Source organism: Trichomonas vaginalis, chromosome II, assembly GCF_026262505.1.
Source record: "Trichomonas vaginalis G3 chromosome II, whole genome shotgun sequence".
NCBI classification, from domain to species: Eukaryota; Parabasalia; order Trichomonadida; family Trichomonadidae; genus Trichomonas; species Trichomonas vaginalis.
The window spans coordinates 24,400,274-24,540,699 of NC_067204.1; the positions used below are offsets into that span (position 1 = coordinate 24,400,274).

At 31.5% G+C, this 140,426-nt stretch overlaps 48 protein-coding genes and 4 pseudogenes across 52 annotated transcripts in view, besides 18 other annotated features; 29 read left to right on the forward strand and 23 right to left on the reverse strand.

Moving 5' to 3' along the window:
- Positions 1–4,922: part of a mobile genetic element that runs on past the window's edge.
- Positions 4,923–5,441: 519 nt separating this feature from the next.
- TVAGG3_0602210 lies at positions 5,442–7,916 on the forward strand (annotated as a pseudogene). The gene has a single exon. A coding segment is annotated over exon 1 (2,475 nt).
- A 1,422-nt stretch (positions 7,917–9,338) lies between these two features.
- TVAGG3_0602220 (cysteine S-palmitoyltransferase protein) lies at positions 9,339–10,524 on the reverse strand (the record flags this gene model as incomplete). The annotated part of the gene is made up of 1 exon (XM_001580720.1): positions 9,628–10,524. One exon carries the CDS (start codon positions 10,522–10,524, stop codon positions 9,628–9,630), a length of 897 nt encoding a protein of 298 aa, XP_001580770.1.
- A 1,651-nt stretch (positions 10,525–12,175) lies between these two features.
- Positions 12,176–13,210, reverse strand: TVAGG3_0602230 (UDP-xylose synthase; the record flags this gene model as incomplete). The annotated part of the gene is made up of 1 exon (XM_001580721.2): positions 12,233–13,174. The coding sequence occupies one exon, from the start codon at positions 13,172–13,174 to the stop codon at positions 12,233–12,235; it is 942 nt and encodes a 313-aa protein (XP_001580771.1).
- A 408-nt stretch (positions 13,211–13,618) lies between these two features.
- Positions 13,619–14,205: a mobile genetic element.
- Positions 14,206–14,668: 463 nt separating this feature from the next.
- TVAGG3_0602250 (protein of unknown function (DUF3447)) lies at positions 14,669–14,896 on the forward strand (the record flags this gene model as incomplete). The annotated part of the gene is made up of 1 exon (XM_001580722.1): positions 14,669–14,896. The coding sequence occupies one exon, from the start codon at positions 14,669–14,671 to the stop codon at positions 14,894–14,896; it is 228 nt and encodes a 75-aa protein (XP_001580772.1).
- A 178-nt stretch (positions 14,897–15,074) lies between these two features.
- TVAGG3_0602260 (protein ubiquitination) lies at positions 15,075–15,404 on the forward strand (the record flags this gene model as incomplete). Its single annotated transcript, XM_001580723.1, has 1 exon — positions 15,075–15,404. One exon carries the CDS (start codon positions 15,075–15,077, stop codon positions 15,402–15,404), a length of 330 nt encoding a protein of 109 aa, XP_001580773.1.
- Positions 15,405–16,422: 1,018 nt separating this feature from the next.
- Positions 16,423–17,724: a mobile genetic element.
- Positions 16,518–17,644, forward strand: TVAGG3_0602280 (annotated as a pseudogene). The gene has a single exon. A coding segment is annotated over exon 1 (1,127 nt).
- A 475-nt stretch (positions 17,725–18,199) lies between the features above and the next one.
- Positions 18,200–19,367, forward strand: TVAGG3_0602290 (uncharacterized protein; the record flags this gene model as incomplete). The annotated part of the gene is made up of 1 exon (XM_001580724.1): positions 18,204–19,187. The coding sequence occupies one exon, from the start codon at positions 18,204–18,206 to the stop codon at positions 19,185–19,187; it is 984 nt and encodes a 327-aa protein (XP_001580774.1).
- A 2,498-nt stretch (positions 19,368–21,865) lies between these two features.
- Positions 21,866–24,628, reverse strand: TVAGG3_0602300 (armadillo (ARM) repeat-containing protein family; the record flags this gene model as incomplete). The annotated part of the gene is made up of 1 exon (XM_001580725.1): positions 21,866–24,628. One exon carries the CDS (start codon positions 24,626–24,628, stop codon positions 21,866–21,868), a length of 2,763 nt encoding a protein of 920 aa, XP_001580775.1.
- Positions 24,629–24,738: 110 nt separating this feature from the next.
- Positions 24,739–25,545, forward strand: TVAGG3_0602310 (ribonuclease inhibitor domain-containing protein; the record flags this gene model as incomplete). Its single annotated transcript, XM_001580726.1, has 1 exon — positions 24,766–25,482. One exon carries the CDS (start codon positions 24,766–24,768, stop codon positions 25,480–25,482), a length of 717 nt encoding a protein of 238 aa, XP_001580776.1.
- A 63-nt stretch (positions 25,546–25,608) lies between these two features.
- On the reverse strand, positions 25,609–26,657 carry TVAGG3_0602320 (NUBPL iron-transfer P-loop NTPase (ParA) family; the record flags this gene model as incomplete). Its single annotated transcript, XM_001580727.1, has 1 exon — positions 25,654–26,523. One exon carries the CDS (start codon positions 26,521–26,523, stop codon positions 25,654–25,656), a length of 870 nt encoding a protein of 289 aa, XP_001580777.1.
- Positions 26,658–26,719: 62 nt separating this feature from the next.
- On the forward strand, positions 26,720–33,510 carry TVAGG3_0602330 (ataxia telangiectasia mutated (ATM) -related family; the record flags this gene model as incomplete). Its single annotated transcript, XM_001580728.1, has 1 exon — positions 26,813–33,397. One exon carries the CDS (start codon positions 26,813–26,815, stop codon positions 33,395–33,397), a length of 6,585 nt encoding a protein of 2,194 aa, XP_001580778.1.
- Positions 33,511–34,961: 1,451 nt separating this feature from the next.
- On the forward strand, positions 34,962–35,577 carry TVAGG3_0602340 (uncharacterized protein; the record flags this gene model as incomplete). The annotated part of the gene is made up of 1 exon (XM_001580729.2): positions 34,970–35,326. The coding sequence occupies one exon, from the start codon at positions 34,970–34,972 to the stop codon at positions 35,324–35,326; it is 357 nt and encodes a 118-aa protein (XP_001580779.1).
- A 1,104-nt stretch (positions 35,578–36,681) lies between these two features.
- Positions 36,682–37,049: a mobile genetic element.
- Positions 37,050–37,224: 175 nt separating this feature from the next.
- On the forward strand, positions 37,225–38,160 carry TVAGG3_0602360 (post-chaperonin tubulin folding pathway; the record flags this gene model as incomplete). The annotated part of the gene is made up of 1 exon (XM_001580730.1): positions 37,225–38,160. The coding sequence occupies one exon, from the start codon at positions 37,225–37,227 to the stop codon at positions 38,158–38,160; it is 936 nt and encodes a 311-aa protein (XP_001580780.1).
- Positions 38,161–38,322: 162 nt separating this feature from the next.
- TVAGG3_0602370 (bromodomain family) lies at positions 38,323–39,131 on the reverse strand (the record flags this gene model as incomplete). Its single annotated transcript, XM_001580731.1, has 1 exon — positions 38,399–39,127. The coding sequence occupies one exon, from the start codon at positions 39,125–39,127 to the stop codon at positions 38,399–38,401; it is 729 nt and encodes a 242-aa protein (XP_001580781.1).
- A 28-nt stretch (positions 39,132–39,159) lies between these two features.
- On the forward strand, positions 39,160–39,717 carry TVAGG3_0602380 (uncharacterized protein; the record flags this gene model as incomplete). The annotated part of the gene is made up of 1 exon (XM_001580732.1): positions 39,249–39,683. The coding sequence occupies one exon, from the start codon at positions 39,249–39,251 to the stop codon at positions 39,681–39,683; it is 435 nt and encodes a 144-aa protein (XP_001580782.1).
- A 252-nt stretch (positions 39,718–39,969) lies between these two features.
- Positions 39,970–40,868, forward strand: TVAGG3_0602390 (immunoglobulins domain-containing protein; the record flags this gene model as incomplete). Its single annotated transcript, XM_001580733.1, has 1 exon — positions 39,970–40,764. The coding sequence occupies one exon, from the start codon at positions 39,970–39,972 to the stop codon at positions 40,762–40,764; it is 795 nt and encodes a 264-aa protein (XP_001580783.1).
- A 348-nt stretch (positions 40,869–41,216) lies between these two features.
- TVAGG3_0602400 (cyclin-dependent kinase inhibitor 2C-related family) lies at positions 41,217–42,557 on the reverse strand (the record flags this gene model as incomplete). The annotated part of the gene is made up of 1 exon (XM_001580734.1): positions 41,217–42,557. The coding sequence occupies one exon, from the start codon at positions 42,555–42,557 to the stop codon at positions 41,217–41,219; it is 1,341 nt and encodes a 446-aa protein (XP_001580784.1).
- A 37-nt stretch (positions 42,558–42,594) lies between these two features.
- Positions 42,595–43,269, reverse strand: TVAGG3_0602410 (protein kinase protein; the record flags this gene model as incomplete). Its single annotated transcript, XM_001580735.1, has 1 exon — positions 42,595–43,269. The coding sequence occupies one exon, from the start codon at positions 43,267–43,269 to the stop codon at positions 42,595–42,597; it is 675 nt and encodes a 224-aa protein (XP_001580785.1).
- Positions 43,270–44,964: 1,695 nt separating this feature from the next.
- Positions 44,965–45,091: a mobile genetic element.
- Positions 45,092–45,180: 89 nt separating this feature from the next.
- Positions 45,181–46,835, reverse strand: TVAGG3_0602430 (uncharacterized protein; the record flags this gene model as incomplete). Its single annotated transcript, XM_001580736.1, has 1 exon — positions 45,181–45,609. One exon carries the CDS (start codon positions 45,607–45,609, stop codon positions 45,181–45,183), a length of 429 nt encoding a protein of 142 aa, XP_001580786.1.
- Positions 46,836–46,878: 43 nt separating this feature from the next.
- Positions 46,879–49,722, reverse strand: TVAGG3_0602440 (uncharacterized protein; the record flags this gene model as incomplete). The annotated part of the gene is made up of 1 exon (XM_001580737.1): positions 46,879–49,722. One exon carries the CDS (start codon positions 49,720–49,722, stop codon positions 46,879–46,881), a length of 2,844 nt encoding a protein of 947 aa, XP_001580787.1.
- Positions 49,723–67,425: 17,703 nt separating this feature from the next.
- Positions 67,426–70,504, forward strand: TVAGG3_0602450 (CNH domain containing family; the record flags this gene model as incomplete). The annotated part of the gene is made up of 1 exon (XM_001580738.1): positions 67,520–70,315. The coding sequence occupies one exon, from the start codon at positions 67,520–67,522 to the stop codon at positions 70,313–70,315; it is 2,796 nt and encodes a 931-aa protein (XP_001580788.1).
- Positions 70,505–73,202: 2,698 nt separating this feature from the next.
- Positions 73,203–73,232: a mobile genetic element.
- A 207-nt stretch (positions 73,233–73,439) lies between these two features.
- Positions 73,440–73,862, reverse strand: TVAGG3_0602470 (cyclin-dependent kinase inhibitor 2C-related family; the record flags this gene model as incomplete). Its single annotated transcript, XM_001580739.1, has 1 exon — positions 73,440–73,862. The coding sequence occupies one exon, from the start codon at positions 73,860–73,862 to the stop codon at positions 73,440–73,442; it is 423 nt and encodes a 140-aa protein (XP_001580789.1).
- Positions 73,863–74,298: 436 nt separating this feature from the next.
- TVAGG3_0602480 lies at positions 74,299–76,932 on the reverse strand (annotated as a pseudogene). Its single transcript has one exon. A coding segment is annotated over exon 1 (2,634 nt).
- Positions 76,933–77,547: 615 nt separating this feature from the next.
- Positions 77,548–77,970, reverse strand: TVAGG3_0602490 (protein of unknown function (DUF3447); the record flags this gene model as incomplete). The annotated part of the gene is made up of 1 exon (XM_001580741.1): positions 77,548–77,970. One exon carries the CDS (start codon positions 77,968–77,970, stop codon positions 77,548–77,550), a length of 423 nt encoding a protein of 140 aa, XP_001580791.1.
- Positions 77,971–78,567: 597 nt separating this feature from the next.
- Positions 78,568–79,764: a mobile genetic element.
- A 163-nt stretch (positions 79,765–79,927) lies between these two features.
- Positions 79,928–79,965: a mobile genetic element.
- Positions 79,966–81,143: 1,178 nt separating this feature from the next.
- Positions 81,144–81,180: a mobile genetic element.
- A 1,018-nt stretch (positions 81,181–82,198) lies between these two features.
- Positions 82,199–83,185, forward strand: TVAGG3_0602530 (uncharacterized protein; the record flags this gene model as incomplete). The annotated part of the gene is made up of 1 exon (XM_001580742.1): positions 82,199–83,185. One exon carries the CDS (start codon positions 82,199–82,201, stop codon positions 83,183–83,185), a length of 987 nt encoding a protein of 328 aa, XP_001580792.1.
- Positions 83,186–83,214: 29 nt separating this feature from the next.
- TVAGG3_0602540 (uncharacterized protein) lies at positions 83,215–83,874 on the forward strand (the record flags this gene model as incomplete). The annotated part of the gene is made up of 1 exon (XM_001580743.1): positions 83,215–83,874. The coding sequence occupies one exon, from the start codon at positions 83,215–83,217 to the stop codon at positions 83,872–83,874; it is 660 nt and encodes a 219-aa protein (XP_001580793.1).
- Positions 83,874–84,926, forward strand: TVAGG3_0602550 (uncharacterized protein; the record flags this gene model as incomplete). Its single annotated transcript, XM_001580744.1, has 1 exon — positions 83,874–84,926. The coding sequence occupies one exon, from the start codon at positions 83,874–83,876 to the stop codon at positions 84,924–84,926; it is 1,053 nt and encodes a 350-aa protein (XP_001580794.1).
- Positions 84,927–85,228: 302 nt separating this feature from the next.
- On the reverse strand, positions 85,229–86,143 carry TVAGG3_0602560 (ankyrin repeat and SOCS box-containing protein 4 family; the record flags this gene model as incomplete). The annotated part of the gene is made up of 1 exon (XM_001580745.1): positions 85,229–86,143. One exon carries the CDS (start codon positions 86,141–86,143, stop codon positions 85,229–85,231), a length of 915 nt encoding a protein of 304 aa, XP_001580795.1.
- A 105-nt stretch (positions 86,144–86,248) lies between these two features.
- On the reverse strand, positions 86,249–86,635 carry TVAGG3_0602570 (protein of unknown function (DUF3447); the record flags this gene model as incomplete). The annotated part of the gene is made up of 1 exon (XM_001580746.1): positions 86,249–86,635. The coding sequence occupies one exon, from the start codon at positions 86,633–86,635 to the stop codon at positions 86,249–86,251; it is 387 nt and encodes a 128-aa protein (XP_001580796.1).
- A 996-nt stretch (positions 86,636–87,631) lies between these two features.
- On the forward strand, positions 87,632–87,871 carry TVAGG3_0602580 (uncharacterized protein; the record flags this gene model as incomplete). The annotated part of the gene is made up of 1 exon (XM_001580747.1): positions 87,632–87,871. One exon carries the CDS (start codon positions 87,632–87,634, stop codon positions 87,869–87,871), a length of 240 nt encoding a protein of 79 aa, XP_001580797.1.
- Positions 87,872–88,022: 151 nt separating this feature from the next.
- Positions 88,023–88,242: a mobile genetic element.
- Positions 88,243–88,688: 446 nt separating this feature from the next.
- On the forward strand, positions 88,689–90,224 carry TVAGG3_0602600 (protein ubiquitination; the record flags this gene model as incomplete). The annotated part of the gene is made up of 1 exon (XM_001580748.1): positions 88,689–90,224. The coding sequence occupies one exon, from the start codon at positions 88,689–88,691 to the stop codon at positions 90,222–90,224; it is 1,536 nt and encodes a 511-aa protein (XP_001580798.1).
- A 393-nt stretch (positions 90,225–90,617) lies between these two features.
- Positions 90,618–92,198, forward strand: TVAGG3_0602610 (uncharacterized protein; the record flags this gene model as incomplete). The annotated part of the gene is made up of 1 exon (XM_001580749.1): positions 90,618–92,183. One exon carries the CDS (start codon positions 90,618–90,620, stop codon positions 92,181–92,183), a length of 1,566 nt encoding a protein of 521 aa, XP_001580799.1.
- A 210-nt stretch (positions 92,199–92,408) lies between these two features.
- TVAGG3_0602620 (alpha-1,4-glucan:maltose-1-phosphate maltosyltransferase family) lies at positions 92,409–94,136 on the reverse strand (the record flags this gene model as incomplete). Its single annotated transcript, XM_001580750.2, has 1 exon — positions 92,639–94,123. One exon carries the CDS (start codon positions 94,121–94,123, stop codon positions 92,639–92,641), a length of 1,485 nt encoding a protein of 494 aa, XP_001580800.1.
- Positions 94,137–95,197: 1,061 nt separating this feature from the next.
- On the reverse strand, positions 95,198–96,519 carry TVAGG3_0602630 (cytochrome B561, N terminal-containing protein; the record flags this gene model as incomplete). The annotated part of the gene is made up of 1 exon (XM_001580751.1): positions 95,209–96,519. The coding sequence occupies one exon, from the start codon at positions 96,517–96,519 to the stop codon at positions 95,209–95,211; it is 1,311 nt and encodes a 436-aa protein (XP_001580801.1).
- Positions 96,520–97,131: 612 nt separating this feature from the next.
- Positions 97,132–97,637, reverse strand: TVAGG3_0602640 (Chain U Ribosomal Protein S10p/S20e; the record flags this gene model as incomplete). Its single annotated transcript, XM_001580752.2, has 1 exon — positions 97,237–97,605. One exon carries the CDS (start codon positions 97,603–97,605, stop codon positions 97,237–97,239), a length of 369 nt encoding a protein of 122 aa, XP_001580802.1.
- Positions 97,638–104,735: 7,098 nt separating this feature from the next.
- Positions 104,736–108,658, reverse strand: TVAGG3_0602650 (sperm-tail PG-rich repeat-containing protein; the record flags this gene model as incomplete). Its single annotated transcript, XM_001580753.2, has 1 exon — positions 105,043–108,645. The coding sequence occupies one exon, from the start codon at positions 108,643–108,645 to the stop codon at positions 105,043–105,045; it is 3,603 nt and encodes a 1,200-aa protein (XP_001580803.1).
- Positions 108,659–110,715: 2,057 nt separating this feature from the next.
- Positions 110,716–111,755: a mobile genetic element.
- Positions 111,756–112,170: 415 nt separating this feature from the next.
- Positions 112,171–113,475: a mobile genetic element.
- Positions 112,251–113,379, reverse strand: TVAGG3_0602680 (annotated as a pseudogene). The gene has a single exon. A coding segment is annotated over exon 1 (1,129 nt).
- Positions 113,476–115,116: 1,641 nt separating the features above from the next.
- On the forward strand, positions 115,117–116,049 carry TVAGG3_0602690 (uncharacterized protein; the record flags this gene model as incomplete). The annotated part of the gene is made up of 1 exon (XM_001580754.1): positions 115,124–116,011. The coding sequence occupies one exon, from the start codon at positions 115,124–115,126 to the stop codon at positions 116,009–116,011; it is 888 nt and encodes a 295-aa protein (XP_001580804.1).
- A 507-nt stretch (positions 116,050–116,556) lies between these two features.
- Positions 116,557–116,887, forward strand: TVAGG3_0602700 (uncharacterized protein; the record flags this gene model as incomplete). The annotated part of the gene is made up of 1 exon (XM_001580755.2): positions 116,562–116,843. One exon carries the CDS (start codon positions 116,562–116,564, stop codon positions 116,841–116,843), a length of 282 nt encoding a protein of 93 aa, XP_001580805.1.
- A 74-nt stretch (positions 116,888–116,961) lies between these two features.
- On the forward strand, positions 116,962–117,393 carry TVAGG3_0602710 (pre-mRNA cleavage required for polyadenylation; the record flags this gene model as incomplete). The annotated part of the gene is made up of 1 exon (XM_001580756.1): positions 116,962–117,393. One exon carries the CDS (start codon positions 116,962–116,964, stop codon positions 117,391–117,393), a length of 432 nt encoding a protein of 143 aa, XP_001580806.1.
- Positions 117,394–117,826: 433 nt separating this feature from the next.
- On the reverse strand, positions 117,827–119,064 carry TVAGG3_0602720 (translocon-associated protein TRAP, gamma subunit family; the record flags this gene model as incomplete). The annotated part of the gene is made up of 1 exon (XM_001580757.2): positions 117,842–118,285. One exon carries the CDS (start codon positions 118,283–118,285, stop codon positions 117,842–117,844), a length of 444 nt encoding a protein of 147 aa, XP_001580807.1.
- Positions 118,495–119,313, forward strand: TVAGG3_0602730 (FI07626P-related family; the record flags this gene model as incomplete). The annotated part of the gene is made up of 1 exon (XM_001580758.1): positions 118,495–119,313. The coding sequence occupies one exon, from the start codon at positions 118,495–118,497 to the stop codon at positions 119,311–119,313; it is 819 nt and encodes a 272-aa protein (XP_001580808.1).
- Positions 119,314–119,905: 592 nt separating this feature from the next.
- On the reverse strand, positions 119,906–120,211 carry TVAGG3_0602740 (uncharacterized protein; the record flags this gene model as incomplete). The annotated part of the gene is made up of 1 exon (XM_001580759.1): positions 119,906–120,211. One exon carries the CDS (start codon positions 120,209–120,211, stop codon positions 119,906–119,908), a length of 306 nt encoding a protein of 101 aa, XP_001580809.1.
- Positions 120,212–121,361: 1,150 nt separating this feature from the next.
- Positions 121,362–123,578, forward strand: TVAGG3_0602750 (tubulin--tyrosine ligase-like protein 12 family; the record flags this gene model as incomplete). The annotated part of the gene is made up of 1 exon (XM_001580760.1): positions 121,362–123,578. The coding sequence occupies one exon, from the start codon at positions 121,362–121,364 to the stop codon at positions 123,576–123,578; it is 2,217 nt and encodes a 738-aa protein (XP_001580810.1).
- A 109-nt stretch (positions 123,579–123,687) lies between these two features.
- Positions 123,688–123,720: a mobile genetic element.
- A 28-nt stretch (positions 123,721–123,748) lies between these two features.
- Positions 123,749–123,781: a mobile genetic element.
- Positions 123,782–124,165: 384 nt separating this feature from the next.
- Positions 124,166–124,960, forward strand: TVAGG3_0602780 (uncharacterized protein; the record flags this gene model as incomplete). The annotated part of the gene is made up of 1 exon (XM_001580761.1): positions 124,166–124,960. One exon carries the CDS (start codon positions 124,166–124,168, stop codon positions 124,958–124,960), a length of 795 nt encoding a protein of 264 aa, XP_001580811.1.
- A 645-nt stretch (positions 124,961–125,605) lies between these two features.
- On the reverse strand, positions 125,606–126,535 carry TVAGG3_0602790 (uncharacterized protein; the record flags this gene model as incomplete). The annotated part of the gene is made up of 1 exon (XM_001580762.1): positions 125,633–126,523. One exon carries the CDS (start codon positions 126,521–126,523, stop codon positions 125,633–125,635), a length of 891 nt encoding a protein of 296 aa, XP_001580812.1.
- A 521-nt stretch (positions 126,536–127,056) lies between these two features.
- TVAGG3_0602800 (Chain D Ribosomal Protein S3) lies at positions 127,057–127,861 on the reverse strand (the record flags this gene model as incomplete). Its single annotated transcript, XM_001580763.2, has 1 exon — positions 127,126–127,776. One exon carries the CDS (start codon positions 127,774–127,776, stop codon positions 127,126–127,128), a length of 651 nt encoding a protein of 216 aa, XP_001580813.1.
- Positions 127,862–128,273: 412 nt separating this feature from the next.
- TVAGG3_0602810 (nuclear protein, SKIP-related family) lies at positions 128,274–129,067 on the forward strand (the record flags this gene model as incomplete). Its single annotated transcript, XM_001580764.2, has 1 exon — positions 128,397–128,960. One exon carries the CDS (start codon positions 128,397–128,399, stop codon positions 128,958–128,960), a length of 564 nt encoding a protein of 187 aa, XP_001580814.1.
- A 506-nt stretch (positions 129,068–129,573) lies between these two features.
- TVAGG3_0602820 (armadillo repeat domain binding) lies at positions 129,574–131,431 on the forward strand (the record flags this gene model as incomplete). Its single annotated transcript, XM_001580765.1, has 1 exon — positions 129,587–131,032. The coding sequence occupies one exon, from the start codon at positions 129,587–129,589 to the stop codon at positions 131,030–131,032; it is 1,446 nt and encodes a 481-aa protein (XP_001580815.1).
- A 651-nt stretch (positions 131,432–132,082) lies between these two features.
- Positions 132,083–132,293: a mobile genetic element.
- Positions 132,294–132,296: 3 nt separating this feature from the next.
- Positions 132,297–133,196: a mobile genetic element.
- A 130-nt stretch (positions 133,197–133,326) lies between these two features.
- Positions 133,327–133,986: a mobile genetic element.
- Positions 133,987–134,291: 305 nt separating this feature from the next.
- Positions 134,292–134,476: a mobile genetic element.
- A 235-nt stretch (positions 134,477–134,711) lies between these two features.
- TVAGG3_0602870 (secreted protein-related family) lies at positions 134,712–136,727 on the forward strand (the record flags this gene model as incomplete). Its single annotated transcript, XM_001580766.1, has 1 exon — positions 134,712–136,727. The coding sequence occupies one exon, from the start codon at positions 134,712–134,714 to the stop codon at positions 136,725–136,727; it is 2,016 nt and encodes a 671-aa protein (XP_001580816.1).
- Positions 136,728–137,320: 593 nt separating this feature from the next.
- Positions 137,321–138,643, forward strand: TVAGG3_0602880 (guanyl-nucleotide exchange factor protein; the record flags this gene model as incomplete). Its single annotated transcript, XM_001580767.1, has 1 exon — positions 137,321–138,643. The coding sequence occupies one exon, from the start codon at positions 137,321–137,323 to the stop codon at positions 138,641–138,643; it is 1,323 nt and encodes a 440-aa protein (XP_001580817.1).
- A 455-nt stretch (positions 138,644–139,098) lies between these two features.
- Positions 139,099–140,426, forward strand: part of TVAGG3_0602890 (histone deacetylase class I, eukaryotic type family) — a gene marked incomplete at both ends in the record, with an annotated part of 1,337 nt that continues 9 nt past the window's right edge. The window contains one exon of the mRNA XM_001580768.2: positions 139,099–140,376. Within this exon, the coding sequence (XP_001580818.1) occupies positions 139,099–140,376 (1,278 nt within the window).

Consider the following 140,426-nt stretch of genomic DNA (forward strand, 5'->3'; position numbering starts at 1 on the left):
AAACATTAACGTAAACATTAACGATAAAATTTATTCCGACACTGTTGTCAAAATGTCATGTTGTCTCATTTTCAGAGAAGTTAATTACCTGGTGACCTGGTGACCGGTGACCTCATCAGTTATTTCAAAAATAATATTATTGAATTAACCTAAAACATTAACGTAAACATTAACGATAAAAATTTATTTCCGACACTGTTGTCAAAATGTCATGTTGTCTCATTTTTTCAGAGAAGTTAAATTACCTGGTGACCTGGTGACCCGGTGACCTCATCAGTTATTCAAAATAAATAATTATTGAATAACTAAAAACATTAACGTAAACATTAACGATAAAAATTTATTTTCCGACACTGTTGTCAAAATGTCATGTTGTCTCATTTTTTCAGAGAAGTTAAATTACCTGGTGACCTGGTGACCCGTGACCTCATCAGTTATTCAAAAATAAATAATTATTGAATAACCTAAAAACATTAACGTAAACATTAACGATAAAAATTATTTCCGACCTGTTGTCAAAATGTCATGTTGTCTCATTTTTTCAGAGAAAGTTAAATTACCTGGTGACCTGGTGACCCGGTGACCTCATCAGTTATTCAAAAATAAATAATTATTGAATAACCTAAAAACATTAACGTAAACATTAACGATAAAATTTATTTCGACACTGTTGTCAAAATGTCATGTTGTCTCATTTTTTTCAGAGAAGTTAAATTACCTGGTGACCTGGTGACCTGGTGACCTCATCAGTTATTTAAAAATAAATAATTATTGAATAACCTAAAAACATTAACGTAAACATTAACGATAAAAATTTATTTCCGACACTGTTGTCAAAATGTCATGTTGTCTCATTTTTTCAGAGAAGTTAAATTACCTGGTGACCTGGTGACCCGGTGACCTCATCATTTATTCAAAAATAAATAATTATTGAATAACCTAAAAACATTAACGTAAAACATTAACGATAAAAATTTATTCCGACACTGTTGTTCAAAATGTCATGTTGTCTCATTTTTCAGAGAAGTTAAATTACCTGGTGAACCTGGTGACCTCATCAGTTATTCAAAAATAAATAATTATTGAATAACCTAAAAACATTAACGTAAACATTAACGATAAAAATTATTTCCGACACTGTTGTCAAAATGTCATGTTGTCTCATTTTTTCAGAGAAGTTAAATTACCTGGTGACCTGGTGACCCGGTGACCTCATCAGTTATTCAAAAATAAATAATTATTGAATAACCTAAAAACATTAACGTAAACATTAACGATAAAAATTTATTTCCGACACTGTTGTCAAAATGTCATGTTGTCTCATTTTTTCAGAGAAGTTAAATTACCTGGTGACCTGGTGACCCGGTGACCTCATCAGTTATTCAAAAATAAATAATTATTGAATAACCTAAAAACATTAACGTAAACATTAACGATAAAAATTTATTTCCGACACTGTTGTCAAAATGTCATGTTGTCTCATTTTTCAGAGAAGTTAAATTACCTGGTGACCCGGTGACCTCATCAGTTTATTCAAAAAATAAATAATTATTGAATAACCTAAAAACATTAACGTAAACATTAACGATAAAAATTTATTTCCGACACTGTTGTCAAAAATGTCATGTTGTCTCATTTTTCAGAGAAGTTAAATTACCTGGTGACCTGGTGACCCGTGACCTCATCAGTTATTCAAAAATAAATAATTATTGAATAACCTAAAAAACATTAACGTAAACATTACGATAAAAATTTATTTCCGACACTGTTGTCAAAATGTCATGTTGTCTCATTTTTCAGAGAAGTTAAATTACCTGGTGACCTGCGTGACCGGTGACCTCATCAGTTATTCAAAAATAAATAAATATTGAATAACCTAAAAACATTAACGTAAACATTAACGATAAAAATTTATTTCCGACACTGTTGTCAAAATGTCATGTTGTCTCATTTTTTCAGAGAAGTTAAATTACCTGGTGACCTGGTGACCGGTGACCTCATCAGTTATTCAAAAATAAATAATTATTGAATAACCTAAAAACATTAACGTAAACATTAACGATAAAAATTTATTTCCGACACTGTTGTCAAAATGTCATGTTGTCTCATTTTTTCAGAAAGAATTAAATTACCTGGTGACCTGGTGACCCGGTGACCTCATCAGTTATTCAAAAATAAATAATTATTGAATAACCTAAAAACATTAACGTAAACATTAACGATAAAAATTTATTTCCGACACTGTTGTCAAAATGTCATGTTGTCTCATTTTTCAGAGAAGGTAAATTACCTGGTGACCTTGGTGACCTCATCAGTTATTCAAAAATAAATAATTATTGAATAACCTAAAAACATTAACGTAAACATTAACGATAAAAATTTATTTCCGACACTGTTGTCAAAATGTCATGTTGTCTCATTTTTTCAGAGAAGTTAAATACCTGGTGACCTGGTGACCCGGTGACCTCATCAGTTATTCAAAAATAAATAATTATTGAATAACCTAAAAAAACATTAACGTAAACATTAAACGATAAAAATTTATTTCCGACACTGTTGTCAAAATGTCATGTTGTCTCATTTTTTCAGAGAAGTTAAATTACCTGGTGACCTGGTGACCGGTGACCTCATCAGTTATTCAAAAATAAATAATTATTGAATAACCTAAAAACATTAACGTAAACATTAACGATAAAATTTATTTCCGACACTGTTGTCAAAATGTCATGTTGTCTCATTTTTTCAGAGAAGTTAAATTACCTGGTGACCTGGTGACCCTCATCAGTTATTCAAAAATAAATAATTATTGAATAACCTAAAAACATTAACGTAAACATTAACGATAAAAATTTATTTCCGACACTGTTGTCAAAATGTCATGTTGTCTTCATTTTTTCAGAGAAGTTAAATTACCTGGTGACCTGGTGACCCGGTGACCTCATCAGTTATTCAAAAATAAATAATTATTGAATAACCTAAAAACATTAACGTAAACATTAACGATAAAAATTTATTTCCGACACTGTTGTCAAAATGTCATGTTGTCTCATTTTTCAGAGAAGTTAAATTACCTGGTGACCTGGTGACCGGTGACCTCATCAGTTATTCAAAAATAAATAATTATTGAATAACCTAAAAACATTAACGTAAACATTAACGATAAAAATTTATTTCGACACTGTTGTCAAAATGTCATGTTGTCTCATTTTTTCAGAGAAGTTAAATTACCTGGTGACCTGGTGACCCGGTGACCTCATCAGTTATTCAAAAATAAATAATATATTGAATAACCTAAAAACATTAACGTAAACATTAACGATTAAAAATTTATTTCCGACACTGTGCAAAATGTCATGTTGTCTCATTTTTCAGAAGAGTTAAATTACCTGTGACTGGTACCGGTGACCTCATCAGTTATTCAAAATAAAATAATTATTGAATAACCTAAAAACATTACGTAAACATTAACGATAAAAATTTATTTCCGACACTGTTGTCAAAAATGTCATGTTGTCTCATTTTTTCAGAGAAGTTAAAATTACCTGGTGACCTGGTGACCGGTGACCTCATCAGTTATTCAAAAATAAATAATTATTGAATAACCTAAAAAACATTAACGTAAACATTAACGATAAAAATTTATTTCCGACACTGTTGTCAAAATGTCATGTTGTTCTCATTTTTTTCAGAGAAGTTAAATTACCTGGTGACCCGGTGACCTCATCATTATTCAAAAATAAAATAATTATTGAATAACCTAAAAACATTAACGTAAACATTAACGATAAAAAAATTATTTCCGACACTGTTGTCAAAATGTCATTTGTCTCATTTTTCAGAGAAGTTAAATTACCTGGTGACCTGGTGACCCGGTGACCTCATCAGTTATTCAAAAATAAATAATTATTGAATAACCTAAAAACATTAACGTAAACATTAACGATAAAAATTTATTTCCGACACTGTTGTCAAAATGTCATGTTGTCTCATTTTTTCAGAGAAGTTAAATACCTGGTGAACCTGGTGACCCGGTGACCTCATCAGTTATTCAAAAATAATAATTATTGAATAACCTAAAAACATTAACGTAAACATTAACGATAAAAATTTATTTCCGACACTGTTGTCAAAAGTTAGTATCCCTAAGTCGTGTACAGCGGCACTGCGCGCCTCCGTACACCACTTAGCGGTTTTGACACTTACGAAACCGTAACGTATATTACAACACAACCATAACACCCAACTAACCTTAAATATTTACAAAAACTATCTACACATAAACGACTTCACTAATTGATTTTCACTAACACTTCACTAACGACTCACTACCGTCCTCACTAAATAAAAAATAACCTTATTTTTATTTTTTTTAAATTTTTTTTATTCATACAAAGACATGTCCGACTACATTACTATGACTCTTCCCCAGAACGTTTCCGTGAACTATTCAAAACTCAAGTAAAACTGAGGAAAACATGCATTTTACAAACAACGACCCATTTGACGATGAAGAAACCCTGAAATTATTACAATCCCTTATTGACGCAAAGTCATTCATACATTCCTTTAGTCGCCAGAGGAACGAAAACTATTTCAACAAAGAATAAATATTTCTGAGCGATGAAGAATAATTGCCTTATCTACATAAATGCATACTTAAATAAAGCTACATATTGTACAAAGAAGCGGACTGGATTTGATCTACATATACGACGACGATGAAACAACGCTGTGTATACCCATACGATAATATGTACCATTGTTTTCATCAAGCATTAAACGATAACATAGTCAAGTAAGCGTCTCTATTCCTGTGAGTAGATATGTTATATATTTGTTTTGTCATTTATATAAAAATAACTTAAAAATTAATATATCACCACCCCACACGTATGAAAAACATAGCGCAAAAAATAATTTAGTGAATGGTGGAGATTTCACCTCTTTTTTCACCTGTTTTTTCACCCTAGCCGCCAAAGCGGCTCTGACCCTTTGGGTCTCTGTTGAACTTCATTGTTTATAACTCTCTTCCTTTCTCCAACTTTCTAACTTACTTCCTAAGTTCAGCAATGTTGTCCTCATGAAGAGTTTAATTCTTCTCAAAAATTCCTTCTTTAATCTAATGTTCTGCTTTATCATTACTAAACTGACTCACCATCCCTTCATAGTATGAATGGTAAAAACCTTCTGGATAATAGTTCCTGAATTTAATGTATTCTACCAAAACTTTTTGTTTCATCCTCAGTGCTTTTATTTGTTTCATATTCAATCGAAAATAAAAATGTTTCAATATTTAAATAAAATAACGTTATTTTTTTCGTTAAGGAAACGCAGGAGTTTTACGCATTTATTAGGAAGGGAGTATAGTTCTGTGTGTAAATTTTGGAGGCGGTTTTGTGAGTTGACTTTGAAACAGGAGTTTGTAGATTCCATAGATCTCTAATTAGTTGTGGCAGAAACTAAAACCCTCAACGAAAGAATTGGTGAAAACATGATTGATTTACATAACTACCTCAAACACGATGGAGGAAGAGGAAGGAAAACTGGTATGGCTTTATTAGTAAATAAAATATCAAATTTAACGATTATAGATGTTGATATCAATAAATCATACAATGATGAACTTAAAGAAACAGTTAGAAAAGACATTCTATCAAAACTTTCGGATAAAGATGTTATCGTTAAAACCGCTTCAGGAGGTCTTCACATTTATTGTAACACTAATTTCTTCTATGCAGTTTCGAACAGAATGATTAAATGTTATTCCTGCAATGATTACGATATTGACATAATGACTTCTATGGATGATTCAAAGCGTTCTTTAGTAGTTATGGCTGATTCAAGAGTTCGCAAGAATGCAACAGAATCAATCAATACATACTCATTCATTCGTGGAAGTTATGATTCAACATTAACCAGAACAGTGAATGATATATTAAATGATTTGAATATTAAGGTAAGAGTTGAACAGAAGAATGAAGAAATAAAGAGTATCATGAATGAAAACAAAGATGTAAACATTGACGATAAACTTGCCCAGAGCATAGTTGATGGTATCTGTGATTTTGAAGTACATAATGACGGTGGAAACATGAATTTAGAAAAAGAAGTTACATTATTTACACTGTTTCAAGCAATTAATTCGTTACCTAATCATTTGATTAATGAAGCATACGATAACGTTTATAACTTCTGCAGTTTAACAGAAAATGCAAAAAGTAATTTTGAAAAAGCACGTAGTAGATATGCACATTTAATGACTTCTCCATTTGTTTTGGTGAAGATTCTAAAACTATATCAAAAGGAATATTATGATGAATATGTTTTGCCTTTATGACGTAAGCCAAAAATAACATTTGATATCAAACTTGATGACTCGTTTTTGATAACAGATATTAGACGCAAGGCTGAAAATCATCAGTATAAAAACAGTTCTGAAGTAATTGAGGATTTATCACGTGTAATCCGTTTTGTAGATTGTGGAAACAAATACTTCATTCAAAAAGATTACAACATACACGACAAAATGAATCAAATATCATTCGTTCTTCAATCAAACATGAAAGAGTCACTCAAAATGATTAAATTATTTAATGAAGAAGGTAAAACCATAACAGCATGGGATGTACTACTAAATCAATTGTCTTCATTAACCGTTAAGGGTGTTTGCTTTAAATCTAATTCTCCAGATGTTTTCTCAACGTTTCAAGGTTATAAATACAACATTCTCGAAAAACCAGATTACTCAAAAATTGAGATGTTTATGAATTTCATTAAAGAAGCCATTTGTGATAATAACGATGAAGTGTATAAATACCTTCTCGGGTGGATTGCATCAATGATTCAACATCCTGGAATCAAGAATGAAACAGCAATTATTTTGAAAGGACTTCAGGGAACAGGTAAAAACAGATTCACAGACATTATTTCTGAACTTCTCGCTGGTTATTCATGCAAAAACATTACCGAAATAGGTGAGCTAACGGGTAATTTCAACTCAGTAGTTGAGAATAAAATGTTTCTTGTACTTAATGAACTCAAGAATGTAGGCGAAGATAGACTCGCAAACTTCAACGCTTTGAAATCAATTATAACGGATAATGAGATTAGAATTAATGAAAAGAATCAACCCAGAAGAACAGCACAGAATGTTGCAAACTTCATTTTCGTAACTAACAACGTTTACCCTGTCAAAATTGAAGTTGGAGACAGAAGATATGTGGTTTTAAGGGTCAATGGTAAATTTAAGGGTCAATTTGATTACTTCAAGAATTTAATGAATTCATGCACAAAGGAATTTTATGATAATTTGCTGACGTATTTTATCAATTACGACCTTTCATCATTTAATGTACGAATCATTCCGATGACTGAAGCCAAACAAGATTTAATTGAATTATCAACAAATCCTTTAGATGTATGGATAAATACACATTATGATGAATTGTGTGTAGGTATGACATGTAAAAATGCTCTATTCTGCAAACCATCAGACATGAAAGACAAGAATTTCCAAATGAGTATTAAGGATAAATGTGATAGGAAACAAAGAAAAATAGATGGTAAACAGACATGGTATTATGTTTTGAAAGAAGAAATGAAAGGATTATATAAACATGTTGAACCAAACGATAATGAGGATTCATTTACTGACGATGAAATACCTGTAAATGAAGCTTTATAAAGTATGATTTGAATTTATTTTTGCATTAATCCCACTATGTTGTCAAAATGTCATGTTGTCTCATTTTTTCAGAGAAGTTAAATTACCTGGTGACCTGGTGACCCGGTGACCTCATCAGTTATTCAAAAATAAATAATAAGTGCCTTCCTCCTTTCATACCTGTTGTCAAAATGTCATGTTGTCTCATTTTTTCAGAGAAGTTAAATTACCTGGTGACCTGGTGACCCGGTGACCTCATCAGTTATTCAAAAATAAATAATAAGTGCCTTCCTCCTTTCATACCTGTTGTCAAAATGTCATGTTGTCTCATTTTTTCAGAGAAGTTAAATTACCTGGTGACCTGGTGACCCGGTGACCTCATCAGTTATTCAAAAATAAATAATAAGTGCCTTCCTCCTTTCATACCTGTTGTCAAAATGTCATGTTGTCTCATTTTTTCAGAGAAGTTAAATTACCTGGTGACCTGGTGACCCGGTGACCTCATCAGTTATTCAAAAATAAATAATAAGTGCCTTCCTCCTTTCATACCTGTTGTCAAAATGTCATGTTGTCTCATTTTTTCAGAGAAGTTAAATTACCTGGTGACCTGGTGACCCGGTGACCTCATCAGTTATTCAAAAATAAATAATTATTGAATAACCTAAAAACATTAACGATAAAATTTTATTTTTATATAAATGAATACCCCACAAGCTCAAAATTTACCACGAATCATAACAAGGGAGGAAATGATAAAAATGATGCAAGAACTAATTAAAAAACAACAAACCACGAAAACCGAGAAGATGAGGAATAAAAATTAAATTTGGATTGAGTTTAAAAATTCATCTTTATTAAATTCATCTCTTCCAATCAATTTATTTATTCTATTAAATTCTTTTATTTTTGCTTCACTCAGTTGAAGGATTGAACGGTAAGTTTTTAATTTTTATTTAATGTTAAATGAAACCGATTTTAAAAATAAATGAAACAGAGGAGGAAGAAATAAATGAAAGTGAAAATGTTCAACAAAAAATAAACGTTGTTAAACCAATTACTGAAATAAAAATTTTTTCATCTGTTGAAGAATTTAATGACTATTATGCTAATAATAAAAAATTATTTGAAGAATTGACAACGTGTAAATTGAATAAAATGTTTAAAGTTGATGGATTCAAAATTTCAAAAATAAAAGGAGTGGTTAGTTTGAAATCTATTCCTCAATCAAGAATCACCTCATTAATGAAAATTGATGATTTAACAAAAAGAATAGAAGAGATTGAAGAAAGAATGAATCAAATAATTGATTTCATAAATTCAAATAATCATTAGTTTCTAATTTCTTTTACTCGTTTATGAGGTCTTTGATTATGACTTCATTGATTCCATTCAGGATTTAAACAATGTTTAATTAATCGCGGAATATCTGACATCATCTATATATAGCTTCTTTTATAAATGATGAAATAAATTATTTTAAAATTAATGTTAATTTTTTAATGGTTTATTTTTTAAAAAAAAATATTTTTTATTTCATTATGTATGGGCTGAGTGTAAATGTCTTACAATTTTGAAAATTTTTTAAATCTTGATTTATTCAAAAACGTAAGAATAAAAACCGTAAGAATCATACATTTTTTACTTCATATGTTAAAAAAAATGATACAAAATCGCTCGATATTGTATGAATTCTTACGTTTACAAAAAAAGTCACAAAACCCATCCTATACTACTACTTATATATTGAAAAATTTTCCGATATGTTTAAGTGATAAATAAACAGTTTTTAATGCTCCAAGCATATTGTGTAACTCTAATTTTGATTTTTTTACAATAAACATTTGAGAAAACTGATTAAATCAAAATTTTTGATGACAGAATAATTCATCATTCCATAGTATCAAATACATATCAAAGATTTTTGTGTATTTTTAGGTGATATCTATAAAATTCTTATATTTTATCTATTTTTCGTCATTATCTTGCTTAATTGATCTAATATATGCGCTCAGTCTATCATGAGGACTAGAATTGATATCATTAGCATCATCTTGCATATCCAATTCCACACTTGAAATATAATTTGGATTTTGTTCAAAAATTCCTGTTATTTTTGTGTTCGGAACTGGAATTAACCAAAGCCATGGATTTTCACCTAGTCTACATTGTAGATTTTTATAAAATGAGCCTAAATCAAATCTATGCTGATAATTTTGATGTTTTCTTTTTACCTTTTCAAATATAAGCTTTTCTATTGACGTCATATTTTTCATTGCAAGTGTTATTTGCTCATAAAACATTGGAATGGCGAAATATCCAAAACTTATTATTATAATTAAACTAAATATCAATGAAAATATAAAAGTTTCATTAATTCCGATAATATTAAAAGCTTGTACATATATTGGTATAACAGATAATGACCAAAGAATTATGACTAACATAAATAAAATAAAGATCTTGAAATTTCTAGAGCCAACTTGATTCTGAATGAATGGGCAATAATGTTCATATACTAGAATGCATTTATCACAACCTGTATTGTGATGGCATCTTAATGGTCTTTCTTTTTTGCATTTATAGCAAAAACATAATTCACCAAATTCATCGAGTTCTTGTTTGTAACCTTTTTTATTTTTAATTTCAGCCAATCTTTCGTCTGTAAGGATACCTGGATCAGTTAATGCAGCTGCCAAATAAGAAATACAAGTATATATGAACAGGAAAAATTGAATTCCAAAGAATGTAATATTGCACCCTAATGGGCGAAGAGGAGCATATATCCAATGCCATAATACGAATTCATGAAAAATATATGAAGCATCAATTAGTCCATAAACAATTAGCACAACTATTTGCATTTTGAAATAAAAAGTGACGATATAAATCTGATCGTAGATATAATTTTAACTGATTGTGAAGACTATATCCTACTTGGCTAAAAAGGGGAAACTCATTTTTTAGACAAAAAAAGTGGCACCTGAGTATATATTGTTTCTGCTTTATCTGATCTTCGAAATGGAATTGATCCACGTTATTAGTATGAAACAATGATATACTAGGGGCTAAAGAATGTTAATATTGCAAAGATTCAATTATTCGATATTCAACTCATCATATCTTGCATTAAAGTTGATACATTCATTTTTCCGAAATATTACAACAGTAGCAACCTTACGTATTACCAATGATAGTTAAAGTACTATTTTGGCATAAGAAATTTAAAAAGATATTGAAACGACAGATTGACTAATCATTCTGATATAATATTATGCATACTATCAGGTGATAAAATTTGAAACATCTTAGCTTAACTTCGGTTTGATTATGAGATACAGATCTAATGTTGCTTGTTCTGTAGCAATAGTCACTAACTGATAAAATTATTATGATAAGAAGTCGAAATGTGCGAGTTTAATACACATTTGATTCAGATTTATTATCGAAATGAAAATCACAATATATCTTGAACTCATCAGTGAATAAAATCATGATTTTATTGATTTTTTCTAGATATTTACAATAGTTTCTAAACATGTGAAATAGTCCTTAATTTGAACCAGAAATAATTATAAATTACTTACAATGGCTGATTATCTATAAAGAATTATATATTATTTTGATAGAAAACTATGACTGATATATGATTTTGAAATAAATGCTTCTTTTCTATATCTTTGTAAAATAGTTATTTGATTCTGTTGTATAATTCACATATTTTAGTATAAAATTATATAATAACAAAAATAAAAACGTTTTCTCGATTTAGAATACAATGGAAATGTTTTGTTTCTCTCTCAATTTTAAATCTTCAAAATTTTTAACCTCATTTTTCCAAAAAAAATCGATAATTGAAAAAAACGTTATCATTTTCGAAAAAATTGCTTAGACATTTTCTAAATTGGAAAAAATTTGGAGAAATTCACCAAGGAGAACTTCATTCTAGGTATCAGAAACAATTGCTTTCAGTCAAAAAAGTCTCGAAATTTTTAAATATTGATATTGCTTTTCATCAATCACTTAATGTCGATTGTTTGTAGTCGATGTTATCACACGCCATTAAATTCTAATATATTTGAACACACTATAAATCTTTTTCGAAACTTATCAAAATTTCGCGCAATTTAGCAATACTTCAACTATCATGCCCAGTTACTATTACCGCATTCTCATTTTAAGAAGAACGGATTAATAAAATCTAAGATCTGGCGATTTATTTACCTAATTCAAACAATATTTTTAATTATAAATCCTTATTTGTGCATATTTTATATGTAGATGTATAAAGAAAAACGAGTAAAGTGTTACTACAAAAGAATACCTGAAAGCAGCCTAATAAATAAACAATTTACTTTTTAAACATCGAATTTTGCTCGTCTTGAGTGATCTTTTTCGTTTAATTTTCATAATACGATAAAATATATGCGTTATCAAGTAAAATATATGAATTATAGTTATAGTGTGTATGAACTCATAAACATATTCAGCAATAATCTGAAGCAGAAAAATTACTTTTGGATGCTTTGAATACTAGTAACATTTAGAAAATGTTTTAATTAAATTTTTTATTTATTTCTTATCTACATAGGTTCTGAAATATGCAATTGTTGGATCAAGGCCTTGTTCAAGCATAACCTTTGGTTCCCAACCAAGCTTACGCATGGCCTTAGTAATATCTGGTTTTCTCTGTCTTGGATCATCTGCTGCCTTTTCCATGTAGATAATCTTAACATTCTGGTTAACACGTTGTTGGACGAGTTCAGCAAATTGTTTGATTGTAAATTCGTGTGGATTTCCGATGTTGCAGGCTCCTTTGATGTTTGAATCAATTAAAGCGAGGAGTCCAGCAACTGTATCGGATACGTATGTGAAACTACGTGTTTGATCGCCAGTTCCGTAGATTGTCAAATCTTGGCCTTGGAGAGCTTGCATTATGAAGTTAGAAACGACACGGCCATCCTTAGGATCCATATTTGGACCGTAAGTATTGAAAAGTCTTGCTGTGCGAATCCAAACACCTTTGCGTCCGTATTCGAAGCAAAGTGTTTCAGCTGCACGCTTTCCTTCATCGTAGCATGAGCGGATGCCACGGCAATTAACGTGGCCCCAATACTTTTCACTCTGAGGGTGCTCAAGCGGATCTCCATAAACTTCAGAAGTTGAAGTGTATAACATACGAGCATTGTACTTCTGTGCAAGCTTAAGCATGTTATGTGTTCCTGTGACGCAGGTTTCTAACGTGTGAACTGGATCTTTCATGTAAGCTGGTGGAGAAGCTGGGCAAGCAAGATGGAAGATTTTATCAACTGGAATGTCGATTGGATCAATAACATCTGCTTGGATAAATTTGAATCTTGGGTTATCCAAGAATTGCTTGATATTTTCAAGTCTTCCTGTGAAGAGATTATCAAGAACAGTAACTTGGCAGCCTTGTTCCATAAGTCTAGCAACGAGATGACTTCCAACAAAGCCAGCGCCGCCAGTAACAAGTACTCTTGTAGGTGTACTCATTTATGAACGATGAATTTTTTTCGAAATTTATTCAAATTATCTTTATTTCATTTCGTGTAATAAAAATGTTATTTTCAATGAATATTCGTCTTCCAAATTCAATTAAAGTGGATATGTCACTTTTCAAGTCAAAAAGTTAATCTTTAAAGCAAAAATTGGGACCACATTGATGTGCTCTATAATAATGAAGTCGACTCTTTAAAAAACCGTTCTGAACCGATATGTTTGGAGTACAGTGCATCTCACAAAAATTGACATTGTAAAGTTATACAGTTTACAATTGGAAAATGACAAATTTACCACTAAAAAAAATTTAGTGCCAAACAGCAAAAGTATCGGTTGGAGTCGCCGCCGACAATCTACTTGCTCGGATGCTACGCAGATTTTGATTTTGCTCCATCCACATCAGCAAGTGATTTCGGCAGGAGATCCTCAAACGGTCTTCCAGAAACGCAATACCTGTGCAGTATAACTGCTAGGATATAGTAGCCAGGCTGTGTAGGCATTGCGCTTCTAAGGATATTACTTATCCGTTATTTCCATAATGCATTTACACTACGGTCCTCTGGTCCCCAAAGGGCCAAAGATTCTGTAATTACTCGATCAGGGCAATGTTCTTCCGAGATCTCTCATTCCATCGGAAGATCTCGGAAGAACTTTGCCCTAAACTACTCATTTACTGTTCTCTGGTTTTTAAAGAGCCAGGGAATCTGTAGTTGATCTAATATACAGAGTTTTCCCGAAATCTCAAATGATGAGAGACCTCGCAAAAACTCTGCCTTAAGATAATGTTCTTGTGATATCTAACAATTTGTATGTCTCAGAATGTAAATTTATTCGGCTAGGATAGAGTTTATCCGAAGTCTCTCATTTGATGTAAGGCCTCTGAAGAATTCTGCCTTAGTGTAATGTTGTTGTGGTACTTGGCCAATAAAGAACGAGAGAGCATGTCTGAAATTCGTTTATGCTGAAGTTATCTGGATGTCTCTCAAATGAGAGAGGAAATCCAGATAACTTCAGCATAAGTTAATGCAGATAATACACGTTATTATGGGAAATTAGTTTTCCAGTTTTATAATACTATATGATTTTGTTTATGGGAAATTAAACTGCGAGACAAAAGGCGTAAGTTCACTTCTAAATTGAGAGAAAGTATTCAAAATATTCTATGAGATTCTCACAATTTCATATCACATGGTACTTACGCCTTTTGTCCCAGGTATAAAAAATCAATTTTATTTAATATATAACATAAGATTAGTACATAGATAGATATTATCAGAAAATTTAAATCCTATGATCAGGATATGATTATCTGATAATATGAAAATCTCGATATTCATTCAGTTTTTTTTTTAATTTTTCTGGAAAAAATTTTGGGCAAATGTATATCGATATGGAATTACCTCAAAACATGTCGGCACCTCTAAATGGTATCAATTGTTTTTAATGGAAAAATCCAAATTAATGGAATTTTTTATTTTAAAATTTCTAATGTCTGAACAAGACTTTCATCCACATAAATTCAGCGAAATGCGAGATATTTGTAAATCCAACATCGATTCATATAATGCGTTGTATCAGCTCAAAACGGAAAAAGAAGAAGAATTAAAAACGATTTACAAAATGATCAAAACAGAATTGATTGATTCAAAGATAATCAATCTTCAAAATATTATTATAAGAAAGATTCATCTCATTCACAGGTACAGATGGATTTGATAAAGATCAAAAACTTAAAAGCAGCTTATATCCATATCATTACGAAGGATATACATTGCTTGAATTATGTTGTTACCATGGGGCTGTTGATTGTTTTAAGTTTTTAAGAACGAAATTTAACTCAGAAATAACTCAAGAATGTCTAGCATTATCATTTTTAGGAGGAAATCAAGAGATCATGAGTGAATGTTTGAAATGTCAAGAACCATATTATAAATGCATGAAATATGCAATTATTTCACACAACATTGATTTTGTTACATTCTTGATGAATGAATACAATTTAGAGATCAATTTAGATTATTGCATAGATTATAATAATCTCGAATTAATTTTGGTTTGCTTCGATCAAACAAATGATATTAATAAATGTTTAGTTAATTCAATTATGCTTGGTATTCCATCCCTTTGTGATTATTTCTTATCACATGGTGCAAATATTAATGAAAAAAATAAAGATGGACAAACAGTTCTTCATATTGCAGCAGAAAAAATTATTCAAAAATAGTCGAAATTCTTATTTCACATGGTGCAAATATCAATGAAAAAGATAATAATGGAAAAACAGCACTTCGTATAGCAACAGAAAAATATTATTCAAAATTAGCCGAAATTCTTATTTCACATGATGCAAATATCAATGAAAAAGATGAATATGGAGAAACCATTCTTCATTATGCACTACGTAATAATTGCCCTGAAATAGCCGAAATTCTTATTTCATATGGTGCAAATATCAATGAAAAGGATAATTATGGGCAAACAGCACTTCATATTGCAGCAGAAAAAATTATTCAAAAATAGTTGAACTTCTTTTTTCACGCTCTAGAAAGATTAATGAAAAAGATAATAATGGAAAAACGGCACTTCATTTTGCAGCAGAAAATATCAGCAAAGAAACAGCTGAAATTCTTATTTCACATGGTGCAAATATTAATGCAAAAGATAAAAATGGAAGAACCGTTCTTCATATTGCAGCATTTTATAGTGGCAAAGAAACAGCCGAACTTCTTATTTCACATGGTGCAAATATTAATGAAAAAGATAATAATGGAAGAACTGCTCTTCATAAAGCAGCAGAAAATAATCGTGAGGAAACAGCCGAAATTCTTATTTTACATCATGCAAATATTAATGAAAAAAATAAAGATGGACAAACAGCTCTTCATATTGCGGCAGAAAAAAATTATTCAAAAATAGCCGAACTTCTTATTTCACATGATGCAAATATCAATGAAAAAGATAATAATGGAAGAACCGCTCTTCATAAAGCAGCAGAAAATAATCGTAAAGAAACAGCCGAACTTCTTATTTCACATCATGCAAATATTAATGAAAAAAATAAAGATGGACAAACAGCTCTTCATATTGCAGCAGAAAAAATTATTCAAAAATAGTCGAACTCCTTCTTTCACATGATGCAAATATTAATGAAAAAGATAAATATGGAAGAACCGCTCTTCATATGACAGCATATTATAATCGTAAAGAAACAGCCGAACTTCTTATTTCACATCATGCAAATATAGGGTGTCCAAAGGTGCGTTTAGCACAGCGCTCTATATGAGACTATTAAAGGAGATATATGCTGATTATAAATATAATAAAAAAATATGAATATATGTATATGATGAGTAAGTTGTATTTTGGCGCCATGCCGGGATATAAAATGAATTTTGAGACAAGAGGCGGTTTCGCAGGAAATTTTGGCGGGATTTTTTTCATTTTTTTAATGAATCATAAAGAAAACATCCTCGCTCTTGCAAAAAAATGCAAAGACTGTAAAAAATCTACGAGACATTGGTAAAATGCTTCGGTATGGATGCTCCTAGCTATTCCACTGTAACGTATCATGTTAGGATGTATCACTTCATGAACAAAAAGGCGCCCATCATAAAAATTGACAAAAAATCGCCGGATCAAAGAAAAATCAAAGCAATTCTTCAAGCGCTAGATGAAGACCCAAGAGCATCACTCAGAAGGATAGAGGAGATGACAAAGATACCACGTACAACAGTCAGTTATTATCTGCACAATTATTTGAACTACAAACTAGCGTATACACGTTGGGTTCCGCACAACCTTAATTCAGTTCAAAAAAAATCTAGAGTCCAATCTTCGAAAGAGCTCCTCTCTATATTGGGTGCGTATCAATCCAAGAAGTTTCGCTTTTTAGTAACAGGGGACGAGTCTTGGTTTCAATATGCAACAGAAGCCAAAATCATGTGGATCCCGAAGGATGAAAATCCGCAAACATTCCCGAAGAAAAAAATTGACACACCAATGATGATGTTGTCGGTTTTTTGGGGCGTGAATGACATCATCGCAATTGATATTCTTCAAAAACCTAATACGATGAATGCTCAGTATCTAATTGACAATGTTCTTACTCAAATTATCAATTCTGATGAGTTTGAGAAATCCAAACAACAAAAACAAAAGTTTGCAATTCATTTTGATAATTCAAGAGTTCACAAAAGTCATAAGGTAATGAATTACTTGGTGGAAAACAATGTCAAAGTTGTTCCAAACCCAATTTATTCACCTGATATTGCACCCTCTGACTTTTATTTATTCGGCACGCTAAAAAAGAGAGCTGAAGGACGCGAATTCGCGAGTCCAGATGATCTTGAAAATTTTGTAAGAGAGCAATTTGAGCAATTTTCTCATGATGATTTAAAGCGTGTCTTTCAAGCCTGGATCGATCGCTGCGAACGCGTGATTGAATCCAATGGTGATTATATTTAAATAAACTTTATATATATGTAACTTGTTTATTTCTATTCGCAGTATTCAGGTTTGTGCTAAACACACCTTTGGACACCCTATATTAATGAAAAAGATAAATATGGAAGAACCGCTCTTCATATTGCAGTTGAAAATAATCGTAAAGAAAAAGCCGAACTTCTTATTTCACATGGTGCAAATAAATAATATCCTTATATAAGAAGCTTATCCTCATATTCCGGTATTTTTGAAGATGAATTTCATAAAAAATAAAAAATTTTTATCATTTTCCGCACTATTTTATGTGATTAAAATAAGTAAATATTCTTCCGATATATGAAGGACGTGAGCATGTGAAATGTGCGCATTTTTAAAGTTGTCACTGCATTAGGAGAAATCGCAGCTAACTCATGTCTTTCGTTGACAATTTTTGATTTAAATTTTTCCTTGTCTAAGATCAAAAGTTAATAGTGTTGGTGGGGAATAGTTATTATAAATCCCTATATAGTACCTGATATGGCTGTTGAACTTTTTACTATCGGACTAAAACTTATATTGATATTATGAGAGTATAAAAAAAATGACTGAGCAAGCCGATGATAAAGGAAACTATCTTCAAAAGATAACAGAATGTTTAACAACTCAAGAAATGGTCAACATGTACCTTGGATTTTCAGAACCAAAGAATCCACATCTCAGCGTTTTTTGCTGGTTAGTATCTTATGGAATTCTTCCATTAAATTCAGCAGCGGCTGTGATGGTTAAGGTGACTAGTGTTAATGAAAAGTATACTAAGGAATTAGCCCAATTGTCAAACTTTAATTTTTCAAATACTTTCGATCGAACGCAAGAAGAGAATTTTCAAAACTTTTTAAGTTCCATTAAAAGTAATTGGCATACTATACTAAATTCAGATGGTCTTAATGTCGAAAGTCTCGTTAAATCAGCACAAACAGTAATTCCTTTCATTTGCAAATGTCGCGGTGTTGAATATAGCGATGGATTAGTATCAACATACGTCAGAATATATGAAGTTTTATTCCAAGTTTTCAAAATTTCAGAGTTTACAGTTCATGTTGAAGCTCTTTCGTATTTTTTAATTTTGGAGATGTACAAAACAATTCACAACCTATTCAACTCATCAGATGACAACTCATACGTTTCAAAAATTACAAAACTCGGTCAAGAACTAGAAATTTCTACATTTGATTCTCCAGAAAAAATATCTAAATTTACTCATTCATTGGTATTTGACTCGATCTCGAAGCTTAACCTTCAAGAATTCTTTGAATTCTGGGATAGATTCGTATTCAGAAAAGGAATTATCGAAATTTACTTGTACGAGCTTATCAAGACATTTGTTTCTGATAACAAAAACGGAAATTACCTTCAAGACTTTGTTTCTCAAAATGTAGGTTTAAATGCACGTCAATTTAATGAGAGAATTGAAGCATCATTATATATTCAACTACGGAAAGATTCTCGTTCTAGTCAGAACTTAGTATTTGCTTCTATGGCCATAGCCGGCCTTTTTATTTTATATCGAAAATTTATGTCGAATTAAAATAAACTATCTGTTTAAATGTTAACTTTAAATGTCATATTACATTCGCTTATTATTTAATATTATCGAATTTTTGATATTTCAATGTATCCATTCAATATCTTTATTAAAAATTATGATTTAATATGTTTCAAATAATGAAAATAGTTTACAACTATATTAAAAGGATAAGTCTAATAAATCTTCAGGGAAAAGATTAAAAAGACAATCGTTTTTGGAATTTAGATTCATTTCTCGAAAATCAGCAATAGATGCATCAATCAATTCTTCAAATGATATGTGTGGTTCGTTTTTTGGTGTATTTGTTTCTATTTTCTTGCATTTTGTTTTACACCGATCAGACATTAATACAGGTGCTCGTCCTTTGGATGCAAGTAGTGAATATCTATTTTTAATATTAACATCAGATCTTGTTGGAAAGTGTTTAACTATTTTTGCCCAGCTAGATCCATGTCGTTTAACTAAACTGATTAAAAATCGATCTTCTTGTGATGTCTAAGGTCCATTAACTAAGTTCGGTGATAAGTAATTAATATATCTTTCTCTGCATTGGCGCGTATTGCGTCCTTCCATTAGAGATGCAATTTTTTTCCACGAATGAATGCCATAAATTCCAACAAGTTCTTTAAGACGCTCATCTTCATCAGCACTAAACTTGTGTCTCATTGAATCAACTCGTTTCAGAGGTTCTTTTGCTATTTTCTTCATTAAAAAATTTGAATATAATACTTTTCAATTAAATCACAATTCAATGAAATGATTTGAATGATGATATTAAAGAAATTCATAAGATATTGTACTTCCAATTAATTTAGAATACTTTTTAAAAAATATTCGAATATAGGTTATTTGAAAATAACTTTCAATTAACGAATAAAATTTTAAATTCAGCTATCAAATAGAAATGGACTATTATCACAAATTTTTGATTTTTATTAATTCTTCCGTTTCAATTTGCAATCTTTATCAATAATTGAATACACACGTCTATAATTTTAAATATTTTGACCCATTAAAATTATATACAATGAAATTATTCTCGATAAAAATCATCAGTACAAAAGATTGTTTAGAAAATTTATCAATGAAGAACCAAAAATATTCAACATTCGATTATCATCGGCGTGGTATTCTCTATAATAGCACAATAAAAGCAACAATAAAAATCACACTTTCAAATTGTCTGATTTAAGGTTTTCAATTCAAGAAAATCATGTAAAATATTTGTAAATAATTGATTTTCGGCAAAAATAATAAAATATATTATTATGATAGTGTATGCTATGTAAGAACCATGAGAAATTGTGATGGAAATTTTGCAATTCTAATAGATTTTATTGTAATTATCATTAATTATGAAGAAAAGCGATTTAGAACTCATCATATCTGTCAGTAAGATCGAATGTTTATCGCTGATTTAAAATTTTTGCAGAATTTGATAAAAATTGTTGAAAAATATTGTGAAACCTATAAATCACTACATGATCATGGTCATTATGAGGTAATTCAATATTGTTCGACCTTTTTAATAATTCATGTATTAGGATTCGCTATAATTTTTTCGTGATTTTCAAGAAATTGAAAACACTTACAGATTTATACAAAAATTCAATAGACCTTTATATTTGAAAGGACATATAGAATAATCCACAAAAAATGATTATCGGAATTTACAAGCGAACTCTATTCATTCATTTTGTTCTCAAGGTTATTATCGGAAATAATATTTCCCAAAAAATTGAGAGAAAAATCTTGTAATTTATCGTAATATAATAATCGCGTATCTAAAACATCTATAAATCTTCACTTGAGCAACCCTCTATATTGAAATAATTTGATGTTCTCAGAAAATGTCAAATTTTTTCACAGTATCGGAAAAAGTTATCACACATCGAATTTTCATACTGGCAGAATAGTTAAAATTTTGATAACATGTTTACTTAAGTGATAACATAGTATTGCTTATATTGCTTTCAAGAAATTGAATGATTCGTTGGTTAATTAAGATTTTTTTTCTTCCTAATAATTAATATCATGTATTACAAATGCATATATTGACAATGTCACACTATTAGTTTGCATAAAATATATGATAAGGACTGAAAACATAATCATAAAGTTTAATAGATAAAAAAAGAACATAGAACTTTAAAAATCAAAATACCTCTCATTATGCATTATTTTTTTGGATGTTTTGAAAATTCTATTACAAATTTATGTGCTCTTGTTTCTTGAACAAAAAGAGTTTCTAATGGAAAGCTGTATGTCCATCATTTTCTTTTGATTTTTTATCAGCACCATTTGTTATAAGATCATAGAGTGCTTTGCGATTATTATCTTTTGCATTTTTGTCAGCACCATAGTTGATTAATACTAGGTCTGTGTTTTCATTTATATTGACTTCATAATGAAGTGCAGTTTTGCGCTATTAAATTATTAAAGTTCTGGCAAATAGTCATTTAATGATTTTGATGAATAATGAAATTGTGTATCTTCATCCTCCAAATTAATGAATAAAAGGATGAAATTTTGTTGGGATGTTAAAAATTACGGTCGTTGACATAATACACTCTATAATATACTATATTTACCTAAACAAATCTATATAAAAAATTAAATATAATAGATATATTGAATTTTGTTATCAAATCAAGGATAGTAATCATCCACAAACTCATTTAACTGCTCTTCAGTGATTGACAAAACTGAATAAATTGAGTAAAGAGTTCTTCATCAATATTTTCACCAATTTCTTCTTTCTTTTCAATTAATAAGTTACAATCTTGCAAAAGAATATTGATAAGCTCGTTGTCGTACCTAAATTTCATGAAATTTTGCATCATTCTATTAATTTCAGATAAATCATGGGGAGGAAAATTCTGTAGAGCTAATTTTTCGAATTCCAAATTTTCTGATAATGCACAATATGTAGAAATTAAACTATAGATGTTAGAATCTGCATCATCAGTCGAATTTCCTATCCAGTTAGCAGCCAACAATACATATCCTTCAAATATACTTAATGTATCTGGAAAATTTGACAAAAACAAATTTGTCAAATAACAGAAATTTTGATAGCAATCAATCGGTATTTTTTCATGAATAAATGCATAAACATTAGTAATGAATTCGAAGAAATTCTCTGGTAAATTTCCAGATTCGACGAAATCTATAAGCAATCCTAAATATGAATCATAGCAAGCAGATGGAGCTTGGTTTAAAACATTTGCAGTTAAACATTGCAAAAGAAGATAACTTTCTTCTCTTCCTCTAACTAATCCTAACTTTAACAAATCTAATACATGTATAAAGATATTAAACGATGGATTATTAATAAATGATCCAATATATGAATCAATTATTTGATCGAAATCACCAAAATCTTCATTGTTTTGCAGTGAATTTAATATTCTTACTACACTACTCAACAAATAAAAACCATTTTTATCTTCATTATTAACTTCAAATGAAAGTAATTCTTGGACTAATCTAAGGATATCTTCATGATGCAAATAAATAGACATTTCAGGCAAAACAGGAACAACAGCAATAACTAAATCTTCGTTTTTGACAGAAATTGCATGGAAAATATCATTCATTAAATCTCCAAGAAAATCAAAAGATTTTGTTTTCGAAACATAAAAGAACTTAATAGGAATAAAGAACACTTCTAATGAAGGAGTAGTGAAATGCATCTGACAAAACTCTCTCAAGTAATTTGAGATGTCAGTATTTAACAGAAAATTATCTTCATCATTTGGATATTTTTCAAGAAATCTTGACATGAATTGGAATAAAGTTGTAAACAAAGAAATATCACTTTTCTCGTCTTGTTTGATTTGTTCCAATATCATTATAATAGGATTATATATCAAAGGAACAATTCTTTCATTCAAATCAGGGAATTTGCAAAGAATAGCACCAGATATTAACAAAATAGATTCAAATGAATTTTCTTGACTGATAACAAATTCAATTATTTCTAAAATGGCTGCTGCTGTTTCTTCTTTTATAACTTCACATCTATAAACTAAATTAGTGATATCATTAATTAAATAAACATCTAAACTATCAACGGAAACTCTCGATAACATTATTTCAAGTAAATTACTTACATCAAATTCAGTTTGACATATTTCTGTAATCGATTCTGAAAATTTTACTTCGAGTTCTTCATCACCAGAAAAAGCCATCCAAAGGACACTTTCCAAAGAGTCAATATCTCCTGTTTGCTCAAAAAGCAATTCAATAAACGAAAGACTCGTTACTTGCAAATTAAAATCATATTCTTCAGGGGAATTAATATGATTTAAAACCTTTTCTCTAAACAAATTAACAAAAATAGTTTCGAGTTCATTGTCTAATTTCGAAAAATTCGAATAACATTCTATCATAAATCTCAATCCTGTTAAATAATATGATAATTCATCAACTTCGAAACATTGAACAATGTTTTCAATGAAAAATCCATATAAACTTGGAAAATACGATGCAGTTTTGACGCATTCGGATATATATGACTTGACATTGTCACTGTCAGCCATTTCAAGACTTAAACTGAAAATATCTGAAATAATTGATTGCGTATTTGATGAATCTTGGTAAGGAATACAATGTAACAAATATTGGTATATTGTAAATTTAATTTGAGGAGGTACATCTTCATTAGATAGTATAGATTCAACGATTGAAGAATAATTTGGATTATTAATTAACTGATTATGGAAAGAAATCAAACTTCCGATGGTTCCTGCTAGTACAAGCTGAGAATCAAACTGTAGTGAATTGAATTCTTGTAAAAATGGTAAAATATTATTAAAAATATTTGAAATATGATTTTCTAGATCTGATTCTTCAATTCTATTGCAGCTTGTTAATGTATTGATAATATGTGCATATAAGTGATTAATTTTAATGCGTTCATCAATGACAATTTTGCTTTGGTTGAGAAAATATGAAATTTGTTGAATTATGTTTTCTGCGGAGTTGATAATAAAATCATCTGGTAGCTTGTAGAATATGAAATCCATAATAAGGAGTTTGTAGTGAATTGATTCAGCATTTTGATCAAATTTTTCTAACCATTTGAGAAATTCTGTGAAAGTAATTTGTTGTGGATATATTATATCTAAAAATATGTTTAATATATGTCGAAATGAATATGATGGCATAGATTGTAAGATTTCTAACAAATTATATTGAATTAAAGTGCGGTTACCTATATCTAAAGTACTCCATTGGATTTTTATACACTTGTATAAGTATAAATATGCTAGGTTAACTGATCTTCCATCTTGATGAGTTGATAATATATTGAATAACAAGTGAATTGTAGAAGTTTCTTCGATAATTTTAAGTATTTCTAGCCCGGCTTCTTGTATTACTTGATTATCATTCACTAATGTTTTCTCTAATAGCTGAAGAAGTTGTTCTGAATCCATTTATCAAAAAAAGGTCAAAATTTTGATAAAATTAATGAAAGGGAATGATTTATTTTATTGTAAGTTGTACCAATTGTATGAAAGATTATTTGAATGATGGAGCTAACGTACGTATTTATAAGATTTTTAAAAAAATTATGAGAAAACTTTCTTTTATAGCTGACACTACATCCACCACTATAAAATGGAGCAATAAGAACTTAAAAGCAATCCCAGTCGAAAAACTTCCGAATGCACTCGAAAATCTTAGTATTTCCAACAATCCAATTTCAGATCTAAGTATCCTTCCTAGATTTCATACATTACTTCGACTCAGCTGTGATGGAACACTCATATTTACGTTTGAAGGTGTTGTTGATCAGCCTAGACTTAATTCTGTGAGTTTAATAAATACACCAATTTCTACTCTTCCATGCTTTCGTTTAATGGCATCAATTGCATTTGGTAGATCAGTGGTAATGATAAATGGTGAACCGCTCTCAATCAGCGATGGTATCTTAAGGGCTACATACGGACCTGTTATTAAATCTTGGCTTTTCAAGGGATACGTGGTAATATCACTAGATCCGTTGATAATTTACAATCCAAAGACAAAAGAAAGGAAAAAACTTAATATTGGCCCAATTGGAGAAGAAATCGTTGAACCAGCTGGAAAACAAGGTCCTATCGATAATATTGTTGATGATGTTATTGATGATATATCAAGTCATGGAAAACCTAATAAGAAACGAAGTGCATTAAAATTATCACGACAACAAGCAGAAAAACTTAACTACTATAAAGATAAGAAAGCTATCATGGGCTCGTATGATATTCAAACCAATATTGAGCTTCCATTTCCAAGTTATCATTAATTATTCTTTAATAAAATGTTTGTATAATTGTTTGTATTAAAAAATCGTGTTTTCTGATACCAACTGTAAGGAAATTTACTTTTACGAAGAAATAATTTGATAAAAAAGAAAAATTTTGAAATAATGTTTATTTAAAGTAATATAAAGTTACTATTTATTCTCTATTTCAGTCTATTTTGATACAGCATCCATGATTTTTCCAACAATTGAATCAATTGATTCTTTGACGGTTGGTGCGATTTGATGACTCTTTCCTACAAGTCCAGCGACTAATGTTGGATCAATTGGTACACTACCAAGGTATTCAACACCTTCTTCTTGGCACATTTTCTCAGCGCCGCCATTTGTCCTTGGATAGATACTACTATCCTTACCACAGTGTGGGCAATGGTATGACGCCATATTTTCGATGATACCAAGAACGCGGATGTTAGATTTCTTGCAAAATCTGATTTCTCTTCTGACATCTGAAATTGCGACTTCTTCTGGTGTAGTAACAATGACAGCACCTGTGACACCAGCATCTTTCATAAAACTGACAATTGAAAGGTGTTCATCAGAAGTGCCTGGAGGAGTATCAATAAGCATTATTTCGGCTTCACTCCAATCAACATCTGATAAGAGCTGTAAAACCATCTGATTTTTAACACCACCACGTGCAATAATTGGATCATCTTTGTTTTCGAGGAAAAATTGTGTGCTGACAAGGTTAATATTTTCATCAACGTTTAATGGTGAAATACCTAATGATGTTTGACGTAATTTTTCGTTTTCTGCTTCGAAAAGAAGAGGCATTGATGGACCGCAAAGATCTAAATCAAGAACACCGACAGACATATCGGCAGCAAGTCTTCTTGTAAGTAGGTATGTTGTTGTTGACTTTCCAACTCCGCCTTTGCCACTCAAAACGAGGATTTTATATTGGACAGGCTCCATTGCTTCGCCTACTTTCCTGATGCTATCCTTCAAAGCTTCAGGAACTATGCCGGAACTGCATGAACCTTTCATTGGGCAATTAGCGCAATCTCCGTTACAAGACATTATGATTTTTAAGTTGTTCAGTCAAATAGAAGACGAAATCGCTCTATTTGTATTGTTTTAACACCCATTAGACAGAACATTATCATAATTAAGCTGATAAAAATTTTTTGTGAGTAAAATTTCGAGGGGTGTAAATTTTTAGTCAGGTTACTTCTGTAAAGCAAATCATCTCAAGAATTTGGGAAAGTTAACTTAAAATTTCAAATTTATGATCAAATGATGCTTTAGATTCTAGTGGAAAGAGGAAACAATTATTATCTTTCTTTGACTTTTTTTTTAGAATGTTTTGATGCAAAATAATGATATTTTAACGAAATTCAGTACTATTTTCAATCAATTGGTATACGAACCTATTGATGGAAATCATATGCTATATGCTCTTCAAGGAATGCATGACTTTTTCAATGATTCTAAGTTTCAAATAGCAAAAGAAGATGTTGATAGATGGTTATGCCAGCTCATTCAAGCTGGAGTACAGAATAATGTCAATAAAAACTCAGATGAAAGTCTATACAACGAATACATGGAGATCATCAGATTATTAATATCAAAATTTAAAGCTTTAGACAGAAAAACATTCGGAAAAACGCTTTGTGCTTCACTCCAAGATGGTATTTATACACAAAGTTCGATAAAGCTTCCATTTATTTACCATCCCAAAGAACAGTTACAGATAGCGAACAAAAACCAGTCACATATACATCTTTACTTCGATATATTACAATCTTTCCTTAATATTTCATTTTCTATACCAGAAAATTTTTTTGAAATTATTCTCAATATTTTGTGCCATACAAAAGATTTTTCATCCGAGATTTTACACACATTAAGTTGTGCTATACCATGTGATCATTGCACATCATTAAAACTCATCAGAGTCCTTTTTTGTTTCATGAATAATTTTGCAATCAAAAATACCGAAATTGATACAGAAATTGATTTATTTGCCGCTAAAACATTACAACATTCATGTTCTAGATTACCATCCTACATGAGAAAGCTTTTAAGTCGAGATTTAATTTCATATATCAAATTTTATCAAAATATCAAGCTTCCGATGTTTCTTAATGAGTTCTTTTTGCTTATTAAGGAGTTTGTTGAAAGTGACCATGCAAATCACAAACTTGTTTCAGATTTAATTTTCAATAATTTTAAAAATTTTTATTACGTCACAAATTACATAGAACTATGTAAAACATTGATAAAGAACAACAACAAATACCTTGAATATTTCACCAAGGTCAATTTCGACTCCAATCCCGAGATAATTCCGAATTTAATGGAAATTTTTCCGAAATTTTCTCCAAATTTTTCGGAATTATCGAAATTTCCTCAAATTTTCTACAAAACAATTGTTAAGATAGAAAAACCAAGTCTTATACATGGCAGCTACTTATCCAGATGTCTTGATACCGCTTCACCTCCTTTAGAATTGATAAATGATCTCTACAAATTGTTTCCAAACATAATTTTAGAAAAACTTGACAAATTATCAGTTGATTTTGCGATCAAAATCTTTGAAGAGAACAATGATTTGTTTAAGAGATACATGAGCAATGCTATTGACATTGCCAGTAAGAGTTTGTCGAGAACATTGATGTCGATGATAATAATTTATCAAAAACAAAATGAAATCCAATTAACAGATGATTTTTTAATTGAATTAAAAAGCAATGTTAAAAATGTAGAAGCATATAAAGACAAGCATTATGTAAATGCTGTTTCTATGATACTCAAAGATGAAGAACTTTTGGAATTGTACACTTATGATTTCATCAAAAAACTTTTGTCAATTTGCAAAGAAAGTTGTCAAATTTTATTAGACAACAAATATTTGTCTTTCCACATTTTGAAGTTGTTAATGCAAATTTTATGGACTGAAGATGAAATACTACAAGGAATAAGTCTAATATTGATTTCAAGAATGAAAGATTTGTCATCAATTAAGACTTTGTACAAATACGAATTTGGTTCATTACTTGGAAATTTGTTTGTTCAGAAAGAAACGGTTTTTAATGAATTATGTACGATTATTTTCCATAGAAAAATACAAAACCACAAAAACATCATCAGTGCATTCCAGAAAATCATTTTCCCATTTATTATTTGTACAAGTGAACAAAATCTTCAAAAATTTTTGGAGAAAAGCAAATTGAAACTGAAAGATTTTCTTTCAAAAAACATTCCAAGCATTCTTGAATTCATTTTCACTTCGAATGACGAACAGATGAGTAAAAGAGCATTCGAATTCTTCAGAAAGCAGAAAATGACAAGTTTGCAGAAGGTTGTTTATGATAATTCCATTCGTTTCTTCCCTGTTTTGTTCATTGATTGTGTTTCTCCAAATGAAATCACAAGACAAAAAGCAATTCAAAGTGTCAAATCGATATTTGAGTCGAAATACATCGAGAAAAGTGTTTTGATATCAAAAGAAGAATATTTTAACCAACAGATCGTCAACTATTTCTATTTCACATTAGTGAGATTGACGAAAATCATTACAAGTCCAAATCCTTGTGATGAAAAACTCAAAATGGTCATTCCAACAATCAAATATTTGTTACCTTTCATTGAATCGGAATTACCGAAATTTATTACACAGATTTACACGGTTTTAATGAGAGTTTGCAGTATAGATATCTTGAAATTGAGTTGGATACAGTTTTGGTACGATTTCTGCAAAACTTTTTCTTCAAAAATGGAAAATGTTTGTTTACAAAGAATTTTTGTTCCTTTGACACAAAATTTATGTATTTTACACAAAGAATTTCCAGTTGAAATCTCCGCTTTCTTCAGGTATTTGATCATTGATTTGAAAGAAATAACAGAAGATTGGTTTAAATACATTTATTATTATCCTGTTTTGGATGAAATAATTGATGTAAAACATCAACTCCAAAAGGATATTAAACTTGAATGGTCCGACCAAATAATTTTGTTATCGCATAATTTGGATGATTTCTCTAATTTGTCGTTTAGAAATTTGTGTTTAGAGACTATTCGAAAACTCCTTAAAGATCATGAAGAAGAACTATACACAAACAAACTTGATATCAAATATTTAACAACAAAATTATGGAGTGTTGCTTCCCACGAAACAGATAAAGATAATGCAATGCTATTTGGTAGAATTTTGTCACTTTTACCGTTTACTAATGATATTTCTGAACCTCATTTTGATGTGATTAACAAAGATGACATTGACAAGATTATTATTAAAATCATTACTGATTATCTTGTTAAAATTCTTGTTAATTCGCAAATAACTTTATACGCGATCCAACAAATGTTGGCTTATTTAGGATGTAGAGATGTAACTAATGATACTCAAGCACAGTTTTCTGATGAAAGAGGATTGTTGAATTGGTCGAAATTCCCTGATGAAATCAAAACAGCTATCAATAATTGCAGATCAACATCTTTTAAGCAAACACTGCCAAAAGAAACTGAAACAGCTCTTAAGCCATTAATTGACTCTGCACATAGATTTTCTCTTTCAAGATGGATGAGAAATCTTTTTGTAAATCTCATAACAAAAGTGGACTCAATAAAAAGCAGTCCATCGAATTTTGATTACAGGAAAACTGATGGTGGTTATTTGGAACCATTAGCTCATCCAATAGGAGTAAGCAGTGCATTGGGTTATTTTGTTATTCCTTATTTGATTTCTTATAATTCGAGTAACGAAGTTTTTATAAATTGTTTGAGAAAAGAATGGGAATATTGCTACGAAAAACTTCGTGGAAATAACAAGAAACAAAAGACAATTGCAAGAACAGTTATTCAAGCTTTCTTTTCTTTGTTCGACAGCTTGGAAAGAATGAAAATTTCTGCTTCAAAAGACAAAATTTTGAAAGGTTGGACTTATCTCGAAATTGCTGACGAAAAGAAATTGGCAAAGAGTGCTTATAGTTGTCAATTATGGCAACGCGCTTTGATGCATTTTGATAATCTATGCCAGCTTTCAAAAGAAAACATGACAACGAAAAATCTCCAGTTAATGAAAGAATGTTTTACTAACAGTGGAGATTTAGAAAATGCAAACTTTTTGAAAAAGAAATTGTCAGAAATTTCTGACACAAAAAGTGACACCGCTTTGTCAGAAATGAATTTGCTTGATGAGGAAGAGCAGAGATCGCAAAAGATACTACTTATTAAAGAAATGGTTGAGAATGGAAGGTTCGAAAGAGCTTTGTCAGATGCGAAAACGATAAGATCGACGGTTATTCCTGATTTAAGGTTAGATTCAAGTATTTGTAGAAGTGCGATGAGTTTAGGAAAATGGGATGAGATCGAGAACATTATACATGAAAATTGCAGTGTTTTGACAAGAGATTTTGATGAATCGAGATTGATAAATGATGCAAATAATTTGAGATTTGATATTTCAGTCGCAAAATCATTTTATGATTTGAAATTCACGACATCACAGAATTTCAAGGATGATATTGATATCCAAAAGAAGAGAATGACCCAGGAATTGTCTGAATCATTTTTGGGAAGCTACATCAAGCTGAGACAGAGTTTGGTTAAAGTTAGAATTTTGGATGAAATGTCACTTTTTGCTGATAATCGAGAAGATTATAATTTAAGTCTTTTCAAGAAATGGATTGATAAAGAGCCACTCAGCTTAGATATTCTCTCTAGAGTTACATCAATTAACTGTGCAATGATTGATTTGATGGAGAAAAACGATAAATTAAATAATCTTACTTTAGAATGGATTGATTTAAGTGTTAAAAGTCGTCGTAATGATAATATAATAGCAAGTGAAATGCATGCAAATAGAGCTCATAAAATGATGCCGAACAATGATTTGGTTTTAATCGAATTAGCTAAAGTTTCTTGGTGTAAAAAGCCATCAGATACTTCGATTAATATTTTGAATACAATTAAACCAGAATCTGATAAACAAGGAAAGATTTCATTCATGAAAGCGCAATATCTCGATAAATTGAACTCTTTAGATGCTGATGGTTTAACAGAACTTTACAAGACAATCACTCAACGACCTGATTGCGAAGGTAAAGTTCATTATCAGTTTGCTACTTTGATTGATCAAAGAATTGAGAAATACATAAATTATGTCGAAATTGATGGCCAAGAAATTGGAGTTTCAACGAAATTAAGGAAAATGGAAAGCGTCAAGTTCTGGGGAAACACAAGTTCTTCAATGAACATTGCTTCATTCTTGAAGACTCAAGTTCCTTTGTGTTTGAAAAACTACTTCTTGACAATCATCAAAACTCCTCAATTGTCAAACGAAGTTTTACCAAGAATCATGGATTTGTTTTTCGAAACAATCAGAAATCTTCTTTCTGAACAAAACAAGAAACCATATTCTTTGATTTCGCAAAATCAGAAACCAACAATCATCCAACAAATCAAAGATGTTTTCAAAGAATATGTCAACAAAGTTTATCCTTATGTTTGGTTTAATTCCATAACACAATTGATTTCATGGATCGAACAACCATCTGAACTTTCGGAATTCATTCTTCAAATCATTTGTGAAGCCACGAAATGTCATCCTTCTTCTGCTTTATGGCATTTGATGTATGTTAATCATTCTTCATCCCCTTTGAGAAAAGAAAAATACGAAAATGTCATTGAAATGATATTAAAATCTTTCAAAAATGATGAAGAAAAGAATGATTTCCAAGTTTTAATACAAAAGTTTGTTAATATAACAAGTGGCTTAATTCAATTAACTGAATTACCATATCAAAGCAGAGAGACTATCAAAGTCAACGCCAGCGAGTTATGTCCTGAATTAGTTAAGAATTTCGACAATTGCCAGATTTCTATGCCGATAACATCAGCATTTCGTGATGACAGATTCAGTCGAACTCCAAAGATCTGTCAAATGGAAGAGCCAACATTAATTTTCATGTCACAGCAGCGTCCGAAACGAATTTCCTTGAGAGATGAAACTGGAAATTCCCATAGATTTCTCTGTAAAAGAGATGATGATTTACGAAAAGATATGAGAATGATGGAATTCGCGAGTTTCGTGAATAATGTTCTGGAAAGCGACAAAAAATGTCGACATAGACTTATTTCGATGAATGTATTTTCTATTGTTTGTTTGAATGAGAAAAATGGTTTAATTGAATGGGTGAATCATACTATTTGTTTCCGGAAGATTTTAAACGAATTGTATGAGAGTCGAAACTTGGGAATGCCTTTGAACGACATTTTAGACATTTTAGGACAAGATTCTCGCTACAATCCACAGAAGAAATGCCAATTGTTTTGTGAAAAGATTATTCCAAAATTCCCTCCTTTATCACATCTTTGGTTTTTAGACAATTTCAAAGATGCAAGTCAATGGTTTGTTGCCAGACAAAACTACACTCGATCAACAGCTGTTTGGTCAATGGTTGGCTACATTGTTGGTTTAGGAGATCGACATCTCGAGAACATTTTGTTCAATAAAACAAATGGCTCAGTTGTTCATGTCGATTTCTGCTACATGTTCGATAAAGCAAAGACACTTCCAACTCCAGAATGTGTTCCATTCAGACTCACACAGAATGTTGTCGATGCAATGGGGGCTTTAGGAGTTGAAGGAAGCTTCACGTCCAGCTGTATTTTAATGATGGATTCCCTTAAAGCCAAAGCGAATAAAATCGTCACAACACTTCAGACATTTGTTCAAGATCCTCTTCTCGAATGGAAGAAAGTTTCAAAAGATTTTGAAGAAATGGCTGCTCAAAGAACAATCAAAGAAGTTGAAAGAAGAGTAATGGGTTTCTCAGAAGATAGAGCAAGGAAATTTTCAACGGAATTCTTTGTTAGGGACTTGATTCAGAAAGCTCAGGACCCTAATAACTTATCAAGAATGTGGGAAGGCTGGCAAGCTTATCTATAAATAATTTGTTATTAATCTATATTAGTAAAATTATATTATTTCATGGTAATATTTTTTTTGATACTGCATTAAATAAATTTAATTAAGGATGTCGGAATTGTTAAAAACGCAAATTCTATCAAGATTTAATTCTCAATTTTCCCCATTCTTGATTATATTTAAATTAAAATTTAGTTTTCTTTTTACTTCTTTGTGACTAAAATAATGTAAAAAATTACTATATTTTTCCTTAGATTTGAATGATAGAATTTCCGAGAATTTTAGCGGTTTTAACCATAACAGACTTTTAAAATTAAATAAACAATTTATGTAAATTAGACTTGATTTTTATCACATGAAACCGTTTTTTCCTAACGGTAACATATAGTCATCTCAAAATCGCAGTTGAATAGCAATTCAATTTTTTGAGAGAAAAAACGTGCATGAAATGCAATATGATTTAATTATATTGATAATTCAAAATAAACATTTTGAATATTGAATAAATGTAAACATCTAATTTTGTTAGTCCTGTCTTTCTCATAAATTAATAACAGTATGCATCATGGATTGCTTGGTTTTATTAAAAAATTGCAATTTAGGTCACATTTTTAATCATTAATATTTTGAAACTCAAAATCAAGACATTTTAATGAATTTTGATATATTACAGTTAGTTTCTGCATCAATTCTGATGAAACAATGCAATTTCAATTTTCTGAACAAAAAATGCTCGTTTATTATTTTCGTTGTATGATGGATAAATGAATTAACAAGCCGAAAAGCAATCCCAAACTAACAGAAAATGGATACTTTTCCATTTGCGTTAAAAGGTCAAGTAGAATTTCTTAATTTGCCATCAAATTCAAATCATTTCCTGTTGGATGTTTCCATTATTTGTATGGTCACATTGTTTTTTGACTACAAATCTGAATCTCTAGTAACAAAGTTCAAAATTCTTCCAAATCAAAATTTTATTTTGGATTTTTTTCCGAATTACAAAATTTCATTTCGAAAAGAGGATACTACATGGAAGCTAGTATGTATTCCTTAATTTTGACCCAAAATCAATTGGATTTAATTGATAATTCCTATCGTCTTTTTTTCCAAAAAAACTATTTATTATTATTCTTTGTCTTGTATATAGATAGTAAAAATCTTCGTCTTAAAACTTTTCTTAATCTCATAGAAAAAAAAGCCCTCAAATTAAGCGTCCAGAGCCTTACCCTCTCAATCAAAATTAGAGTAGTGAGGTTTACAAATCCCAATTCAATACACAGAGGTTTACATTTTATATTGAGGGGCCCTCACTACTGAGATTTTGGGAGCACTATAAAATATTTGATCTCAGTTTTTGTGTTAATACACTATTTAATCAATATTGAGTTAATTTTAATCCAAGTAAACTAAATAGAATTTAGTAATTTCAAATAAATTCAATCTTCAGAAAAGAACATAAATGGAATTTCTTACTTTCATAACAGTCTAACCTAAACACCATTTATAAATAAGTTTTGAAAATCAATATTTTTAAAAACCATTGAATTTTAAAATCTGACAAAATTTTGTCAGATTTTTACTTCATATTTGCTTATGTCTGGCCAGCAAAAGAACCATGTATACTCACATAAGAGATTCGCCCAAAACTCCACAAAAATCAACACCAATAATCTATCTAAAGACCAGCAGTATCATTTAAGATTCCTTGATGGTTTTGATCCCGACAAAAGCCATTCCTATCCAATGATCAAAGGCTTCCCACTGGATAGAATTAAATTCATGATATCACAATTTGAATATCTTAATAATATCCATAAACTCCAAACCTTGCCTTCAACACGTGAACCAAGAAAGAGTAAGATGGCCGCTGCTTACTACTTTGACAAAAATCAAGATCTTTTTGACCAAATTTTTAGCGATCCATCTCTTGAGATTCATGATTACCCTTAAAAATTAAAATACCCAGATTTTCCTTACTTTTACCACCTCTCTAAAGCTTGGGACACCGCCTATCGTTGGGAGTAGCTATTAAATAGAACCACCAAGGGTATTTTTCGAACTGCCGGTGTAGTGTAGTGGAAGCATCCGACATAATGATTCATTATGCCAAGGTTTGATTCCCATTTAGCCAAATTTTTTCTTTTTTGGATCATGAATTTTTTTTGGGTCACTATAAGATTTGTTTCATGTTCTAAATCTGCTGCATATGTAATCTATTTTTATTTACCTATTTTTTAAAAATCTATTGGATTGCCAAATTTGAATATATTTAAAATCATAAAACTCCAAAAAAACTATAAATATATGTTTTATGCATAGTGCCGATACTCAAATATCAGATTACTTAGATCCATGAATAATATCCGAATTTTTTTTCTTAAAATTAAACTTCAAAACTTCTTCCAATCTTATTCTTAATCAATTGTAAATTTTTAAAACCATTTTTTAAAATAATTTTGCGTAAATTTTATTCTCATGTTGTTTTAATCGAAAATTGATACATTTTCAAAAAAATAATATTGACTTATGAAATTCATTTTTAAGGTGAAATAGTATTGTTTTTATTAAAGTATATGAATAATATATAAAAAATTAATGAATAATATAAGCAGATTTTTAGTTTACAAAACAAATATGAGCAATGCAATTTCAAACTTTTGCTGGCAATTTCGATATTGCTCAAGTTTGTAGTATTTGTGATACCTATAACATCGGCTTAATCAAAATTCGATTTTTCTTATGAGTTATTGAGAAAATTTGATTGCAATGAGAAGGATTTCGACGTTTTTGATAAACTAAGAGCTGAGCTTTAGGGGTTCAGTTCATTTATGGCTGTAGTTTGATGCGTAGATCTCTTTTTTATTGTAAATTCTTTCAGCATGGAGATCTAGAATGAATCTTTTGAGAACTTTATGAGTTTTTACACCCGTAAAGAGGTCCTTCGAGGAAAGATAGTCCAGACTACATGAAGATGTGGGTTAACCAAAAAAATCCGATGGTTTCCCCATATTCATGTAGATCTTCGAAAAAATGAGCACTAAAAAAGCCAAAAAAATAGGCTTTTTATTGGATTTGTACACTAGATCAATAATCTATTTAGGATCTGACACTCTTTTTAGCCAGAGATATGAGGTCCTTTCTAGGAAAACGATCTATTCATCCATAAAAAAAATGAATTATCTTTTTCCCCAGAAATTACATGGGGAGTGGTAAAAGTAAGGAAAATCTGGGTATTTTTTTAGATAACTTTTTTTATAATTATATTGTATATGACAACATTAATGTATTAAAACTTCGGATTTGAGGCCATTCACAAAGTAGTTCTTTCAAGATCTTGAAAAATTTAGAAGATCTTGAAAGAACTGCTCTCTAAATGACTGTAGCTTCAGTATTGTTACTATCGAGTAGAAAGTTATGGTAATTACTGTCATTTTAAGAGTAGTTCTATCAAGATCTTCCAAATCTTCGAAGATCTTAAAAGAACTGCTCTCTAAATGGCAGTAGTTTCGATGTTAACATGATAATGTGCGTGAAAGTTTCGTATTTGAAGTTGCTTTCTAGTCCCTCCAAATCAGGAAGATTCAAGACAGAGCTGTTCTCTTATTGGTTGTAATTCTGAAACCTACGTTGGTAAATGCTTGATTTGAATTAGAGGCCGAGGATTGGGGGAAAATTATAAAAAAGAATTTCATGATAAAAACTAAGATTAATCTTGGTTTTGGCGGTTTCTCCCAAAAACAGAAAGGAAGCGGTCAGAAGCCCTAGGATTTTTATGGTATCATCCAAGGCATAAGGATTGTTTGACGTCACTTTTTGTTTGTTTTTATGATGCACGTTTAATAAAAAAAATGTTTTCATGGATAAAAGGAACAGTATCAAGATTAATCTGGGGTACTCCAAAAACTGAGGATATCAAGCAGCCTACCAACCAAGAAGAACAACCTGAAGTTGCTAAGTCAGAAGAACCCAAAAAGATCGACAATGATAAGAAAGAAGAATCAAAGCCAATTGCTACACCACAACAACCAAAACAGGCATCAAAGCCTGCTTTTGATCGTTCAATTTTTGTTCAAAGAAATAAAACTGATGAGGTCATTAAGAGAGTTCCTGGTCAAATCAACGGAAATCAATTTGTTGCCTCAGACTTGGTTAGATGCAAAGTTATCGTACAAGATTTTGTTGATTCAATGATCTTCGATAGATGTACAGATTGCGAGTTTATTTTATCTGCTGTGAGAGGATCTATTTTCGCTCGCACATGTACTAATTGCAAATTTGTCATGATTACTGGTCAATTCAGATGCCGTGATTGCAATAACTGCGATTTCTTCATGCATGTAAAGACAGGCCCAGTTGTTGAATCTTCACACTCAATAAGAATCGGTTGTGCCGAAATGAACTATCCAGAAATGTACGAACATATGAAGAAAGCCCAAATTCCAATATTAAATAACCTTTGGATTGATGTTTACAACTTCACACCACAAGATGGAGATTTCTCATACAACAGTGGTGCTAAATTACATCTTGAATTACAAGGAAATGAAGAATCTCTTGTTCCATTTACATATCAGAAGGATTCATCAAAGACATATTTCTCCTTCCAGTGCGCTCAAGATAAACAAGATGAATTGATCAAACTTTCTCATCAAGATGCAATTCATATCCATAAGATCACTGAAGAATCAGATTCTTTCACAGTTGTTGTTGAAGGAAAGGATGAAAATGAAGTTCAAACAGCCTTCTCAGCAGCTTCTATTTCTAACATCAAGAAGTTAGAATAAAACTATTTGTTTTTGGAAATTTTAATTTTTTTTTTATTTATATTGACGGAAATGATGATAAACTATTCAGTATTTACAATAACAAAGATCTAATAATCAGTGTCAATTTAGAACTCTGAATTTCTGATTTATTTATTTTATAAAAAATTGTATCAAATATACATAAAATTCAAACATTTATACGTGCCAATAATATAATGATTAATTTGAAATTGGGAGAAAAAAAAACAAATAAAAATTAATCATGAATTTTGACATCAACTGGGGATATTTTCTGACCAAAAGGACGATTGTAAGGATCTATCCTACCAGCTGCAACTTCTTGAAGTAATTTCGTAATGTATTCTTGTAATTTTTGAACATCTTCGTTAGAAAGGTTTTTCGTCATTAAATATATGCTTTGACCGACAACAACTTTATCGGGTTGTAATCTTTTAATAAATGCAGCCACTCTTGTTGCTAAGCCTGAAGTATAGCAAATTTTAATATCCTTTAAGAGCTTATTATAGTCTGTTTCTTGATGGGAACTAGCTAAGAAATATCGGGTTCCTAATTTTTTGCCTGCAATTTCTGTTTCGATTGTTTTTCGTTCCGGAATTGTTCCACTTTCTTCATATTCCTCACATGATGATAAAAGAGCCAAAGTAGTATTATAAAGAGGTGAATCTAAGCTTGCTAATATCTTTTCAAAATCGATTTTAATCTGAAGAGCTGCCGCATAACGAAGTGTTCCGGGTTGAGAAACATCAATGGAGTTATCTATAAACATTCTAATGTTTTTTAAGAAAAGTACCGAACTTTTGTATAGTTTATGTTCGAGTTTGTAGTGAATTTGGCTAAGTAAAATCGGATGAGTATTCCCTGGAGAAGAAACATCAACAGGCGTCTCCCAAAATATTTGTACAAGGCTAGACTGCATCAATTTCGAAAAAATAAACTTGCAAATGGCTTCATCTTGTTCATTCATTTTTAGAAAAGTGACAAAATAAAGAAATATCTCACAAACATTGTAAAATATGCATAATACATCAAGTGATTCAGCTTCAAAGTTCGAACTAAACCTTAGTGCGACTTCTCAACCTAGTATTATGGAAGAAGAATTCAATTTAACATATAAATCCTATGATGCAAAGAAAAATTTACTTGAACATCGAGCAGAAGAGCAAAAACGTCTTTTTTCAGAGAGATGTTATGCAGAAGGCACGTCAATGTTTATTTTAAACGAAAAATTAAAACGAATTAAAGTCATTCAAGAGAGATTACAAGAATTAAAAGGCAATAAGAATTTAATGCCTACAGAACAAGAAGTTCGTGATGCTTTATATAGAAATAAACTCGAAGCAGAAATGATTAGTCCAGACCCTGAATTAGGAGTCAATCAACTTATTGAAGATGATTTAACTACGAAAATAGCAGATGAAATTCGAATACCTCAACTCAAAAACAAAATTTTTGAATTAGAATTGAAGAAGAAAGCTCTAATGCTATTGGTTGATAAAATCCTTCAACAAGATCAAGCGTAGACCTTTTCTAAGTATATGTAGCCCTGTTTTTCACGTATTATTGTAATAAAATATTATATTTTCTACTTTAGACTCTTTAAGTCAAGATATTGCAAATAAGCAACTAATATTGAAATAATAGAAATGGATCATGTTCACCTTTTATCATAGAATAATCCAAAAAAAATTAAAATTTTGAGAAATGTTACTTAGATTTGCCGATTATGTTCAAAAGAAAAACATAAAGCCGAAGAAACCATAGTATCAAAGATAAACAGAAGGAAAGAAATAAAAAAATGTGACAAAAATGTTATTTTTCTTTCTTTTTTCGGACTCTTTAGAGAAAAGACGTCGAAGAGACAGACATCAGCATCGCGATTATCAATATTTTAGACCTGAGCAAGAAATATTCCCACCAGATCAAATTCAAGGATCTTGTGACGGTGCGAATACAATTAGAATTTTATCAGGTGAATGCAAATGTGCACAAGGATTTCCGTTTGGAGATCCATCAGGCATTCAAGGATGCTGGAATTGTGAAGATGATTGCAATGATGACGCTAAATGCATTTATCCTGGAATTTGTCAATGCATTCCGGGATTTAAAGGCGATGGTGTCAGAGAATGCGAGCCAATAACTCCTAAATTACTTTCTTTTTATCCAAAATCAGGAAAGGCAGGAACAAATATCAACATTTCGTATTCCATGCTCAATAACTCTAATCCGTTAAATGCTTACTGCAAATTTGGATCAATACCTATCGATGCTAAATTTGTAACATCAAATTACATCATTTGCGAAGTTCCAAAAATGAAATCCGAAGATGCTTTACTTACCATCTCACTAGATGCAATGGCATGGAGTACTGAAGAATTCTATTTCAAAGTTAAAGGTGAATCTGATCCTATAAGACTTTTCCCCTTCATTTTAGGTTCAATCGTAATTGTCGGTACTATTTTATACGCATTAAACAAGGTAGCAGGAGATACTCGTAAAAAGAAGTATGATGATCATGTTCCTTTCCTTAAACTAGGCTCAAAGAAAAATGATGGAATATCTCCATTTGAATTATTCAAGAAGAAAGGAAAATTGCTTATTTAATCGTTGTGTGTTTTAGATGAGTTACTATTTGGGTAACATAGGAATTAAATGTGTTTATATAAAAAAATATTTCAATACGATTTCATTTTGAATCATATATAAAGCGTGCATACTCTCATTTTTGTTTTGACTATACAAATTGTTGAAAATGTATCATTAAGTTTAATTGAAATTTTCAAATTTGTGACTGCCCAGCTCATAAGGTATTTGATTTCTAGGAGAAATATGGCTGCTTTTTATAATAATGAATTCAGTATGCATTGGGAAATTATAACTCAAATTTGATATGTACAAATTTGGAGTTTTTGTAAAAATAAAAAAATAGAATTTGAATTGAAAATAGAAATTTTAAATCGTTTGCAAGTATTCGAAATGCGAGCAATTTTTAAAATTAAAATCACGAAATAAGCTGCTTTTCCAAAGATATATATAGTCAAAAATCAAAATCTTCACTATTGTAATCTGCTTCCATCATTATCTTTTTCGTTGATAGCTATCTCTTTTCTATTATTCTTTGCTGCATTATGAAGAACTGTTTGTCCATTTTCATCCTTTTCGTTAATATTGGCACCATGTGAAATAAGAAGTTCGCAGATTTCTTTATGATTCTCTATTGTTGCATAATGAAGAGCAGTTTTTTCATTTTCATCCTTTTCATTGATATTGGCACCATGTGAAATAAGAAGTTCGGACAGTTCTTTTCCAAAAGAACGTGTTGCTGAATAATGAAGAGTGGTTTTTCCATAATTATCTTTTTCATTGATATTTATACCATGTGAAATAAGAAATTTGGCGGTTTCTGTGTCTTGAAAAAATGGTACATAATGAAGAGCAGTTTTTCCATAATTATCTTTTTCATTAATATTTGCACCATGTAAAATAAGAAATTCGGCTATTTCTTTGTTGTTGCTTTTACTAACTGTATAATGAAGAGCTGTTTGTCCGTTGTTATCTTTTTCATTGATATTTGCACCATGTGAAATAAGAAGTTCGGCTACTTCTTTATGATTCATAGATGCTGCTTGATAAAGGGCAGTTTTCCCATCAGCATCTTTTTCATTGATATTTGCACCATGTGAAATAAGAAGTTCTGCTATTTCTATACAATTATTCTCTGCTGCATTATGAAGAGCGGTTTGCCTGAAATCATCTTTTTCATTGATATTTGCACCATGTGAAATAAGAAGTTCGCAGACATCTTTATTAACATTCGCTGCTGCAAAATGAAGAGCGGTTTTTCCATTATTATCTTTTTCGTTGATATTTATCCCATGTGAAATAAGAAGTTCGCAGATACCTTTATTTTCCCATGATGCTGCATTATGAAGAGCAGTTATCCCAAAAACATCCTTTTCATTGACATTTGCACCATGTGAAATAAGAAGTTTGATTACTTCTATATCGTTGATAAATGTTGAAATATGAAGGGCGGTTTGCTTATGAACATTCTTTTCATTGATATTTATACCACGCGAAATAAGAAATTTCGCTGCTTCTTTACAATTATTCCATGATGCTTTATGAAGAGCGCTTTCTCCATTGTGATATATTGCATTGTGATTTTTTGCATTGATATCAGCACCAAGCGAAAGGAAATATTCGCAAAGGGATGGAATATCAAACACTGATGAATAAACAAAACATTCGTTAATATCATTAGTTCGATCGAAATAAACTAAAAATGATTCAAGATTTTTATATTCTCCGCAATATTCTAATTCGATCTTTATATTGTATTCATTCATCAAGAATGTAACAAAATCAATGTTGTGCGAAATAATTGCATATTCCATCCAAAAATTATTTGTTTTTTTATATTTCAAACATTCACTAATGATCTCTTGATTTCCTCCTAAAAATGAAAGCGGAAGACATCCTTGAGTCATTTCTGAGTAAAATGTTGCATCTGAGGAAAAATTTCGTTCTTAAGTATTTGAAACAGTCAACAGCTCCATAGTAACAGCATAATTCAAGTAATGAATATCCACTGTTATTATTTATATATAAATCGCTTTTAAGATTTTTACTTAGATGAAAACCTTCTCTTTCGGTGAATGCAATGAATCTTTCTATGTCATTATACATAATTGCTCTGTAAATTGTATCTTCTGTAAGAACATCCAGATTTTCTGAGTTAATTGCTTTAAAATTGGCAGATTTGTCTAATTTAATTCCATATTCTTTATAAAACAAGAAGTTTGAAACACGATTAACATTTTTGACCTCTTGGATATGATAATCATCACATATGAATTTCGCAAGAGATAAATATGACTTTGTATAGCGATTATTATACGGAATGATATTCAAAATATCGCTGATAATATTTTCTGCTGGGAGTTGATTTGAATCGATCAATTCTGTTTGGATCTTTTTGTAAATATTGTTGAGTTCTTCTTCTTTTTCAGTTTTAAGCTGATACAATGCATTATATAAATCAATGTAGTATTTGAACTTACTTCGCATTTCCCCATATTTGCTTGGATGAACGTCTTGATCAGACATTAATCGTTTTTATAAATAACGCGTTTGTATTTTACTTTATAAAATATCTTTAATATTCATTAAGAGAAAAAGATTCTATGTCATACTTAGGAAAAACAATGATATCACAGATTTCGGAAATTAAAAATATACTCTGAACTTTTTCAGAGCTGTGCTCAGAGTATATTGGAATGCCAATCACTTCAAATTGTTTTGGGCATTACAAATTCATGAAAAAATGGGACCCAAAAAAATTTGAATTGATGGGTATTAAATTATGTATTTTTATTAAGTTTATAGATATAAAATGACATAATGCCAATGTTAAAGTAAAAGACATAAGATAGATCCATTAATCAACATGGAATATCAATATACAGTCAGAATTTAATTGAGAATTTTTAATTTGAGAGGGCCGTCTTATCAAAAAGTGGTATAAACTTCTCAATTTGGCGGCTTTTTCGATGACGAAATTATTAACTTTTTTAACTCTATAAATTTTAAATATTTATTCGAATAAACAAGATAAGCATGATTTACATTCAGTACAAGCTCTAACTTTCAAGTTTGAAATGCTGTGCAAGAGAAGAATTACTTGACTTCAAAATAAATTTGAAGTTAAAATCAAAATGAACGGATACTGACATTTACAATGGCGTAGATATTAAGTTTGCATGAACATTTTCTAGACTAAGCGATTGCTTTTTTTTAATTTTCAATTTTTTTTAAAATGTAATAAGCTACAGGTACGGAAACTTTATTTTAATTGCGCTAACTTGTTTGAAAAAATAAACGATATGTGTGAATTAAAGATATAAGATGAAATCGAATGAAATCTTTTCGGGTTTTCGTCATTTCGATTTGGAAATTGTTTTGACTACAGCTGCCATAGAGTTATATCTGGAAGAAATTGAAGGAAGGTTTTTGGTTTTGGGGAATTTGGGAATAAGTCAAGATTCCAAGTTACTTAAGAGAGCTTGGTTTATTAAAAGCATTAGCAGCGAAATGAGTATTGTCCAAATTGAATGCAAGAAAGGAGAGATGATAAAATTGAAAAGATAGATGTGTGAATAATAATTATAAAATTAAACGTGCATAAAAAATAATAAAAGAAGTAAAAAAAAGAAAATTGAAAGTTTTATGATATTATCGATATAAAAGAGAAATTAAATGATAAATTGGGAAATTGTAACAAATTAAAAATTCGATTTGTTCAATATTGACAGACATGAATGCATATTGCACTCATATGAGGCATATGTTGACATAATCAGTATCTTTTAATCCATTGCACTTATCATTGCCAATTATTGACGAAATATGAATTTGATTTCGTCAATGTTGACAGACATGAGTGTATATTGCGCTCATGTGAGTAACATGTTGACTTTGTGGTACACACAAGATGTATGTATCATAGAATGTCAAATATTGTCGAAATGTGAATTTGATTTCGTTAATCTTGAAATATCACTCATTTTTTTAAACAATATAAATTTATTCAAACAATTTACATGGTATTTCATATAAAAAAAAATAAAAAAAATCGAATCCAAAAGAATCACATGCATGATCATGCACGAAAATAATCAAATTACAATTCCCGTATTCATGGACTGATAATAATCTACTCGGCAAGGAATCAAAACTTTATTATATATACTAATTAGGGCTGCTATCAATTTTTGCCAATCAGTTTTAAATAGATGAATCTGTTAAGGGTGCACTTACGCCCCTATGGCATGGCCTTCAATTCATATGTTTAAGGTTAATTTTCAATGGCGCTTCACGCCAGTTGTCAAAAATTTGAATTAAAGTCAGATGGGCGTAAGTGCAGCCTTAAAAGAATCTTGAAAACTCCTGAATAATTGTTTTATTGCTAGCTAGAATGTCGAAATGTTGTACATTTAAAAATGCTGATAATATTAATTGTTAATGATATGTATCGGGTCTTTTTAAATAAGTTATTAACTTGTCTTCGGAAGCGTCGAATATAATATGAACACGATGCCAATGTGGCAGATCGTAACTATCTGGATTTTTTAAAATATGATCTCCTAATTCCGAATCAGCTTCTAAATTATCAGGAAATCGTTCTTCGACATAGTGATTTAATTCGGTAAATTGAAATCCATCTATAAGCTGAATTTTCCTAATATACCAACGCTGTTTGATATTTTTAATTAGTTGGTCTTTCACATTATTGTTTGGAATGCATTTTAAGCTCTTAATCATTGCTTCAAATTTTGATGCAATTGAATCAATCTGGTTTTTAATGTTTTCAATGATTAAACCAGATTCCATCGGTTTGTTGCAAAAGGCGCATTGAACTGAATCCTTTCTAAGATCAACATAAAGCATTGATTGAGATTTGTTACAATTTTCGCATGAATATGATATTTTTATCATCGGGATAATTATAATCCTCTCTTTTGTATAAATTATAAAATTATCCGTCGATCTTTGAATTTCATATGGCATCAATATATCTATTTGGATATTAGTTTTATTTCGAATTGATTCATTAATTAGTTTGCATTTTTCAACAAAATCTTTGTGCTTAAAGGTTGTTGGATTATCAATAAACAAGTCTTGATGAGTCTTAAAGAAAAGACAATGTTCATGTTCGAGTAACGATCTTTGAATGATAAAATCAATTCTCCCAAATTCATCTTGCATTAATTGAGATATAGAATGAATATAGTTATCTGAACAATTATTGAGTAAATGCATGCAGATTATTCCAGCAATTGTATTATATGCTTTTAATTGAACTTTTTTTGATTTGATCAACCTCAAAATCTCCTTTTTGTCAACTATGTTTTGATCCTTTTCTTTTTGGTCATTTTCAGACCCTATTAGAGAGATATTTTTTGCCAAAGCTGGTGATATTGCGAACTTATTTCTTGATGAATCTCAATTAATTTATTGAGACACTCAGGAACCAAAGATACATTGTTGTTCAGGCAACGACATAAAATCTCGAGATAGGGTAAGGAGTATGGAACTTTAATAAAAGATCTGTTATGATTCCAGCTTATAAACTCATTTCTTTCAATGAATATATTATATTCAAGAATATTTTTTGATTTTGAGTTTATATCAGGAATAATCGAATCCTCTTCATACATATTATTTGCAACAAATGAGTTCCCGAGATTAAAAATATTGGCAGATAGAATATCACACCATGTTAAACCTGTAATTTTTGAAATTTCGTTGGTAAAATGAAGAATTCTATATTTTTTTATAATTAAGTTTTGACTGGTTGCTAAGAATTGGCTGCTTTGATATAAAAGGGTAATATCATGCTTAATTTCATTAATATATTCAAAATATGAATTCAAAGAAGGAATTTGATCATTACTTAATTCAGTAAGTATTTCAGTTAAAGTACATGTGTGCATATAAAAATAGTTGTCAAGAATGTCGATTAAATACACTGGAATTATACATCCAAATACATCCTTCACTTCTGCTCGATTTATTGGAGAATGAATTTCGCCCCAACTTCTTTGAATGAAACCAATATGATCAAGTAAATTAATTTCATGAAAGGCAATTCTATTGATTAATCCTACAAAATCACTAATAATGCAATTATATCCGAATATAAAATCAGGTCTGTGCTTAATGAAATCTTCTAAAAATCGACTGAGCATTTTTTTTCTCGGAATTATCTATATATAAATTAGGCATTTGAATATTTTTACTGGAAACTGCATATGTTATAGTTTCGCATGTATCGTAAATATTACTTATAATATTGTATCCTTTTTGTACCGAGAGGGTAATCATTAAAGCTTCTCCTTCATTGGTAAAAGAAACAACAAAAGTTGCAATAGTAAATGTTGGAGTTTCATCTATATCTAGAGGCTCAAAAATATCCTGAGAACTCATATTATGTAAGTCGACTTCAAGCTGCCCATTCGCTTTGATTTTTACCCATTTTGCTGTTGACAAATGATGCTGCTTATAAAAATTGTCATATAATGTTTGACTTCTTCCAATAACTGCGGAATAATGGTTTCCAGAAGCAAGAAAATTTTGATTTGTATTATTTGTTAATTCAACTGATATAACTTCTAACATATCATTCTGCGAGAATAATTTAAAAGGGTTCTTTTTGGATTTTAGTTCCAAATTTGATAGATTTTGCCCTGCTAAATCTCTAATTTCTTGAGCACATTCATCAAATTTAGACTTTGGAATAAAATCCAGTTTATAAACTTGATTTTTCACTGATATAACAATTGTAGAATATTGATTGTTAGCACTTGATTTGATCTTTCCTATTAAATATATTATATCATCTTGTTCGAGGATGTGCATTAAATAGAGGCAGATTTCTGAAGGATTTGGATGATAAGCATTAATGATACTTGTCAGCTTTGGCAAAAATCTATTAAGGTATACACATGATTTCAATCCATTAAATTGAAGAAATTCAGTATTTAAAATTCTTTTATAAAACAGCATTCCAACTTGACCATGCATTGCTTGATCATGACCTGATAAAGGACATTTACGATTATTTATAATAATTGCTATTTCATCAAATGTTAGTGTATAATATTTATCAGCATCAATTAATATCCATTTGCATGTGAAAGGATGATAATGATCTGTGCAAATGTAAATATAAAAATGATTTGTCGAATGAGCAACAATCGCGCTAATTCTATATTCATATGGTGAGCCTTCAATTCTCCAAAATCTATACAAATCTATCCTTAAACAATCAACATCAATAACTAAGTAAGGAGGAGTTTTCTTGCAGGCGATATTTTTGCAGGAAGAATTAATTGCGATAAAATACGAATAATCTAATGCTTTGAAAAGAGGATCAAAGAATTGCATGTGTAAATCTTCATTGAACAGTTTATCGCTTCTTTGCATAAATTCTTCTGGATTACTCATGCGAGTTATTGCAGAATGACTTTTAGTGTTATAATATGTTATCAAGAGATTTTTAATATCATATACATCTTTGAAATCTCGATTAATAACTGCTTCAATTTCTGAAATAAGCTTGTATGCACGCGTATTATGCTTATCCTCAGGTATACTTGCTTTGAATGCTGCAATATACTTGTGGATTTCTGTTGAAAATGTTACTAAAAGCATTTCATTGTCAGAATCATGCTGTTTTTTCTCAGTAGGATCCATGTATACAAACAATTGAGGTAAGAATGATTGTGTTTTCAGCTCAATTTCTTGTTTCAAAATATCAGTTTCATTAGTATCCGGTTGAACAATTAACGAAGCAAGTTGTGTTTCATTTAATCGTAAATTCAAATTAATGAATTTTCTACCTTTATTGTCTTTAAGGCATTGGGTGTTTCCAAATAAAATTGGGTTATCCATTATTGATGATTGAACATCAGCTTTCAAAAGAATTTGATCTTTAACATGTGATTCAATGATCTTATTATCATTTTCGTTAATGCCACATGGTACAGGACCTTCATCAACTTCGCCAAATATCATGCCTAAAGAATCTGACTGATTTCTGTATGATTCATTATCATTTGGCAAAATTTTTTCAAGCAAAGAATCATCATTTTCGTTAATGCCACATGGTACTGGGCCTTCGTCAACTTCGCCAAAAATCGTTCCTATAGAATTTGTCTGAATACTGTTTTCTTGAGATAACGTTGCAGGAGCAGGAAGAGTAATAGCTGAAACGTCAGAAGCGATCTGCTTATCATGTGTACTTTGTTTGTGATTTGAAGATTTCTTATTTGATGAACTCATTAAATTTGCATATGCATCATATTTACTAAAATTCTCCAAAAATTGTTTTTGTAATCCAATAAGATTCTTCGATTCTTGATTTAAAAGATTCAGTACATTTCTAATGACAAATACAGAATCGTAATTAATTGACTTTTTATCATATAGTATAAAATTACTGAAATTTAAAAGGTTCTGAATATGAAATTGTTGAATTAAAGCAGAATTAAATACTTGTTGAGAATTTCTAGTCAAAGCAAAATGATCCTGCCGTGTTTGATATTTGATGACAGCTGCAGTGGTTTTTGGTTTTTTTACTTGATTCGTTTTAGTATAATCACAAACAATTGGAAAATCTGACATTCCTATTTTATCTTCGTGAATTGGAAATTCTTGTTTTGCAGCAGCACTGTGATAGCAAGTTTTGACATCCGGCTTATATGTGCTGTCTTTAATTTTCCTTTTGCGTTTTGAAGGTTTTTTTTGGTTTTGAGAATTCACAAATTTGAGCCATTCTTCATTTTTTTGAAGTTTTGATAAAAGATCATCATATTCTTCTTGGGATAGAGCAGATCCTTTTATATCATTATCTTCTAATCCACTTTCACTTGACTCATCATTTTCATATCGTATTTTCATTTTCTCGATCTTTTTATTACCATTGTATTTCAGTAATAACTTTTGAAATTCTTTTTTTCCGATTGAATTTTTTACTCTCTTTAATTCTTCAATGTGCATGGTATCAAAATCTTTAGCAATTTCGGTCCAATTTCCGTTATTCAGAGCATAACTATGAATTAACTTTACACGGGTATTGGCATCCCAAATAATTCTTCTCTCTAATTCTCTTATTCGATTGTCAAAGTTTGCAAACTCAAATTCGGATAAAGTGGTTGCAAATACTTGAGATTCAAAAGGGTCTGGACAATCTGGGATTCTGGCAATAATTTTGTTAATATCATCTTCTGTATATTTCTTTTCTTGCTTGATTTTTGTATAACATTCACCGTCATTTGCCCATACAACCGCCAGGCGTTTTTTAAATGATTTGTAAATGCTATTAATAAAATCGAGTGTAATATGCTGATTCCAAATTGTTACGATCCTTTTTTGGAGATCTGATAAATCTTTAATTTCTCGTTCAAGAATTGAATCAAATAAAATTTTTTAATAACGTTCAGATCAGGTGAATTGCTTGGCCATTTCAAAATAACACCAATATGCTTTCTTATAAAGTTATATGCATATTCAGTAACGTGAATGGTTGCTGAATCTTGAATCAAAATTGGAATTTCTCCTTCTTTTGTTCTGTTTTCAATTTCTTCCAACACACCATTATCTTCTAATATTTTGATATATTCATATTGATTCATTGCATTAGAACAAAAAAACAATTTGGATTTATAATCCTTGGAAATACAGGCCCATATCATAGCTGATAGATTATATTTTTTTGTCTCTAAATATTCGGGGTCATCTTGATCAAACCATTGTTTCATGTGATTTGGTAATTCTTGACAACGAAATTCATCACTTGGATAAAAAACCCAGTTATCATCCCAATTTTTCAACAAGCATGCACAAAAATCTACTCTACGCGCTTTTTGTTGTTTGGATAATTTAGGTAGCTTTGGGAGGAGTCCATAATCATATCTTAATAAATGTAATGCTTCTCCAATTTTTGTTAATGATATAGCCAATCTAAATTCCTTAATTAAGTTGATTTGTATTGCCTGTCGTGTGACTTTTTTAATTTTCGTTGTGACTTTTAAAATATTTGTCAAACTTTCAGCATTTAGAACTGGTTTGGGACCCCTCTTTTTTCAGGAGGATATGTATTATTTTCATTCCAATATTGAATTGTTTCGTTTACATGTTTAGTACCTGTGTTAGTTAATTTTGCTATAGTCGTAACAGGTAATCCACAATTATTAAGAAAAACAATTTGTCTATCAGCAGTTTTTAAGCTTTGAACCAAAGAAATTAGTTCAGTACAGCTTGCTAAGTTAGACAAAGTTGGATAAAATGTCAGATTTAACGATGGAAATGACTTAACATTTAGGTATGGAAAATGTTATATTAAAGAGTGGTTAAAGAAAATGAAGCTGAATTAATTAAAAATGAGAACAAATTAATTTTAAATAAAAAGATGATGGCTGAAAGTATGAAGAATACAATGTAGAAATCGAATGTTAGATGTACTTAATAAAATAAAGAAAAGTTTGTAGAATGACAGATATTGAATAAAAAAAAATAGAGTCAAATAATAGATATCAATACGGTAGTATAAGAGAATTGAGGTTAAAATGAAATATTGATGGATGTCGGTCAAGATTAAAGAAATCAAATTAATGTTTCGTCAACATTTAAGATTTTATTAGACAAACATATTAGACGTATCATATGATCAGCATTTGACTCACATGGGCACAATTAACACTGATTTTTGAAAAGATTAACAAAATGAAATTGATATATCGTCAATATTTGAAAATGAGAAGTGAGAGGGATTGTGATAGTCATTATTTGTCGAGATCTTCGTCATATTATAACAATTTGAGTGATACTTCATAAAGTTGAATCAAAGACAGTCATTATTATAGAATGATTGTCTTTGTTCGCAATAATCACGTGTTATTCATGTATATACACGTGATTGTTGCAGATAATTCAACTTTTTTAGAATCATTTCTGATTCTTCATAAAGTTGGATCAAAGACAGTCATTATTATAGAATGATTGTCTTTGTGTGCAACATTCACTTGTGTTGACAACAATAACATGTGATTGTTGTTCATAATGCAACTTTTTTTAGAATCATTTCTGATTCTTCATAAAGTTGAATCAAAGACAGTCATTATTATAGAATGGTTGTCTTTGTTCGCAATAATCACGTGTTATTCATGTATATACACGTGATTGTTGCAGATAATGCAACTTTTTTTAGAATCATTTCTGATTCTTCATAAAGTTGAATCAAAGACAGTCATTATTATAGAATGATTGTCTTTGTTCGCAATAATCACGTGTTATTCATGTATATACACGTGATTGTTGCAGATAATGCAACTTTTTTAGAATCATTTCTGATTCTTCATAAAGTTGAATCAAAGACAGTCATTATTATAGAATGATTGTCTTTGTTCGCAATAATCACGTGTTATTCATGTATATACACGTGATTGTTGCAGATAATGCAACTTTTTTTAGAATCATTTCTGATTCTTCATAAAGTTGAATCAAAGACAGTCATTATTATAGAATGATTGTCTTTGTTCGCAATAATCACGTGTTATTCATGTATATACACGTGATTGTTGCAGATAATGCAACTTTTTTTAGAATCATTTCTGATTCTTCATAAAGTTGAATCAAAGACAGTCATTATTATAGAATGGTTGTCTTTGTTCGCAATAATCACGTGTTATTCATGTATATACACGTGATTGTTGCAGATAATGCAACTTTTTTTAGAATCATTTCTGATTCTTCATAAAGTTGAATCAAAGACAGTCATTATTATAGAATGGTTGTCTTTGTGTGCAATAATCACGTGTTATTCATGTATATACACGTGATTGTTGCAGATAATGCAACTTTTTTTAGAATCATTTCTGATTCTTCATAAAGTTGAATCAAAGACAGTCATTATTATAGAATGATTGTCTTTGTGTGCAACATTCACTTGTGTTGACAACAATAACATGTGATTGTTGTTCATAATGCAACTTTTTTTAGAATCATTTCTGATTCTTCATAAAGTTGGATCAAAGACAGTCATTATTATAGAATGATTGTGTTTGTGTGCAACATTCACTTGTATTGACAACAATAACATGTGATTGTTGTTCATAATGCAACTTTTTTTAGAATCATTTCTGATTCTTCATAAAGTTGGAATCAAAGACAGTCATTATTATAGAATGGTTGTGTTTGTGTGCAACATTCACTTGTGTTGACAACAATAACATGTGATTGTTGTTCATAATGCAACTTTTTTTAGAATCATTTCTGATTCTTCATAAAGTTGAATCAAAGACAGTCATTATTATAGAATGGTTGTCTTTGTGTGCAACATTCACTTGTGTTGACAACAATAACATGTGATTGTTGTTCATAATGCAACTTTTTTTAGAATCATTTCTGATTCTTCATAAAGTTGGATCAAAGACAGTCATTATTATAGAATGGTTGTCTTTGTGTGCAACATTCACTTGTGTTGACAACAATAACATGTGATTGTTGTTCATAATGCAACTTTTTTTAGAATCATTTCTGATTCTTCATAAAGTTGATCAAAGACAGTCATTATTATAGAATGATTGTCTTTGTTCGCAATAATCACGTGTTATTCATGTATATACACGTGATTGTTGCAGATAATGCAACTTTTTTAGAATCATTTCTGATTCTTCATAAAGTTGAATCAAAGACAGTCATTATTATAGAATGATTGTCTTTGTTCGCAATAATCACGTGTTATTCATGTATATACACGTGATTGTTGCAGATAATGCAACTTTTTTTAGAATCATTTCTGATTCTTCATAAAGTTGAATCAAAGACAGTCATTATTATAGAATGGTTGTCTTTGTTCGCAATAATCACGTGTTATTCATGTATATACACGTGATTGTTGCAGATAATGCAACTTTTTTTAGAATCATTTCTGATTCTTCATAAAGTTGAATCAAAGACAGTCATTATTATAGAATGGTTGTCTTTGTGTGCAATAATCACGTGTTATTCATGTATATACACGTGATTGTTGCAGATAATGCAACTTTTTTTAGAATCATTTCTGATTCTTCATAAAGTTGAATCAAAGACAGTCATTATTATAGAATGATTGTCTTTGTGTGCAACATTCACTTGTGTTGACAACAATAACATGTGATTGTTGTTCATAATGCAACTTTTTTTAGAATCATTTCTGATTCTTCATAAAGTTGGATCAAAGACAGTCATTATTATAGAATGATTGTGTTTGTGTGCAACATTCACTTGTATTGACAACAATAACATGTGATTGTTGTTCATAATGCAACTTTTTTTAGAATCATTTCTGATTCTTCATAAAGTGGAATCAAAGACAGTCATTATTATAGAATGGTTGTGTTTGTGTGCAACATTCACTTGTGTTGACAACAATAACATGTGATTGTTGTTCATAATGCAACTTTTTTTAGAATCATTTCTGATTCTTCATAAAGTTGAATCAAAGACAGTCATTATTATAGAATGGTTGTCTTTGTGTGCAACATTCACTTGTGTTGACAACAATAACATGTGATTGTTGTTCATAATGCAACTTTTTTTAGAATCATTTCTGATTCTTCATAAAGTTGGATCAAAGACAGTCATTATTATAGAATGATTGTCTTTGTTCGCAATAATCACGTGTTATTCATGTATATACACGTGATTGTTGCAGATAATGCAACTTTTTTAGAATCATTTCTGATTCTTCATAAAGTTGAATCAAAGACAGTCATTATTATAGAATGATTGTCTTTGTGTGCAATAATCACGTGTTATTCATGTATATACACGTGATTGTTGCAGATAATGCAACTTTTTTTAGAATCATTTCTGATTCTTCATAAAGTTGAATCAAAGACAGTCATTATTATAGAATGGTTGTCTTTGTGTGCAACATTCACTTGTATCGACAACAATAACATGTGATTGTTGTTCATAATGCAACTTTTTTTAGAATCATTTCTGATTCTTCATAAAGTTGGATCAAAGACAGTCATTATTATAGAATGATTGTCTTTGTTCGCAATAATCACGTGTTATTCATGTATATACACGTGATTATTGCAGATAATGCAACTTTTTTTAGAATCATTTCTGATTCTTCATAAAGTTGAATCAAAGACAGTCATTATTATAGAATGGTTGTCTTTGTGTGCAATAATCACGTGTTATTCATGTATATACACGTGATTATTGCAGATAATGCAACTTTTTTAGAATCATTTCTGATTCTTCATAAAGTTGAATCAAAGACAGTCATTATTATAGAATGATTGTCTTTGTGTTCGCAATAATCACGTGTTATTCATGTATATACACGTGATTGTTGCAGATAATTCAACTTTTTTAGAATCATTTCTGATTCTTCATAAAGTTGAATCAAAGACAGTCATTATTATAGAATGGTTGTCTTTGTGTGCAATAATCACGTGTTATTCATGTATATACACGTGATTGTTGCAGATAATGCAACTTTTTTTAGAATCATTTCTGATTCTTCATAAAGTTGAATCAAAGACAGTCATTATTATAGAATGGTTGTCTTGTGTGCAACATTCACTTGTGTTGACAACAATAACATGTGATTGTTGTTCATAATGCAACTTTTTTTAGAATCATTTCTGATTCTTCATAAAGTTGGATCAAAGACAGTCATTATTATAGAATGATTGTCTTTGTTCGCAATAATCACGTGTTATTCATGTATATACACGTGATTGTTGCAGATAATGCAACTTTTTTTAGAATCATTTCTGATTCTTCATAAAGTTGAATCAAAGACAGTCATTATTATAGAATGATTGTCTTTGTGTGCAATAATCACGTGTTATTCATGTATATACACGTGATTGTTGCAGATAATGCAACTTTTTTTAGAATCATTTCTGATTCTTCATAAAGTTGAATCAAAGACAGTCATTATTATAGAATGATTGTCTTTGTGTGCAACATTCACTTGTGTTGACAACAATAACATGTGATTGTTGTTCATAATGCAACTTTTTTTAGAATCATTTCTGATTCTTCATAAAGTTGAATCAAAGACAGTCATTATTATAGAATGATTGTGTTTTGTGCAACATTCACTTGTATTGACAACAATAACATGTGATTGTTGTTCATAATGCAACTTTTTTTAGAATCATTTCTGATTCTTCATAAAGTTGAATCAAAGACAGTCATTATTATAGAATGGTTGTCTTTGTGTGCAACATTCACTTGTATCGACAACAATAACATGTGATTGTTGTTCATAATGCAACTTTTTTTAGAATCATTTCTGATTCTTCATAAAGTTGGATCAAAGACAGTCATTATTATAGAATGATTGTCTTTGTTCGCAATAATCACGTGTTATTCATGTATATACACGTGATTGTTGCAGATAATGCAACTTTTTTAGAATCATTTCTGATTCTTCATAAAGTTGAATCAAAGACAGTCATTATTATAGAATGATTGTCTTTGTGTGCAATAATCACGTGTTATTCATGTATATACACGTGATTGTTGCAGATAATGCAACTTTTTTTAGAATCATTTCTGATTCTTCATAAAGTTGAATCAAAGACAGTCATTATTATAGAATGATTGTCTTTGTGTGCAATTCACTTGTGTTGACAACAATAACATGTGATTGTTGTTCATAATGCAACTTTTTTTAGAATCATTTCTGATTCTTCATAAAGTTGAATCAAAGACAGTCATTATTATAGAATGATTGTGTTTGTGTGCAACAATCACTTGTATTGACAACAATAACATGTGATTGTTGTTCATAATGCAACTTTTTTTAGAATCATTTCTGATTCTTCATAAAGTGAATCAAAGACAGTCATTATTATAGAATGGTTGTGTTTGTGTGCAACATTCACTGTGTTGACAACAATAACATGTGATTGTTGTTCATAATGCAACTTTTTTTAGAATCATTTCTGATTCTTCATAAAGTTGAATCAAAGACAGTCATTATTATAGAATGGTTGTCTTTGTGTGCAACATTCACTTGTATCGACAACAATAACATGTGATTGTTGTTCATAATGCAACTTTTTTTAGAATCATTTCTGATTCTTCATAAAGTTGGATCAAAGACAGTCATTATTATAGAATGATTGTCTTTGTTCGCAATAATCACGTGTTATTCATGTATATACACGTGATTGTTGCAGATAATGCAACTTTTTTAGAATCATTTCTGATTCTTCATAAAGTTGAATCAAAGACAGTCATTATTATAGAATGATTGTCTTTGTTCGCAATAATCACTGTTATTCATGTATATACACGTGATTATTGCAGATAATGCAACTTTTTTTAGAATCATTTCTGATTCTTCATAAAGTTGAATCAAAGACAGTCATTATTATAGAATGGTTGTCTTTGTGTGCAACATTCACTTGTGTTGACAACAATAACATGTGATTGTTGCAGATAATGCAACTTTTTTTAGAATCATTTCTGATTCTTCATAAAGTGGAATCAAAGACAGTCATTATTATAGAATGGTTGTCTTTGTGTGCAACATTCACTTGTATCGACAACAATAACATGTGATTGTTGTTCATAATGCAACTTTTTTTAGAATCATTTCTGATTCTTCATAAAGTTGGATCAAAGACAGTCATTATTATAGAATGATTGTCTTTGTTCGCAATAATCACGTGTTATTCATGTATATACACGTGATTGTTGCAGATAATGCAACTTTTTTTAGAATCATTTCTGATTCTTCATAAAGTTGAATCAAAGACAGTCATTATTATAGAATGATTGTCTTTGTTCGCAATAATCACGTGTTATTCATGTATATACACGTGATTATTGCAGATAATGCAACTTTTTTTAGAATCATTTCTGATTCTTCATAAAGTTGAATCAAAGACAGTCATTATTATAGAATGGTTGTCTTTGTGTGCAATAATCACGTGTTATTCATGTATATACACGTGATTGTTGCAGATAATGCAACTTTTTTTAGAATCATTTCTGATTCTTCATAAAGTTGAATCAAAGACAGTCATTATTATAGAATGGTTGTCTTTGTGTGCAACATTCACTTGTATCGACAACAATAACATGTGATTGTTGTTCATAATGCAACTTTTTTAGAATCATTTCTGATTCTTCATAAAGTTGAATCAAAGACAGTCATTATTATAGAATGATTGTCTTTGTTCGCAATAATCACGTGTTATTCATGTATATACACGTGATTGTTGCAGATAATGCAACTTTTTTTAGAATCATTTCTGATTCTTCATAAAGTTGAATCAAAGACAGTCATTATTATAGAATGGTTGTCTTTGTGTGCAATAATCACGTGTTATTCATGTATATACACGTGATTGTTGCAGATAATGCAACTTTTTTTAGAATCATTTCTGATTCTTCATAAAGTTGAATCAAAGACAGTCATTATTATAGAATGATTGTCTTTGTGTGCAATAATCACGTGTTATTCATGTATATACACGTGATTGTTGCAGATAATGCAACTTTTTTTAGAATCATTTCTGATTCTTCATAAAGTTGAATCAAAGACAGTCATTATTATAGAATGGTTGTCTTTGTGTGCAACATTCACTTGTGTTGACAACAATAACATGTGATTGTTGTTCATAATGCAACTTTTTTTAGAATCATTTCTGATTCTTCATAAAGTTGGATCAAAGACAGTCATTATTATAGAATGATTGTCTTTGTTCGCAATAATCACGTGTTATTCATGTATATACACGTGATTGTTGCAGATAATTCAACTTTTTTAGAATCATTTCTGATTCTTCATAAAGTTGAATCAAAGACAGTCATTATTATAGAATGATTGTCTTTGTGTGCAATAATCACGTGTTATTCATGTATATACACGTGATTGTTGCAGATAATGCAACTTTTTTTAGAATCATTTCTGATTCTTCATAAAGTTGAATCAAAGACAGTCATTATTATAGAATGATTGTCTTTGTGTGCAACATTCACTTGTGTTGACAACAATAACATGTGATTGTTGTTCATAATGCAACTTTTTTTAGAATCATTTCTGATTCTTCATAAAGTTGGATCAAAGACAGTCATTATTATAGAATGATTGTGTTTGTGTGCAACATTCACTTGTATCGACAACAATAACATGTGATTGTTGTTCATAATGCAACTTTTTTAGAATCATTTCTGATTCTTCATAAAGTTGAATCAAAGACAGTCATTATTATAGAATGATTGTCTTTGTTCGCAATAATCACGTGTTATTCATGTATATACACGTGATTGTTGCAGATAATGCAACTTTTTTTAGAATCATTTCTGATTCTTCATAAAGTTGAATCAAAGACAGTCATTATTATAGAATGGTTGTCTTTGTGTGCAATAATCACGTGTTATTCATGTATATACACGTGATTGTTGCAGATAATGCAACTTTTTTTAGAATCATTTCTGATTCTTCATAAAGTTGAATCAAAGACAGTCATTATTATAGAATGATTGTCTTTGTGTGCAATAATCACGTGTTATTCATGTATATACACGTGATTGTTGCAGATAATGCAACTTTTTTTAGAATCATTTCTGATTCTTCATAAAGTTGAATCAAAGACAGTCATTATTATAGAATGGTTGTCTTTGTGTGCAACATTCACTTTGTTGACAACAATAACATGTGATTGTTGTTCATAATGCAACTTTTTTTAGAATCATTTCTGATTCTTCATAAAGTTGGATCAAAGACAGTCATTATTATAGAATGATTGTCTTTGTGTGCAACATTCACTTGTGTTGACAACAATAACATGTGATTGTTGTTCATAATGCAACTTTTTTAGAATCATTTCTGATTCTTCATAAAGTTGAATCAAAGACAGTCATTATTATAGAATGGTTGTCTTTGTGTGCAACATTCACTTGTGTTGACAACAATAACATGTGATTGTTGTTCATAATGCAACTTTTTTTAGAATCATTTCTGATTCTTCATAAAGTTGAATCAAAGACAGTCATTATTATAGAATGGTTGTCTTTGTGTGCAACATTCACTTGTATCGACAACAATAACATGTGATTGTTGTTCATAATGCAACTTTTTTTAGAATCATTTCTGATTCTTCATAAAGTTGGATCAAAGACAGTCATTATTATAGAATGGTTGTGTTTGTGTGCAACATTCACTTGTATTGACAACAATAACATGTGATTGTTGTTCATAATGCAACTTTTTTTAGAATCATTTCTGATTCTTCATAAAGTGGAATCAAAGACAGTCATTATTATAGAATGGTTGTGTTTGTGTGCAACATTCACTTGTGTTGACAACAATAACATGTGATTGTTGTTCATAATGCAACTTTTTTTAGAATCATTTCTGATTCTTCATAAAGTTGGATCAAAGACAGTCATTATTATAGAATGATTGTCTTTGTTCGCAATAATCACGTGTTATTCATGTATATACACGTGATTGTTGCAGATAATTCAACTTTTTTAGAATCATTTCTGATTCTTCATAAAGTTGAATCAAAGACAGTCATTATTATAGAATGATTGTCTTTGTTCGCAATAATCACGTGTTATTCATGTATATACACGTGATTGTTGCAGATAATTCAACTTTTTTAGAATCATTTCTGATTCTTCATAAAGTTGAATCAAAGACAGTCATTATTATAGAATGATTGTCTTTGTTCGCAATAATCACGTGTTATTCATGTATATACACGTGATTATTGCAGATAATGCAACTTTTTTTAGAATCATTTCTGATTCTTCATAAAGTTGAATCAAAGACAGTCATTATTATAGAATGATTGTCTTTGTTCGCAATAATCACGTGTTATTCATGTATATACACGTGATTGTTGCAGATAATGCAACTTTTTTTAGAATCATTTCTGATTCTTCATAAAGTTGAATCAAAGACAGTCATTATTATAGAATGGTTGTCTTTGTGTGCAACATTCACTTGTATCGACATACAATAACATGTGATTGTTGTTCATAATGCAACTTTTTTTAGAATCATTTCTGATTCTTCATAAAGTTGGATCAAAAGACAGTCATTATTATAGAATGATTGTCTTTGTTCGCAATAATCACGTGTTATTCATGTATATACACGTGATTGTTGCAGATAATGCAACTTTTTTTAGAATCATTTCTGATTCTTCATAAAGTTGAATCAAAGACAGTCATTATTATAGAATGATTGTCTTTGTTCGCAATAATCACGTGTTATTCATGTATATACACGTGATTGTTGCAGATAATGCAACTTTTTTTAGAATCATTTCTGATTCTTCATAAAGTTGAATCAAAGACAGTCATTATTATAGAATGGTTGTCTTTGTGTGCAATAACACGTGTTATTCATGTATATACACGTGATTGTTTGCAGATAATGCAACTTTTTTTAGAATCATTTCTGATTCTTCATAAAGTTGAATCAAAGACAGTCATTATTATAGAATGGTTGTCTTTGTGTGCAACATTCACTTGTATCGACAACAATAACATGTGATTGTTGTTCATAATGCAACTTTTTTTAGAATCATTTCTGATTCTTCATAAAGTTGATCAAAGACAGTCATTATTATAGAATGATTGTCTTTGTTCGCAATAATCACGTGTTATTCATGTATATACACGTGATTGTTGCAGATAATGCAACTTTTTTAGAATCATTTCTGATTCTTCATAAAGTTGAATCAAAGACAGTCATTATTATAGAATGATTGTCTTTGTTCGCAATAATCACGTGTTATTCATGTATATACACGTGATTATTGCAGATAATGCAACTTTTTTTAGAATCATTTCTGATTCTTCATAAAGTTGAATCAAAGACAGTCATTATTATAGAATGGTTGTCTTTGTGTGCAACATTCACTTGTATCGACAACAATAACATGTGATTGTTGTTCATAATGCAACTTTTTTTAGAATCATTTCTGATTCTTCATAAAGTTGGATCAAAGACAGTCATTATTATAGAATGATTGTCTTTGTTCGCAATAATCACGTGTTATTCATGTATATACACGTGATTATTGCAGATAATGCAACTTTTTTAGAATCATTTCTGATTCTTCATAAAGTTGAATCAAAGACAGTCATTATTATAGAATGATTGTCTTTGTTCGCAATAATCACGTGTTATTCATGTATATACACGTGATTATTGCAGATAATGCAACTTTTTTTAGAATCATTTCTGATTCTTCATAAAGTGGAATCAAAGACAGTCATTATTATAGAATGGTTGTCTTTGTGTGCAACATTCACTTGTATCGACAACAATAACATGTGATTGTTGTTCATAATGCAACTTTTTTTAGAATCATTTCTGATTCTTCATAAAGTTGAATCAAAGACAGTCATTGATAGACAATTGTTATTATTCTCTATGTGTCATTCCAGGAGACATTGTCTATGCAAGTCTCCCAGAATGACACATTCATCTACAATCTTCTTCTGATTGTGTGACTTTGAAACACATAATAGCATATTATGCTTTTATTGTTCTCTATGTGTCATTCCAGGAGACATTGTCTATGCAAGTCTCCCAGAATGACACATTCATCTACAATCTTCTTCTGATTGTGTGACTTTGAAACACATAATAGCATATTATGCTTTTATTGTTCTCTATGTGTCATTCCAGGAGACATTGTCTATGCAAGTCTCCCAGAATGACACATTCTTCCACAATCTTCTTCTGATTGTGTGACTTTTGTCTACAAAGTGCAACAGTGCACTGTTATTGTTCTCTATGTTCCATTCCGGGAGGTATTGTCTATGCAAGTCTTCCCGTATGTCCCCAACTTATCAAATATTCTTTAGCTCTATGAAATCTCATCACAAATCTTAATTTTATCGTATTATCATTTTCTACTCATTATATCTATCGATGTCCAACCTACTGAAACACTTATTCTTCACAAACATTCGATAATTAGTCTAATCTATGTTTTCTCAATAATTGTCCTTTACATTCATAACAGAATTTAAGTGTTGATAATGAAATTTAATTTTTTCATATTAAATACTTGTTTACACAAAAATTATCTTATCAAATCTTTATGAAGTCATTAAATTCAAAATTTTATTGTTTACCATACAAACCTACTATAATATAGTGTGATAGCCATATTGGACTTTGATCAAATACTCTGTCGTCCGTTAAAAATTAAGATGCGTTTAAAAAATCGGAAAAAAATTCTTTTGTTTTATTTTTAATTTTTCAACCGAAAAAACTTTTAAGAGAAACTCCAAATTCTAAGAAATGCTTAGATTCAATATGAAGAACATATTCATGCAGTCATTTCGCTTCAAATTTCAACTTTCAAATCGAACAAAGCTGCAAATTTGAATACTTTACAAAATTTTGAAACGTCTTTTCCCGAATGAATATTGAGTTTCAATCCGTACAAGCTATAGCAAAACTGATCCTTATGACCCACTCTATCATTTTGTTTTTTTCGCAAAACGTGGGTAAAATCTGTGTAAATGCTCAGATACATGTGGCCAATAATATTTGAATATTGACAGGTCCGGATATTAGGTTGATATAGCTGATTTAATTCGAAATATGAAAAAAAGATGAAATCTCAATGTAATATAGTATATTAAGAATTAGTATGAATGGATATATGAGTTTTATAAAAGAAAACTGAAGAAAATAGAAAAAAATTTGAATCTCAGAAATTAAAAGTAAAAAGAGAAGAAAAAGTTGCTTTAAAGGAGGTTTTATGATAGGATTTTGAAGGGAATGAGAAATGAATAAGTTAAAAAGAGAGATTTAATAAATATGAGTCAAAATTAAACAATGAAATGATGATTAAATAGATATGTGTCATTCTGGGAGACTTGCATAGACAATGTCTCCTGGAATGACACATAGAGAACAATAAAAGCATAATATGCTATTATGTGTTTCAAAGTCACACAATCAGAAGAAGATTGTAGATGAATGTGTCATTCTGGGAGACTTGCATAGACAATGTCTCCTGGAATGACACATAGAGAACAATAAAAGCATAATATGCTATTATGTGTTTCAAAGTCACACAATCAGAAGAAGATTGTAGATGAATGTGTCATTCTGGGAGACTTGCATAGACAATGTCTCCTGGAATGACACATAGAGAATAATAACAATTGTCTATCAATGACTGTCTTTGATTCAACTTTATGAAGAATCAGAAATGATTCTAAAAAAAGTTGCATTATGAACAACAATCACATGTTATTGTTGTCGATACAAGTGAATGTTGCACACAAAGACAACCATTCTATAATAATGACTGTCTTTGATTCCACTTTATGAAGAATCAGAAATGATTCTAAAAAAAGTTGCATTATCTGCAATAATCACGTGTATATACATGAATAACACGTGATTATTGCGAACAAAGACAATCATTCTATAATAATGACTGTCTTTGATCCAACTTTATGAAGAATCAGAAATGATTCTAAAAAAAGTTGCATTATGAACAACAATCACATGTTATTGTTGTCAACACAAGTGAATGTTGCACACAAAGACAACCATTCTATAATAATGACTGTCTTTGATCCAACTTTATGAAGAATCAGAAATGATTCTAAAAAAAGTTGCATTATGAAACAACAATCACATGTTATTGTTGTCAACACAAGTGAATGTTGCACACAAAGACAACCATTCTATAATAATGACTGTCTTTGATTCACTTTATGAAGAATCAGAAATGATTCTAAAAAAAGTTGCATTATCTGCAATAATCACGTGTATATACATGAATAACACGTGATTATTGCGAACAAAGACAATCATTCTATAATAATGACTGTCTTTGATCAACTTTATGAAGAATCAGAAATGATTCTAAAAAAAGTTGCATTATGAAACAACAATCACATGTTATTGTTGTCGATACAAGTGAATGTTGCACACAAAGACAACCATTCTATAATAATGACTGTCTTTGATTCAACTTTATGAAGAATCAGAATGATTCTAAAAAAAGTTGCATTATGAACAACAATCACATGTTATTGTTGTCAACACAAGTGAATGTTGCACACAAAGACAACCATTCTATAATAATGACTGTCTTTGATTCAACTTTATGAAGAATCAGAAATGATTCTAAAAAAAGTTGCATTATCTGCAACAATCACGTGTATATACATGAATAACACGTGATTATTGCGAACAAAGACAATCATTCTATAATAATGACTGTCTTTGATTCCACTTTATGAAGAATCAGAAATGATTCTAAAAAAAGTTGCATTATCTGCAAATAATCACGTGTATATACATGAATAACACGTGATTATTGCGAACAAAGACAATCATTCTATAATAATGACTGTCTTTGATTCAACTTTATGAAGAATCAGAAATGATTCTAAAAAGTTGCATTATCTGCAATAATCACGTGTATATACATGAATAACACGTGATTATTGCGAACAAAGACAATCATTCTATAATAATGACTGTCTTTGATCCAACTTTATGAAGAATCAGAAATGATTCTAAAAAAAGTTGCATTATGAACAACAATCACATGTTATTGTTGTCAACACAAGTGAATGTTGCACACAAAGACAACCATTCTATAATAATGACTGTCTTTGATCCAACTTTATGAAGAATCAGAAATGATTCTAAAAAAAGTTGCATTATGAACAACAATCACATGTTATTGTTGTCAACACAAGTGAATGTTGCATACAAAGACAACCATTCTATAATAATGACTGTCTTTGATTCAACTTTATGAAGAATCAGAAATGATTCTAAAAAAAGTTGCATTATGAACAACAATCACATGTTATTGTTGTCAACACAAGTGAATGTTGCACACAAACACAACCATTCTATAATAATGACTGTCTTTGATTCCACTTTATGAAGAATCAGAAATGATTCTAAAAAAGTTGCATTATGAACAACAATCACATGTTATTGTTGTCAATACAAGTGAATGTTGCACACAAACACAACCATTCTATAATAATGACTGTCTTTGATCCAACTTTATGAAAAATCAGAAATGATTCTAAAAAAAGTTGCATTATGAACAACAATCACATGTTATTGTTGTCAACACAAGTGAATGTTGCACACAAAGACAACCATTCTATAATAATGACTGTCTTTGATTCAACTTTATGAAGAATCAGAAATGATTCTAAAAAAAGTTGCATTATGAACAACAATCACATGTTATTGTTGTCAACACAAGTGAATGTTGCACACAAAGACAACCATTCTATAATAATGACTGTCTTTGATTCAACTTTATGAAGAATCAGAAATGATTCTAAAAAAAGTTGCATTATGAACAACAATCACATGTTATTGTTGTCAACACAAGTGAATGTTGCACACAAAGACAACCATTCTATAATAATGACTGTCTTTGATCCAACTTTATGAAGAATCAGAAAATGATTCTAAAAAAAGTTGCATTATGAACAACAATCACATGTTATTGTTGTCAACACAAGTGAATGTTGCACACAAAGACAACCATTCTATAATAATGACTGTCTTTGATCCAACTTTATGAAGAATCAGAAATGATTCTAAAAAAAGTTGCATTATGAACAACAATCACATGTTATTGTTGTCAACACAAGTGAATGTTGCACACAAAGACAATCATTCTATAATAATGACTGTCTTTGATTCAACTTTATGAAGAATCAGAAATGATTCTAAAAAAAGTTGCATTATCTGCAACAATCACGTGTATATACATGAATAACACGTGATTATTGCACACAAAGACAATCATTCTATAATAATGACTGTCTTTGATTCAACTTTATGAAGAATCAGAAATGATTCTTAATATATTGCTTTTTCTGCAACAATTAACTCTTTATTGATAAATAAAACATAGCCATTGCACATAAAACAGTCATTCTCTTATTATAAATAATTTTTTTTTTTAATACAAATTGTCTTACAACCAGTATATAATTCACAACTTTATATAATTTAGATACTATATGATCAGCAAGGCTTCTTGATATGAAATAACCCATCAATTTTTCGCTCAATTCGAAAATATTATTGAAACATGCAAGATATATGAAATTATTAATGATTTCAAATTACAATCTTAACATTTTAATTTCAATCATCCTTCATGTTGATTAATATAATAATTTTACTCAATATTGTAATATATTATATTTAAGCATTAATATCATTTTACAAATTATAATAATTAGTTTTACCCGATTCATATTATGAATAAATCAGCTAATTAAGTAAAAAATGAAAAAAAAAAGAAAAAGAAAAAAAATCAGAACTTACAATATATTCAAATTACCCAAACAATTTCCTCAAAATTTACTTATAGATTTTATTGCATGTTCATACAAACATTATTCCCAAGCATGCATGGGAGCTGTATCCAAAATTTGGGGCCATTTGGCCTATATCCAGGGAATTCAACATATATCTGTTTATTAATTCTGCCTAATAATATTTTAATTGTATTTTACCAAATATTGTTGTTCATATTAATTGCTTAAAATTTAAAAATTCTGTCCTTTAATGATTGAATTGTATTCAATTATTTTGAAAGGGGTCTTCTGAATTTAATTATGACTTAATAATACATGATTCCATTTTGAATTATGCAAAAATAAGATGTGATTATTGACTTTTTCCGGTTTTATTATAATGCTCATATATAGTTTATCAATATTTACAGGCGCTACCACGCCGATAATAATGAAAAGCGGTTGTTTTTTGTTTTGCAGTTGAATGACGCAGGAACAGGGATTTGACAAGATCAATACTCTTTGTTCCCCACTATCATCAGATATCCTTTGTACAACACATACCGAATCTTTTATTTATTTTGCAACAAAAGCTCCAACAATTTGCAAATACGTAATTGATAACAGATCTAAAGGCGAAATTTCCGAACTTCAATTCACATGGAGTACTCCAAAGGCAATGCAAACTATCAAGATCGGAGATAGATATATTTTGCTTGTTTTAGCAGGCAAAAGTGTTTATTATCTCCCTGAAGATAAATGGCCAGGTAAATTCCTTGAAACACCAATTACAAATGCATTATTTATAGCTCCGTCCGATAACCACGAGGAGTTAGTAGTCGTAGAACCAAAGGAAATTGGAATTTACAGATTCTCTAACAACAATCTCGAAAAGATGAGATCAATGCCACATAAATTCAGACCTCTCGATCTTGCCGTAGGAATTTCGCATTTTGTTATTGTTGAGAAAGGAGCTTATCATAAATTCGATTTTCAGTTCAAGAAATACGAAAGCCAAAACATGCAAATAAAGTCAATCAGATCTATCAAGGGAAAGAACAACTTTGCAGTGTCATATCAAAACACTGTAACTTTATTATTCCCAGATAAAGAAATTGATCCAAGCAATCTTAATTTCACCGACGAAATCGTATACCTTGAAATTATACCTCCTTACATCTTCGTTCTGACCTACAAAGCTCTAATAATCAAATCTACAATCGGAACCATTTGCGAAGAGTATCCAATACCCTTCAAACTCAAATACCCATGCGTAGAAATCATGCCAAACTTCAACGTTGTCATTACAAACAAAAATAATACTTATATTTCCAGATACAACACGAATGGCCCAGACAGACACATATTCCATCTTATCTATACCAACAATACCAAACAGTGGGAAAACGCGATCACTTTTTGTCGAATAATCAAATATCCAGATTTCAGGAACGACCAAAAGCTTTCGGACATTTATCTACAGTATTCCGAGAACTTAGTAAGTGCGCAACGCTACTCCGATGCTTTCGAGAAGTTCCAGATGAGTATGAAACATCCATTTGCAATTCTTAAACGTTTTACAACTTTTGCGACACAAGACCTTAAGAAAGCAACAATGGATGATATCCAGAAGACAAAAGACGCATATACGAAAGTCCTTGATACCCTGAAAGACCTTCCAGACACTTCCAGAATCAATCCAGAAAAAGTTTACGACGCAATTAAAGAATTGAATCAAATCACTCAAAGCGATGAAGAAATCCCCGACGCGTCGAAGATCTACATGAAATACGAGGACTACGCACGCGAGGCTAAACAAGGAATACAAAGTCTCGACGAGGTGAAGAAAAACGCCGATGATTTGTTGACATCAAGATTTTTGTCAAAACCGCTTGGAAAAGATCAAGAAGCAATTATGCCATTACAACAATACTTGAAGAACATTCTTAAGAACGAGACAAATTCCACATGCAAGAAGATCTATAATACAATGTTATTCCAATGCTATGCACGCACTGCACAACAATTTGAGTTATCTAAAGAGATTAAAAACAATCCACCGATTTTCTTTACGATTGTTAAAGATACATTTATTAATCTCCAACAACAAGATGCTCTTATTGATTTGTGCGAGTTACATGGCCAGCATGACATTGCAATTCGCTTCATTTTGGGCCAACACAACATTGACAGAGCGATTTCTTATTTGAGGAATTCAAAGGATTGTTTGACACAAGGAAAAATCTTTTTCGACGAAATCCTCAAAGAACTGACTACACAAGTATTGGATACAACAAGTGTTAGATCTAAAACAGAAAAGAGTGTTTATCCAATACAATACATCGACTCAAGACTGAACAAAGCAAGCGAAATCTTTTGTTCTCCAACTTTGATGTCAACAGACATTGACACTGTTGTTCATTTCTTGCAGAAGAACGACAAAGTTGATGAAGAACTGAGGAATAACTTGTTGGCTCATTTCCTCGAATTCGCAATTTACGACAGAGGTTTGTTACAAAAGTCGATTGCGAAATTATTAGTTGATGTTTATTTGAATTTGTTGAAAGAGAAATCTAAATTTGGATCAAGCAAATCATTGATTTCTCAAGAAAAAGATCCGATTAAGTCTTACAGAGAAGGACTTAAAAAGATCTTGGAAACAATTCCAAGCAGCGAATTCGATGTTGACATCATTACTTCAATCGATAACATGTTGATTGAAGAGAAACTCATCGCTTACAGAAAGATCAAATCAATTGAACACGCGTTGGATTTGATCACGAAATCAGAAAAGAGATTCACAAAAGGAGAAGAAAGATTGGAGTATGGTTTGTATCTCTTGGATTGCTACTACGACAAAGAAAATCCAAGTACAATGGAGATATACAACAAGTATTTGTTCGAAATGAGAAACACAGAAGAAATGAAGGATTACGTAGCAGAATTCGTCAATAAATGCGCAGATCGAATCAAACCTGATGCTGCTATCGATTTCATCGACTTGAATACTTCTATTTCTGATATCTCTGAGTTCTTGAAATACATAACAACATCCGATTTGAACACATCAAGATTGGCTCAGCTAAAGAATGGTTTACTTGATACAGTAAAAAGAGAAAAAGAACAACAGTTGAAGTACTTGAAAGGTGGTTTCATCGAGGTTGGAACAAATACAAAGTGCGCAATCTGTGGAAAACCAATCAATGACTCCGTGTTCTATGTAATGAAAGATAACTTTGTAACTCATGCTTATTGCAGACCTAATTCTGATAAGAAATGATGAAAGAAAATTAATCAGAATATTTAAAATAATAAACTTTCTTATACTTTTTTTTAGTTAAGTGTATAACATTTTTTTATTAAGGATACCCTTACGTGTCAGATTTTTTGCGCATACGAAGAAGTCATGCTAGACATGAGCTATAAACCTGAAATTTTAGCAACATATTTAAAACTTTTTAAACTACAATACACTTTAATATTCAAGAACAAAAATATTCTTTTTAGAAATTACATAATTATTTTATGTGAAATCTATATAAAAACATATTTTGCGAGCGTAACTTTTTTCTTTATAAGCACCTTATATGACTGATAAACTGTGAAGGCACATAATTGTTAATTCATAGAGTTGATATGTTTCCAAAATTGAGAGGAAATTTGAAAATTGAATACCATTTCAATTCAATTTTCAAAAGATATCAGCTCCTTCAATAATTGAAGGACGATTTTGATCATTTGCTCTTAAAACAAGTATGCCATGGAGAAAAAAGTTACGCTCGCAAATCTGAAATATAACTATCATATAAAAAAATTAAATTTCTAATTTTTTACTCTATAGATATTATTGGCCACTTGTGTAATGCATAAAAGTTTATGTCATATGCATACATTTGGAAGTATGGGAGACGAGGGAAATTACTTCTATGAGGGACTAGGATTTTTAAAAATTTCTCTATCGGACTCACCATTCAATTTCTCGAAAATTAAAAAAAAAATCAATAATAGCTAAAATGTATTATGCATAACAAATTTTAATGTTACACGGTATTTTTTGAACTTCATGACATGAATTTTCTTTATATTATTTTTTTTTTGGATTTTCTATGATTTATGCGATAGGCTGGAACAACATTGTAAGTGCAATGATATCATTTATAGAGAAATCTAAAACTTCAGCATTCAGAACTCGCAACCACAAAAATATTCATTTGCTAAGTAAGTAAAGTTGATTAAGTTCGACACTTAGCTTTTATACGTAAAACCAAGTGTGTATTGTTATTTCTTGTTAAATTATTGAGAAAAAAATAAATTGTAAGAGAAACGATACTGATTATTGAAATAATATTGAGGGTAGCTGCAGATTTCTTCATTAACATGCCGGAAATTTGTTAATCTTGGTTTTCTATCATAAAATCTGTCGAAGAATCTAAAAACGGAGATATGAAATAGAGATCATGTAAATCTAGAGTATCCTGTCAGAAAAATAGACTAAGCATGTAACCCTTTTTTGGTCATAAACACTTTTTACCACTTAGTCATACAGATGATCATTAAATTTAAACGAGCACTTTTTGTCAGAATTTATTCTTTTACAAAGACAGAAGATTTTAGTATTATTTAATATTAGTGCTGTAGCAAAATTCAAAAAACGGTGAAAATTCAGTGAATTTGTGAATTCACATTTTTTTCGACATTTTTCTTGATATATCCATGCACATTAAGAACACAGCTTTGATACGCTTAAAAAAGCATATTTCATATGAAATTGTTAAAGAAATAAACAATTTATATAAAAATTGCACTTATGGGCAGTTTAGATATATAATTTATATATAACATATATACAAATCCATAGACAAAGTGCAATAACTACAATGTTGTAGAAAATTACAGCAGAAATACTGACTTTTTGAAGGATAATAAGAATTCTTCTAAATGTTGTATTTTTATAATTTGATTGATTTTTTTTACTATTTCATTAATCTTTTATGAATAATAATTATTTTTAATATATGTGCTATTAAAATTTCAAATTTTGACTAATATATCTAAGTTATCTGAACGAAACATTTAGAAAATATCATACTTACATTGAAATAGCAAGTAGAGCATATTAATAGCAAGTTTCTTGGCTTTATATCTATCATCTATTGTTGTTTGATCAAACAAAATTCACTCTATTATATGGTGTCAATTAATTAAAACAATTTTTAATAGTTATTTATTTAGTGCGAATAAGTGCAAACTCATAAATGAATAACATAATAGTAGAAATGAATTATCTGATATAAATCTCACATTTTGTCCATCAGAAATATTTTAATTGCATACGCATAACTATTAGTAATACGTCTGGAGTGTCAATTAATAACAATCCCACAACAAGTAAAATTCAGATTTTTATTAAACTTATTTTTTCCTAAAAGTTTTCTCAAATTACTATATATACATATGTGGATAAAATAATAGTAATATTGTAAAAAATTAGATAATTTTTTTATTTGAGAACCTCTCAAAAGTTCATTCAATTTATCAATTGTTTCAGTTTGATGTATATTCATTTCTGGAGCCTAAAACTTTAGCAATCATGACAATATCATATTCTCTTTCTAACTACGCAATGTAAGGGTATCCTTAAAAATGAAATCATATTCTTTGCGTCTGTCTCTCAAAATTTGAGTAGATTGAAAGGTTTACATGCAATTAATATGATTTCAAGCTTGCGTTTAAGCTTCACACGCAATTAATGTGTTTGCGATAAAATACATCACATGAAGTATGACTTCTATATGCTAAAATAAAGAATTTAAAAGTCCTACGACAGACATGAAGAACATGATTTTAAGTCTATGAATTAAGATCGATTTAATATGTGGGAAAACTATCATTTAAGACCCTTTCTGTCAGAAAGTATAAATTTGTAAGACAAAAAATTTTTGGCCTTTCAAAGTTTTTCTACTTCCTCTACAATCGTTTTTATTGATACCAAAGTACTTTCAAATTTTTAAAATTCCAATAAAAGGAACAATATATACACATGGCCAAAATGAATATAATTCTTGCAATTTTTACAAAGGGTTGTTAATTTCATTGATAAAAACGAATGATAGATATTACTTATAAACAATTTTAAATTATTAACGATGATATTTTAAGTGCACAATTAAGAGTGCACTTACAACTTTCTGACACGCGCAGATAATATCAACATATCATTATTTTAATGGGAAAATAGTATTATAGCCATTTTAGGAACTAAGCGGTGATTTATAAAAATTTTTCTAGATCAAAAATATTAGCTTTTTATCATAGAAAATTGGGAAATAAAGCTTGAGTGTCAATATATAAAAAACATATTTTTAAGTTTTTGTTTTGAACTATCGGCTGCTAAATATCAAGGTTTACATCTTTTTTCCCCGTGTACCCATATTTCTCCCAGCTATATATAATGAACGATTAAGAGTGGTTTTTCCGTTTTTGCCCTTATTATTGCTATTTGCGCCACGCGAAATAAGAGGTTTAACTATTCCTATACTTTTATTAGATGTTGCATTATGAAGAGCAGTTTTTCCGTTTTTATTTTTTTCATTGATATTTGCACCATGTGAAATAAGAAGTTCACAGATTTCTTTATAATTCTCTGTTGTTGCATAATGAAGAGCGGTTTTTCCATTATTATCTTTTTCATTGATATTTATACCATGTGAAATAAGAAGTTCAGCCATTTCTTTTCTATTATTTTTTGTTGCATAATGAAGAGCAGTTTTCCCATGATTATCTTTTTCATTGATATTTGCACCATGTGAAATAAGAAGTTTGCACATTTTTTTTCTATCATTATATGCCGCAATATGAAGAGCGGTTTGTCCATTTATATCCCTTTCATTGATATTTGCACCATGTGAAATAAGGATTTCAGCTATTTCTATTCTATTAGCCTCTGCTGCATAATGAAGAGAAATTTGCCCATCATTATCTTTTTCATTTATATTTATACCAAGTGAAATAAGGAGTTCGACTGTTGTTTCACTATTACTATCTATTGCATAATAAAGAGATGTTTTTCCATCATTATCTTTTTCATTGATATTTGCACCATGTGAAATAAGAAGTTCGGCTGTTTCTGGACTAAAATTCTTTACTGCATAATGAAAAACTGTTTTTCCATTATTATCTTTTTCATTGATATTTGCTCCATGTGAAATAAGAAGTTCGGCTACTTCTGCATTATAAAACGCTGCTGAATAATGAAGAAAGGTTTTTCCCTCATTATCTTTTTCATTGATATTTGTTCCATGTGAAATAAGAAGTTTAGTTATTTCTTTGGTATATAAAATTTTTGATTCATTAAGGGCTGTTTTTCCATCATTATCTTTTTCATTGATATTTGCACCATGCGAAATAAGAATTTCACATATTTTTATATTAGAATTTTTTGCTGCATGAATAAGAGCAGTTCTTCCATTATTATCTTTTTCATTGATATTTGCACCATGTGAAATAAGAAGTTCGGCAATTTCTTTTCTATTATTCTCTGCTGCATAATGAAGAGAGGTTTTTCCGTTTTTATCTTTTTCATTGATATTTGCACCATGTGAAATAAGAAGTTCGGCAGCTTCTTTTCTTTTGTTATCTATTGCATAATGAAGAGCGGTTTTTCCATCTTCGTTTTTTTCATTGATCTTTGCACCATGTGAAATAAGAAGTTCACGGATTTCTTTACTATCATTTTTTGATGCTAAATGAAGAGCAGTTAATCCAACTTTACTTTTTTCATTGATATTTGCACCATGTGAAATAAGAAGTTCGCAGATTTCTTTATTACCATTCGCTGCTGCAATATGAAGAGCGTTTCGCCCATATTTATCGCTTTCATTGATATTTGCACCATGTGAAATAAGAAGTTCGCAGATTTCTTTATAATTCTTTTTTGTTGCACAATGAAGAGCGGTTTTTCCATTATTATCTTTTTCATTGATATTTGCACCATGTGAAATAAGAATTTCACATATTTTTATATTAGAATTTTTTGCTGCATGAATAAGAGCAGTTCTTCCATTATTATCTTTTTCATTGATATTTGCACCATGTGAAATAAGAAGTTCGGCAATTTCTTTTCTATTATTCTCTGCTGCATAATGAAGAGAGGTTTTTCCGTTTTTATCTTTTTCATTGATATTTGCACCATGTGAAATAAGAAGTTCGGCAGCTTCTTTTCTTTTGTTATCTATTGCATAATGAAGAGCGGTTTTTCCATCTTCGTTTTTTTCATTGATCTTTGCACCATGTGAAATAAGAAGTTCACGGATTTCTTTACTATCATTTTTTGATGCTAAATGAAGAGCAGTTAATCCAACTTTACTTTTTTCATTGATATTTGCACCATGTGAAATAAGAAGTTCGCAGATTTCTTTATTACCATTCGCTGCTGCAATATGAAGAGCGTTTCGCCCATATTTATCGCTTTCATTGATATTTGCACCATGTGAAATAAGAAGTTCACAGATTTCTTTATAATTCTCTGTTGTTGCATAATGAAGAGCGGTTTTTCCATTATTATCTTTTTCATTGATATTTATACCATGTGAAATAAGAAGTTCAGCCATTTCTTTTCTATTATTTTTTGTTGCATAATGAAGAGCAGTTTTCCCATGATTATCTTTTTCATTGATATTTGCACCATGTGAAATAAGAAGTTTGCACATTTTTTTTCTATCATTATATGCCGCAATATGAAGAGCGGTTTGTCCATTTATATCCCTTTCATTGATATTTGCACCATGTGAAATAAGGATTTCAGCTATTTCTATTCTATTAGCCTCTGCTGCATAATGAAGAGAAATTTGCCCATCATTATCTTTTTCATTTATATTTATACCAAGTGAAATAAGGAGTTCGACTGTTGTTTCACTATTACTATCTATTGCATAATAAAGAGATGTTTTCCATCATTATCTTTTTCATTGATATTTGCACCATGTGTGAAATAAGAAGTTCGGCTGTTTCTGGACTAAAATTCTTTACTGCATAATGAAAAACTGTTTTTCCATTATTATCTTTTTCATTGATATTTGCTCCATGTGAAATAAGAAGTTCGGCTACTTCTGCATTATAAAACGCTGCTGAATAATGAAGAAAGGTTTTTCCCTCATTATCTTTTTCATTGATATTTGTTCCATGTGAAATAAGAAGTTTAGTTATTTCTTTGGTATATAAAATTTTTGATTCATTAAGGGCTGTTTTTCCATCATTATCTTTTTCATTGATATTTGCACCATGCGAAATAAGAATTTCACATATTTTTATATTAGAATTTTTTGCTGCATGAATAAGAGCAGTTCTTCCATTATTATCTTTTTCATTGATATTTGCACCATGTGAAATAAGAAGTTCGGCAATTTCTTTTCTATTATTCTCTGCTGCATAATGAAGAGAGGTTTTTCCGTTTTTATCTTTTTCATTGATATTTGCACCATGTGAAATAAGAAGTTCGGCAGCTTCTTTTCTTTTGTTATCTATTGCATAATGAAGAGCGGTTTTTCCATCTTCGTTTTTTTCATTGATCTTTGCACCATGTGAAATAAGAAGTTCACGGATTTCTTTACTATCATTTTTTGATGCTAAATGAAGAGCAGTTAATCCAACTTTACTTTTTTCATTGATATTTGCACCATGTGAAATAAGAAGTTCGCAGATTTCTTTATTACCATTCGCTGCTGCAATATGAAGAGCGTTTCGCCCATATTTATCGCTTTCATTGATATTTGCACCATGTGAAATAAGAAGTTCGCAGATTTCTTTATAATTCTTTTTTGTTGCACAATGAAGAGCGGTTTTTCCATTATTATCTTTTTCATTGATATTTGCACCATGTGAAATAAGAAGTTCAGCCATTTCTTTTCTATTATTTTTTGTTGCATAATGAAGAGCGGTTTTCCCATGATTATCTTTTTCATTGATATTTATACCATGTGAAATAAGAAGTTTGGCTGTTTCTTTACTATTATTCCATGCTGCTTCATGAAGAGCGGTTTGTCCAGCTTCATCTTTTTGATTGATATTTATACCATGTGAAATAAGAAGTTCAGCTGTTTCTGTGTTATTATATTTTGCTATAAAATTAAGAATTCCTTTTGGCTTGATTTTTGCACTATGTAAAATAAGAAGCTCGACTACTTCTTTGCTATTATTCCATGCTGCAAAATAAAAAACTGTTTTTCCATCATTAGTTTTTTCATTAATATTTGCACCATGTGAAATAAGAAGTTCAGCTACTTCTTTATTGTTGTTACGTGCTGAAATATGAAGAGCGGTTTGCCCATATTCATCTTTTCCATTGATATTTATACCACGTGAAATAAGAAATTTGGCTGCTTCTTTACTATGACCATAGGCTGCATAATGAAGAGCGCTTTCTCCATCGTGATTTTTTGCATTAATATCTACACCATGTAAAAGGAAATATTCGCAAAGAGATGGAATATCAAACACCGATGAATAAACAAAACATTAGTTAATATCATTAGTTTGATCGAAATAAACTAAAAATGATTCAAGATTCTTATATTTTGTGCAATCTTCGAATTCGATCTTTATATTGTATTCATTTATCAAGAATGTGACAAAATCAATGTTATGCGAAATAATTGCATTTTCCATGCAATATTCATCTGGTTCTTGATATTTCAAACATTCGCTCATGATCTCTTGATTTCCTCCTAAAAATGAAAGCTGTAGACATTCTCGAGTTATTTCTGAGTTAAATTTCGTTCTCAAGAACTTGAAACAGTCATCAGCTCCATAGTAACAGCATAATTCAAGTAATGAAAATCCATCATAAGAATCTGGATATAAATAGCTTTCAAGTTTTTGATCTTTATCAAAACCTTCTCTTTCGGTGAATGTGATGAATGTTTTTAAGTTATTATACATAATTGCTTTGTAAATTGTATCTTCTGTAAAAATATCAATTGGATCAGAATAGTCTAATTCAATTTCATATTCATCATAAAACAATAAGTTTGAAACACAATTAACATTTTTGACCTCTTTGACGTGATAGTCATTATATATGAAATTCGCAAGAGATAAATATGACTTTGTATAGCGATTATTATACGGAATGATATTCAAAATATCGCTGATAATATTTTCTGCTGGGAGTTGATTTGAATCGATCAATTCTGTTTGGATCTTTTTGTAAATATTGTTGAGTTCTTCTTCTTTTTCAGTTTTAAGCTGATACAATGCATTATATAAATCAATGTAGTATTTGAACTTACTTCGCATTTCCCCATATTTGTTTGGATGAACGTCTTGATCAGACATTAAACGTTTGTATTTTACTTTATAAAATATCTTTAATATTCATTAAGAGAAAAAAATTCTATGTCATACTTGGGAAAAATAATGATATCACGGATTTCGGAAATTTAATTATGTATTTTTATTAAGTTTATAGATATAAAATGACATAATGCCAATGTTAAAGTAAAAGACATAAGATAGATTCATTAATCAACATGTATTGAGAAAGGGACAGACTAGCCCATTGTCACTTTTTAATTTAGCAAATGAACGCTTATGGAGTGGAGTTTTTGGGTAAATCTGATTTGCTTATAAATGAAATAAAATCAAAAGAAACCATATTGGCATTATATTATGCAAAAATAAATGATCTTACTTAGTACTTTTAAAGTTAATTTCAGAAAAAATTTGACACAATGGTATCCGGCACATACAAGTGGTGTACAACCAAAATATAAGTTAGTTTAAACATATATTGCTATATCTCATGATCTTACTTAGTACTTTTAAAGTTAATTTCAGAAAAAATTTGACACAATGGTATCCGGCACATACAAGTGGTGTACAACCAAAATATAAGTTGGTTTAAACATATATTGCTATATCTCATGATCTTACTTAGTACTTTTAAAGTTAATTTCAGAAAAAATTTGACACAATGGTATCCGGCACATACAAGTGGTGTACAACCAAAATATAAGTTGGTTTAAACATATATTGCTATATCTCATGATCTTACTTAGTACTTTTAAAGTTAATTTCAGAAAAAATTTGACACAATGGTATCCGGCACATACAAGTGGTGTACAACCAAAATATAAGTTGGTTTAAACATATATTGCTATATCTCATGATCTTACTTAGTACTTTTAAAGTTAATTTCAGAAAAAATTTGACACAATGGTATCCGGCACATACAAGTGGTGTACAACCAAATCTTCGACTCGATGAACTTGTCATCGAGTTATATTCCAGTGTTGTTCCTTCATTCCTGATTAAGTTGCAAATTAAAGGTCTGGATTCAGAGAGAAGTGTTAAAGTTATCAAAAAAGTCACAAGAGATTTCGAAGAAATGACACAATTTAAAAAAGTCGAATGCATCAGTATGCTTGAAGCTGTTCAGAAAGGTCTGAAAAATGATACACTTGATCCCAACATTGTTTACTCAACATTAAAAATATTATTGCAAAGAAAACATTTGATTTAATAAACATTTAATTTATTATAATTAATTTTTTATTACAGTATAGTAAAAAATGCTATAAATAAATTATTATATTTTATTAAAATGTGACTTTTAATAGTAAGTGAATAAAATAAATCAGGAATTGGGAAAGAAATAAGGTTAATTAAAAATAATGAAAATTACAAGTTTAAGGTTAATGAAAAAGTGACAATGGGCGAGTTTGTCCCCCACTCGTATTTTTATTAAGTTTATAGATATAAAATGACATAATGCCAATGTTAAAGTAAAAGACATAAGATAGATTCATTAATCAACATGTATTCAAATTTGCTTCAAAAATTCCAAAATATCATCAAAAGTATTATCTTTCAACATTTAAATTTTAAAAAGCATTCATGTTGTAAACAGAAATTCATCAAAAGTGACACCTCAGAAAAGCTAAAATATTGAATTTTTGGAACTTTTGATAGAGCACGTTTTTAAATATTAATTAAAGTAAATGTATATTTTGTAAAGATTCTTTTTAATAAAAAAATAAAATTTTGAAGAAGAACACAAAATCTTCTGAAAAATAATATCACATAAACTCATATTATTTTCTAATATATAACTATTTTATATAAAAATCAAATTCAATGATCTTAAAAGCGAAGGATAAACCTCAAAATTTACGAATATAATGAGTGGGAATATAATGCTTATCTATCATAAAACCATATGAAATATCAATTTTTGCTTTACGCCTAATTTTTGACGACAATTAGCAAAAAATGTTAAATGTTAACACTCAGTCCATTTGAATATGAAAAATAAAATTGACTTTGATTAAATGTTTTTATTTATCATGCAATTCTTCTTGCGACCAAAGATTTGAATAAAAGTTCAAAAAATAAGATAGCTTAAAAAATAATATACGGTAGTGTTTACTAATAGATGAATAGTATATAAATTCTATTAAAATGGATTTGATCCAAAAAAATATATAAAATTTGATCATAAATAAAATCGTTTTAAATTACTTCTTCATTTAAATTATAACAATTATTTTTGGTTTTATATTTTTTTGGATCAAATCCATTTTAATAGAATTTATATACTATTCATCTATTAGTAAACACTACCGTATATTATTTTTTAAGCTATCTTATTTTTTGAACTTTTATTCAAATCTTTGGTCGCAAGAAGAATTGCATGATAAATAAAAACATTTAATCAAAGTCAATTTTATTTTTCATATTCAAATGGACTGAGTGTTAACATTTAACATTTTTTGCTAATTGTCGTCAAAAATTAGGCGTAAAGCAAAAATTGATATTTCATATGGTTTTATGATAGATAAGCATTATATTCCCACTCATTATATTCGTAAATTTTGAGGTTTATCCTTCGCTTTTAAGATCATTGAATTTGATTTTTATATAAAATAGTTATATATTAGAAAATAATATGAGTTTATGTGATATTATTTTTCAGAAGATTTCATTCTATATGCCTATGAAAAGTACTCTCAAAACTAACTTTTTCCTAATTATAATTAAATCTAGAATATTGTATTATGCTTAGTATTATTTCATTTTTCTCATTCAATTTAGAATTTACAAATGTCAAAAAATTGAGAGCTGTCACTTTTGATGAATTTCTGTTTATTACATTCATACATTTTATATTCCTAATATTACAAAGAAAAAGATAGAAGTTTTTTTTATCAAGATTACTTTAAGCTAGAAAGCTCGAAATGAAATATCCTATATGTGTATATTAATGTGCGACATATTGGCAAAATATTGGAAATCATTGAAGATAACGAAAATTTATTACAGCACAAATAAGAAATAATATTTAGAGAAGCATTTACTATAATGTTAGCATGACAAAAATACATTCTCAGACTTGCCACCAGAGGCTTTCGATCATTTTATGGGGCGAACATACCTGGTATATTTGTTGTAAGAATATAAGAACTTAAACCAATTATTTTGTGATGCATATAGTATAAATGCTAATATAGAACTATTGAGAATCTATAGATGAATATCTTGAAAATCTTGTTTTATTTATTCGTTTCTTATATTCTTGTAGCTAAATTGCATGAATATTGTGTTCCTAGCATGCAAAAGTCACTTGCAAGTCCAGATGGATGGAATGCTGAAAAGGATTAGCAGAACTTTATTTGGCCGTATTAAAGGCTGTATAACACCATAGCATATGTTATGCGCAAATATATAATCAATTAATATCAAAGTCATTTAAAAAAGTAGAGATATCATAAAATACAATTTGATTTTTAAAATTTTGAATTATTTATCATAAATATATGTTTATTATTGACGGTAATTAATTTGAATATGATTTCGATTTTTGAATGTTTTCAAGGTATGTGGAAATTTGTTTCTTTTTAAAGGTGTATATATATATATAAAATATATTACTGAAAATGTTTTTTATTTTCAGAGATCATTCAAAAATGAATTCATTCGATTTTGATTTAATAAGAATTATTGTATGTTCATATTTTTTAACAAGAATAATTTTCAATCCCTTTCAAATTTATGCATGACAACATTTTTATGAAGGTCGCGAATTTTTTTATTAAATCCATTAAATGCAGCTATTACGATCAAATATTCTAATGTAAAAAAATTCAGACCAAAAGATTTAATTTTGAAAATGTTTTTATGTTTTTTCTCCCTCTCTTTATCATCTTTCGATCCTGGTGAGTATGTATATGATGTTAAAGAGGGTGGAGAAAACTTTATAATACCTGGACAAACCACCATTGTCATTTCAAATTCTGAAGATTTTGCGATCACCTATGATATTAAAGTAACTAGGATAAATTCTCACGTTTATGAAACACAGGATAGCCAAGGATCTATAACTATTGTACCACTGGATAATTCGCGAATTACTTATGCAACGTTCAAAAAAACTTTATTTTCATGCACATCATACAGTTATATATACGGAGATAATGCTTATTATTCTATCGCACATGAAAAAGGAGTTAATGATGATGAAGAAATGCAATCTTCGACATCAAAATGTATAATTTTTATCTCTAGCTTTCAATCTACCTTCGACATATCAGCATCAAGTTTACCAGAAGGCTATTCTTTGTCGGTTTTTGATTTAAACGCAAATCAAATTATAACGGTTCAAAATTCTCAAACTACAAAGCAAATAGGATTCTCCTTATTTGCCGTATGGACAGCTTCAGCGTTATTACCAGCTGGCAAGCTAAAAATTGCATCTTCTACACTTGGTTCAAAAACATTATTTTCAAAGCGAATTGGGACAACAGAAACGATCTCAATTCCTCCTAATTCGTTTTCCATAGCCTTAAATCCATCATATTTTACATTTTCTTCAACTGCAGATCAATTAACAGATTATTCATTTCAATCTACAGATAATGCAAGAGTACAAGTAACGGCAAACTCTCCAGCAACACTATTTTACACTATATACAGTTACGATTCTCTAGAATGCAATACAATTGACATTTTTGCAGGATCAAATTCTTTTTTGAATGTAGGTCAGAACGGCGGCAATGTTTCATTCACAATGAACCAAAGGAACTGCTTCCTTGTCACTTCAATAGATCTCATGGATTATTCATTTTTTGCGGAAAAAATGAAGATGGACAAAATTTAATAATTTATGATGACTACAGAAGGAATATTATGACTTTAACAGGTACTGAAGGCCTTGAAATAGCTGCTCATAATGTTTTGGTTATTGTAGAATCAAAAACAGAAAAATCTTTTGTCGGATCTTGTGGAATGCACTCTCAAATACTTAAATCGAGTCAAGCACGATCTGAATATGCATTTGTTCAGGCACAGATACCATCAAAGAGTCCATTTGTACCTAATTGGACTCCAAATTTAAAATCAACGAAACCAGCATCGATTAACTACAATTATCTGTATTTCGGAGATGGATTCTACATGATACCTGTCTCAAAGGCAGTGAATTTGAGCTTTGTTTCATACAGAACAGTTGTATTTCATAATCCAACAGATTTTTCTGGAAAAATTTATACTGCTGATAATAAAAAATACACAGATATACTCGGTGATACAAATTATGTGGGAACAAACCTCACAAAAACTTGTACAATCACTATTACACCAAAATCTGAATCAAAAATTTTGTCATTTTCGGTTTTGTCAGTTGACAATGGCAGATTTTCTGATTGCGAGACTTTTGATGTTTTTCTTGGTTCTGACACTTATTTCCTTGCAGGAAGCAACGACGGACAAGCTCCGTTACCCGTAAATATGACTATTTCGCAAACAACAAGTAGTTGTATTTGGTTCACTTCACATGACACTTTTTAATGAATTTAGACATGAAAGAATTAAGAGGCGGATCATTATTTATTCGTGATTATAATATGGAAATATACGGTAGTGAAAACAAAATATTTACCATGAAGAACTTTGTTATACAGACAAAAGGAAATGATGATACAAGTAATGGTTATTTTAATTTGAATTTGAAAAGTTTTTTTGATCCGGAATTAATTTTTTCAAAAAGATTTGCCAACGATGAAAATGCGATTTCATCTAATATCAACGCATTGATCGCTGGTACTTCTTCTTATACAAAACAAAGTACATTTGTTAACGGAAAACCGTCAGAATTGACACTTTTTGGTGTCACGTTTCCTGAAGAAGAAAAGCAATCTGTTGATTTAGTAAAAATGATTGCTTTGATTGTATTTTCTACTTTGGCGCTTATTACTGTAACTATATTTGCTATTGTTACTATTGTCAAGAAGAAAAAGAAAGAAAGAGTTATGATGGAAGAAGAAAATGAAGATGTTGAAACAAGTGACAACATCAATGACATAAATGCTGAAAATAATGATGTACAAAACCAAAACCAGACAGAAACTCATTCATCAAGAGGCCACAGACGAAATTCAGCTGATTTGGAAGCAACTGGAAGAAGGACAAGAAGAAGAGCAAATACTCATCATCGACGCAGCCAAATTCCATTTATTCTAACAGCAAGAGCGACTTTGGCTTCCGAAATTGATTCAGGAAGTTCTACAGGACGTCAAAACACACAAAGAGTTCATTTCGATACACAACCTGTTCATCAAAGACAAAATGGAAGAAATGGAAGAACAAGACCAAGAAGTTATTCATCAGATGATACTGTTCCTGTTACTTTTACACAGCCAGGAATGCCTGATTTCGCTCAATCTCCTATTGCTTGTCCACCAGCAAACAACAGTATCATTTCTCCGCAAAACTCTATTTCTATGATGTCTCCTTACATCCAAATGCAGCCTTCTTATAACACACTAAGGAAACTTGATTCGTCAACAAACCCATTTGATTTTGCACCTGCTCCAGAAGCCGAAAATCCTTATAAGGCTTAATTTTGTTGTTATTATTTTGTAATGTTTGTTTAATTATATTTTAATATATATTGTAAAACTTTGTTATATTTTATGCTTTCGGTTAAATTTAAAAGTTTTTTTCCTATAAATATATATATGTGTTTATTTCTTAAATTTTAAAGTATGCGTTTCCTTAAAACTGGAGCTTACTGAGACCTTAAATTTGAAAATTCGATGCTATTGTATTTCCCAATTTCGATATTTTATCGATAAAATAAAAATTAAAAAAATAGCATTATGCATTTAAGATATGAAAAAAATGAAGAGCGGCTTTCCCGGATTTACTTTTTTTCATTGATATTCGCACCATGTGAAATAAGAATTTCGGCTATTTCTTTACTATTATTGTCAGCTGCAATAAGAAGAGCTGTTTTTCCATCGTTATCGCTTTCATTGACATTTGCGCCATGTAAAAGAAGAAGTTCGACTATTTCTTTATTGTTATTTTCTGCTGCAATAAGAAGAGCTGTCTTTCCTTTGTTATTGCTTTCATTGACATTTGCGCCATGTAAAAGAAGAAGTTCGACTATTTCTTTACTATTCTTGTCAGCTGCAATATGAAGCGCGGTTTTTCCATATTCATTTTTTTCATTGATATTTCCACCATGCGAAATCAGAAGTTCGGCTATTGCTTTATTGTTATTTTCTGCTGCGTATTGAAGAGCATTTCTTCCAACTTTATTTATTCCATTGATGCTTGCATCGTGCAAAATAAGAAGTTCAGCTACTTCATCTTTATTATAGTCTGCTGCGAATTGAAGAGCAGTTTTTCCATCATCATCTTTTTCATTGATATTTGCACCATGTAAAATAAGAAATTCGGCTATTCCTTTACAATTATATCGTGCGGCAACTTGAAGAGCTGTTGCTTGACGATAACCTTTTGTATTGATATTTGCACCATGTGATAGGAAATATTCGCAAAGGGATGGAATATCAATCATTGCTGAATAAAAAAAGCATGAATCAATATCATTAGTTTGATCGCAATAAACTAAAAATGATTCAAGGTTATTATAACTAATGCAATCAATTGGGTAGATCGGGAGTTTGTACTCATTCATCAAGAATGTAACAAAATCAATATTGTGTGAAATAAGTGCATTTTCCATGCAATATACATTTGGTCTTTGATATTTCAAACATTCACTCATGATCTCTGGATTTCCTCCTAAAAATGAATTTTCGAGACACATTTCAGTAATTTCTGCGTTGAATTTTGTTCTTAAGAACTTGAAACAATCAGCAGCTCCATGGTAACAACATAATTCAAGATATGATAATTCATTTCGTAAAAGTGCTCAAGGATCTTCAGGATATAATTTGCATCTAAGTTTGTCATTTATATTAAAATTTTCCGCTTCCGTGAACGAGATGAAACTTTTTATGTCATTATTCATAATTGCTTTGTAAATTGTATTTTTTGAATGAATTTCGAGATCTCCTATATTAATTGTTTCAAAATCTTCAGATTTATCTAATTTAATACCATATTCTTTATAAAACAAGTAGTTACAAATGTAGAAAATGTTTTTGACCTCTTGTAAATGATAATTATCAGATAAACGTTTGATAAGATATAAATATGACTTTGTATAGCGATTATTATACGGAATGTTACCTGAAATGTCTCGGATAATATTTACAGGGAGATGTTTCTTTGAGTCAATCAATTCTGTTTTGATCATTTCGTAAATCGAGTTTAAATCTTCTTCTTTTTCCGTTTTAAGCTGATACAACGCAATATATGCGTCTATGTAGTATTTACAGATACTTTTCAATTCACTGAATTTATCTGGATAAAGGTCTTGTGTATGTTTAAAAAATTTTAAATATCCACACAGTATAAAACAACTTTAATATTCATAATTATAAAAGAGTGAAATGCCACAAATATGAAAAACAATGATCGCAGAGATTTCGGATATCATGCATGAGTCAAATTATGAGCTTTACAAACTAAATATTTATATATATAGGGTACCTTTAACTTTATGCCTTAAATTGCCCAATTTATTTTATCAAATATGCCTTCAATGGGATAATGCAGAAGAATACAACCACCTATACTTTCTCTATGCATATTGATTAAGATGAACCCTCTTAGGGCTGATTATATTATGTTATTATCTTCAAAGAAATAGAATGTAAATGGAAAATATATGCAAAAAGCATTTGGCATATTAAAAGTACTTTTTATTGATGTTGATTATGGTGAAAAATGCCAGTAAACGTCCTCCAAGGTAATAAAACCGTGTGTTTTTAGGAAATTATATTTTCTTACCAAAAATTAACATGTTCCCTTTTGAGAATGATAAGATCTGGATAATTGGTTGGCGTCATTACTTAAAATGAAAATAAGAAATATTTTCAATAGAGTTGTGTTTGTCAAAACTGGCATTTGACGAATTTGCCAATGACAGAGTTGGCAAATGACACAATAAACTTATAATTTAATGCTTGCTCTATTTGGTGTTGCATTCCGAAAGTTTCCTAGATTACCTTCGGTTTCTGGTTATGATTAAAGAGTAGGAGACGTGTGTGTTTCTCAATGCCACAGTAGAGATGGAACCTACTCACACTGCATTACAAAGTGCGATCGCAACTCTACTCGTCTTGAATTTGATGAAAGATGCTGGAAGACAGACACTATTCAGTGCGAAAGATATGGAAGAGACGATGGCATGTCACAAACAAATCCACCATCAAGATGTCCTGAACTACTCCGTAAAGAATGCACAGATAACTCAGCTCCACATTACGCCTGCAAGGTTAAATGCATTGATAGTATTCAGTACAAAGAAGACTGCGACAATCTTCCTTCAGGCGAAACGAAATGCGTATATTGGTATCTAATTCGTGGTTCATCAAAGCCAAGATATGATTTTGATAATGCAAAATCAATAAAAAAGTTTGTTGTTTAACGGTACACTCACGCCAATTGTCAAAAATTTGAATAAAAGTCAGATGGGCGTAAGTGCCGCCTTAGGCATCGAAGAAAATCATATGAATGAAGCTCAATTCTCTAAAAATCGTTCTTAATCCAGGATTTCATGTTTTTAGTTTTTTATTGTTTTAAGGGTGAATTTACAACTTTCTGACATTCCCTCAATTATTTTGACATTCTAGTTTTTTATCCAAATTTTATAAGGTAAAAAGCCATTAACTTTGTTCGGGAAGAAGTTATTTTAAATAACTACTTAGGACCTTATATTACTGTTATACTTTTTTTCAATCACAATAAAGAAATATTGATATTGTGAGAGCATGTCAGAAAGTAGTAAGTGCACCCTTAAGTAGTCGAATGTAGCTTAAAGCATCGAATTGCAAGGGATGTAGTTTGTATTAAAAAAAGAACTAGCCAATTACGAACATAAATGTTCTCTTCGCTATCAAATCATCGGATAAATAGCGCTCGATTTTCAAATTTTTTTTGTATCAATTTTCGAACTTGGATGTAAAGATAACAATATTTCGGTCAATGTTCACTCCTTTTGACTTATAAACTTTGTTTTCTGAAACTATTTAATTGAAAAATGATGTTAATTGTTTCAATCAATCCACACAGTCTCAATTTTTATTTTTTTTTTATTTTTTTTTGCATAGGATATTCAAATTATATTATCAATATGAATTGCAATCAAAATAATATTTTTTCTATATAAATTCAAACATGGATGACTAATGTCTAATAAAAATTTTAAAAAATATTTTCCTGATAAAATCACTTCATTTTAATTTATGGATGCCAAAACTTCATTGCCCTGGTACACTACACTTTCTAATAAATATAAAGATTATATAGAAGGCTTTGATATGTTGTATCAGCTGAAGGCATTAAATGAAGATGAAATTAAAAAAGTTTATGATATAATCAAAACAAATTTAATAGATACAATGAAATGTTCACCAAGCGATATTATCAATCAGATTTTTCAAAATATCGTAATTCGAAATCGATATCTTAAATCATATTGGACACTTTTCAAAATGATTTATGAAGAATATCATCCAAAGCTAACAGGACCTATTAATTCAACTCTAGATTGCCTTCTTTACAAAGAATATGGATTCACTATAAATAACGAAGAGTATTTTGAATTCACAGAAACAGATATAGCTAATTTTTGTATGAAATTTTTTGAAAAAAGCATTATTAAGGCAATTATTAATGACGATATAAGGGCGTTCATTTTTTGTACAGAGCAAGAAGATTATAGTAAGTCTATATGTATCACCACTTATTTGTTTCCCAAAATTAATAAAGGCAATGGGTACAAGATTGGAAATTCATTACTGGAAATATGTTGCTATTATGGTGCTGCCAATTGTTTTAAATTTTTGAGAACAAAATACAACAGCAAAATCACTCCTGAATGTCTTTATTTTTCATTTTTGAGTAGAAATGCAGAGATTATGAATGAGTGTTTGAAGGTCCAAAAACCAGATGATCTATGCATGGGATTTGCAATTATTTCGCACAATATTGACTTTATAACATTTCTAATGAATGAGTACCAAATCAAATTCATTCCAGAGTTTTGTACCAAATACAGAAATCTTGGGGCTTTTTTGGCTTATTTAGATCAAACAAGTGATATCGAAACATGTTTTATTTACTCAGTGCCATTTGGAATTAGATCACTTTGCGAATATTTCTTATCGCAAAATGTAAATGTTAATGCAAAAGAGCAAACTAAAGGCATGACTGCCCTTCATTTAGCATCAATAAACAATATGATTGAAATAGCTGAAATGCTTATTTCTCATGGTGCCGATATAAATGCAAAAGATTTGGATGGATGCACCCCTCTTCATTTGGCATCAAAAAAAAATATGTTTGAAATGGCTGAAATGTTGATATTGAATGGCGCCGACATTGAATCAAGGGACAATCACATGTTCACACCACTCCATCATTCAGCCAATAATAATAGCATTGAAGTGTTTGAAACTCTTATATTTTATGGAGCTGATATCAATGCAGTAAATGAATATATGAAAACAGCACTTATGATGTCACTCTTATTAAATTATGACGAATTATCTAAAATAATTATATCATATGGTGCAGATGTCAATTTGAGAGATCAATTTGGTCAAACAGCTTATTTTTATGCTCTTCATAAGTCCAAAATAGAAATTTTGCTTTCACTTCTTTCTCATGGTGCAGACAAAAATGTTAGGGATAACTTTGGGAAAACAGCTTTCGAGTATATGATAGATCAAATAGAGAATCAGGTATATTTGGATAACAATGGAAATTATTGGTGGTAGTATCAAGAATACTTTATTTCTATGCCCCTGCTGCTTTGTATAGCATCCTAAGTTTTTCTAAAATTAATAAATTTCAAATTTTCCAAAATATTTATGATTTTTCTCACGAAAATTTATTGCTATTAAAATTAACAACTAGGCCCAAGTAGATTATTGCCAAATTATGTATTATCATAAAATTTGATGTAAATTATTGAAATTTAATTTTTATTGTTTTCTCATTATTTTGGCAAGTACTTCAAAACCTTATTACTTTTTTATCGTTCAAAAAGTGACTGAATACAAAATCAATAATGTCCCATTTAGAAATTTTTTAAAAATTATAATTACTATCAAAAACTATTATAAAACTTTTTTTAGTCGATAATTGTGGGAGAAAAAATAATTTTTACAATGAAAAAAGTCTATGTTACTGTTCCAGAGACAGATCCACCGTCAAGTTATAAGTTTAAAGTTGCTTCAACAACAAAAGGATCTAACTTTAAGGAATATGTTGCCAGAGAAGTTGTTTCATTAATTGATGTTGAATTTTTCTTTATAAAATTAGAAAAAGGAAAAGAATGGGAGTTATTAGACGAAACAAAGCCTTTTTCAGCAATTTCTGAAGGAAAGCGAATACGGCTCAGACTGATTCAGAGAAATCAATCAGTTAATATCAGAACGAGTTTCAACGATATCAAAACGTTTAATTTCGATATAAAGGATACTATAGGAAGCAATATAAACAAGATGAACTTAGAAAACCCCGAGCTTTTCGTTCTTTCGTTTAAGAGAAAGAATGAAATTTTCCCAAGAGTCTGTTCGAACTCCCTGCCGCTCATTATTCATAAGTGGAATGGTGAGCAATTGACGTTGCACCGCCGAATTCTTCCAAACGAATTCTCAAATTCAACTCCAGAAAATATTCGCTTCCTTTATGGCTGTTGTCAGCTTCAGATCAACGATAATGTTGTATTTTTCTCTAAAAAGAACTGGGGTATTGCTGCTGGTTACAATTACTTGCTGGAAGACAAGAAAGACGACGAAATTCGAAAAACCTCCTTCATTAAGTATCTCCCGTCGGTCATTAGCTTCACAGATAACATTCTGATAGCTGCTAAAGACATTATTACTAAGAATTCTACATTAACTCCACAAAAATCTGCCGAAAAATACGTAGAGCACTTTGGACAGTCCGCTGTCTCATGTTGCCACTCAGAACAAATCAAATTCTTACTAATTGATGATAAATGGCACATGCAATCAACAAGAATCATTCACGTTTCCTTAAATAAAATTGTTATCACGAAAAGTATCGATGACGACGTTCTAATTTACGAACTCATATCGGATATCGTCTCTGTAGACATAGAAGGCGAGCATCTTATGATTAAATACAAAAACGGAATCTCATGGAAGATAAAATCAGAAATGACAACAATTCTTTACAATTGCATCAAAGATGTTATCAAATTAAACAACGAACTCGATCCACAAGCTACACAAGTCATTACAAGAAGCATTGATGACTTACCAGGTTTGATATTAGATCGCGATATTTCTACAGCCAGTATGAGCTCAGGAGTACTTCCAAAGGACACTTCTGAATCATCTGATCTCGAAGAGGACAGCCAGGACTCGTCAGATGACGATTGTATTGTAATTCAAAGTTCAATTTACAGATCAAAGAGTAATCTCAATGATTACGTACCAGGAATATCATCGATTGTACCTCCAAGCCCTCACGAAGACCCTGTAGCACCTTATTCAATTGATCATCAACTATATCGCGATTTAAAGATCGTAAAAACACTTTCTATACCAGAACTTAAGTTTAAGTACGCGATGGATGGTGTTCCTGACCTTGCAACGCTTATTGGATCTGAGACAAACGATGCAGTTGTGAAAACACACTATCTCAAGTATACTTTCATCGCTATATGTATAACTTTCATTCTTATTATCATTAAAAATTCATAGATTGTTTGTTTTTCTTTTATGGAGAAAAAAAATTTTTTTTAATAGACTTTTTTATATAGGGAACGGTGGGCGCTTAAAATATATGATATATATGGGCGCCGCTCGAACTATAGGGTGCCTCCACAGGGCACAGGACGATAGTAAAAAGTTATTTTTTGCAAATCAAAATCTGATTTTTATTGATATTTTTGAATGAATTTTCTGATTCAAAAAGGGAATTTATATGGTAAAAAAGCATCGATATATCACACCTTTGCATTTATTTACACTATATGTGTACTATGCAATGCACCTGGTTTTATAGAATATAATTAATATACCTACTCTGAGTAAAAACAAATCTATAACTTCATAAAAAAAAGGAATTTTATAGGACGCAAAACTTCCGAGCAATTGAGTCTTTAATTAATTTAAAAAAGAGTTGATTTATATAAAAATATTATTAGAAAGAGGTTTTAGTACTGGAAAACCTGAACTTGGTACTGAGAAAGTACCACATAGAGGCCAGATGTACGAAGTGTCTGGGCATCTCTCTGGTATGTTGTTCCGGACATTAATTCCTTGACATCAATGTTTCCTGATCCTGGAGCATCGCTCAATACAACAGAACCGCCAGATGTGTTCTCATTGAAGTTGGCGACAACCAAAATGTGCTGGTTTCCGGATACCCACTTCCATGCTGGGATTGTATCACTTCCAGAAACCCACAACTGTGTGAACTGACCGTTCTTGAGTGCATCTGTGTCAAGAACTTTGAAGAGCTGTGTGTAGAATGAGAAGACATCACTGCGTGGGTTCTCAGAAACTGCTCTACGAAGGTGAACGTCGATCTTGTTCTTGTATCCGAGCCATTGATCCTGATTGAAGAATCTCAAGCCTGGGAGTGTAAGTAATGTAGCTGTTGCGCAGTCTGCTGCTGGATTCCAGTTCCAGAATTTGTAAATGGCGCGTGGTTCATCGTGATTTTCTGTGAAGTGAGCTGTCTTTGAGAAGAAGTCAAGGTTGTGGTTAGCAACGTACTGCTGGTAGCCCTTGACATCGTGTTTGTAGATCTTGTCAAGTGGGTCTTTGTCGTATGCCCAATCAAATCCAAAGGAATGGAGCTTGGAAAGGACATCACCGTAGCTCTCGGCCATGAACTTGAAGTTTGGATAAACAGCCTTGACAGCAGAGATTGCATCAGCCCAGAATTCTGTAGATGGCTTGGAATAGCCCCAAGATGAGAGTTGTGTCTGCCAGTAGTTCCAGAATTCGTCGTTGATGATGAGGTGAGCCATATCGCAGCGGCAGCCATCAGCAAGGGAAGCGATGTACTTAAGGACGTCGATCTGATGTTGACGGAATTCAGCATCAGCGTAGTTGTATTGGGCAACATCTGTCCATGGAGCGCACCAGATGCCACAGCCATAAGCGATGCCGTTGCTCATGTACTTGGCTGGATCAATTGATTGACCCTGTGGGCAACGGACGTAGAAGTTGAGCTTTGATGTGATGGTTGGGGCATCGCATGCGGAGTGGTTTGGAACGAAGTCGAGCATAAGCTTCATTCCATAAGAATGAAGTTTTTCACGGAGCCACTTCAAATCTTCTTCGGTACCGAGTTGCTTGTTGAGCTTGTATTCAGTGATGGAATATGGGGAGCCAATAACATCGTCGTTTGTCCAGCCTGGTAAAACTGTATCGAAGGATTTCTTTAATCCTGGATCTGTTCTGTCATGTTGTGGGCCGTATTCACCAATCTGCCAAACACCCATGAACCAAACCCATTCGAAACCTTTTTCCTTCCATGATTGGAATTCGGTTTCTGGAATATCTTTGAAAGTTGTGATTTGTCTGCCTAACTTCTGAGACAATCCATATAAGTATGGTCTTGTTGTGATCTCAAGCAATCTTGTTGGTGCCTGAGCAGCGCCTGATAGGGCGGAAAGTGCAAACAACATTTTAAATTTTTTTGATTGCTATCAGAATTTATTCAGTAGGATAATCAAATCCCATGTCCAAATTTGAGTGCTGTATCGTTATTTCTATTGTTAGTGAATTAAAAACCTCTAGACAGTAGTTTCTTCAATATGATTTGGCTAATTGCTTTACAAAAGATCTACCGGAATTTTTGAGAGCATTAAGATTGATCATGGATTTTAGTATAATTATGAAGAAAATCTTGATTCTATGCAAAATATTATGAAAGTTTCGTTTTTAACATTTTTCTCCTTTGTTTGTGTCAAATATTGCAGCCAATCAAGATAATTCTGCTTTCTTATAGAAAATAGTATATTGAGCATATAAAAATAATTTTCCACGTTTAATTGATTTGAATGCACAATTGGCTAAATTGGAACAATCTGATGAATTGAAAGACATGCTAAAATTCTACGTAATACTAAAATGATGGTAGGATGTCAATTCATGTTTTGATTTTCTTTTGGAGGAGGGATTCTTATCATTCAATAAAATCGAAAAATATCCGATCATAACGATAGAATCAAGATTATCTGATTTGATCAAAGGTAAAGGAGTCCATTGATCAAAGCATCTATTTAAGTGATTACATCCAAGAAGATGAAAGGTATTAGCAAGATTTAAGAAAATATATTTAATCAAAAAATATTGAAATTCAGTGTATATGTGGAATATTGCATATACATTGATGTTTTATGTCATTTCTCGTAAATAATTAAGTATAAACATATATGATGATGTGTGATGGGAAACAAAATCATAATACATCAAAAAGATTATCTATAAAGCTTTAAGCCAAAGAAATTGATCTTACAATTGATAATATAAGTTATACTTTTTCATCGAATGAGCTGCATATAAGCGTTAAGGGATGCAAAAGTTTGTTCATACTATATAATTTAAAATTATTCAGGATAGATCCGATTCAAGTGTCACTATTTGCTCTAGTGTTGTATACAGAATCATTTAAACAAAATTTCTTGTGACTACAAAGCATGTTTTAACTATATTCCACTCACCAAAAAAAAAGTATAAAAAAAAGAAAAAATGATAAATCTATATTTTTTTATTCAAATCTTGACATTGAAAATACTCTATCCATACAAATTGGCTCGACCTGCAAATCAGCGCAGTCGAGGATATTGTTCTCATCTCTCTTGATGATGTAGAAGAAGATTACAAGCGCGGAATACATCGAATCTCTTCCTGGAAAAGCCCAAAATCTTCTGGTTTGGCCGGTCTTTTTATCTTTTGCGAGAACATAGAATCTTACCCAGTCTTCGACACAAAGCAACTGTCCCTGGGTGGACTCGAGAGAAGGATCTCTCTTTAAAGTGACGAATTTCGTCTTGAAAATGTTTGTAAGATGATGTTTCTTGTTGTGGCTCATGAAATAAGAAAGCCATGTTCCGAAAACATGCATGAGGATCTGGTTGTCGGATGGCATCTCGCTGTTCCACTCTGAGTCCTTGAAACGATCGCCACGGTCGCCAAAATGACCGGCCAAATATTGAGATGCGGCCAGTTTCTTGATTCTCTCGATAACGTACTCGCGGTGGTTCTCGTATGCGGGTAATGATACTATAGCTTCGATAAGATGACTGTCTGAATGTAATTCTTTGACCAATTTCTTGAGAATAATATTTGAAATGAAAGTCTTGAAGTTGAGAAGGTATTGGCCGTACTCTGAGTCGGAAAGACCAAGAGATCTGAGGGAATCCGCCGCAAGCTGGTCGATAGAAGTGTCGATTGAAAGAGTATTGACATTTGATTGAAATGAAGCTGTTGGACGGTCTGATGGAACAAATGGACGGTAGAGATCGAGTGCAGCATTCGAAACAGCAGTAGGAAGAGGAACAACTGTTGAGTTATCTTTAACAAATTTGAGATATGGATTTTGAAGATCAAATTCTTGCTTTTGTTGTTTAACAGGAATAAATATTTCGCGAGTGGTATTTCTTCTGCGCTTAATAATCTCAAGAATAGCAAAGAAAATGTTACTTAAAGTTAAAACGAAAAATATTATCGTAAGATATAAATTATATCTCCTCTTGATGCCAAGCATATGCAATGATAATGTCAAAATTGATAATAAAAGGAAATATAATGGCTTGAGAACTAAAGAGTGAATACTATGTGAATCTTTCATTAAAATTTGTTTTGCTTTTAAAGTTTCGACTGGTTCAAATGCTTGTGTCTTTAAAAACTCGTTATGTGTCTCTGGAAATGGAATATCTGTTGTTGATTTATATTTTGAACTATTTTTAATCTTAAACTGTCCAAAATATGCTTGTGTCTGTTGATCAGTTGCTTTTTTCATAATGCCCTGAGAGAGTTTTCTTGTATATGGTCTGTGTATCAGAGAAAACTTGGGCATTTTATTGCAAACAAACCCTTTCAATTGGAATTTCAAAGACATTTTTCCTCATCTTGTTGAATGAGAGCAACAACAGGTAGCTACTTTACTCATCATAGATGCTAGAAGATTGGACTCAGTCTATTCATAATAATGTGAGAATTTGTAACTTAAATCATATATTGAAACAAAATATTCTATTTTCTGCCCTTATTTGCATGCTATGTTCTTATTATCCTAGTTCTAACTTTAGCACAGCAAGTATTGCCTATGTAATAATAATGATCCTAAAAATTTATTCGCATTTTTTCCAAATTTTTGAAATGTGTGGAAATATCAAACAACTGGTCATGTTTGTGCAGAAGGCCATCTTTCATGACATATTGTTATTATAATTTAAGAAAGAGAAAAATTTTTAAATATTATCACTGGTTATACTCAACAAATGAAAGTTTGGAGGTTGGACATTAATGCAAGTGAGTTGTGTCTTTTATCAAAAAAAATGATATTCTTTTTTAAAATTAATAGTCCTCAGAAAGGAATAAATCTCTAAAATGAAGATACCTATAGTTGTATATAGATGTAATAGTAGAATTAGTCCAATTGAATTCAAAAATGATGGAGGTATAATGAGCTTTATGTATTTTTATGGGAAGTCTAGCATTTAAAAGTATTTAATTTTTCGATTTAAAATCTCATTCGAGATTTGAAGTATATTAGAAATTTCAAAAAATTATTTTACTCAGTGATGACTGAAACTTCGACATGAACGTCTGGTTCAAGAGCGATCTGAGTAACCTGCTTGACGGCTTCAGCTGTGCCCTGGAAATCAATAACGCGCTTGTAGATACGAAGCTCGAAGTGATCATAGGTTTCTGTACCGTTACCGCATGGTGCACGGCGTGTTGTGATGCGCAGGCGGCGGCGTGGCATTGGGATTGGTCCGCGGACTTCAAGATTGCCCTTCTTCAGCTTGCCCATAAGATTGCCGACAACGCGCTGAAGATTTGGAAGCTTAGAAGATGTGATTGTAAGGCGGATCTTCTGGACTGGAAGATCCTCAATGATCTCCTTCTTTTCATCACCTGTTGGGACCTGAGTAGACATTTGCAAAAAGAACGACCAAACAGAGTTTTTCAATTCAAGACTCGATTACAAAAGTGACAGATCCTTTTCAGATATGTCTTTATTGGGCCTTATTTTACTTCATAAATCATTGTTATATTGCATGGGTGTCCTCTTTTTCATGTTTAATATTCTGATCTTTCGAGATTCATCAAAAGAAATTTCTAAAATGTTGATATTCAGAATTATTTAGTTTGAGAATGAGATGCATATGCCTAACTAATTTGATTTTATGCTCATATATTGGCTTGACAATGTAATGAAATTAATTTCGATATTGAGTATGACCAATTTAGGCATTTCCTTTTTAAATAGTATTTCCTTCATAAATATGGTAGGAATTCAATTTATCTAAAAATGATCTAAGAAAAAAAACATTAATTATTTCGAAATTTAGCGGCGTCAAAAATTTTCTCACTGGGTTTTCGTCTATCAATCCCAGCTCATTATATACGCAACCAATCAAAAATCTGATATGGGAGTCCAAGGCTAACTTTTTGTTGTCTACCTAATAAAAGAGGAAGCAGCATTAGTGAGAATAATCGCAAATATTCAATTTAAATTATCTTTTTATTCTTAATTTAAAGTGACAAAAAGAATAAAAAACATATTCTAAGGCATGTTGTTATGTAAATGAGACTAGACATCATATTTTATGTTATGAAAAAAAAATATTTAGAATTTTAGAACAAAATAAATAGAAAAAATAGCATAACTTATGGATGTGCGTATATTAAATTTAATAAATTAAGAGAAATTATTTTTGGCGCCAAAATTATTCGTTAACTCTCAAATTTTTCTGAGTCAATAAGCCGCCAAAAAAGTGTCATTTCTTTATAGGAAAGGAAACCTATTTGACGAACAATCCGGACACTAGTGCCTCAGCGAATTTCCCCAAACCCACCAATCCCCTCCCTGCTGTTGTGCACCATCGATGGAAAGTAAGTCATCAATAGTCTCTTTTCCTGATTTCAAGCTAACGTTAGATCATTCATGAAAGAAATCATTGCCTTTCATCAGAGACTTTCGTTATAACTGCGCTGCTCTCAAGTTCATCTTGAGAAATTTACGTAATAACTGAATTCCCAAAGTTCTTTAGGTGATCCAAAACACTGTAGCTGCTTGAACTTTGGACGAGCCTCGCACCCCAGAGAATAGAAATCCCAATCTTGCTCATGTTTAGTTGAATTAGTCTGCAGCAGTACAGCTCTGATACCACAAGATCGTGATGTATACAAAGTCACAACGCTATTTGATTCAACAACTAGCTAGTTTTGACATCAAATTGCAAAATTTGACTTCGTTATGAGCTCTTTGTAGCAAAAATACATTACACTTAAAGACTAGTTGCTAGACTGTAGTAGTTTGTTCGTATATATCTATTTTTCCCCAACGTATTGCATACTACATTTTGACAAGACTTGCAACCTTATAGTAACCTCGTTGGGAATTGTTCAAGCAAAGCGTAGGTAGTTAAGGTCGAGTAAGAGTTCTTCTTAAATCTTTCACTGAATGAGTAGGTGTTGGAAGAACTGTTCTCTAAAGCGATACAGTTGCGCTACATGTTCGTCAACTTGTCTAGAAATAAATATATCATTTGTTTTATACGTTTTTTCGTAATAAATCTATTTGTATTTGTTGTATTTGAGTATGAAGATAACAAAAACTACGGCATAAGACGCAGTACACTGGGCTTCGTTGCCATTTTATTTACCATGTTAAGAATAAACTTAACAGACATGCTTTGTTTTCGACGAAGCCATCTAAAATAACGTACATCTAAATAAAACTAAAAAACTGTAAAATTTCTTTATTTGATAGTATACTTCAAATTATGCACTATACCTTCTAGAATTCTATAACACTCTTTGCATATAATTTTTTTAAAAAAAAGTTATATCTCGACAAAAATATGATTTATCAATAGAGTATGTAAAATAAAACTCATTCGCAGTATTAAAAAATCGTAAATCTTTCCAAAAAAATTTTGAATTACAAATTTTAAAACTTAAAACAACATTTTTTGAAGCGAAAAAACGAAATCTAATTTTTTTTGGAAAATTTAGAATAAATAGAGCTCTTTAACTCGTCGAATACAAATTGTTTTCAAGTTTTTTTCGACCGGAAATTGAACTTTTAGAGTTTATACAATAAGATTCACATGAAAAAATACGGGTTTAACAAAGAAATCACCAATATAAAGGTTTTTTAGTAGAACGAGATTGATAAAAACTATGGTATGATAAAAAGACGATAATTTTTTTGGCGGGATAATTGAAGAATATGAATGATTCGAATTACAGACATACTCTAGTCCGAAACTTACTATGGTTCGTGACTTATTTTTGACACAGAATAGCTGTAGACTAAGGCTTACTCTAGATCCAGACTTATTATACAATTAAATTTGCTTTTGGAATAAGACTTAATTTTAGTTACAAACTTATCTTAATATCAGACTTATATTTAGAATCAGACTTACTTTAGTCTAGAACTTACATTTAGAATCAGACTTCCATTTCAAGTCAGACTTACTTTCGTCCGAACTTACATTTCAAGTCAGACTTACTTTCGTCCGAGACTTACATTTCAAGTCAGACTTACTTTCGTCCGAGACTTACATTTCAAGTCAGACTTACTTTCGAGACTTACATTTCAAGTCAGACTTACTTTCGTCCGAGACTTACATTTCAAGTCAGACTTACTTTCGTCCGAGACTTACATTTCAAGTCAGACTTACTTTCGTCCGAGACTTACATTTCAAGTCAGACTTACTTTCGTCCGAGACTTACATTTCAAGTCAGACTTACTTTCGTCCGAGACTTACATTTCAAGTCAGACTTACTTTCGTCCGAGACTTACATTTCAAGTCAGACTTACTTTCGTCCGAGACTTACATTTCAAGTCAGACTTACTTTCGTCCGAGACTTACATTTCAAGTCAGACTTACTTTCGTCCGAGACTTACATTTCAAGTCAGACTTACTTTCGTCCGAGACTTACATTTCAAGTCAGACTTACTTTCGTCCGAGACTTACATTTCAAGTCAGACTTACTTTCGTCCGAGACTTACATTTCAAGTCAGACTTACTTTCGTCCGAGACTTACATTTCAAGTCAGACTTACATTAATATCAAACTTATATTAACCTACGACTTACTTTTATTCCCAGACATCTTGATCCACACTGACATTGAAAACCACTCATACATCTAAAGCCACTCAAACATCTAGATCCACTACGACATGGAGATCCACTCAAACATAATTTTTGCTCTCTAACTACATTTTTATATGATTTTACAACCTAAATTTTCTTCTTTACCTAAAGATTATTCGCAATATCTGAATATCATTAATTAATTGAGATATTCAAGTTTTGACAGCGGATTTGGAAAGCAGACTTGATGGAGATTTTAAATCTGATGTCAAATCTTGGTTTTGTGCATTATTGGAAGAGAAAAAAGGGTGTTAATTGCAAATCTTAAATATAGGTTTTTACGAAAAATGTAATTAGGGTTAGAATCATAGAAAGATATATCTGTCAGACATTGTTATGTGTGACAGATAATATTGCATCTCATAGACACTGTTGCATCTGTCAGACACTGTTGCATCTCATAGACACTGTTGCATCTCATAGACAATGTTGCATCTCATAGACACTGTTGCATCTGTCAGACACTGTTGCATCTCATAGACACTGTTGCATCTCATAGACACTGTTGCATCTCATAGACACTGTTTCATCTCATAGACACTGTTTCATCTCATAGACACTGTTATATTTCATAGACACTGTTGCATCTCATACACACTGTTGCATCTTTCAGACACTGTTATATTTCATAGACACTGTTGCATCTCATAGACACTGTTGCATCTCATAGACACTGTTGCATCTGTCAGACACTGTTAAATTTCATAGACACTGTTGCATCTGTCAGACACTGTTAAATTTCATAGACACTGTTGCATCTTTCAGACACTGTTGCATCTCATAGACACTGTTGCATCTCATAGACACTGTTGCATCTCATAGACACTGTTGCATCTCATAGACACTGTTAAATTTCATAGACACTGTTGCATCTGTCAGACACTGTTGCATCTGTCAGATACTGTTGCATCTCATAGACACTGTTGCATCTGTCAGACACTGTTGCATCTCATAGACACTGTTGCATCTGTCAGACACTGTTGCATCTCATACACACTGTTGCATCTGTCAGACACTGTTAAATTTCATAGACACTGTTGCATCTGTCAGACACTGTTAAATTTCATAGACACTGTTGCATCTTTCAGACACTGTTGCATCTCATAGACACTGTTGCATCTCATAGACACTGTTGCATCTCATACACACTGTTGCATCTGTCAGACACTGTTAAATTTCATAGACACTGTTGCATCTGTCAGACACTGTTGCATCTGTCAGATACTGTTGCATCTCATAGACACTGTTTCATCTCATAGACACTGTTGCATCTCATAGACACTGTTGCATCTGTCAGACACTGTTGCATCTCATACACACTGTTGCATCTGTCAGACACTGTTAAATTTCATAGACACTGTTGCATCTTTCAGACACTGTTGCATCTCATAGACACTGTTAAATTTCATAGACACTGTTGCATCTGTCAGACACTGTTAAATTTCATAGACACTGTTGCATCTCATAGACACTGTTGCATCTCATAGACACTGTTTCATCTCATAGACACTGTTTCATCTCATAGACACTGTTATATTTCATAGACACTGTTGCATCTCATACACACTGTTGCATCTTTCAGACACTGTTATATTTCATAGACACTGTTGCATCTCATAGACACTGTTGCATCTCATAGACACTGTTGCATCTGTCAGACACTGTTGCATCTCATAGACACTGTTGCATCTCATAGACAATGTTGCATCTCATAGACACTGTTGCATCTGTCAGACACTGTTGCATCTCATAGACACTGTTGCATCTCATAGACACTGTTGCATCTCATAGACACTGTTTCATCTCATAGACACTGTTTCATCTCATAGACACTGTTGCATCTCATACACACTGTTGCATCTTTCAGACACTGTTATATTTCATAGACACTGTTGCATCTCATAGACACTGTTGCATCTCATAGACACTGTTGCATCTGTCAGACACTGTTAAATTTCATAGACACTGTTGCATCTGTCAGACACTGTTAAATTTCATAGACACTGTTGCATCTTTCAGACACTGTTGCATCTCATAGACACTGTTGCATCTCATAGACACTGTTGCATCTCATAGACACTGTTGCATCTCATAGACACTGTTCATAGACACTGTTGCATCTGTAGACACTGTTGCATCTGTCAGACACTGTTGCATCTCATAGACACTGTTGCATCTGTCAGACACTGTTGCATCTCATAGACACTGTTGCATCTGTCAGACACTGTTGCATCTCATACACACTGTTGCATCTGTCAGACACTGTTATTCATAGACACTGTTGCATCTGTCAGACACTGTTATTTCATAGACACTGTTGCATCTTCAGACACTGTTGCATCTCATAGACACTGTTGCATCTCATAGACACTGTTGCATCTCATACACACTGTTGCATCTGTCAGACACTGTTAAATTTCATAGACACTGTTGCATCTGTCAGACACTGTTGCATCTGTCAGATACTGTTGCATCTGTCAGACACTGTTGCATCTCATAGACACTGTTGCATCTCATAGACACTGTTGCATCTGTCAGACACTGTTGCATCTCATACACACTGTTGCATCTGTCAGACACTGTTAAATTTCATAGACACTGTTGCATCTTTCAGACACTGTTGCATCTCATAGACACTGTTAAATTTCATAGACACTGTTGCATCTGTCAGATACTGTTGCATCTCATAGACACTGTTGCATCTGTCAGACACTGTTGCATCTCATAGACACTGTTGTATCTGTCAGACACTGTTGCATCTCATACACACTGTTGCATCTGTCAGACACTGTTAAATTTCATAGACACTGTTGCATCTTTCAGACACTGTTGCATCTCATAGACACTGTTAAATTTCATAGACACTGTTGCATCTGTCAGACACTGTTAAATTTCATAGACACTGTTGCATCTCATAGACACTGTTGCATCTCATAGACACTGTTTCATCTCATAGACACTGTTGCATCTCATAGACACTGTTGCATCTCATAGACACTGTTAAATTTCATAGACACTGTTGCATCTGTCAGACACTGTTGCATCTCATAGACACTGTTGCATCTGTCAGACACTGTTGCATCTCATAGACACTGTTGCATCTGTCAGACACTGTTAAATTTCATAGACACTGTTGCATCTCATAGATACTGTTGCATCTCATAGACACTGTTTCATCTCATAGACACTGTTGCATCTCATAGACACTGTTGCATCTCATAGACACTGTTAAATTTCATAGACACTGTTGCATCTGTCAGACACTGTTAAATTTCATAGACACTGTTGCATCTTTCAGACACTGTTGCATCGCATAGACACTGTTGCATCTCATAGACACTGTTGCATCTCATAGACACTGTTGCATCTCATAGACACTGTTAAATTTCATAGACACTGTTGCATCTGTCAGACACTGTTGCATCTCATAGACACTGTTGCATCTCATAGACACTGTTGCATCTGTCAGACACTGTTAAATTTCATAGACACTGTTGCATCTGTCAGACACTGTTGCATCGCATAGACACTGTTGCATCTCATAGACACTGTTGCATCTGTCAAACACTGTTGCATCTCATAGACACTGTTTCATCTCATAGACACTGTTGCATCTGTCAGACACTGTTAAATTTCATAGACACTGTTGCATCTGTCAGACACTGTTGCATCTCATACACACTGTTGCATCTGTCAGACACTGTTAAATTTCATAGACACTGTTGCATCTCATAGACACTGTTGCATCTGTCAGACAATGAATTTTGGCGCCAAAATTATTTGTCTTAATTTATTAAATTTAATATACGCACATCCATAAGTTATGCTATTTTTTCTATTTATTTTGTTCTAAAATTCTAAATATTTTTTTTTCATAACATAAAATATGATGTCTAGTCTCATTTACATAACAACATGCCTTAGAATATGTTTTTTATTCTTTTTGTCACTTTAAATTAAGAATAAAAAGATAATTTAAATTGAATATTTGCGATTATTCTCACTAATGCTGCTTCCTCTTTTATTAGGTAGACAACAAAAAGTTAGCCTTGGACTCCCATATCAGATTTTTGATTGGTTGCGTATATAATGAGCTGGGATTGATAGACGAAAACCCAGTGAGAAAATTTTTGACGCCAAATTTAGCGGTTTTAAAAGATATAATAAAAATAATAGAAACTAATAAATAATAAATAACACTTAAACTGGAATCATGCCTAAGTTCTCCTTGAGGCCGATTGTCCATGCTGGACCAGTGAGAGTTGATCCAAGATCTGTGTAACCAGGTGTTGAATCTGGGCCCTTATCCTTAGGTCTAACATGCATTGTAGCAGATGGAGCTCTTGTCTTCTGTGTGGTGTAGTCTGGGCTATATGCTGCTGGACCTGGTGAAATAGAGTTGATGCCCATTGGATCACCATTACGAGAGTGCATTGTAGATTTAGGAGCTTCGTTACCGAACTGAGCCTTATAATCATAAGCACCTGGACCTGGGTTATCAAGACGAGAGTCACGAGCTTCGCCGTGTCTGTATGACATGGCAACCTTTGGAGCGTCGGCACCAAGAGCTGGTGGAATGTAGTTTGGACCTGGTGTGTTCTCTGCATCACGAGTTGCATGTCTTGACGCAAGAGAAATCTTTGGACCTTGGCCGATTGTTGATGGAAGATCACGATATGGAGCTGTGTTGACTTGGGATGTGGACTCGTGGCGGCCCTTCATAGTGAACGAAGGAGCCTTTGCCTTGTTTCCATCACCTGGGTTATAAGCACCTGGACCTGGAGAAATAGAATTGATGCCCATTGGATCTCCTGTTCTGGCATGCATTGTTGACTTCTGGCCACCGAGAGATCTATCGATTTGGTAATCGGATGGACCTGGAGTGACTTCCAGTGAGCGTGATTCTGGACGAATGTGCATGGTGGCACTTGGTGCACGTTTCTTCTGGGTGCTGAAGTCTGGATTGTATGCACCGGGACCTGGTGAGATGGAGTTGATGCCCATCGGATCGCCTGTCCTTGTGTGCATTGTGGCCTTTGGTGCTTCGTTACCAAACTGTGTCTTGTAATCGTATGCACCTGGACCTGGGTTATCAAGACGAGAGTCACGAGCTTCGCCGTGTCTGTATGACATGGCAACCTTTGGAGCGTCGGCACCAAGAGCTGGTGGAATGTAGTTTGGACCTGGTGTGTTCTCAACATCCCTTGTAGCGTGACGAGAAGCGAGAGAAATCTTTGGACCTTGGCCGATTGTTGATGGAAGATCACGATATGGAGCTGTGTTAGGACGCTCGACAGATTCGTGACGACCTTTCATAGTGAATGAAGGAGCCTTTGCCTTGTTTCCATCACCTGGATTGTAAGCACCTGGACCTGGAGAAATAGAATTGATGCCCATTGGATCTCCTGTTCTTGTATGCATTGTTGACTTCTGGCCACCGAGAGATCTATCGATTTGATAATCTGATGGACCTGGAGTAGATTCGAGAGAACGAGATTCTGGACGAATGTGCATTGTAGCAGATGGAGCTCTTGTCTTCTGTGTGTTGTAATCTGGGCTATATGCTGCTGGACCTGGTGAAATAGAGTTGATGCCCATTGGATCACCATTACGAGAGTGCATTGTAGATTTAGGAGCTTCGTTACCGAACTGTGCCTTATAATCATAAGCACCTGGACCTGGGTTATCAAGACGAGAGTCACGAGCTTCGCCGTGTCTGTATGACATGGCAACCTTTGGAGCGTCGGCACCAAGAGCTGGTGGAATGTAGTTTGGACCTGGTGTGTTCTCTGCATCACGAGTTGCATGTCTTGATGCAAGAGAAATCTTTGGACCTTGACCAATTGTTGATGGAAGATCTCTGTATGGAGCGGTGTTGACTTGGGATGTGGACTCGTGGCGGCCCTTCATAGTGAACGAAGGAGCCTTTGCCTTGTTTCCATCACCTGGGTTATAAGCACCTGGACCTGGAGAAATAGAATTGATGCCCATTGGATCTCCTGTTCTGGCATGCATCGTGGAGGCTTGACCACCAAGAGATCTATCGATTTGGTAATCGGATGGACCTGGAGTGACTTCCAGTGAGCGTGATTCTGGACGAATGTGCATGGTGGCACTTGGTGCACGTTTCTTCTGGGTGCTGAAGTCTGGATTGTATGCACCGGGACCTGGTGAGATGGAGTTGATGCCCATCGGATCGCCTGTCCTTGTGTGCATTGTGGCCTTTGGTGCTTCGTTACCAAACTGTGTCTTGTAATCGTATGCACCTGGACCTGGGTTGTCGAGTCTTGAATCACGAGCTTCGCCGTGTCTGTATGACATGGCAACCTTTGGAGCGTCGGCACCAAGAGCTGGTGGAATGTAGTTTGGACCTGGTGTGTTCTCAACATCCCTTGTAGCGTGACGAGAAGCGAGAGAAATCTTTGGACCTTGGCCGATTGTTGATGGAAGATCACGATATGGAGCTGTGTTAGGACGCTCGACAGATTCGTGACGACCCTTCATTGTATATGATGGGGCCTTTGATTTATTAGAATCTGTTGGATTGTAAGCACCTGGACCTGGAGAAATAGAATTGATGCCCATTGGATCTCCTGTTCTTGTATGCATTGTTGACTTCTGGCCACCGAGAGATCTATCGATTTGATAATCTGATGGACCTGGAGTAGATTCGATACTTCTTGACTCGGGTCTGATGTGCATTGTAGCTGAAGGAGCTCTTGCTTTCTGAGTACTGTAATCTGGATTGTATGCAGCTGGGCCTGGTGAAATGGAGTTGATGCCCATTGGATCACCATTACGAGAGTGCATTGTAGATTTAGGAGCTTCGTTACCGAACTGTGCCTTATAATCATAAGCACCTGGACCTGGGTTATCAAGACGAGAGTCACGAGCTTCGCCGTGTCTGTATGACATAGCAACTTTAGGTGCGTCGGCACCAAGAGCTGGTGGAACGTAAGAAGGACCTGGAGTATTTTCTACGTCCCTTGTAGCATGACGGGAGGCAAGTGAAATCTTTGGACCTTGACCAATTGAAGATGGGAGGTCACGATATGGAGCAGTATTAACTTGTGATGTAGATTCATGACGTCCTTTCATTGTGTATGATGGAGCTTTAGCCTTATTCGAGTCAGTTGGATTGTAAGCGCCAGGACCTGGTGAAATAGAATTAATTCCCATTGGATCTCCTGTTCTAGCGTGCATTGTGGCCTTTGGACCGCCGAGAGACCTGTCGATCTGATAATCTGACGGGCCAGGGGACGTTTCGATGGAACGTGACTCTGGTCTTATATGCATTGTTGCTGATGGAGCTCGTTTCTTTTGAGTAGAATAATCAGGATTGTATGCGCCTGGGCCTGGAGATATTGAATTGATGCCCATTGGATCGCCAGTTCTTGTGTGCATGGTAGATTTTGGAGCTTCATTACCGAATTGAGCTTTATAATCATAGGCGCCTGGGCCTGGGTTATCTAAACGTGAATCTCTTGCCTCACCATGTCTATAAGACATAGCTACTTTAGGAGCATCTGAACCGAGTGCTGGTGGAATATATCCAGGACCCGGAGTATTTTCGACATCGCGTGTCGCGTGACGTGAAGCAAGTGAAATTTTTGGTCCTGAGCCAATTGATGATGGTAAATCGCGATATGGTGCTGTATTCGGACGCTCAGTAGTTCCATGACGTCCTTTTAATGTATATGCTGGGGCACGCAACTTATCACTGGTCACGCCGAGCTTTGGCTCGTACGCACCAGGACCTGGTTTGACATCAGAGCTAGTAACGCGCGCAAAAAGTCCAGACATTATATAATTTTTTTTACAAACAAAAAAATAACGGATTATTTTATTCAATTGAATACCATTCAAAAATGAGAGGGCAATTCAATTTCAGGGTTTTTTTTTTATACATCTGCAAAAATTTAGTCGGAAAATTAATCGATAAATTGATTAAAAACCAGATGTTATTTAGCGGCTTTCATTTTTAGAAAAAAAAATTGAGTCCGCTAGGCATATTGCTCAATTCTCATAAAAGTCATTGCAATAGAGGCCATTCTTTCAGGAGAAAGCTATTTGCCCCTAGAGAATGCATCTTTCTGCTCTGAATTGAAGAGTAACACTCAGATAACAAAATACAAGAATTTCCGTTACGTTGTGCTCACTCTCGTATAGCGTGCTATTTCAACAGATTATCATATGCAAAGAAATTTTCAGCGTTGCAATATTGAGTAATCTCTTACTTTTTAATATTTCGAATTTGAAAATATGTTCGAAATCAAAGCGCCTATCATAAATAGTTTCAGCTATATGTGCTTATCTATTTCCTATGCATACTTATGTCATTAATGTTGTTATATTTTCGGAAATTTTAAAAAACGGATTTGGCAAATTTCAAGTTGCATCGATATCTAAATTATAGATATCTAATAATTTTGTATTGTCTTATTTTGTGAATCAAGCAAGATAAAAAAAAATTGGGAATTTCATTGTTGTAAATATACAATTCCTGACGTCTACTACGAACCTTCAGAATTTTATGTCTGAATACATCGATTTGATACTAATTTTTTATGAAAATAAGGAAAAAGATAATAAAAAATACTGATTTTCTGATTAAAAATCTTCATCTAAATAGGATGTCCAAATTATTGAAGCTTTCAACTATAGTGGTGCTTTGATTTTTGAATTCCACAACTAGGACTTTCCAACGTATTTTTCTCTCAAATTTCAACTTCCAAAATTATGAAAATTTCTGATCGATCGTAAGAATAATTCTCACTTATTACGTATATCAAAAAATACTAAAAATATTACTCTTAATATTGAGAGCAACGTTGCTTGAATTAAAATGATCATAGATTGAGTTCTAAATAGTCTTATATAAATATTCCGATAGCAAAAGTACTATTCATGAGATCTATTTAACCCCAGGATTCTATTTTATAGAAGCCTGGGGTGCGCAAGGAGGTCAAGGATGTTCTAACGGTGTAAAACTTACTGAATACTATGGTGGCCCCGGATCATATGTATCAGGTAAAGTGCGTTTTCCCAAAACGCAAAAACTATATCTTTATTTAGGCGGAGCCGGCGAATCTCCATCTAATTGCTCAAAAAATATTATCGCCCGAGGTGGATTTAACGGTGGTGGAGACGCTGGTAATGATTTTAATGATGATGACCAGCCAGGTGGCGGTGGCGGAGCAACTGATATTAGATTGGTTAGTAATTCGAATCTAGAATCGCTTTATAGTCGAATTCTCGTTGCTGCGGGAGGCTCTGGATCATGTTTTAATACATATGGTGCACCAGGTGGTGATTTGTATGGCTATCAGACTGTGATAACTAAAACGAAAAAATTTTATAAATCGCAAACAAATCAAACAAACGGTTTTTCTTTAGGTAATGGTGCAAAAGGAAAAGATTTTTTGTATACACCTGACTCAGGTGGAGGCGGGGGTTATTATGGCGGAAATATTGGGAATTCCTCTTTGTCAGAAACAAAACCGCATAAGTCTGTATCATCTAGCGGTTCGAGTTATATCAGCGGGTATAAATGGTGTAACTCAATGAGTAAAACAGGAGTACATACTAATAGTGAAATCCACTACTCTAACATTGTGTTTGAGCAGGCTGTAATGAACAACGGAAATACGAAATTTCTTAGCCCAGATGGTGTCTTGGAAGAAGGTCATAGAGGAGATGGAGCTATTAAAATAACTAGGATTTTTATATGTGCTCTTAGATGGGTAAAATACAGGGTTGATCTAAGTTTATTCCTTTTCCTTTCTATTATACCTTGAATATAAATCGCTTTTTAAAAAGTGTTAAAATTTGAGTTGCGAAGCAAAATTTTTTTCAAATGAGGTAGTATATTAAGGGTGCACACGAGAGGATCATGTAAACTTCAGAATTTAGAACCTTATTTTTAGGCATTATCTTGGCTACCTATTTAGGCTCGAAAAGCAAAAAATATCAAAAAATACAACTTGACTCCATTATGACCCTTTCATGGAGGTAGTTTTTATCCGCTAGTATTTTCCCTTTGAATCTCTTTACAATTCGAAATCAAATTCAAATCTCAGTAGAAGAAAGGAAGAATCGACTTACTACGGTTGTAATACGAATAAATACATATATTTAATTATTTTTATTTACATAATAATTGTTTGAAGCTCATATTCCATCAAATTTTTAAATAAAAACATTAAAATGTTGAAAATGTTCATATATTTTAATAGGGTTTTGGCACTTTATTGAGGAATTACTACATACATAGTCGAACTGAACTTGATATTTTGAAATTTAAATTATTTATCAAAATTAAAATTTAACTTGAAATTTATAATTATTTAGTCATATTTTGCATAATTCTAAGTAGATTTTGTAAAAAATCAAGAAAGAAAAAATTTAACGTGCTTTATTTTTTCTTTTTTATAATAATACATATTATTATATAATTAACATATTCATAATGTTTCACCCTTTCAAAAATATAATCCTCCTCCTCTCAAATAAACGTACATACGGGTGGCCTCTTTTTTCAAAAAATTAAAATTTGAAATTTTGGGCTCAAATATTAGAGATTTTTTCAACCTTCAACGATATATGTTGTCTATATCAGACCTCCTTTCTTTTTGATACTTAACATTGTTCCTAAATCTTAGCCGTTAAGGCTGTTCTGAAAATATTTTTTTTCGAAAAAATTCGAAAAAAATTCTTAAAATTCAAAAATCCCTTAATTCCTGAGGATTTTGGAAAAAAGTTTTTACATGAACATGTGTATATTATATGAAGTATATTGATAAAGTAAAAATCAAATTTTATTGCATATTCATCGAGAAAATAAACTAACGAATCCCTCAAAATTGAGAGGGTAATCCTCCTCCTCTCAAATAAACGTACATACGGGTGCACCCTTAAATCTTGAAGGAAAATGGAAATATCTCGAAATGTTCAAGAATTGAGGCATTTTTATACCCCACTTAGATCTTGGCTAGCATCAAATAGTTATATGAGTTTTCGTACTTGATCTAAAATAGGATAAGAGCCAAGCGATTCAAGTTTTTTAATTGGCATTTCAGGTCCAAATTCTAATGCAATTTGAAGATGTGTTTTTCCTTCTTTAACTTTTTACTTTTATTGATTTTGTCTGGAAAAAGATTAGAATCTGTGAGTTCATGTATTCTTCCTCAAAACTAAGGAGCATGTGCCTCCAGATGATTGAATTTCCATCAACTCTCTGAAAAATTAAAGATTCAATCAATTTTAAAAATAAAAAATGAGAAAATCAAAAAGAACTTTGATACTACCATCATATTCTGCTCCATTATATAGGGTGTCCAAAGGTGTGTTTAGCACAAACCTGAATACTGCGAATAGAAATAAACAAGTTACATATATATAAAGTTTATTTAAATATAATCACCATTGGATTCAATCACGCGTTCGCAGCGATCGATCCAGGCTTGAAAGACACGCTTTAAATCATCATGAGAAAATTGCTCAAATTGCTCTCTTACAAAATTTTCAAGATCATCTGGACTCGCGAATTCGCGTCCTTCAGCTCTCTTTTTTAGCGTGCCGAATAAATAAAAGTCAGAGGGTGCAATATCAGGTGAATAAATTGGGTTTGGAACAACTTTGACATTGTTTTCCAACAAGTAATTCATTACCTTATGACTTTTGTGAACTCTTGAATTATCAAAATGAATTGCAAACTTTTGTTTTTGTTGTTTGGATTTCTCAAACTCATCAGAATTGATAATTTGAGTAAGAACATTGTCAATTAGATACTGAGCATTCATCGTATTAGGTTTTTGAAGAATATCAATTGCGATGATGCCATTCACGCCCCAAAAAACCGACAACATCATCATTGGTGTGTCAATTTTTTTCTTCGGGAATGTTTGCGGATTTTCATCCTTCGGGATCCACATGATTTTGGCTTCTGTTGCATATTGAAACCAAGACTCGTCCCCTGTTACTAAAAAGCGAAACTTCTTGGATTGATACGCACCCAATATAGAGAGGAGCTCTTTCGAAGATTGGACTCTAGATTTTTTTTTGAACTGAATTAAGGTTGTGCGGAACCCAACGTGTATACGCTAGTTTGTAGTTCAAATAATTGTGCAGATAATAACTGACTGTTGTACGTGGTATCTTTGTCATCTCCTTTATCCTTCTGAGTGATGCTCTTGGGTCTTCATCTAGCGCTTGAAGAATTGCTTTGATTTTTCTTTGATCCGGCGATTTTTTGTCAATTTTTATGATGGGCGCCTTTTTGTTCATGAAGTGATACATCCTAACATGATACGTTACAGTGGAATAGCTAGGAGCATCCATACCGAAGCATTTTACCAATGTCTCGTAGATTTTTTTACAGTCTTTGCATTTTTTTGCAAGAGCGAGGATGTTTTCTTTATGATTCATTAAAAAAATGAAAAAAATCCCGCCAAAATTTCCCGCGAAACCGCCTCTTGTCTCAAAATTCATTTTATATCCCGGCATGACGCCAAAATACAACATACTCATCATATACATATATTCATATTTTTTATTATATATTTATAATCAGCATATATCTCCTTTAATAGTCTCATATAGAGCGCTGTGCTAAACGCACCTTTGGACACCCTATATTAGAGAAATATATAATTTCAATACTTTTGTCTGTTATTGAGACTTTTAATCGAGAATGGGATGCAATTTTCCATCATTAACGTGTTTTTACTCAGTAACAGTATTTTTCCTTGGTATTAGTATACAAAAACTTTAGTTATAAACTATACAAGTCGATTGGATTGTTTAACAGTAAATATAGGTATTACATTCTTCTTGAAGATTTTAAATTATTTGATATAAGTAGAAAACTTAAGAGAAAAATGTACTTAATAGACTTATGTAGGTGGGCATTCATTAAGTCTAGTAAATATTGCCACAATAAAAATTTGATGTCCAAGAATAAGTTTCAAACCGAGATTTGAGAGTTCTTAATTACTCTTCTATAAAGAATTTTAGGTTCTTGAGTAAATAATATAGAATAGTTTGATGGGATAAGCTTTCGTGTAATTCTTCAAAAAAATATTTAAAAATAAGGGTTTCGTTTTGCTAAAATTGTCACTTTTATAGCATATTTGTTTTTGGATGTTTTGCGAAACCAAAAAAAAATATGATATACAATGTGTGTGTAAAGAAAATACTTTATTTACTAGTTAAAAAATCATTTGGTATTGATCAAGTTATTTTTTCTGGATAAGATATTATATGGATAATTGGATAGAAAATACAATTATATAATCTTGTACCTGGTTTAATTAAGCTAATTGTCATCAGAAACTTGTAATTTTTATGAATTTCAGATTTTCTTTTCATTACTGCTTTTCTTAATAGGTCAAGTTCTTATTTACGTTATAAAGTATGATATTTACAAATATCAAGTTATCATGTTTTTTGAGAAATTATGAGAAACAAACAAAAATGAAAAAGATAGGAATAGCAATGAATAGTGATGTGGGTATAGAAAATGTAAGAGATATGAATGCAAAGCAATCAGTATTTAGGATATTGACCATAGATTTCGAAAAAAAAATGCTGCATATTGAGCGAAAACTATGATTATATTATAAGGCTGTCATTTAAAGCATAATGAAACTATTCCCTTTTCATTTTAATCGAATAAGATAGTAAAGATTTTTGAATTAGCTAGAAACTGATGAGATGTTTTCACAAATCAGATTTTTAATCTCTATAATGCATAATTCACTCAATATCTCAATTTTGATATTGCGAGATATTTTTGCTATCGGTTTCGCAATTTTGACACAATAGCAAGAGGGTTCTATAAGCATTATTATCAACGTAGAATCTGAATATCATATCAGAAAATGTCGCAAATCTGACATTTACCCGACCAAATAGCAAAAATAATTGAATACTTTTCGCAAAAACTTGAAAAATCGATAAAAATATGAAATATAGATATTAAAGAGACTTTTTATATAATATTCATAAAGATTTTCCAAAAATATGATACCGCAAAATTAAAAAAGTGACGTCTTGAGTGGAGTCAAAGGTCGAAATTGCTAGCTAAATGTTTTTTTAGCGAAATTGTGTATTGTACGTTTTTTCGCAAAACGAAACCCTTATTAAAAATGAGGTAATAACTTAGTCAATTCAATATTAGCAACATGACTGTAGCTTGATGTTATCGGAAAACCGATAGATTTCTATCTCCTGACATATAAATTTTTCTATCGTCTGATTTTATATTGTTCATTTTTTCATCATGATGAATCAAATGCTTGGGAATTTGAGAATTCGTGGCATTAAGCTCAACGACAAGGAAGTCAATCCAGCCGTAGAGAGTATCCAAAAGGTTTTCATCCAAATGTCCTCTATGGCAAACAACAGAAACAAATATGCCGACGAAGTTGATACATATGCCAAGACAATCTACAAACTTGTTCGTGCCTGGGCAACAGAATTTGCACCAGACTTCAAGAAATACAGTGTCACATATCGTACAATCGCCAAACTCAATCGTGAACTTGCTAAGCAAGAAATTCGTGTTGCAAATGACATCAGAGATTGCTATGAGAGATTCCTTGCTGTTGACAAGTTTGCTACAATCTATAACGACGTCTCAGATAAGTACCAGTCTGCTTGCGACAAGGTAATTGATGAAATGGGTAAAGATTTATACGAACAGAGACAACCAAAGTACGAACAGAAGAAGGAATCTCTTCAGGCTAACATCGCCAAAGCTAAGGCTAACAAGAAGGCTCTCCTTGAAGACAAGAAGAGAGCTCTTCAAGATTTCATCAACGCTCGTGAGCAATACAACATATTCAAAGTTAGAAGACTTCACCACGCATTCACCTTTTACAGCCGTATCCTTAAAGAATACGCCGATAAGGAAGAAAAATTATACATGCAAGCCGTCGACATTTTGAAGGGCCTCCAGAGGAACAACGCCCCTCAGGAACTTCAGGATGCCCTCGACGATGCTCCACAGCCAATCGATAATTCTGAAATTCAGGCTGCTTTAGAGGAAATCCCTCAAGATGCTGACAATGATGCCATTCCTCCACCACAGGAAATCGAGGAAAATACAGAAACACCATATCGTGAAGATGATGGTAAACAAAACAACGAAATTGTTGAAGAGATTTAATCTTATAAAAAAATCTTAAATTCTTTTCTTTTCTCAAAATACTTATTCTAAATAAATTATCGTTTTTAGTACCGATCGATGAATTTTCTCATTAAATAAATAGTTATGAATATTATCTGCATAAAATCCTTAGTTTAATCATGTATTATTGCGAAAAATTACACAAAATATCTTTCTGTTGAAATGGTTACAAGTTGATTTGATTATTTCAACAATGTGTGAATATTTTTGAAAAATATTTCATAATTTTCATAAATTCCCCAATGGTTTCCTGATCGTTATAATCTGTAAATCAGTCTGATTGATGTTGCTTATTCTGAAATGCACTAATATGTTTATTTGGCTAATAACACTCGAACAAGCTTATAAAAAAATAAACAAATGAGAGCTCTAATACCTCACAATCTGAGGGTTAATAGCCAAAGTGCTGTAGAATAGTAGACTCTAAAATCACAAGCATGATAGGGTTTCTCGAACTTGATAAACATAAGTAGCGCTTATATTCATCCTTTGAGGAAATTCCCCTAAAAAATTCTTTTTTTTTTATTCAATGTCATCAAGGAGAAAAAGAATACGTTCAACTATAGATGAATCAGAATTCAGCAAAGACCAATCAGCGTCACAATTAATATCATCTACTACAACTCATCCTCATGAAAATGCTGAGAAGAAAAATATTATTTTGCCGCCAGAACAGCAGCAGTTCAGGATGGCGTTGCAACAGCAAGAAGAAGATGGTGATGGAGCAAATCAGCAAGCAGGTCAGCAAAATACAGCTCAACCAAGTATTGAAGAATTAATTAGGCTCGCTGCAGCCCCACCAGGTGTTTAATTAAATGTACAATAATTACTTGTAATTTTTATGATTAAATCTTGAATGTTGAAATCTTTTTTTTACTTATATTTATTTTAGGGGGGTGCTTTGAAATATTTTGGGGATTTTTATAAATATGACAGACAGATCCGAAGACAATTCATCAAGCAGGCGCGGTGGTAAAATCGTTCCTTCCATTGACCCTAGAGATGATTTGATATTAGCAAAAAAGAATTTCAAGTTATATGTAGGAAATTTAAGATATAATCTTTCGGAAGAGGACATTAGACAAGTTTTTGCCCCATATGGAAAAGTTGTATCTGTTATCATTCCACTTCAGCGTTCCGGTGTACGTCCAGGTTTCGCTTATATTCTCATGGCAAAAGAATCAGAAGGCAGAGCTGCAATTGAAGCATTAAATGGATTAGAATTTAGAGGACGTCAACTTAAGGTTGAAGAATTTAAAGAAGCTTCAGAGCGTCCCCCTCGTAGAGATGATTATAGGCAATCAAATGGACAATTTGATGGCCAGCCTAGACTGGAAGATGACAGAAATTTAGATCACTAGATATAACTTTTATTTTACAAGAAAAATCAAAAAGAAAAAAAACGAAATAATATTATCCGATTTTTTTATTATCAAGACCAGATTCTAAGAGAAATGGTATTACTTCTCAATGGTCTCTAAATTGTTAATGAAATAATAAATAGAAGTTAAAATATTTTAAAAAAAATGAAAAGAATTATGATTTTTCATTACTTTTTATTGAATTATTTGAGCATACTGTTCATGGTGTGCAAATATATTCTATAGTTATAGGGATAAAAGAAGATTTCTAATGAGGCGAAATATAAAAATTTCGAAAATCAGAGATTTCGCATTTGAATATTAATTACTGGTATTAGGTCAATGATTTGAATTATCTAATTTTGACTTTCAAAAAAATATGATATGAAGTATGGGTATTTTGTAGGGTAAAAGGTTGTATAAAGTGTAATTTCAGATAAGGTTATGTTTAGATTTGAAGGGTGGAAAACCAAGCTGGGATTCCGACGGAGATGATCTGTGTTAAGACAAGTCCGTAAGCTGGCTTGAGTCCTGGGAAGAGAACACTAGCGCAGAAGACAAGCAAGAAAATGTAGAAAGCATTATTGTAGAAAAGAGAGAAGAAAAGTGGGGAACCGTTCATCTTCTTTTGCATACGGCACCATTTGGCAACATTACTGTAGGCAATTGTAAGGCAGACAACTCCGATTGCATATGATACAGCGAGGTAAATCTTATCAGCGAGAAGATTGCAGCCGCCAACTGTGAGATATAACAAAATTGTCAAGCATGCGGAAACGAGGCCAAATGGGATATACTTAAGCTGAAATCCTCTGGTATCAGCCTTTTTAACTTGAGATGTTCTCAAGAATTCCATTTGCTGTTCCTCGGTGTCGTGGCCAGAATTGGACATTTATCGATTTGTCAAAATAATCGTCAAATTTCGGGCTCACTTTTCACATGTGATTTCTTGCATTTCAGTTCATCGCATTGTGATTATTATAAATGACTTAAGATTTCTGGGAAATTTTCATCTCATTTCTGGAAATCTGTTGAATTTTTGATTTTGACACTTTTACGTCATTAAAGTACGATAAAAACCTCCGAGGCTTGATCCAGTAAATGAAATTCTCTATTTCCATTCCAAACGATGAAAAGTTTGAAGTGGAAGTTAATGATACTGGTTCAATTTCTGATCTCAAAAAGGCCATTGCTGCAGTAAAAGGTATTCCCTCAAAAGATATCAGAGTATTTGACCCAACAAACAAAATTGCTAAAAACAGCCAAAAATTATTGGCCCTCGGATTTCAAAATGGCGATTCAGTACAAGCACTTGTTGTTAAAACTGAACAAACCGAGCAAACTTTAGATCATAAGAAAGTTTTCAATGCATTTGTCAAGAAAATTCAAGATCAAAGCGGAAGTGAAGATACGCAAACTGAAATTATTATGCTTATCGAAAATCCAAAGGTTCAAGAAACATTTGAAGCTTTATCCTGCGATCCAAAGTACTTCAGACAGTTAGTTGATGAGAATCCTATATTGCAGAAGAACCCCGCATATGAACAATGCTTAATTGAAACATTTGAAATGCTCGGTGCCCAATGTGCTCCAAAATCCGAAGCAGTTACAATTGAGAACGTATGTAAGACATTCGGAATTAAATACGACGATGATCTCAAAGAAAAATTAAAAGACCCTGAAATTGCTCAAGCATTTGAAGACATTTTAGACGGAGTAAAGCTTGTTGGAGGTCTCAACGTACTCAGTTTACCACCACCAAAGCATGTAAAGCTTTCTCTTCAGAAAATCTTCGAACCTGAGTTAAATCAATTTCATGCAATGGGATTCTTCGATGACCAGAAGATTCTCAGGTGTTTACAGAAGGCTGGAGGAGATATAAGTGCAGCCGTTGAATTTTTGTATGCTAATGTTGATTAAAATATATAATATTTATTTGAATAAATGTTTAATATATGAAATACTCTACTAAGACCAAATATTAACAAAAGTATGGATCTTCTTAAAAAATATTATGATTGGAAACAAAATTTCAAATTCTCATAATATTTTCATGTGTTATACTTAAAATTTTAAAGTCCAAGATAGTTTCTTCAATTTCTAACTGATAAATTTGAATAATGGTGCAATAAAAAAGATTGATATGAAAATTAAGAAATTGGTTGGGTCCTGTAAGAAAGATTCTAACTAAAGTCGATCGTTTGACTTCTTTACGGAATTTTCTGTTTGAATTTCTGCTGATACCATGGATTCTTTAATTTTCTGCCTCAAGCTCTTCAAAGTCACTAAAAACACGTTCAACTGGTGGGCTTAGTTTATTTTCTATATTTTTCTCGTCATAGTTAAGTCTGTTTCAACCAGAGGAAAAGAAAATTTGAGGATCCATTATGAATTTTGTTGAATTTTTGGTTTCCAACCTGATTAATGTCTTCAATGTCAAGCTACTTGAGATCTATTCAAGAGATGAGATCAAAAGCATGTGAATTGGTTTAAGATAAAGGAATCTTTTAGCTCAAGAACAAATGAATAAGTATGACATTAATACAAACGTTAAAGAATTGTAAAATGAGCAAATGCATGAATATTTAGCAAAATCACAATATGATTCTCTAATTGCGCTCCAAAGACAAACTTGTTTAGTTTTGACTTGATCACTAGCAGGGACTCCTTTATCGTCATACATTTCAGGAAAATTACATAACATTCCAACACTATACCACCAAGTATTGTTTCCTGGATTTCCATCAAGATACGTGGTAGGTACACGCTTAATGGCTTCTGGTAATGTAGTCTTTACAAGGCCTCCCCAGCCTTTCATTGGTGATTCAGTAATTTTTGGATGAAACCCGGTTGCTTGATATTTACGTTCGACTTCTGGTTCTTCTGTAGGTGATAAAGTCTGTTTCTATGCATTTATAAGTTGTAATTTGGGGTACTCGAGAATGTAGTGTCGAAAGTTGTCTTTCATCAAGTACTTTGTATTGTTGAGATCGTACAGTATGGAAAACTTCCCATCCTTGTCGGAATTTTTTGCTTCTGCAGTATCGGTGAAACATTTTGAAATCGAAAAGTTGTGTTCAAAAACGAGTTGGTATAATTTATAATTAAACATCGCATACACACCAGTATTTGTGTATCTTCGATTAAGAATCATTCATTTGAAAGTCTATGTCAAGAAAGATTTTGAAGATTTTATATGTAATCATGCATTTCATGCAATTTTTTGAAGTTCATGGTTTTATCAATCAGTATTACTATTTGAAAATGTATGATTTGGTTCTTTTGAAATTGAATGGAGTAACAACAATGTATATGAAAAAGAAAAAATGATGTTTAAGTAGCTGTTTTTATTAAAAGGAGATTTGTTTTTCGATAGATTAGTTATAAGAAGATACTTTTGCAGCATAATATTCACCAAATCATTATGAAATAACACAATTCATAATTTTTGTTGATATTTTGATTAATTTATGAATAAATATAGATTAATTACGAAAATTAAAGAAGATTCTTCTATTTCGATTTTCAAAATTTTTTGTAATTTTATGATTTCAAAAAGAATTTCAACAATTTTTGATTATATTTTTTAAATTTCGAAAAAAATTTGGAATTTTCAGTGATGTCATTCATATCTCATTTGCTTTTATTTTCATTTTTTACTGCATTATGAGTTCATTTGAAAGTTTTTCATTGACAATTGTTTTGATGAGCCCAAATAAGTAAATTCTGAAGGAATTCATGGTAAAATTTCACAAAGTATCAGATGCTTTTGCAAGTATCATTGAAGATGCTTTTGAATTCAGTTTTGGTTTCAGACAATTGAATCAAAAGACGCGAAATTATGAGAATTTTATTATCACAATCAAACACATTAAGACTTCCGAGTGGACACATCTTTTCTGAAAAAAATAAAGTCATTTGTGTATCGGTAAATTTTCTATCGTTATTGGTCTCTTCAATTTTTTCTGATGACAGCAGCACCAGAAACAGTTCCATTTGATAAATGGTTCGAAGCTCACGCAGAGAGTTTCACTTCTTATCAATATCCACACGAAATGGCACAAATGCTTTATGATAAGCTCGTTCATCAAGCATTTGATTGTGGAAATTACTTCTCAATCGATACTTCAATTGACCCAACACTTCTTTACACACCAGCCGATCAAACTACTCCACTTACACCAGGCTGCAATGTCTTCATCACTGATCATTGCTTTGCTGCCAAGCCAAAAGATATCTACTCTGAGTGGAAGAACCAGACACAGCTCAGAGAACGTCTTGCTGCCTTCATGGAATACGGAGAAGCTGCTCAGGAATTAACATTAGAGCAAATCCTTCAAAAATGTGATGGAAAGACACTCGAAATCGAATTCCAAGAACTCGAATCAATCGCTCCACTCGAAATCGCTACTAAATTCCCACATCTTGAGGTTCTTTCCTTGATCGGAAATAACATCTCAAATCCAGCCGAAATTCTTGGTCTTCTTGCTCAGCTCCCAGATCTCAAGGCTCTCTGGATCGGTTCCAACCCAGTTGCTGAAGCAGAAGGCATCGACAAGTCAATTCTCGATCTTTGCCCTAAGCTCGAAATTCTCAACGCCAAATTTACAAAGAACTGGGGTGAATGGGCCCTCCTCTACTACGCCCATAACAAAAATCCAGCTCTTGTTGCAAATCTCAAGATTTCTGGTCGTGGCATCACAGAACTCAAACCAGAAGCCTTCAAGAACTTCAAGAACTTATCCGTCTTAGACATTACCAACAACGAAGTCGATGTTTCAAAGATCAAAGAAATTATCCCATCTTTGACTTCTCTTTACTGCGACAACAAAGAACAAGCACCACAATCCCTCCAATTCATCAATGGTGCCGACGAGAAGGAGAATGTTGTCTCAATTCCAATTCCAGACAGAATTTGGGATCATATCCAAGCAGTTGGCGAATACTGGTGCCTTGGCGATGAAATCGCTCTCAGTATCCATCACTCTCTCGAGCCAAATGTCGCCCAGATGCCAGTTCGTTCTCCTTTGAACGGCCAATCATATTTTGTCTTCTGGCCGGTCGCTGTTATCAATCCATTTGATGAGATCAAGGCCGATCTCTTCCCTCTTATCCCTCTCGGCGCAGAAGTTCCAGCCGAAAGGCCTCCATTAACTCCAATGAAATCTCTCAAGTCAAAATTCCATTCCAGCGTTATTTCAAAGCGTCCAATCAAAACATACATCGATATGGATATCTTCCGCGAGCACTTACATTCAGACAAGTTCCAATTAGTCGATATTCCAGAAGAAGCCGATTTAATTTGGTACACATTCAAGAATTTCGATGACTGGAAGCACATTTACGAATCCAAGATCCTCGTTGATCAGATCGAAGGCGAGGAATGCCTTACAGCCAAAGATTATCTCTACGAAACATGTACACAGTACATGGGCCAAGTTCCATGGCTTCCAGAGACATTTATATTGACAGAGCCAGAGGAAATTGCTCGTTTCGTCCAGAGAAACGAGGAACTCAAGAAATCCGGACAATCCCACGTTTGGATTCTCAAAGCCTTCCAAACAGCACGTGCCAATCTCATGATCTGCACAGATTCAGCATCAGAAGTCCTCAGGCACGCCTCAATTGGCCCAAGACTTGTTCAAAGGTATCTTTGGAATCCATTGAACATTTACGGCAGAAAATTCGATTTGAGGTTCATTGTTTTACTTAAATCAGTCAAACCAATGGAACTCTACGCCTACAAAGTCTTCTGGCCAAGACTTGCTCCAAAGGAATGGGCACTTGAAGACTTCGATGACTACGAGAGACATTTCACTGTAATGAACTACAGAGCACCAGGAAAAGTCACTCCAAAGACATGGGTTGATTTCGTGCAGCAGTTCGCAGTCGAGAATCCTAATATTACATGGGAAGAAGTGTTGAACAGATGCTACATCGCAATGAGAGACATGTTCATGTGCGGCTGCCAGAAATTGGTTGCTTCTCCTTACTCAAAAGCAATGTACGGAATTGATCTGATGATTACGAATGACTACCAACCAGTGATTTTGGAGTGCAACTTCCAGCCTGACTGCCACAGAGCGTGCAACCTTTGCCCAACTTTCGTCGACGATGTATTCGAAGTTCTTTATACTGATCAGCCAGTAACTAACGACAAAGTAGTTTTCATCCCTCTTGACTAAGATTTTTTTTATTTATAAAGAATTTAAACTTGATTTCATGTTAATTTTGTTTTTGAGACCGGATTAAGTTTAAAGAAAGCTATAGGGAATATCAATTTAATCTCTAAACTTAGGGATGCACTTACCACTTTCTAACATTCTCTTAGTTTTATTTTTTGACATCTCTTAATTTATGGTTGCACTTACCACTTTCTGACGTTCTCTCAATTTATGACATAACTAACTTTAGGTTTAAAGCTAATGTTTCCTGTCAGTAAAAAGTTATTATAAACCATTTTGTAGTACTGAATGAGGTAATTATACTTTTTCAACATTTAATCAAGGATTTTATACATATGCATGCGTATCAGATAATATTTTATAATGTTTCCGCGTAAATATCACAAACATATTCAAAATTTATGATTCGTAATTTTTTTGGCAAACCGTCTTAAGGGAACATCTTTAAATTGACTTGTAAATTTAAAGAAATTATTCAATTTTATTTGATGAACATTAAATCAAATGATTTTTTTTAAAAAAAATATTGTAAATTCTAAAGTGTCAAACCGTATTAATTGAATAGACAAAATTTTTTCATTTTTATCATGCTTGAATATGATAAGTTACATCCATTCCAGTGCTCCGACAAAACAATCAATAATGAATATCTTCCAAAATTCTACAAGTATTGGCCTGATCTATCCCCGGATTGTTCATATGTTTCTAATCCATACCTTATAGCATACTTCAGCAATTATATTAAGAATGAATTATCAGATTTAATAAAGGAAGTTGAAAAAAAGCATCATTATGAGGTCATAATTTACAAAGCATACGCTCCGTTTGCCGTTCATAAAGATCCAGAAAAATTAAACGAAGTTATCGTTATTTACAAGTCAGGTCCATCTATCGAAAAGTATTATGGTTGTTTTGTTATACATTTGAATATGCATGAAGCCACAAGTTTACTTGAGGTTTTAAGATTTTTTACTTCGCGGATTAGTTTTGAAAAGCCTCCATTTGAAGTTGTAAAAACAGAATATATAAAAGATTGCCCTTACTTTTATAAACCCAGCCTTAATGAAATTTCAAAGATTCCTTTAGGTCGAGTTCCACATTTTGACAACGTTTATACAGAGAAATCACTTCAAACACGTGATTTATTTTATTTTGGTCTTATTTCATTACACAATTCTGGTTCAAGAATTGATTATTATCAATTATACAAAACATTCTTTTCTAAAGAAATTAAATTCCGAAAGATTGATTTCAAACCAGATGGAAGTATCATCGAACACCCTGATGAGAATAAAAATATATGTAACAAAACCAAGTCACTTTCTCCTCCAAGTATGAGAAGACAAGGTTATCAGAAGATCCTAACAATTATGAATCCTTAATTATACTTGTTTATAAGTTCGAAAAATATTTTGAGCATTTTGAAAAAAACTATATAGTTTGATGCATTTATATTCAAGAGAATTTTAATGACACTAGGATACAAGAAATAAATTTTAGATGTTTAAACTGATTGAACAAAAATCTTTATAGTTTTTTAAAATTTTTTTGAGGACTCTAAAATTCTATTTTCCAAGGATACAGCATTGCATTCATTCAATAAATATATTTACCATAGATACTAATCTCTGCGAGTACATAGCGCTTTAGACAGCATTCTCTTATGCTCTTCATATAGCAAGATTTTGAGGTTTTTTAATCAATGAATACAATCTCAAAATTGAGAAGAAATGTTCCTTTAGCATTAAGACACTATCAACACGAATTGAAGACGCCATTAAATATATTTTTTCATGAAATTGTAGTTTGTTGCCATTGAAATTGTTGTGAATTATTCAGAAAGCAATCTGAAATCTCTCATCATCTATGTAATAATTTTAAAATATAGCAATCATGTGACTTATTTACAAATTGGATATGCATATAGAGATGGTACTGATTTTTCAAGTGTTTGATTGTAAATTTCAAATTTTAATTTTCAAAAATCGAATTTATTTAATAAAAATAGTTAAAATAACAATAATAGATGATTTATTTACAGTTAAATTATTATCTTATGCTTGCAATGGTGGCAAAGGCCATCTTGTCAAAGATTCTGGAGTTGGCTTTTTTGGCGTGGCCGAACTATTTGAATTTTCAGAAATATCGGTCTTGAAATCTCCCATGTAGTAGTTGCATGCTTCATTTGATGGTGCTAAATTTCCAGTAAGAGATTTCGCAGCTTCAGCGAAGTTTCCATCGAAGAATTGATAGTATCCTTTATTGATAGTCTTCAGAGCTGGGTTAAGAACCTTTTCGAAGTATTTATCAGCAAGACTTCTGTCTCCAATCGAAATCAGAACTCTGCCGAAGCAGGAGAGCGTTTCATCATCATTAACTTGGTCAGGTGGCATAAATTCATTAAGGAAACTTGTAATTATCGAGTACTTTCTGGTGGAATGAAGAATTGCAACGATATTTTCAGCGATGTAGTTTAATCTGCCATGGACAACTAAAACAGCGTTACCAACTGTCATGTAAAATTCATCTGTTTTTGTTTTATCTGTCAGGAGAATCTGTCTTTGTTGATTTTGTGTTTTCAGATAAGCTAGAACTTTCGAATAATGTCTGAATAGTCTCATAAACTTGTTAAATGTATCATCACCATTTGTACTTGTCATCATTACTAAGAGCATAAAGTCAAATGGTGGTGCAGGGAATCCAGGATCAAGATACTCCTCATTCCACTTGTCCATGTATTCATAAATAGAATCTAAATACATATTGGAATGGTTTGTAAGCTCTGTGAAGTCATTTCTCTTGAAAAATGATAAAACTTTGATGAAATGATAGCGATGAAGGAGCTCTTCATCACCTGGTTGAACCTTAGAAAAGACATTGAGGTTTGTATAGTTTGCATTATTGATTTGCTCTAAATCTGCCTTATACTCTGACAATCCCCACATTTTTTAAAAGTGACACATCACTAAAATAAAAAAAAATCATATTAGATTTGAATGTCTAGCACATGAATATCAATATTCCAAAGACAAAAGTAGATAGATCAAGTAACATTTGTATTATTTGAACGATTTACGCTTTCCAAACACAATCTAAAACCAAAATCATAATAAATTAGACAAATAAGCACATAATTATGAGCTTCTTTTCAATAACTCACAACAAAAGGGGCTCAAGAATTGATAGTTATCAATTATTCAAAACATTCTTTTCTAGTTTGAAATGTATTTCGAAGAATTGATTTCAAACCAGATGGAAGCATCATCAAACATCCGAATTAAAATAAAACAGTCAAATATAATTTCGCGTTATTTAACTAAGCAACTATCCACTCAAAGTAAGAGAAGACAACAATCATGTAATTGAATAAACAAATTTGATAAAATACGGAATATGACACACACATATCTTTTAATCAATCTGAGTATGTTTTTTATGTCTTAGATTTAATATAAAAAATCAAATATCTGAAATTGAAGGTTAAAAACTAAATAATGTGGAAAAATTGAATAAATTTATAATAGGATTTGCTCTAAATCCAATAAATTTAGTCCTTAGCTTCATGAACCTTGATGACATCTGGCTGGGACTCCTTTGGACCAGAGATGCCGGATGGGTCCTGAGCGAGCATGATGAGGACGCGGATACCGATTGTAGCCTGCTTCATTGGGATGTGGCCGACAGCCTGTGTGACGAACTGCTTTGTAACATCACCAGACTTGACCATGTAGCCCTCTTTATACTTGGATGTGGAAGCACGGGCACCACGGAGCTTACCAGAAATAGCGACTTCGCAGCCACGAGCACCAGCATCCATAACAAAGCGGATGATGGAGTAGGCAGCACGACGAGCTGGGATACGAGCGATAAGCTTGTAGCGGAGGGACTCGAGCTGGTTGAGAGCGGAGAGACCCTTACGCTGGATACGGTCGATGAAGATCTCAAGGGAGTCTTCCTTAAGGCGCCAGCGCTTCTGGATCATCATGCGGACTTCCTGGAGACGGCGGCCGTGGTTGTCAACGAATTCCTTTGTGTTGGCAGCCTTGATGATGATTTCTGTGCGTGTTGGTGTTTGGCGAACTTCGCAGCCACCATAGCCTTCCTTTGTGAGTTCACGTGTGAGGAGCTCGTTAAGTTCGGCATAGAAGAGGCCTGTCTCGATGATGCGGCGGACTTTTGTGCAACGCTGTGCTTTCATTCCTAAAAAGGCCAGACCAAACCGTAAAATCCATTCAATTTTTATTACTTTTAAAAAAAGAATAAAATTAACATCTTTAATATGTGCAAAGCTAAATACCACAGTTTTCAAAGAAATTACGATTATATTAGACTTTGCAAAATGAAATTATTATCCACATAAGCTTATTTCAAAGGTCTTTTTGAAAATCAATTGATGTAAGAATTCATGTTCAAATGGATATTAGTTTCTGATTTATTAATATTAAATATCAAATGGTATCTATTGACTTTTCTTCCACTCAATACATTCCTTTTGAATTTCAAGTCCGATCAAAAGCGTTTTCATATCACCACATAATTATCAAGTATGATTTTAATCAAAATTGAAATAATGTTCCATTTGTGTACATTTAGATTAGATACATACTCAATTTCGCTATACTATCAGTAAGCATTACTTATACAAATGCCTAGATGAAACATATAATGAAAGAATCTGCATTTTAAATATTAAGAACCTCTTTCTCATCAGCGTGTAGGCTATGCATATTTACATCATTTAATACCAGAATGAACTATTCATTAGGTATGAGAATTCACATGAAATGAATCCCAAATTATTTTTGTCAAAATAACAAAATGAGACCATGTGAAATGAGAAATGACCTTTTGAACCGATGGGTTCGATTACGAAGAGAGGAGAAGTTCGCCCATTATTGGGAAATGCCAAAAGATCCAGGGACAGTTCTCACATTAGCTGAAGCAGAAAAATGGAGAAATTATCTTGCAAAAGAACTTAAAGATCACATCGAAAGATTATACACGGAGCCTTTACCTGACGATGAGACAAGATATTTAAACGATTATTGCAATCAAGAATTACAAAAAATTAGAAGATGGGAATTACGCATAATTGAATTAGGAGGCATTGATTACTCAAAAGTTGGTGTGGCCACACCTAATGGAGATATCTTAAATACTAATCTTAATCAATATCAATATTTCGGTCGAGCTAGGCAACTTCCTGGCGTCAAAGAATTAATAGAGCAAGAAAAGCAAAGAAAACAAGATGAAATTACAAAGAAAAAAGTTACCAAAGAAGAATTAATGAAGAAAGTTGATGCTGAATATTATGGATTAGAGGATGACACTTGGCTCATTGAAGAAGAACAAAAGTTTGAGAATTCACTCAAATCATGCTAATTTTAGCGTTATTTTTATATTATTTAATATGTCAAAGAATAATCCTTATTCAAGACTTCATAACACTACATACTCTTATGTTATTTCTATCTGTTTGTATATAAAATCATGATTTCTTATATTTCGATTGAATTACAACTGTTTTTTAACAATTATACTCATTTATGGTACATTTCATTTAATCCATAGAAATACATTATCTTACATCTATAGGAATTAGAGATATTTTCAAATAGTATAATAAAATTCAACTAATAATACATTTTAAAGCAAATATATATTATAACCAATAACAATAACAACATATGGGCCTACCCCTTGAGTGTTTTATTATTTTATCATAGTTAAAAAATTTCAGATTTTCCTGTTTTGATCGAATGAATAGGAGTTATATCTATGCGTATGAATATAAATGGCATGGAACCTTACATCAATATCCTTTTGTTCATCAAAACACATATCTTAAAGGTGAAATGGATTCAATTTCAAGATTATTATGTCAATTATCCATTAATTTTGATATATTAAGCATCTTTGGTGCTTATACATGTTATATTTAATTTGAAATATTTATTCTAGCTCTACACCGATATTGACAGAAAAAAAAATATAAATTCAATATCGCAATGCAAAATCAGCCTCTTTATAAGGACGTCGTTGCCCGCGTCGTTCTTCATCGCAAAAAGGAGGAAGAGTGGATTGCATTGCGTGACCAGCTTCAGCATCAAATTGCAGTATGCATGGGACAAAATGGAGCAATTAAATTATGCGAAGCCTCTTTAAATAAACAGATCGATGACTTAAAGCGAAAGATTGCAATAGCCAAAGGACAAGAACCGGAAGAAAAGAAACCAGAACCGGCACCACCTCAACCTCAAGAAATTCAACATAAGATCGAACCACTTCCAATGATAATAGATAAAGGTAATATCGAGCAGAAAGCTCCAAAACTTATCGAAATACAACCAATTCAACTTCTTCCAGAACCTTCTCCAATTAAAATTTCGACTCCTCCACCGCAGCCTCTTCCAGAATCTCCACCACCGGCAACAGAAAAGAAAAGGAAATTACGAAAAGGCGCAAGCAAGAAATCTGCGGGTTCAGGCGCTCCTGCGCTTTTCAAACATTCGATAAATATTCACTTAGATGCCATCCGTGCTTTAGCCTTTTACAATTCGATGCCAATTATCATTTCAGCAAGTGATGATGGTACTATTCGACTTACAAATTGCGAACCATCGAGTTCTAAAGGTAAGAAACTGAAAAATCCAGTTAACTTCGCATCATTACGTGGCCATGCAACTCCTGTATTATGTCTAGCGCAATACGAAGCTAATAATAGACAGTATATGCTCAGTGGAGCTGTAGATGGAACAATATGTTATTGGGACTTACCGAAAGCTACTGTTGCTCTATACGATACACGTGGCCATGTATGCCACGACAGAATTTACGAGTACGACTTCCATAAAGACTCTGTTTGGGGAGTATCTACAAATGGAACTAGCGTTGTATCAGTTTCTGCTGATGGAACTGCCAAGCTCTGGAACATTTGTGAGAACCCACAGCCAGAGGACCTCCCTGTTAAGTCTCTTCCCGTTCAATGCAGATGGATTGAAGGAAATCGCTTCGTAGTCGCATGCCAGAACGGCGAAATACTCATATTTAATAGCAACAAGCTTGAAAAGGAGATAAAGATTGATCATCCAATCGAAACTATCTCTAATATCGTTGATAATATTATGACAGTTACTTCCGGTGATTCATTCCTCCGAATTGTCTCTTTGGAGGATGGAGAAATTATTCATGAGATCAAAGCATCACAGAAAAACTTACAATCTTGCTCTATTACATCTGATGGAGAATGCTACATTACAACATCGACGGCAAGAGAAGTAAGAGTTTATTCTTCTAATCCCCCTTACGATTGTGTCTTCTCTGATGTCTATTCAAGAGAAAAATTTGGAGAAAGCGCAATTTGCTCGACAGCTACAACGAGCGACGCGAAAACTAGCTATTTCGCAATTGGCGGTGCTGACGGATCTTTACATGTGTTTATACATAATGGATAAAAAAATAATATTGAAATATTTTGTTAAAAAAAAGTTATTTTAATAAGAATCTATATCTCTCTGATAATTCATTTCATTTAAAATCAGACATAATGCAGAAATATGTTTATCAAATTTGAAATTTTGAATTTGATAACATTTGAGATAAAAAATACTAATAACTACCCTAAACAATATTCCGATGAAAGTAAGATAAGCAAAAACCTTTAAATTCAATTATCAATGTCAATTTTTTTTCTCAATCGAAAGTGGACTAGTTTTTCAGTTTGAGCTATTAGAGAAGAAACTGGTTTATGAACTCGCGGCTAACGGAGTTTTTTCTATAAAGAAATCTACTTATGTAGTAAAAACATATTATTACTATCAAATGACTCAATTTCCAAGTTTGAATTTCTAAATTTTAGCGAAAAGTTAATAGTTTGGTTATTTTAAATGCTCATATACAAGTAATGAACTAAGGAATGTAGTGAATATATATATAAGTTAAGCAAAAACCTTTAAATTCAATTATCAATGTCAATTTTTTTTCTCAATCGAAAGTGGACTAGTTTTTCAGTTTGAGCTATTAGAGAAGAAACTGGTTTATGAACTCGCGGCTAACGGAGTTTTTTCTATAAAGAAATCTACTTATGTAGTAAAAACATATTATTACTATCAAATGACTCAATTTCCAAGTTTGAATTTCTAAATTTTAGCGAAAAGTTAATAGTTTGGTTATTTACTTTTGCATAAAAGAATGTAATGAATATATCTCTTCACACTATAGATCACCAAACTTTATTCTACTCATTCGGACAAAAAATCACATGATATGTTTGTTGGGCGTATAAGAAGAAAACATACTATGAACAATTTCCATCCTTTCAATCACTACGAAAAGGAGCGTGTCTGTAATTTCATGTAAATTAATTTAGATTGAAATATCAATTATCAATAAAAAAATGTAAACAAGCAATATGGAATGTGAAAGATAGATACAACGCTTGAATTCCAAATAAATTTTATATAAAGAGCTCCATTGAAAGGTATTAGAATAGATTGTTTTTTAATGAGTAGGTGACAAAAGTGCATACTCTTAAATTAACCTTAAATGTTGATTTTTCGATATTTTCGGTATTAACCTTATTGTAAATTTTTCCGGTGATAAATCTATCACACTGAGGTTATTTTTCCGGTGAGATTTTTAACCTTGATTTAATGAAATTAATATATATAAATTTTATTATTTTTAATTTCGAATGAGTATAATAAAATATTTTTTTATATCGTCATAACTCTCATCACTGTTGTGATTCCAAATGCGATTATTAAGGTTCAAGTCGCTAATGTTTTGAATGAAGATAGAGCAGTAAGAATTCTTACAAGGGCAGGTAATCAGATTGTTGAGCAAAGAGCTTCAAAACACGATGAATGTTTGAAATTAATTCAACACATTTTGGAAATTGTCGAAAGCCGAAGGATTGAACCTAATGTCCTTATTCCATCTTTGAAGGCAATATTAAATTTGGCACAAAGAAGTTTAAAGGAAGAGTAAGCAAGATTAGATAATTTGGACTTTTTTTAAAATTAATGAATAAACAGTATATTTTTGAAGTGTAAGCTTATTTACCTGAAGCTATATTACTTAATATAACATTCAAAGTATTATTGCTATTTATTGGAGAACAAATTTATGTAATTTTCACATGAAAATTGATAAATTTGTATTTCCTTATGATAATCAATTTTTGTATTTGTAGAGAGTCTCCCTGCATGATATCAAGACTTGGCTATTAGTCTTTATCCATTTTTGAAAATTGTATTGTAAATTGTAAGAATTTCTGAATACTACTACTATAAAATATAATTGCTTATCAATGTATATTCTCCCTGCATGATATCAAGACTTGGCTATTAGTCTTTATCCATTTTTGAAAATTGTATTGTAAATTGTAAGAATTTCTGAATACTACTACTATAAAATATAATTGCTTATCAATGTATATTCTCCCTGCATGATATCAAGACTTGGCTATTAGTCTTTATCCATTTTTGAAAATTGTATTGTAAATTGTAAGAATTTCTGAATACTACTACTATAAAATATAATTGCTTATCTATGTATATTCTCCCTGCATGATATCAAGACTTGGCTATTAGTCTTTATCCATTTTTGAAAAATTGTGTAATGCATGAAAATTCGGTTCAATTCATTTTTGACACTTTACATATATCATATTGCAAAAAAGTTTTTAAAATATGATGTATGAATAAGAGTATGATTGGTATAGATTTGGGTTGTATAAATGTGATTGAACAATTGTTAATGGAAAGTTCAAAAACTTGGGTGCAATCAGAACTGATTGCACCCAAGTTTTTGAACTTTGTATAAGGAATTGTTGGCTATGATGTACTGATCATGAATCAGTACATCATAGCCAACAATTCCTTCCCAAACAACCCGAAATTTGTCTGAATAGTTTAACATTCAGACAAAGTTTCCCGCTGTCAGAGAGGGAATGGAAGGGTAAGAGGTATACATTATGAATATATACCTCTTACCCTTCCATTCCCTCGAGAAAGTTCAAAAACTTGGGTGCAATCAGAACTGATTGCACCCAAGTTTTTGAACTTTGTATAAGGAATTGTTGGCTATGATGTACTGATCATGAATCAGTACATCATAGCCAACAATTCCTTCGCAAACAGCGGGAAACTTTGTCTGAATAGTTTAACATTCAGACAAAGTTTCCCGCTGTTTGCGAAGGAATGGAAGGGTAAGAGGTATACATTATGAATATATACCTCTTACCCTTCCATTCCCTCGAGAAAGTTCAAAAACTTGGGTGCAATCAGAACTGATTGCACCCAAGTTTTTGAACTTTGTATAAGGAATTGTTGGCTATGATGTACTGATCATGAATCAGTACATCATAGCCAACAATTCCTTCCCAAACAACCCGAAATTTGTCTGATTCCACACTAATTTATTAATTATCTAAACTTTTATCCTCGTCTACAATTTAATCATCAATAATTATCTCTTGTTCTATTTCACTATTATATGTATATATATATTTATATGATTTGATTTAAAAAAAATAAATAAATAAATTAATAAATCATTTACTCAAATATATCAAAAGTTTTATTTTTATATATAAAGATAACTACTTTTAAAAAAAATACCCTATATATTTTTGCCATGTAAACTATTTTTTGCCATGTAAACTTGTCACTTTTGTCAGAAGTGAAGTGAACCGAATTTTCATGCACAACACATTTTTGAAAAATTGTATTGTAAATTGTAAGAATTTCTGAATACTACTACTATAAAATATAATTGCTTATCAATGTATATTCTCCCTGCATGATATCAAGACTTGGCTATAAGTCTCTATTCATTATGAGTATGACCCCATTTTTTTTACAAAAAGTGCCGAATTGCAACTTTGTCCCAATCTCGTTTTTTAATCTCATAGAATAATTTAAAAGGTATTCAAAATTTGGAATGAGTATAAAAATTGGTAAATAAAATCCTGTTAGATATTACACATTTTCGAATGCATTAATCGGATTCAATTCTATATTTGAATTGAAAAACAATCATGACTGAATATACATGGTAACGATGAATTCGAGAACAATGTATGATTTCTATGTTCGGGTAACATTATCAATTTGAGAGAGACAAAAAAATATGATCAAAATGTTATTTTGCCTCCTTTTTCTCAGTTCTTGTGAAGATTATCACGAAATTACATTCAAACCCGGTTTGAACTTTATCACAGAGCCTATTATAATTAAAAATGACCACACGAAAATCGATGGAAAAGGTAAAGTCCGTTTAATTGGTGGAATTAAACTTGGAAATGCACGAAAGGTCAAAGATGAAAATGTTCTTAGCAGACTTGATGAAAGTGTACGAGAGAAAATCTATCAAATTGATCTCAGCGAATTTGGAATTACAAATTTTTTACCATTTGATGAAATCGGATACAATATTACTACATCCTCATCACATAATAACTTATATATTGATCAGCAACAAATGAATCTTGCTCATTATCCAAGATTTGGAAAATACATTTCACCATCTGATCCAGGTCCATATCCTGTTAATCTCAAGAACGGTGTACAATTTAATGACAGTAGAATATTTACATGGAAATTCCATCCAAATATCATGGCTTGGGGATATTGGAGTGGCTACACAGGATTGTATAGAAAAGTCTCTAAAATAGATAACAACAACCACAAGGTTTATTTAGTAAATTCCCAAACAGCTGATAAATGGGCCAAAGTTGTATTTTATAATATTTTCGAAGAACTTAGATATCCAGGAGACTTCTATATAGATCAAGACACAAAGATACTATATTTTTATCCATTTGATAAAATTACCTCAAAATCCGAAATAATTTTATCAAATTTCAATAATACGATAATTGCTGCGAAATCTATAACAGATATAGTTATTAAAGATATAAGTATCGAATGCTCAGCTGGAAATGCACTTGGCTTCTACAATTGTGATAATGTATTAATTGAAAATTGCCATCTTTTCAATCTTGGTCTTAATGGAATATCATTTTCAAGTACTAATGATTTCACAGTTAAAAATTGTAAAATTCATAACGTGATGCATTTTGGAGTGGACATTCGTAACGCAGGTGATCGAAAAACACTCATGAATTCCAATTCAATTGTTTACAATACAGAAGTTTATTGGTTTTGCAATATGAGTAGGGATGGAATGACACAAGCTTTCAGAATAGATGGTGTTGGAGTAACCATTTCTCATTGCTATATCCATCATGGGCCAAGCCAGGGAATTTATTATGATGGAAATAACATGTTATTTGAATATAATGAGCTTGCTTATTTACTTAATTCTCCTTACCCACAATCTGCTATCTATGCAGGTGTTGATTATACAACAAGAAACAACACAATCAAATACAATTATATACATGATTTGTATGAAGAAGGAATGGAGCATTTTGGTATTTACATGGATGATGTTGAAAGTGGTGCAATTATTACACATAATATAGTTGTTAATTCCGATAGATCAATTGCCCTTGGAGGAGGAAGAGATTACTACGTACGAAACAATATTATTGTTAATGGAAGAATTGGTATTTGGGTTGATGCAAGAGCCGCTGCTCAGGCAGATTTCTTCCATCCAATTTTGAGACCAAAGTTCTATAAAATACGTGGTGATCCCAAAATTAGAGGAAATCTACCTCCTTATATTACATCATATCCAAACTTATCAGTTATTGATAATTATTATAAGAATAATACTGTTGAAATTCCAAAAATTCCTCCTTCAGCTTATATATTCGATAATTGCCACATTTATACAAAAAGTAATCTAACTTTACTTCAAACAAAAGTTGACGGAAAATCAACAATGGGAGAAGTCTATGTCAATAACTATATCAATGCAACAGAAGAAGACTTTGCAGATTTCAAGAATGGAGACTATTCAATTAAGAAAGGATCTAGATTGCATAAACTAGGTCTTGATCCAGTTAACCAAAAAGAAATGGGATTAAAAGATAAGAATTCAAAGAATATTGTTGTACCTATTATAGTTACCATTATTGTAATAATAGTTATCGGCGTTATAATAGGACTGATCTATTTCAAGATTAAGAAAGATAAAGCAGCTGAAAGATCAATAAGTGAAAAGAATTTCGAAGTCTAACTTTCATATATTTTTTTCATTATGGCCTAGCATTTTATATCTGTTTAGTAGTTCAAAGTAAAGCATTTATCTATGTTTAATCAAATAATTTTTCTGGCTATCATATGTATTTTAAGCTATTCAAATTAAACTATATCTAGTTATTATGTTGATACCAATATTATGTTTTTATTGCATATATATAGATTTCTTAATGATAAAAACCCCGTCATCGGAGAAATTATTAACCAATATCTTCTCTAATAGCTCAAACTGAAAAACTAGTCCAAATTCCAGTGAGAAAATTTTTGCCATTGATGGCCATTGATCGGTTCGAAGCGCAGATAGAATTAAGAAAGTTTTATTTGTTGCCAAAATCACAGTAGTGATGGTTCCTCAAATGCATAATGCAAAAATCTGTTTATTCAATTGGAATTTGTAAAATTCATTACTCTATTTGATTTATTTGGACAGAAAATATATTCTCCTTTTGAAGTATTGTAATGGTTCACCTTCCCACATGACAGAGACATTTCCTCATATAATGAATTCATTTTTGGTGGTAAATTATAAAACTGCTTTTTTAAAATTTTGTTATAGCAATCAAATATTAAATGGGTGCAAGTACATCAGTAACGCCTGACCAAAAGATTAATACAAAAAATTACTTCGAATTGAGGAGAATCTATTCATATCATATTGATTCGTTTAAAGCGTTGTATCAATTAAAAACGGAAGATGCGGAAGAATTAAACAAGATTTACAATATGGTCAAAACAAATTTGATTGATACAAAGATTTATTTTCCCAAAACTATTATGAGAGACATTTTAAATATTATTCAGTATAATAATCGTTATGCAAAGTCATATTTAAAACTTGTAAAACGTATATCTGATGAATATCATGAAAAAGAGGTTAGAGATGTTCCTCTTATTGTTATCTGCCTTTTTGAAAAAGAATATGGATTTAGATTAGACACTTATAATCCTTACAGGTTCGAGGTAAATGAAAATATCGATATTCATTCGGAAAATACAATTTATAGAGCAATTATGTATGATGACAAAGAAAGATTTATATATTTCACTGAAAGTGATCGATTTGATAAAGATCAAAAACTTAAAAGCAGTTTATATCCAAATTATGGAGGACATTCATTACTTGAATTATGTTGCTACCACGGAGCAGTTGATTGTTTCAAGTTATTAAGAACGAAATTTAATTCAGAAATAACTCAAAAATGCCTAGAATATTCATTTTTAGGAGGGAATCCAGAGATCATGAGCGAATGTTTGAAATATCAAAAACCAAATATAGATTGTATGATTTGTGCAATTATTTCCCACAACATTGATTTTGTTACATTCTTGATGAATGAATACAATATAAATATATATGTAGATTGCTGCATAAAATATAAAAATCTTGAATCATTTTTAGTTTATTTAGATCAAACTGATAGTATCAAGAGATGTTTTGATTATTCAGTAATGTTTAATATTCCTTCTCTTTGTGAATATTTCCTTTCTCTTGGTGTAGATATCAATCAGAAAAATGGATCGACAGCTCTTCATATTACTGCGCAATATAATTTTACAGAAGTAGCAGAATTTCTTCTTTTACATGGTGCAAACATCAATGAAGAAGATTATAGTGGAAAAACACCTCTTCGTATTGCAGCACATAATAATTGTAGAGAAGTGGCAGAGATTCTCCTTTCATACGGTGCAAACATTAATGAAAAAGATTGCTTTGGGGAAACTCCTCTGATTCATGCAGTGCTTTATAATTGTAAAGAAACAGCCGAACTTCTTATTTCTCGTGGTGCAAGTATTAATGATAAAACTACATTTGGAATGACGGCACTTCAACACGCAAGGGAGAATAATTGCAGAGAAATAGAAGAACTTCTTCTATTGCATGGTGCAAATTAAAATATATGATTACATTGAAAAAGATCTAATTTGATATTCTATATTCAGCAAATTGAAAAATCTTTAAACATCCATAGTTATATGCCCAATTTTGAGGGTAATTTACATATGTATCATTAGAAACAAATATCTTGATTATCTCATACAAGAAAACTTCGATAATTCCTTTTCAGAATACGATTCCATACCGTTATTCAAATACAAAAGAATCAACAAAGTCTGTTATATCTTTTCAGGTATATATATTTCTATTTAATCTGCATTTGGCTGATTTAGACGCATCTACTCGACCATTCATGAATATGTTTTGCTCTACAGAATAAATAAGATTAGTAACCAATTTAGAAATCATCAAGATTTTAATTGTTTATTATTTTGTCCGTAATAATAACAATAATTAAATAAATTATAAAGTTTACAAGTCAATATTAATAAATATCATTTTTTTTTGTTCGATGTCAAAACATAGAATTTCCTATTTTTATGATGAAGAAATAGGAAATTTTTATTATGACGAAGGACACCCAATGAAGCCAATTCGAGTTCGTATGACACACGAACTTGTTCTCGCTTACGGATTACATGAACACTTAGAAATTTTTCGACCAAGGCACGCCACACCACAAGAAATGATGAAATTTCATTCTCTAGACTATATCAACTTTTTAAGAACAACAAATCCGCATAATGTTTCATCTCATCCAGTAAGTGAATTAAAAAGATTCAATATAGGAGACGATTGTCCGATTTTCGAGAACATTTTTGAATACTGTCAAATATCTGCTGGTGGAAGTATCTGCGCCGCCCAAAGATTAAATTCCGGATTATGCCATATCGCAATCAATTGGGCAGGTGGTCTCCATCATGCTGCGAAAGATCATCCTAGTGGATTTTGCTATATCGCAGATTGCGTTCTAGGAATTATCGAATTATTAAAATATCATCCACGCGTAATGTACATTGATATCGATATACATCACGGAGATGGTGTTGAAGAAGCATTTTACAACTCAGATCGCGTTCTTACATGCTCTTTCCATAAATTTTCGAGAGATTTTTTCCCAGGCACTGGCCACATTTATGATGTTGGCATTGATGTTGGAAAATACTACGCAGTTAATGTCCCTCTACAAGATGGAATAACTGATTCAGCTTACGAGAAAATTTTCAAACCGATAATTAAACATTTAATCGAATGGTTCAGGCCAGGAGCCATTTTACTACAATGTGGAGCCGATTCTCTCGTTGGAGATCGTCTTGGCTTCTTCAATCTTTCAACAAAAGGCCATGGAGAATGTGTATCTTACGTAAAATCGTTTGGAATACCTCTTTTGGTTTGTGGAGGTGGTGGATACACTAAGGAATCTGTTGCAAGATGTTGGGCATACGAAACATCCCTTCTTTGTGGTGTTGACGTCGGAAATAATCTTCCTGAAACAGATTACAGTCCATTCTTAGTCAAACAGTGTCCAAACCTCCATTTAACACCTGATCCAAGAATGAGGAACAAGAATTCCGATGAATACTTGGATGGAATCTACAAAATAATTGTTGAGAACTTGAGACACCTTCCTGGAGCTCCTTCAGTACAAATGCAGGAACTTCCTCCAAGAGCTGCTGTTCTAAAGCCACAAAAGGTGTCAACAGCTCCAAAAAAGTTTTCTGAGCTGCTCTGCCAGAAATTGAACTTAAATGACGAAAATGATGATGAAGAAGAGGAAGAATACGTTTAATTTCTTTATTTCTATTTTATTTTTTGTGTTTTTTAAAATATTATTTTTTT